Below are 121,896 nucleotides of genomic sequence, written 5' to 3'. Positions count from 1 at the left end.
CACTGGGGAGGCAGGGATCTGGGGAGGCTGCGACGCCAGATGGGCTGCGACTCTGGGAAGGCTGCAACTCCAGGAAGGCTAGGCTGATCCTGATGCTGCCTGCTATGGCTGCTGGCTGCGATGACTGCTGCTGACACTGCAATGCTGCTGTGACAGCAACTGCTGCAATACCTAACACTTTGACAACTGATTCGACAATTCCCGAAGGGCGCAACTCTCTCGAGTTCTGCCAAAGATGAATAGAGAAAATATGGCGTACATAGATATAAAAAAAGGAGAACAGTACAGAAGAGAACAGACAAAAAGTGGGGGGGGCTGTAAAATGTAGATAAATACCGTAAAAAATTAGCGCACACAAAACAAAACCACTCACTGGATCAAAACTATCGACGGATGGGGTGACCAGAAGTCGTACATTAAGGCTGTTGTGAATGGCAGCTTCCCATCTGGCCGGCTCTTCAGGTACACAGCACACTCGGTAGATGGCGCTGCCATTTTAGCAATCATATACAACCGCTCGCTCACCGATAGATCTGTACCTACAGATTGGAAAATTGCGCAAGTCGCACCAGTGTTTAAGAAGGGTAGTAGGAGTAATCCATCGAACTACAGACCTATATCATTGACGTCGGTTTGCAGCAGGGTTTTGGAGCATATACTGTATTCAAACATAATGAATCACCTCGAGGGGAACGATCTATTGATACGTAATCAGCATGGTTTCAGGAAACATCATTCTTGTGCAACGCAGCTAGCTCTTTATTCGCACGAAGTAATGGCCGCTATCGACAGGGGATCTCAAGTTGTTTCCGTATTTCTAGATTTCCGGAAAGCTTTTGACACTGTTCCTCACAAGCGACTTCTAATCAAGCTGCGGGCCTATGGGGTGTTGTCTCAGTTGTGCGACTGGATTCGTGATTTCCTGTCAGGAAGGTCGCAGTTCGTAGTAATAGACGGCAAATCATCGAGTAAAACTGAAGTGAAATCAGGTGTTCCCCAGGGAAGCGTCCTGGGACCTCTGCTGTTCCTGATCTATATAAATGACCTGGGTGACAATCTGAGCAGTTCTCCTAGGTTGTTCGCAGATGATGCTGTAATTTACCGTCTAGTAAGGTCATCCGAAGACCAGTATCAGTTACAAAGCGATTTAGAAAAGATTGCTGTATAGTGTGGCAGGTGGCAGTTGACGCTAAATAACGATAAGTGTGAGGTGATCCACATGACTTCCAAAAGAAATCCGTTGGAATTCGATTACTCGATAAATAGTACAATTCTCAAGGCTGTCAATTCAACTAAGTACCTGGGTGTTAAAATTACAAACAACTTCAGTTGGAAAGACCACATAGATAATATTGTGGGGAAGGCGAGACAAAGGTTGCGTTTCATTGGCAGGACACTTAGAAGATGCAACTAGTCCACTAAAGAGACGGCTTACACTACACTCGTTCGTCCTCTGTTAGAATATTGCTGCGCGGTGTGGGATCCTTACCAGGTGGGATTGACCGAGGGCATCGAAAGGGTGCAAAAAAGGGCAGCTCGTTTTGTATTATCGCGTAATAGGGGAGAGAGTGTGGCAGATATGATACGCGGGTTGGGATGGAAGTCATTAAAGCAAAGACGTTTTTCGTCGTGGCGAGATCTATTTACGAAATTTCAGTCACCAACTTTCTCTTCCGAAAGCGAAAATATTTTGTTGAGCCCAACCTACATAGGTAGGAATGATCATCAAAATAAAATAAGAGAAATCAGAGCTCGAACAGAAAGGTTTAGGTGTTCGTTTCTCCCACGCGCTGTTCGGGAGTGGAATGGTAGGGAGGTAGTATGATTGTGGTTTGATGAACCCTCTGCCAAGCACTTAAATGTGAATTGCAGAGTAATCATGTACATGTAGATGTAGAAGTAGACTAGACTCGAGCTGACTGTTCAGTTTTTTCATTCTCATCTTGAGATGCCTTCTTCAAGTTAGTGGACCACTACATTTGTGAAACATATCGTACGATATATTTCACATGTTTCTACTGATTAGAATGCGACTTGGGACTCATAAATGGGTATAAGTGTGTTTCATTCCCAAATGTTATCGCTACATCAGCCCTGTATATAGGGTAGGGATTTATAACCACCCAGAAACCCCAGCCTGTTGCCGCACCTTTACCATTTTGTCCCACCCTCTCTCCATCTCCACACCCTCCGCCTCATTTCCCAGTGCAACTTCCACCATCTACCCCTCCTGGATGATCAGCTTCGCCCTGACATCCAACCTTCCTACCAACTCTAACCCCATCCTCCTCCTGCCTCCTCCTCAGGGCTCCCTCTCCTCCCCCTCCCTTCTCCTGAGCGGCTTTCCCCTCCTACTGCCCCCTCCCTCTCTTGTGCTCCCCTTCAGTGTCTCTGCACTCCCTCCTGCCTTGTTTTCCCTCTTCATCTCCTGCCCCGCCTGTCTCCTGCCTCTAGGTGCATCTGCTGACGCTCCTACTCTTTTCATCCCACCCCCTCCCCTGCTGCACCTTGCTCTCTCCTCCTTTTCCATCCTCTCACGCCTCTCCCTCAGCAGGTCCCACACGGCAGTTTTATTCTTCATTGTGTGTGCTCCCAGCGGGTTTAAAGTGTATTGTTCTCGAGTGTTTTCAATACTGTGGCCAACTTTTAACCTGTCCGTGTTACTTCAGTGTCTTTTTTGTGTTCTACGAATCGCCAACTGTGTTTTTAACTTTATTTCGACTTTTTAAATTGTCCTCCCATGAACGCCTCCATGTCAGTGTATTTTTACTTCCATTATCTCCCCTTACTCTGTTTTATGTCCCCCTTTTTTTATCGCCTTTTATGTAACATTTTATTCTTGTATTGGTTGTCATGTCACTCGGCTGAAGAGCGGCGGATCACGCCGCTGACAGCCCTCCCCTGCCCATTTGGGGCAGGGGAATGAAATCACAATAAAGAAGAAAAAAACACCCAGACATCTTCGGTGGAACTCGAAAGAGTTGCATCCTTCGAGAATTGTTGTATCAATTGTCAAAGCGTTAGGTATTGCAGCAGACGCAGCAGTAATCGCTGCCATCGATCAAGCAGCAGCAGCAGCAGTCCAGCTAGGTCCAGCCCAGCCCAGCCCAGCCCAGCTCAGCGGCAGTTGCAGTGGCAGCAGCAGGAGCGGTCCATCCTGGTCCGATCTCGTCCAGCCTGGTGGCAGTAGCAGTAGCAGCAGCAGCAGTGGCCCGGCCCAGCCCAGACCAGACCAGCACAGCCCAGCCCAGCTTTGGCAGCAGCAGGTGTGGTCCCGCCAGGTCTGGCCCAGCACTGGCCAGCAGCAGCGGCAACAGAAGCAGTCCTGTCCGTCACCACCTCCAGCAGCAGCTCTCCTACTGGCAGCTATCCTCCCATCGGCAGCAGCAGTGGAGCGGAGCTCTGACCCCTGCCAGCAGCAGCATCTTCCTTCGTCGTGTGCAGTCTATTGTCGTTCGTTTTTGTCCTTGTTCTGCTTCTCCTCCATCCTCTTCTTTATGACCACCCCCACCACCACTGCCACTACAACTGCAATAGTGTACACCTCCCCATCGGCCACCGCCACCATCATTACTTGGTGCGCGCAATCGCCCCCTCCCCAAAACATCCCCCCCTCCTCACCCTTACAACCCCTTCGCCCTTCCTTGCCCTGTCTCCTGCTCCAGCTCAGCAAACCCCTTTGCCCTCTTCTGATCCCTTTCCTCCCCTTCTCCCCTCCCCTCCACTATGTCAGTTTATGCGGCCCCCACAAGGGTGGTTGCTCGTTGGGCCATGGCCCACGGCCACCAGCTCACCATCACTGGGAATTGTCTCCTCCTGCCATCTCCCAGTCGCTCCCATCCACCAAACCTTCTCTCACCCTTCTGCTGAAGTCAAGCACCCAAGCGCCGCCCCCACCTCCTCCAACCCTAAAAAATCGTTGCCTCTTTCTCCTTCCCCCTTGACGCCATGGACGTCACGCCTCCCTCCACCTCATCTCCCAACTCTACCTACTGCTACATCCTATCCAATCATGACGTGTTCCTCCTGGAAGCCCATAACCTCACCACGATTCTCTGGAAGTACTACCCTGCTGCCACTATCACCCTCCTAACCCCTCGTAAGGACTCTGTCCTTATCTCCTCTCCCAGACCCCCCCCTCCATACTGATATCCTGGCCAAAATCCCTTGCATCCACTTTGGCCCCAATACCTCTCTCACCCCTGGTCCATCCTTCTCATCCTCCCGACAACCCCAACTCCCATGCTGTCTGCTGACCCTCACCGCCGTAATCACATGGCTTAGCCAGGTGGTTACCGTGCAGCCCGCTGCATCCAGAATTCGGCCTGCCCCACCTTCCTCATGTGGGTATTCTCTGAGTCCGTCCCCTCCACTGACCGTCTCCTCAAAGAGAACACAATGTTGTTCGACTTCCACAACAAAGTCAATCCCTCCCGTTCGCCTCCCCAGTCCTTTCGCTGCCAGAGGTGCCTCCAGTACAATGTGCACCACACATGTCACTGTCGGGAGGCCCCCATCTGCCTTCACTGCAAACAGGCGCATTTCCTCCGGAAGCGTCCTAACCTCGAATTCCCCCATTCCCCCCATCCTGCAACACCTGTAGCCTTCCTCACCCCACCCACTTCCAAAAATATAAGGCCCAGCCCCCTCCCGTCTCTGCCGAACTCACTGTCCCGGTGCATCCCATTGATGATCCTACCCCTCCTGGCAACACCCTTCGCCCCCTCCACTGAGCTGAGGACATCATCAGATTTGTAACCATTATCCTTCAAAATATCCACCCATTTCAACGCCCCCATAGCCTCCAACAGATCTCCCTAGCTGCCCATTCCATCTTTCACCTCAACACCTTTGCCACCTACTCCCACAACCTAGCCCACTTTACCTTCTCCCATCTTGGCACCCTCGTTTAAACCCCACCATGGCGTTACGGCACTGTATCTTGCTCAACAACATCCGTTCCCTACCCTTGGTCTCTAGAAGAGCGTAGTGTTCCAAAGGACTGGAAAAGGGCACAGGTCATTCCCGTTTTCAAGAAGGGATGTCGAACAGATGTGCAGAACTATAGACCTATATCTCTAACGTAGATCAGTTGTAGAATTTTGGAACACGTATTATGTTCGAGTATAATGACTTTTCTGGAGACTAGAAATCTAGTCTGTAGGAATCAGCATGGTTTTCGAAAAAGACGATCGTGTGAAACCCAGCTCGCGCTATTCGTCCACGAGACTCAGAGGGTCATAGACATGGTTTCCCAGGTCGATGCCGTGTTTCTTGACTTCCGCAAGGCGTTCGATACAGTTCCCCACAGCCGTTTAATGAACAAAGTAAGAGCATATGGGCTATCAGACCAACTGTGTGATTGGATTGAAGATTTCCTAGATAACAGAACACAGCATGTCATTCTTAATGGAGAGAAGACTTCCGAAGTAAGAGTGATTTCAGGTGTGTCGCAAGGGAGTGTTGTAGGACCGTTGCTATTCACAGTATACATAAATGACCTTGTGGATGACATCGGAAGTTCACTGAGGCTTTTTGCGGAAGATGCTGTGGTATATCGAGAGGTTGTAACAATGGAAAATTGTACTGAAATGCAGGAGGATATGCAGCGAATTGACGCATGGTGCAGGGAATGGCAATTGAATCTCAATGTAGACAAGTGTAATGTGCTGTCAATACATAGAAAGAAAGATCTCTTATCATTTATCTATAATATAGTAGGTCAGCAACTGGAAGCAGTTAATTCCATAAATTATCTGGGAGTAGGCATTAGGAGTGATTTAAAATGGAATGACCATATAATATTAATCGTCGGTAAAGAAGAACCCTAAGGAAATGCAATCCGAAAACAAAGGAAGTAGGTTACAGTACGCTTGTTTGCCCACTGCTTGAATACTGCTCAGCAGTGTGGGATCCATACCAGATAGGGTTGATAGAAGAGACAGAGAAGATCCAATGGAGAGTAGCGCGCTTCGTTACAGGATCATTTAGTAATCGCAAAAGTATTACGGAGATGATAGATAAACTCCAGTGGAAGACTCTGCAGGAGAGATGCTCAGTAGCTCGGTACGGGCTTTTGTTGAAGTTTCGAGAACATACCTTCACTGAGGAGTCAAGCAGTATATTGCTCCCTCCTACATATATCTCGCGAAGAGACCATGAGGATAAAATCAGAGAGATTAGAGCCCACACAGAGGCATACCGACAATCCTTCTTTCCACGAACAATACGAGACTGGAATAGAAGGGAGAACCGATAGAGGTACTCAAGGTACCCTCCGCCACACACCGTCAGGTTGCTTGCGGAGTATGGATGTAGATGTAGATGTAGACAACACACACCTCCTCATGCACACCCTCACAACCCACTGCGTGGATGCCTTCCTCCCCAATGAAACCTTTTTTCAGCCCACCCGTATCATCAGCACCTCGCCCTACCTCCTCCACCGATCCGATAATCCCCAACCGATAGCACATGGTGGAGTTTCCATCGGCCACCTTCGCCAGCTCACTGTCCGGCTCCAATCCCTCCTTCCTGACCCCACTGAACACTTCATCCTCAGCCTCTTTTTCCCCAGCCTTACCGTAACCTGTGCCCCCATCTGTGTCTGTCCCACTGCCCCCATCCCTTTGATTTCCTTTCTCACATTTACCACACCTTCTCCTCCTACATGATTGCTGCCAACCTCAATATCCACCATCGTACCGCCGCCCAGACACAGCGGTGGCATCGGTTCCTCACCTCCCTGCAAGGTGATCTCCTCCCCCTTCCACAACACACCTGCCCTGACTCCAATACCACTCCCGATGTAGTCCTGGCCTCCCTCAACCTCCTTGGACGCATTACGGTGGACGTTCTAGACCCCATTGGTAGTGACAATCTCCCTGTCCTCCTTACCATGTCAGACAGACATAACCCTCGTCTCACTCCTCGCAACGTCCCTCCCACAAAATATGTCCATAACTACTCCCGCACCAACTGAGATGCCTACCGGGACATCCTCAATACCCAGCTTGAAAGACACCCTCTCGCGTACCGCCACCCCGATGACATCACCCATGCCGCCTCCTTTCTCCAGCAGACCCTTTCTGAGGCCATTGAGGCTCATGTCCCCACTATCGCCACCCACCCGCACCGCCCCACCTTACCCCCACAGGACGTCCTTCTCCTTCATGAATCCTGACGTCTCTACCGTGCCTTTCTCCACACTCAGGACCAGGATACGCTCCAACGTCAACGGCAACTCAAACGCGACACATCCGCCGGACCTGTACCCACCTAAATGCTGCCCTACCTATAAACGCGTCCAAGTACTGGTCAGCCTTCCATTGCCTTACTGGATCTAAACACTCCCCACAGTATCCCCTCCTCCATGAGGATCAACATTTTCCTGACACTCTCAGTAAGGCCAATCATTTCGCTCCTACCTGTCTGATGTCCTTACTATTCCAGATGATCCCATTTTTTATTACTCCCTCTTCCCGGATGTCCATGATTGTACTGACACCTCAGCCCTCCCCTTGCGCCTAGCTTCCAGTGCTTGGGCCACATCCCAAGCACAACACTTAACTCTCCCATCACCAAGCAAGACATCATAGCCACACTTCACACTAACTGCAACACCACCGGTCACGACCATGTCACCTACCGTCATCTCCACAAGGCTCCCTTATTAAACTGTTATCCTAGCAACCAGCTACAAACCCAAACTGAGGAAAACCTCCCACATCCTGATGTTCCCCAAGCCTGCTAAACCATCCTCTGACGTCTCCTCCTACCGTCCTATCAGCCTCACCTCGGTCTTCAGCAAGGTCTTGGAGTCCATCCTCACCCGATGCATCCACCAACACCTCCACCACCTCACCCAATGTGTCTTCCGGCCCTCCTTCTCTGCTGATGACCTTCTCCTTCATCTCGCTCACCTCCTCTCCAGCCAACTAAATTCTCTTCACTCTGGCATCTATGCATCCCTTGACCTTGATCGCGCATACGATTGTGTCTGGCATTCTGGTCTCCTATTCAAGCTCCAAACCTTCGTCCTTCCCGTCAATTACATCTGTGTGATCGCCTCATTCCTCTCCTGTCACCCTTTCTATGTTACCATCCACAATACTGACTCCTATACCTTCTACCCCTCCGCTTGTGTGCCCCAGGGCTCCATCCTCTCCCCTCTTCTCTACCTCCTCTATAGGGCAGACATGCTGTCACCCCAAACCCCCATCCACCTCCTTCAATTTGCTGATGACACTGCCTTCCTTGCCCTCGCCTCCACCCTCCAGCGCTCCCAGCGCCTTCTCCAATCCCACCTTGACCTGTTCACCGCTTGCTGCAACCAGTGGCTGCTCATGGTCAATCCTTCCCTCGACCACCGCCTTTCCTCTCTGGACAGCCAAAGCCACAGTACATACCCGACTCCTTAAGCTCCTCTCTGGCTGGACATGGGTTTGGACCCCTCCAGTATCCTCTACACCTATAAATCCCTCATCCACCTCATCCTCTGCTATGCCCATCCCGCCTGGATTTCTGCCCCTCCCACCTACTATAAGTCCATCCAAATCTTGGAATGCCATGTGCTCCGCCTCGCCTATCACATCCATCTCCCACCCCCACACGGATCCTATATGACTTGATTCTCTTCCCGCACCTTCTCCTTTTCCTCGAACAAATACGGATCCTTTACACCTCCTGCGAGCTCGATCCCCCACACTTGCTTGTCTCTCCCATCCTCACCCATCCCAGCCCGCTGCTGTGCCGGTATTCTTGCATCCTACCTGCTCTCCGTCTTCACGCCCTCATACCCTTGCCCAAGGTGGCTCCTTCCATCTCCCTCCCTGATAATGCCCTTGTTCCCTCCATCTACCCCTCTTACCAGCTCTGACTCTCCCCTCCCATTTCCCCAGGGCTCCCTATCTACCTCCTTTCCCCCCCCCTCCTCTCTCCCACATCTCCCGCTGCCACCCCCTACCCGGGCTTCCAACCCCTCCCCTCTCTTCTCTCCCCACTTTCCCTTCTTTCTCCCACTGGCTCCAACCCCTCTCCTTCCCGCCCTCCTACCTCTCCCTTCCACCTGGAGGCACCCCCCCCCCTTTTCATCAATGTGTTTGTGAGTGCTTCGCCGATGATCGTCACCAGTGTTTCCGTGCCTCAGTGTTTCTCCGTTGCATGCTACAGTGTTTTCATTGAGTCCTCCTACGTTCGCATCTCCAATTGGATGTCTTCGTCTGTTCTACTGGTGTCAACCTTTGTGTACTGTGCCTTCTGTCGAACGCCTTCTAATATATCATGTATTACCATGCTTTTTATGTTTTCTGTCTTCTATGTCTATCTGTTGTATCTATTGGCCAAAGAGTGCAAGCGCTAGAGACAAACTGTCTCAAAATTACTTAGAGCAAACGTTAATTGTAAACAAATTGTGACAGGAAGCAGTCCTACAATGGGCAAAGTTGCCTATTGGTACAGTACATTAAACAATTTTCCTGAGAACTAGCTACAAAGTCAGGGCATGAAAATTTACATTCAAATATTATAATAAGAGGGCGAAGCCCCACTACAGTAACTAATAAATTAGTATGAGAAACACAAGCGTGCGAAGCATAAAATATCTTGAACATAAAACAGGCAAACTAAGAAACACCTTAGCAAGTAGGTGTCATTATCAGGGGACTTATTAAAAACTTTGTTATTAATGTAGCCTTTTAGAAAAATCAGGTACCACATTTGACAGCTTGCAATGCTTAATAAAAGATATTGCCATACTTTTTTTAAGTATTTTATACACAACGTCCATATATCTGTTAGCTGCTTTACTTGCCTCGGCAGGTACAAATTTACGAATCTTTAACATAGTGCAACTCTTCAGCAACTGTGAATTATTCAGAAATTAAGAAAATCAGCCTTCAGTTACAAGGTAAAATTTCATTAGTATACCTAGGTTTCGATGCCAATAATGGTATCTTCTTCAGAACCTATAAATTAACCCATATGGACATATGTTACACATTGAAATACATCATCAATCTAATGATTTCATAATAAAGAAAATCGTGGTACTTACAAAAATTAAATTATTTTGAGGGCCAAACGTTGGCAATGTCACAGAATAAAATTAAAACAGAATAAAGACTCATAGTCATAAGATTATGTTTGTCAAAACTAAAAACATTAAGGCAAACGTAGAAGGAGCTAAGCCGGCCAGGAATAAGAGTTATTCTCTCTCGTTACATTTTACCATGTTTATCAGTTTGAAACTATTTTCCTGGCAAATTTACTAAAATTTATCTACTTACTTGTGGAGGGGTGGTGGGGGATGGGACCCATGTGGTGGCTGGGAAGACCCTTGATGTCATCAGGGGGTGGGAGTAATTAATTGATCAATTACTTATTTTAGATAATTAATTTATATCAATTTGATCTAAAAGTTCTTTGCCCTATTACTGTTAACCAAAGGAATATTTTATTGGTGAAGTCAAGTAAAAGATGGCATCCCTATGTACCTAAGCATACAGTGAATGTACCAGTAATTTATATATGTGAGGGATATGTTCATTTTGGTTTTAAAAAACATCTACAGCATATTAATAAGTTCTACTATGGAAAGAGTATGGGCACTGTTGTCAGAAATAATATTAGGCAACATGTAAAATATCACAAGGTTAAATATATCAGAATTCGCCATAAGTTTACTCTTTACCTGATAATATGTAGATGAACGTGGGATTTGATAGCAGTCGATTTCTGTGGTTCACTAATAAAAGGAAAAAGCGAAGTATCTTACATTTTTGTAGTTCTGGTGGAGCGTGACACAAAGGCGTCCCTACCATTGCACAGGGGCGAGCAGAGAAGACTCTCAGCAAGAAGTACGAACTGGCGACCAGGGCGGACGTAGCAAGCACATCGACGCTACGACAGATTCCGACGCCCACGTCTTCGCGACCGCCGGCGCGCGGGCGCGGACGGGGAAGAGAGCGGCCCGCGGGGGGATGGGATTTAAATCGGCCGCCCGCCCTCAGGAGCTCAGTTACGGACGGCCGCAAGAGTCGCTGAGATGTGCAGCCGCGAGAAGGACGTACCTGCGCTTGCTAGCGACGCGAAGGTTGTGGCAGATCGCCGTCCGGCCGCGCTTGCGCCGTCAGCGGCCCCATCTGGCCCCCACTTACGACGACCAGTGCTATGGCTATGGATTTGATGGACACAGCTACGGAAATCTTGAAGATAGCGCTGTCTGCTCCGCTCCCCGATTCTGAAGATGAGAGCTCTACCGCGCCTCAGCCACGCGAGAAAAATAAGAAGGGGGCAACAGCCGCGACGTCCGCTGTTCGCTTCTCGCCGATCGAGAAGAGGGCCAAGCAAGATTTCGCCCCTGACGCCGACGGTTTTGTCCCGGCCCGGCGGACTGCCAGACGCATGCAGTCATCGACGACGCTTCCAACTGCCGTCGCCAACTCATTCGACGCGCTCGATGACGCGCCAGTGCAGCTACCGCGCGATCCTGCGCCGAAGAAAGACTCCCATATTCCGCCGGTGGTCCTCCAGTTTCGACCGCCCTATGGGGAACTGCAGAAGTTGTTGCGCAGCTGGACAACGGCCGTCTACACCGTGAAGCCTGCCGGGCGTGACCTGTACAGGGTCACACTCCGTACTGCTGACGATTATCGCCGGGTCACTCAGCAGGCGTCTGAGCGTGGTATACCATTCTATACCATGCTTCCGCACCTGACAAGGTCTTGAAGATTGTAATACGCGACCTCCCGTTCAACATGGAAACCGATCACCTGCATCGTGAACTCGCTGACTTGGGCTTCTTCATTCGGGCAGCCATGAAGATGAAGTCGCCTAAATCACGCGATGATATGCCGCTCTTCCTGGTCGTCTGCTCCGACACGGTGGAGAACCACAAGCTCTACCAATTGGCGCGGGTCGCCGACATTCCGGTTCCGACCGAAGATCTTCGCTCCAGGAGAGGCCCAGTGCAGTGCTTTCGCTCCAGGGGATAAATCACGTGGCGCGCCACTGCTCTATGCCGGCGCCCACGCAGGACGTGTGTGCCCTCGTCCGCCCACCGAGAAGCCGACATGTGCGCTCTGTGGCGGTGCACACGTGGCCAGTTATCGTGGTTGTGAGGTGTGGAAGCGTGCCATCGCTCGCCAACTTGGCCAAACACCCGTGCCACATCCGAAGCAGCCAGCAACGAGGCGGCCCGGCGGCTCTTTCGCGGCGGCAGCATCAGGGGCGCCCTCCGCCGTCCCGACAGCGTCGGTCGCTCCTGCTCCCGCCGCATCCGAGGCCGTGCCGACACCTGAGGCCCCTGCGCCTCCACCACAGCCGCTAGTGGCGGGGCCGGGAGCTGCCTCTCCCGGGACATCGGCCGGACTGCGCCCCTCCAACCGCCGGCGCGGGGGTCACTGCCCCGTGGGTACCCAGCGCTCAGCACCGTCAGTCGAGCAGCCCCAGGTGGACTCTCACAGCGCAGCAGCCGCGCCTCCCCCTTCCAGCGACAGGGCCGCGCCTGCTGCCTCCACCGCTGACCTGGCCGACCTCGTCGCGCAGCTCACTGCACTGGTGACCAATGCCACGAAGTTGATCGAAGTCCTGTCGCAGCAACTCACCGCTGCAGTGCTGATGGCCGCTCCGGCCCCGACCGCTGTCAACCCTCACCAGATGCACCGTGGGCAGCGTTAGAGGGCTCACAGTCGTCGCGTGGAATGCCAACGGCGTCCGCACTCGAGCCGGCGAATTTCGCCAATTTCTTCGAGACGAAGCCGTCGACGTCTGCCTTATCAACGAAACCCACCTGAAGCCTGGGGTCGACGTCGGGGCGGCAAACTACTCCAGCTATCGCACCGATCGACTGATGGCGGGTGGTTGGACAGCCGTTTACATCCGCAATGTCATTCGTCATCACACGTGATACAACTTCCACCACTGGCAACGCTGGAGGCCACCGGTGTCGTCGTTCACACCTCGGCGGGCGCCATCACGTTCGTTGCTGCCTATCGACCGCCATCTCGTCCGCTGGACCCTGCTGACATCGATGCTCTGCTCTCCTTGAGGGGGCAGGTGTTCGTCACCGGGGACTTTAATAGTAAACATGTCTCCTGGAACTCCAGGATCACCAATGCCGCTGGACGCTGCCTGCTCCAGCTAGGGGAACGTCACCATGCGCTTGTGGTGGGGCCGTACGACCCAACTATCTTCCCTGCCCGTGGCCTCCCGGATATAATGGACATCATGGTCGTCAAGGGCATCCCTCGTCAGATAACTGCCACGACGAGGATGGCACTGTCTTCTGACCATGTCCCAGTGGTTTTTGATATAGACCCAGGAGAGGCATCTCACTTGCTGGCATCGACTGGAACAGGTTTTAAGCAGCCGTGACGGACTCACTCGCCGCCGCGCCGCCCCCTGCGGAAGCTGGAGCGGACGCAGCACTTCTGCACTTCGCGGCAACCACGATCGACGCCGCCAATATAGCAACGCCGCCCCGACCACGCACTCCGCCTGACTACTCCCGACAGCTGCCGCCGGACATCCTTGCGGCCATCACTGAGAAGAACCGGGTCTATAGGGAGTGGCAGAGGACAAGAAATGCCGACACCAAGCGCCTCCTCAACAGGATGCGTCGGGACATCCGGGCCGCCATTGACAACCATCGCCATCGCGACTGGAATAACAAGGTTGCCACCCTCTGCCTTGACGACGGCACGGCCTGGCGGACGACGAAGCGTTTCCTACGCCGCACGCAACGTATCCCTCCCCTGATGGTCCACGGTCAGGCTGTCTGCGAACCAGCTGCGAAGGCTGATGCCCTCGCAGACGTCTTTGCGGCTGCGTTTAAGCTGATAGAAGACCCGACCGATGCTGTCCACGACGACCTGGTCGCTGACCGGCTCCCGCGCTACTTGGAGGCACGCGACGACGATGACGTCCTTGAAGAGACGACGGCGGAAGAGGTGTCGTCCATCCTGCGTGCCCTGAACCCCAGGAAAGCTGCGGGCCCAGACGAAGTTTCCAACGCCTTTCTCCAGAAGTTGCCGCCGGTGGCTGTTACTCATCTCGCCAACGTCTTTAATGAAATCCTCCGGTCCTGTAGTTTTCCTCAGTCCTGGAAGCATGCAGAGATCGTGGCGATTCCGAAGATGGGGAAGGATCTGCGCCAGCCCGCGCACTATAGACTTATTAGTTTACTGCTGGCCGTCTCCGAGGTCTTTGAAAGGGTGTACATCAGGCGGCTGCAGCGCCACGTTGACGAGGAAGGCCTCCTGCCCGAAGAGCAGTTCGGTTTTCGCCCTCGAGCAGCGCGAGTTCTTCGGCGCGATGTTCCTGGACGTGTCGCGTGCTTTCGACAGTGTGTGGCACCGCGGCTTCTTATTCAAACTTTTTGAACTTGGGGTACCGACGTCGCACGTCCGTCTCATCGGTTCCTATCTTGCCGATAGGACCTTCCATGTGCGAGCCGCGCATGGCTTGTCCTCCGTCCGCCGCATCAACGCCGGTGTGCCGCAGGGCTCGGTCTTGGGGCCACTCCTGTACTCGCTGTACACTTCTGATGCGCCGAAGATCGACCGTGTGCGGCTCGCCCTGTACGCGGATGACACGGCTCTATATACGAGGAGCCTCAATGCCGCCGTCACGCGCCGCCGTCTGCAGCTCGCCGTTGACACCCTGGCAGCCTGGGCAGTCAAGTGGCGTCTACAATTCAACGGTGCCAAGACGCAGTTCCTGATCGTCACCAGGCGACTCGTTCCTGCAGGTCTGCAACCACTCACTGTCGGTGGAAGCCCTGTCCCGTGGCGTCCAACGGCGCATTACCTCGGCGTCACCATCGACCGCCGACTGACGTGGGTTCCGCACATCCGCGAAGTGAAGAACAAAGTGTGGAACAGACTACGCATACTCTACCCGGTGCTGAACCCCGGCTCCCAACTGCCACCGCGGCTGGGCATCACTCTGTACAAGGCGCTGCTCCGCCCTGTACTCCAATACGCCGCCGTCGTCTGGGGGAACGCCGACACGAACCTGAAGAAGCTGGAGACACTGCAGAATCGCATCCTTCGGCTGGCCTTACACCTGCCTCACGATTTCCCCACCGCTCATCTTCACGACGTACCTCTGCTCCGTGACCTCTTCCAGACGACCGCTCAAACCTTTTACGAACGTGCTGGCCGGTCACACGGCGCCCAAATCCGGACGCTGGGCCGAAAACTGCCGCGCAGCGTCACCACCCGATGGCCACACCTGCTCACTGCCTAGCTAGCACTGCAGAACTGTGCTGAGGAGACACCCAAGAAGACAACCTACACGTGAAGACGCATTACATCGGCATGCATGGGAGGCAAAGCAATAACTGCTGCAAACTCCATCACACATTGGAGGCCAAGTTCTCTCCGTGCAGATCCACGCGAGGAGCTCAGTTCGTCAGCGCACCTGACGATGGCGACATGTCTGATCGCCAAAATATTGTGCCCGTTGGACGCTATGAACCGGCAGTATACCCGTGGACTGTTCGAGCAACTAATACACCGGGAGAAACTGAAGAATCACACTCCTTTTAAAAGTCTACAACATAACTCACGACTGCTGTCGTTACCTTTCGCTAGACATGTCACCATGGAATTTCTCCAAGTGCCAACATCTTAATTACATTTCCCTTATCACTAGTCGTGTTGTAAGCTCACAGAGACAACTATTTACTTTCACTTTTCGCTTACAAAGTAAGAATCTTAATAATTATCCTTTAAACAAATTCCTGTTAATGGTACATAGTCTGACTCCTTACCTCTCAGGCTCGACATCTCTTTTGTACATCTGGTGGTTTTTTAACCCGTTAGTTTGAAACATCCGGAATGTCCCCTCACGCTCACCACAAAATATACCCCCGCAGCTATCCTCACCCAAGAACCATGTATCATACTAGCATCTACAACGCTTCGCCAATACGTCTCACTTATATCTCTCAAAGTAGAGCTCATCACAGAGTGAATTCCTGTCGAACTGCTCGGTTTCCTGGTACCCCTGCTCCAGCAAAGCAACTTCCTGATGCCTAATGTTACCGTATCATACGAATTAAGCCTTAGCAGTTTTCTTCGCCGTTCAGCTAGCTTGTCCCTTAAGATGGACAAGCCTTGCAACAATACTCCTGTGGCAACAGCTTCCAATAGCTAAAATTTCGTCTCTCTAAGTTTCATCGTTTGTCACTGAAGGTTAATTGTGGTGTGATGTTTGGACAGGAAGTTTACTTTTAGGTTTGCCTCTTACCCTTCACATATATTATGCTCATTGCGCACATAAGATTACGGCTACCTTGTAAACAGATTGCAGCACGCATCAGCATCTTGCTCTGCCAGCCTGTGATCTAGTACTTGCTCTACTATTACATACCGAACCTCAGACATACACTCCTTAACAGACCAGACCACTAACATTACCTGACGAAATATATGTACTGTAACGTTTTTTTCACGTTATCTGCAACACAACTACCTACGTCAACACTGCCTATGCGTTTCCCGTCGTATCTACAGTAACATCTTTGGCCTCAGTTCCAGTCTGCACGACACAAAAAGCAACAGAACGTGTACTTCTTAGTTCATCTGACTCCGGCTCCACGGCCTCTAAACAACATCCAGTATTACACTTTGGGTAGATACTACTGCACTTGAATCACCCATGTTGCATTCCATTCGCTTATTCAGTTTAGTACAGCTTACACTGAGTTCGTCTGGCACAACAGTTAATTCAGACACCGCAATTCTACATGATCTCAGAGTTCATACTTACATTTTACCTCCCTTAAAGTCAACAATGTTATTCCTCTGCGTACTGAGTAACTGTACAGCTACTTGACAATGTATTTCACCCTTCACAAAGTATCTGAGTTTTCCCACCCAAAAGATCGGTCCTCCAGTCGTCAAATTTTGTTCTGCTCCTCACATGGTTGACCAGTTCAACTTTCCGTCGGGCGCGGCTGTTCAAATTGATACACCTCGAAGTTTACTGCAAATTATTTGTCAACGAGTGGCAGCACTGACGCCTACTCGATAGTAGCTAGCCTTTTCCGAACGCTTGTCATTGTTGTGTGCTTCAGTGTCGATACGACTGCTCTGTTGTCGATATATGTGCTGATTGATCAGTTTGATACACTGCGCCCGTTCGTGTTGCATTTCAACAATTCATTTCTTTGGTTATCAACATAACTTAGTAAGTAGTACAATGTTAATATACAATGTGTAATGCACTTATTTTCTTTTTGGGCCGTTTAATCGTCAGTTAAGAATGTTTGAGTGCCAGGTATCAAATTGATACACGGCGCCTGACTGCGTTATTTTATAGGAATTTTATCATTTTAGGTGTGAGACACTTGATCATGGGAGGCTACAGTAAGACGTACAACCTCCATGACCCAAATCATGTTGCAGAAATACAAAAAATGTTGTTCGAAGAGGATAATGATGAAGTTCAAGAGGATTTTGAAGATGAAGTAGACACAGATTGTGATGACGCAGTTGAAGTTCGGCAAGAAGATTCAGAAACAGAGGAAAACGACAGTGAAACCGACGAGGACGTACTTGAAGAAAACCAGCATCATTATACTGGAAGGGACAAAGAGACAAAATGGAATAAAGTTCCACCATCGCAGAGAGTACGTGTCAGGGCCCGCAATATTATTCGAAAGTTGCCTGGTCCTATAGGTGCGGCGAAAGCATTGAGAACGTCTTTGGAATGTTGGAATTGCCTCATAGATGACGACATTTTGTCGATTATAGTTCTGTATACCAATCAGTATATTGAGAGCATCAAAGCTTCTTTTCAGCGAGAGAGAGACGTAAAACCTATAGATATTATTGAATTAAAAGCTTTCATTGGTCTTCTGTTTTTGGCTGGTGTTAACAAAAGTAACAGACAAAGCTTAGAAGATCTCTGGGGAAGTGATGGGGATGGAATTGAAAAATTTCGTCTCGTTATGAACATAAAACGTTTCAAATTCACCATGCGGTGCCTTAGATTTGACAATCGTGTGACTCGCGATGAAAGGAGAAAAATAAACAAGATAACAGCGATTCGGGAAATATTTTCTCTGTTTGTACAGAATTGCCAGAAATCCTACACCCTGAAAAGCAACTAAGAACTGTTGTAATTTAATCTCAAAGATACAAGAAGAAAATTTGTTCGACTGTCATACCAGAGGAATACTCTAAAAAACTTTTTTATCATTGAGAGACAAAGGACTAATTTCGAGATTCTTTTATTACTTCTAGTATTAATTACCCTTTTGTTCGGATGTGCTGGCGTAAAGACGTACTGTATAGTTTCATTTCTATGTGTGTGTTAAATGAGGGTGTTAAATGATGAAAAATGTGTTTTATAATTTCTGTCAAGATCAAGCCTAAATCACATACCAATGGAGTTCAAATTATTCTGTTAATTCGAGAAGGCGCATTTTAGATGGAGGCGACGATCTTTACGACGGCGCTGCTCAACAGAAGAGGTACGTGATTGTGCTCGCTGCTTTCCTTTGGTGGCCGCTAAGATTAATTTCGATGTGTTTTTTGCCGAGACATTCAGAACCTGCAATCTTCCTTTTCGTATAAAAATAGGAGTCCGATTGAAAAAGAAATATTCTTAAATTTAAATAATTAAAATTCTTTTAGCCAGGCCACGGGGAATGATAGAAAGTACGTGCCTCTACCCTGGTTGTACGTTCGCAATCTCCGAGTGTGTTACGACGTAATTATTTTTACAAAAAAAAAAAAAAAAAATTAATATAGATCTTTCTCATCAGATCGCAACCACTCGTACGCGAATGTACGTACCCTCTGAATGTGTCTAGTCAGTCATGCGCATTGTTCTAAAGCTTTTCTGTTAATATTCTGTGGATTGCATCCCCGCAATTAATTTTTGTTTATGCCGCAAATCGCACTTCACGCGAAGTATTTATTACGCAAGTTTCAGGCTCCATTTAATGTCAAAAACTTCCGAAGTACGGCTGACTAAGCAAACCGCTACAACTACAATAAAAAAAAACAATAACAAAAAAACAAAAAGAATAACAGAGAGGGTACGTTACAGTGGCGACAGAGTGCCATGACGATTATTTCAGTAAAAAATCAGTAGAAATTTTAGTTGAAATATTTAAACCATGTTAGCCATCCATTATTGCTATTACAACTAATTGCTTCTGTTGCATGTTACGAGAGCTGCGTAGCAAAAAAGAAAAAAAGCCATAGAAATTACCAATTTTTGAGAGAAAAGTGTTGGACCATTTAATGTTATTTCTTTTGACTACAAAACCGTCCGAAAGAAACACTTAAGGTAAGAGCAGCAGCACTACTACGCTTAGTTGAAAGTAAATGTGGGATTGTTTTTTTTTCATTTTTTCGACACCCACTGCGTAGAACGCATCAGTTCCTATTTTTCCAAATTCTTGTCCATTTTTTTTACGCAAAAATTGCAATAGTTCATTTGTTATTATATGTAAATGCATCACAAGATGGCGGACAAAATTTATTAATTGCGCGCGAAAAAGAAAAGAGTCATTTATCAGTCTTCTGTTTTGCCACAGACATATTTTACTACGTGAATTTCCAAGGACGAGCGCAAAGCCATCTGTGATTTATTTACGTGTAGTACGAGCTGTAGTGATAGAGAAGTTCGGCTGCACGCTGTTCAGAGTTGTGAATCGGCGTGGTGAAACTCATATCTCAAACCAAAACCATGGATAGTTCGTCAGATGTGGAAACCATAGTCCAACCTTTACATAACCTTGAGGCAGAAAGTACTGCGAATACTGAAAACACAGTCGCAGCGACCGGCAGTGCTCAGTCGCAAGCGAACGGCGACAACATGTCGACTACAGAAACAGACACGAATACTGACAATAAACAAGACCCAGTAGAACCAGACCTCATGCGGATGTTTAGAGATGCAGACGAATTTAACGTCACAGTTTGCAGCTCACGTCACAGCTCAGATAGGTACTGTTAACACACGTGTAGAAAATGTTGCAGCACAAATGAACGCTCACACAGAAAATGTTACAGCAAAAATGCACGCTCACATAGAAATGTTACAGCACAAACGCAGAAAATGTCACCACGCAGATAGATAATGTTGCAGCACAAATAGGTACTGTAAATACGCGTGTAGAAAATATTACGACACAAATGGACAAAATAGAAAATGACGTGAAGAACCTGACCGACATGAAAAACAACCTGACGACTCAACTGACCCAGTTAAGAAGAGAGGTAGCAGATCAAGTGATAGAGGTAGTACGCGAAGATTTAAATTACATGAGCCAAGACATTGACAACTTAAAGTCCACATTTTAGGATATGGCAGAACAGATCCGTACCTTAACCGAAAATTTTGAAGCTATGAGTTTACAGCAGACCGAGCTTAGTGTCAAAATGCAGGAGGCTGTAGACCAAGTTGATGACATGACGAAACAACAAAAACAGCAGTTTGACGAATTTTTAGAGGAAAAAGACAAACATATCAACCATACTTTAGAGACAGAACTAAAAAAAGCAATAACTCATACTGTAGAACAGGTGTACACTACCCAGAACACGTCCGTAACTAAACTAGAAACTGACCTAGCTCAGTTACAAAAGACTCTGACACAGCACTTACCTGACTGGAAAAAAACATGTATACGAGCAACTAAAGAGTAAACACCCTACACAGATCGAGAGAGAACAACATCCAGAAGAGGAATTTGGTGACAGACGCACAGGTAAGAGTGAAGATGCGGCAAACAGTTATCTTTATCCCGATGTACCCGTGTTCTCACCTAACCAAGGTCGTAACGGTAATCGACATTACCGCGACGAACGAGAGAGACACCAGACAACCGAACCAACTTTGTCGGCTGTTCTGTTAGAGGAAAGCCTTATACAACACAGGCAGTTCCAAGTGTTTATCCCAGAAAAAAAATCCGTCCACCCGGTAATTTTTATAAAGTCATTTAAGAATGTGTTGCCTAAGACCTGGTCTGAAAATCAAAATATACAGTATGTAACTGTATATATACAAGGCGATGGTGACCTATGGGCAATGGAAATGTCGGAAAACTGTCAGACTTTAGAACAATTTGAAGGTGCATTTTTATCGAAGTATTGGTCACAAGGTGTACAAGAGAGATTAAGGAAAGCTTTGTTCAACCCGGAGCAATACAATCCGAAATTTGGATCACTCCGGAAGTATTTTGAAAAATACTTGAATAAAAAGCGGTTCTGGGACGAGCCCGTCACACACACAGACGTACTGCGCATCCTGAAGGCAAAATTAGTACAAGTACCAGAGAGCAAACTCGAATATTCTCTATCTGTATTAGATTCTATCGATTAAATTAATGAGGATGCCAGGCAAAATCAAGCCCACCAAAACAATTTTCGTGGCAGCGGTAGCAACCAGCCTGCGCAGCGCCAGCCGCATTTCGGCGTCAACAATGTAGCGTGCGCGGCTGAGTCGCGACCGGCTTTTGTCGATCGCGCCCCGACAGCACAGACGCCAGGCCCGAGTTCGGGAGGAAATTACGGCAACAGCTACAACCAGACCTGCCATCCACAGCACAATAGAAAAAGAAAAAAACGGTGATAGGAATTTTTCTGGTTATTCCGATGGCCGAAAACGTAACTGGAACAGAAATGGCAATAGGAACCAGTGGGGAAACAGTTACAATAATTTCCAACCTGAATTTAGCCGCAACCGCACGGGGGATCATCAAAGTAGGCAGTGGCAATATCCAGTTAACAGCCAAGCCTATCAATCTCAAACACTAGGTGACAATATGCCGCTAAACTCAGGGCAAAACCACGACAGGAATACTCAGCTAAGGAACAACACGTCAGGGGTAAATATAATTGAAGTCGCAAACGAAACACAAACAGATGTGAACCGCGGAGCGTTAAACTAAGCATGGCCTCATTATGCTCCCCAATGTTGGCCATAGATAGTCGTGGGGGCGATCCATACTGTCATGATAGTAAATTGCTCAGGTACCAAGATGAAACGGACATGCGTGACTTACTGACCAAGGAGGAAGAGCCACAGTCATGTGAAGGTGATGGTATAGTACAAGCTAGTTTACAGGCCGTAGTAGGAAAAGTACCTACGCATATCCCTGTGGACACTGGTTCGAAAATTAGTGTGATGTCCAAGGCACTATTTAAAGAGATTAACATTCACACAACTTTACCGACCTATCCAGTACAAAATTGTAGGATATTAGGAGCCATAGACGGTAAATCCAAGCTAATTAAAACGCAAACCATGGTCGAAGTGCAGATTGAAGACATGGTTTTTCAGTCAATTTTTCTAGTAGTAGAAGGGTTGACAGTCGAACTATACAGATCCAAATCCTAAAGGTCAATACTTCACGATGTAGCGACTCAAGTGAACTGTGGTGTCAGCAGGTAGAGCAGCATGAGATTGAACAGAAAATATCTGAATGCTCGGAAATCTCACAACAGAAGGGTGATCTTAGAAGTGTATTGTTACGCTATGTTCGTGTGTTTGATAAAAGGCCCGGAGTCATTAGGACGTATCAGTATAGCATGGATGTCCGGCCCCACGACACATTCTGTAAGAATACCTATTCTATAACTTGGTCACAAAGAGAGGCAGTGGCTCAAGAAATAAAGAGAATGCTCTCGTGGAATATCATAGAGACTTCATTATCGCCTTATTGCAGTCCGCTACTAGCGGTCAAGAAAGCCGACAATTCGGTTAGACTCGTTCTCGACGCCAGGGAGATTAATAAGATTATAGTTCCAGTAACCACCCGACCCGAAAACCTGGAAGAACAGCTGCAGCGTTTTCACGGGGTGCAGTATTTAACTAGTGCAGACCTTCGTAGTTGGTACTGGCAAATCTCACAATCACCTGATAGTAGGAAGTATACAGCATTCATATTTGCAGGTAGGTCCTTCCAGTATTGTGTTCTGCCGTTCGGATTGAACGTGAGTGCAGGCGTTTTAAAAACTGCGCTCGACACTGTTGTAGGATCTGACCTCCTTGACAAAAAAAAAAAAAAAAAAAAAAAAAAAAAAAAAAAAAAAATGGTTCAAATGGCTCTGAGCACTATGGGACTTAACATCTGTGGTCATCAGTGCCCTAGAACTTAGAACTACTTAAACCTAACTCACCGAAGAACATCACACATATCCATGCCCGAGGCAGGTTTCGAACCTGCGACCGTAGCGGTCACGCGGTTCCAAACTGAAGCGACTAGAACCGCACGGCCACACCGGACGGCCTCCTTGACAAACTCACAGTTTATATAGATGACATATTCATAGCAACACCTATGTGGGATGAACATATAGAGCTTTTGGAAGTATGCTACAGAGGTTTTCAGTGGCTGGTGTCACAGCTAACCTTAAGAAATCCAAATTTGTGAAAAAAAAACATAAAATTTCTCGGTCACATAATTTCACTTGCAGGGATAAGACCCGACCCAGAAAAACTGTTAGCCATAAAAAACTTTCCCGCTCCATGCACAAAACGACAGCTAAAGGCATTTGTGGGTTTGTGCTCTTTCTTTCGCCGGTTCGTACCGAACCAGTTGCTCAATAGTCACGCATTACGGGGCCTATTAAAGATGGACAAACAGTGGATCTGGACGCCTCAATGCCAGACCGATTTTGATAAAATAAAACACGCTTTGGTTAATTCTAATATCCTAGAACATCCTGACATGAGCAAAGATTTTTGTATAGCGGCGGATGCTTCATTTTCGGGACTAGGAGCCTGTCTATTTCAGCTGGACGAAGACGCTAGCTCCGACAATGTTAAGATAATTAGTTTTGCTAGCCGTACTCTATCAGAATGCGAACGCAGGTATTCTACAACAGAATTAGAAGCCCTTTGTATTGTGTGGGCCTTTCAAAAGTTCAACTATTATCTGTTTGGCAAGCATGTACGAGTCTACAGTGACCATCAGGCATTAAGCTTTCTGCTCACTTGTAGATTGCTACACAATCGCCTTGCGCGGTGGACGGTATTTTTGCAGTCTTATGATTTTGAAATTATATATGTGAATGGCAAAGATAACGCAATCGCCGACGCACTGTCAAGATTACCACAAGGATTACCTGAGTTCGAAGGATTGGTAGAAGAGAACACAGAATTTAAAGTTATGTTCATCAAGGACACCAAATTTAGGAAATAATTTTTGGATATGTGCAATAATGTGGCCAAATTACAGGAAGAAGATGACCGCTGGAGGAAAGTCAAATCCCAGTTAAACAATAACCCCATTTTTACCTATAAACAGCATTACAGTTTACATAAGGCTGTATTATTCTACAGGAGAAACATGGACAGCGATACATGGTGCGTTTGTGTACTCGAAGCATATGAGAAAAGTTTAATTTGGCATACTCACTACGCTTGGGGGCACTATGGCGCCCGCAAGTGCTGTAAGAAATTAAATATGTACTGCTACTTTCCCAATATGTTTCGACGCACACAACAAATATTAAAAACTTGTATTATTTGTCAGAAGGTTAAGCCTGTCAATCTGAACTGCGAGACAGAGTTGCATCCTATTTTACAAAAAAAAAACGCTAGAGCTAGTATGCATAGATGCTATGGGTCTTTTACCCTCTGCCAGGGGAGGTGTAAAATATGTCATTGGAGTATATTGTGTATTTTCAAAGTATGTGAAATTGTATGCCACGAAAACAACTGCAGCTAAGCCTATTATCAGACGTTTGCTAAACGACTACTTCCCGTCTGTTGGGAAACCACAGGCGATCTTATCAGATAACACAACCAATTTTACATGCCATGCTTGGAAACAATTTCTGAAAGAACAACAAATTAAACAAATATTGATATCCAGGTATAGCCCGCAATCCAACCCAACTGAAAAAATATTCCGTGAATTGAATAGGTTTATGAGGACATATGTAGACAACAAGCAATCTAAGTGGATTGAATATTTAAACGCTTTTGAACAGGTGGTAAACAATCTCCCAATATACGATACTGCAGTTACACCGTCTGATCTGATATGCAATAAGAAAGAGAATAATGAATGGGTAAACCCCATCCCGTCTGTTCCTAGACAACCTGTAGACCTAAATGAAAAAAATAAGGTAAGTATTAATCTCTATCACACAACAAGCCCAACGCCGAAAGAAGCATTATGATAAACAGCTACATGGTATTACCAGATTTACAATCAGAGAAAAGGTGTTACTCAAAACTCATGTGAAATCTTCCTTGTTAGCTAAGAAAAACGCTAAGTGGCAAATAAAATATACTGGTCCGTACGTAATTGTACATATTCCGCACGACGGATGTTTTTTACCTGCATACCCTCACAATGGCAAGATCAAAGGACTGTATGCACACAGAGACTTAAGAAAATTCTACTATAATTATCACACGCCATACCTATTAATGCACACGTATAAAATAAGTTACTGTGAAAAAGAGAACGAACACGATTAGGATAAAGAAAGTACATCTTATGCAGCTAAGTGAATAAGAACTTTTCACTATTATTGTTTACATTTGTCAGTGAACGTGGACGCAAGACACAGGTAAGCTAGGACAGACGCGTCAGTTGGTGACTAGCGATGTTTAACACGAAGTGTAGGCCTACTTGTAAGTTTTGACGGAATGTTTTTGTTTGGTCACAGTGGTATTTTAGTTTTAAGTTTATATACGGAGGTATCTGGAGCGAACAATTAGCACAGACCTCGGAACAATATAGATGTAAGTTTTTTTTAAAGCCATTTGTGTATCAAAGCAATAAGGTACATGGTAAGTTACAGAAAAATATTGGACTCTCTAAGGTACAAAGGATAAATGTGTGGCGCAAGTACACTATAGGTTGCTGAGAAAGTATTGTGTATTTTTGACGTATCCACACCACGAGGTTTTATCTATAAATGTATCGCATGGAAAATGATGTTAATTTTTTTTTGGATGCTGCAATTATAAAAATGATTTCTAGCTGTTAATGAAAGTTTAGCGTACTATATATCATACGCACAGTAACCTAATCTAAGGAAAGTGCACCTAAGGATAGGATTCATGAATAACAACTTGTGTGATCTTACTGTCATACAGATAATTTTTTTTCAACGCTATATACATGTTTGAATGCAAGTACGATGTTGAGATACGATTAGTGAATGTTAACTGAGGCAAACATAACACCGTCTCTTATAACAAAATAAAGGAGTATGTACAAGGTAAGTTACAGTAAACCAACTAGCCGGAAAAAAATGAGGTAACGCCGAAACAAACAATTATTTACAGGTGGCGCTCGGCGAGATACTGCGAGACTTCAATCGGCGGAGAAAAGCCACTAAGTTCCATTAATGTCACTATGACTGACGATTGACGTAATAAAATATTACCAAGATCACTGAGAAATACACTACGTGACACTAAGTAACGCCAGAGGATTTTAATAATCTATTTTTTCAGTATGAAAACACTAAGGATGTATGCTGACTTTAGAGGGATGCACTACACTTATTTTTTGCTTTGTTTATAATATTTTGTCCAATTTGAGCAGAAGATATTTGATGGAAGGAAAAAGTAACACAAACATGAACACAAAGAAACACCATATACGCAAGCACAGACTTTAGAGGCAGTAGCGCACAGCAGCCAAGCTTCGTTATTAATCTGTTGTTTGTACTACCTAGCAATTTAAGTATAGTGATTTATTTATGTATGTATTTTCTTATTTTTTTAATATTTGTTTGTTTATGATGTGTGTACCATGCGTTGTTACAAACTTGGGTGACGAAAGGATAAAAAAAAAAAAAAAATCCCCTCCCCCCACATAGTAACTCGCGGGTAGAAAATGAACAGATTTTGCCTCATTTGGAGACAACTTCTAAAAAACACTTATAGTGCGTTCATGTCCTAGTGTTGTCACTTCAGTACATAAGTGCATCAGTAGTACGACATAAACTTAGAAAGTGCTGTTGCTCTCAAGCGTGTTCTCCTATGCTCTATGAGATGTCAGGCAGTGTCGCGACCGCGAAATGTAGTATTAGAGCCACGTACTCTCTGAGAACACAATCGCCTACCAATTCGTGTGATAAAATGTTGTGAGCAAAAAGTACGCCGACATAGTTCCGTATAGAAGCACAGGAAAAAATAACGAACGTGAGCATTTATCATAAAAGACAAGCTAGTGGTATCATCAGCTACAGTTTTGTTTCTGAACGAACTGGATAATGAACAGGACAGTGTATATTTACCCAGTGACAATGAGTTATTCAGTGTCAGTGACTTGTGAGCTATACGCAAATAGACAAGTGAAAATACGTTTCATATCACAAACCTTTTTCTTCGAGGTAAAAGAGATATAGTGAATCGAGGAAGCCTGCCACGGTACGATTGTTTGTGCACTATATAGGCCAGTGTGCCGTTTCAAGCCAAATAGTGAAGTGCAGTACTTACCTTTTGCAGTAAACTTAGAAAGCAAACTGTGGTCCCTTCCGACAGCCAAGGTGTACGGCAAGTTGAAACAAGTGCGGTTGGTTTTTCGCAAACTCTGCGAACACTGCACGAGACACTGAAAAGTATGGACCGGGACGCAAGGCATCGCTTTACGGCGGTGGGCCCACGCAACTGCTGAGCTCCAAACGGCGCGCAGCGCGCCATCAAACTGATTGTTGCGTCTGCAGTGAAGCGCATCTGACGCATTATTGGCTAACGGCGTAACATAGGAGGACAATTTACATTCAAAGCAATATCTACGTTTAAATGGACATCCAACAAAGTGCCAAGACATATATATATATATATATATATATATATATATATATATATATATATAAAGTACTAATCCATGTGAATTTTTATTTGTTACATGTTTATATTACCCATGACGAGACAATAGTAAAATGCGAAAAGGATGTCACTAAGCAGATCCTGGCGTAGAAGAGGGAAGCAGTGGAAAGCACAAGCAACTCTAAGCAAGAACTAACGCCTCTTGCTGCCCCAGACACCTCTGCTAGCCCCACACCCTAGATCCGTACACTCCAATAAATATGTGACTTTCCTGTAAATTTTTTTTTTTTTTTTTGCTCAAGAGACAAAGACTTATGAAAAATGACTTTTATTGTCAACATGCGAACGAGAAGGCTGTTTATACGGCGATGGCGATATATTATGTATAAAACAATGTAATACCCTTGTATAATACAATGTAGAAAGAGATGATAAAATAATTTTGTGTATACTGTATGATATAAAAAAGAAAGATAAGAAGAGAAAGAAGGTAAAAGGAGTATGTAACAATTCTGTGTATAATTATCCAGATGTGATGATTTTATGTGAAATACGATGTAAAGACAATGTAAAAGATTTCGTGTGTATAGTATGTAAGTTTGTGTGTTTTACGTGTGTTCTGTATATCCTAATGTATATGTTTTGTCCTCATTGCCTTGTGTCAGAACTGGCATCAAAACCATGTTTGTAGAATGAAGATATGGGAAGAAAGACACTGACAGTGCAGTCCCATTACGTGTGTATAACAATCAAGTGTTAAGTGTTTGGGCTCATTGCCCGGAAAATTGACATTTCTTCGTACAATTCGCCCAAGGGGGCGATGAAAAGGAACTAAAAAATGTTGTAATTTAAGCTCAAAGATACAAGCAGAAAATTTGTTCGACTGCCATATCAGAGGAATACTCTAACAGATTTTTTTGTCATTGAGAGACAAAGGACTAATTTCGAGATTCTTTTATTACTTCTAGTATTAACTACCCTTTTGTTCGGATGTACTGGCGTAAAGACGTACTGTATAGTTTCAAGTGTATGTGTGTGTTAAATGAGGGTGTTAAATGATGAAAAATGTGTTTTATAATTTCTGTCAAGATCAAGCCTAAATCACATACCAATGGAGTTCAAATTATTCTGTTAATTCGAGAAGGCGAATTTTAGATGGAGGCGACAATCTTTACGACGGCGCTGTTCAACAATAGAGGTACGTGATTGTGCTCACTACTTTCCTTTGGTGGCCGCTAAGATTAATTTCGATGTGTTTTTTGCTGAGACATTCCGAACCTGCAATCTTCCTTTTCGTATAAAAATAGGAGTCCGATTGAAAAAGAAATATTCTTAAATTTAAATAATTGCAATTCTTTTAGCCAGGCCACGGGGAATGATAGAAAGTACGTGCCTCTACCCTGGTTGTACGCTCGCAATCTCCGAGTGTGTTACGACGTAATTATTTTTACAAAAAAAAAAAAAGTTAGATCTTTCTCATCAGATTGCAACCACTCGTAAGCGAATGTACGTACCCTCTGAATGTGTCTAGTCAGTCGTGCGCATTGTTCTAAAGCTTTTCTGTTAATATTCTGTGGATTGCATCCCCGCAATTAATTTTTGTTTATGCCGCTAATCGCACTTCACGCGAAGTATTTATTACGCAAGTTTCAGGCTCCATTTAATGTCAAAAAATTCCGAAGTACGGCTGACTAAGCAAACCGCTACACTAAATTCATACCTCTGCAACTACAATAACAAAAAAACAGAAACAATAAAAGAGAGGGTACGTTACAACCCTCGGAGAAAACGGTACAGTAGATGAGAAACTTGAAGAATTCCGTGGAAGGTGCAGTTTTCGAAAATACATACCTAGCAAACCAAACAAATATGGAATTAAGATGTATGCTCTAGTGGATTCCCAAGTATTTTATCTCTATAATCTGGAAATATACGCCTGGCTGCAGCCAGAAGTATTGTACCACGTTAGCAATAAACCTTCAGATGTTGTTCTGCGACTATGTGAACCAATTTATCAGTCAGGTCCAAATGTGACAGCAGACAATTGGTTTACTAGTATTGGTTTGATAGAAGAGCTAAGAAGAAAAAATCTTTCTTTTGTTGGGACGATGAAGAAAAACAAGGGTGAGATTCCTCTGGAATGTGCTACCAATAAAGGCAGGGCTGTCCATAGTTCACTTTTTGGCTTCAAGAAAGGCTGTACTCTAGTTTCCTACATGCGTAAAAAAGGGATGTGTGTTATCTTGGCATTAAGTTTGCATGAAGATAATTCAGTAGATGGTGACACTGGAGATAAACAGAAGCCATCCATTGTAACATTTTACAATAGCACCAAAGGTGGAGTCGACACAACAGATAAGTTGACCGCTTCATACAATGTAGCAAGAAATGTGTGCCGTTGGCCCATGGTCATATTTTTTGCAATGATCAATATGAGTGGAATCAATTCACAAGTAATTTACTATGGCAACAACGAGTATTTTATCCGAAGAAAAGGATTCCTGAAGCAACTCTCACAAGGGTTAGTTCTACCTTTCACAGAGACCTTCAACTGCGGCTACAACAATATAGGCCAACGTGTAAAGAAGAAGCAGAAGACACAAGCAGAAACGAAGGACAAGGGACTGGGATCAAGATGAAAAGGTGTAATACGTCCACAGAAAAAAAAGACTGACAAAATATTGTTCCAAAATGTGTTAGAAGCCTATCTGTTTAATACACATGGAACCTTTTTGGTCTGAATGCGGAAAAATTCCGCATTTGTTACCACAGTCAAAAAGTGACAATGAAACAAATGAATGAGTTGTAATATCATTGTTGTTCTGCTCCAGTGTCATAATAGCCTTTCTGTAAAGATAATTATCATTTGTAATGTGTTTTATTAGTGAAATATAATAAAGAAGCAAATGAAAAAGCGACGTTCTGATCATTTGTTACTAAAGCCCAACATTGACGATAAGAAATCTGAATGATGAATATTTCTACTGCAGTTGTGCTCGTATGTCATCATTGTCTTTCTTTAAATATATTTGGCACTTATAATATGTTTTGTGAACATAATTTAATAAATGATCAAGTTAATAAACGGCGTGATCAATTTGATACACCGCGCCCGATTTCGCTGTGACAAACATCGCGCCCGTCAGAAGGTTAACTACACCAATGGTAACTGGACGTTTAGCGAGAGCAGCTAAACTAGACACAGGCCTGTGCCCCTCCCTCTCAGCTCCCCCCCCCCCTTTTCTCTGCTTTTTCTCTTTTCCTTCTTACCCTCTTTGTCTCCTTCCTTGTTTCTTCAAATCTGCCCTACAAATTCTCCTCATACTCTGGAGTATTATGAAAAGCTATTTACTTGTCACTAGCTTGAAGTGCTTCCAGTATTGTAGACAATTTTACATTGTTCGCTAATATCTTATCTACTTTGTCCCTTACACCTTCCAATAGCTCTTCTGTGGTTGCCCCCTGACACATTGGAAACCCCTCTCTCTGTGGTACTGTCCATCACATGATTATCCTTTATCAGTTGCCGTGTGGAATTCAGTTGATTTTTCCTTTTAAAATATGTACTACATAGACATTTCTCTGTAGTATATACTGAATTGTAAATCTTTAGATCTTTAAAAGTTTTTTGTAAAAGCAGGGACAGCTAGACATTTATTTTTCTAGCTTCAGTAAAACTGTGCTATCTATTAAACTGTATTAAACTGGGTGGAAAGAATGCAAATGAAAAATTTCTGTAATTTTTTAGTGTGGATCTGTCTTTTTGCAAATATACAAATTGTCATTTTATCATCCAAACATGTCTCGCCACAATTGTGGTATCATCAATGGTTTTTACTCTTTTATTTTCTGAAATGCATTTATACAGATTATTATTAGGTTAGGAAATATGACAGATGAAATTTTGTTGTTATTTAAATTATATATGGGCTTTAACTTTCACTTTACAGTGTGAGCATCCTGTGGCTGCCAACCAGAATCAGCCCCGCATCTAAATTAGTACACCATGTCGTATGCAAACATGAGTGATGTTAAAAAATCTTCTGCATTGAATTTTTGTTTGTGTAGACGGTTTTCTGACATATCTCGTGTCTGCAGATGAGATGGTCCAGTAATTTAGGCGTGTGTCTTATTTTGGGTGGCAGCCACGGGATTCACACAATGTAAATTAAAAGGTAAAGTGTCTATATAATTTAAACAACAACAAAATTTGATGTATCATATTCCCATAACCTAAATATTATCTACATATATGTATTTCAGGAAAATAAAAGAGACAGAAAAACCAATGATATGCCACAACTGTCATGAAACAAAAAAGCGGACCCATTCTTAATTCATTATTATTTTTCTACAAGCATGGCAACTGGGCTCAAAAACTCCAATGTGATGGAATTTTTATTTCTATAAGTTACAAATTAATTCATTTGTGAATCGGAAGAAATAGGAGAGAAATTTTTAAAAAATGTTATTTAATTTTATAATGACATGTTAAACATGTGACAATGTTTAACTGTATAAGTTGTATGTCACATTTGAAGAAAACTCACAAGTAAGTAGATAAATTTTAGTGTATTTTCCATGAAAATAGTTTCAAACTGATAAATATGGTAAAATGTAATGAGAGAGAAATATTTTATTAATAAAGTCATTTCTAAATCCTACAGTTCTTCTTCTTCTTCTTCTTTGTGGATGGATCACTTAGGACCAAGCGTAATCAACATTTTTTGGCCTTCCTTTTCGCCCAATATTCCTTCATAGACAACGAATGGGCTAGTTTTCGTTGCGCAGACAACGTATGTCTGTTGGTTTTTCTCTCTTCTTCCTCAAAACACCGTGTGTTTGTGATTTTTCTGATTTCATTTCTGTCACATAGATTTGGAGACCCTAATTCTCTCAGGTCGTTTCCTGTCTGTTTGTACCAGTTCAGTCTTGTAGTTTTGTTCTTTAAAACTGTATGGATTTTGTGCGTTAACCTGTTCAATATATAGAATCACAAATTTTTCCATAGGTAGAAACGATATACTGAAATTTTTCTTGCTTTCAACTTAGCAAAATCTTTCAAAATAAAATCTGGCTACAGTTGAAGGTCAACTTCATGAGATAGTGCTCACCTCAGGTACGTCTTTAGAAAGTTTGGTTTTGGCAAATTTCTTTCACCACTTGCTACAAATATTTCTAGCCAGGAGGATTCGTAAGCTTGATAAAAGTGTTGGGAAAATGACAATGAAATTACTTTTTGTTTTGTAAGATAATGAGCTTTTTAGAGAACTTCAGGCATGAAGAACAGGTGCTAAGACCAAGACTTCATTGTATAGTTCCTTCCCATCAATGTCACACTCATCACATCACTTAACACAGTCTCAAGAGCCACACATGCAGCGTTTATTTTCACCACCCCACGTCTCTAGATATGAATATCGTAAAGAAAGTTGAAGCTCTTATTATGACTTTTCATCAGCTCAAATTTATCTTTTAGTGAGCAGATAGCTGTATCGACTATAAGGTAGGAAAAAAATGCCTTAAAGGAGCGTTCTATTTCTTCTCCATCAAAAAGTTCATCGTCAGACTCACAGATAAATTGCTTTTTCACTCTTTTCAAAGGCTAGATGAGATCCAAGTTTGTCAGGGAGTAGTTTTGCATCTGTTATCACACTATTAAAGTCTTCTTCTGATCTCGTCTTCTTCAATAGACTGCCAACAATTTCAATTAGATCGACAGTATTTTGTAGATTAATAGTAATTCTTCTATTGATCTTAAACAAAATTTCATACCAGACCACTGTACAACAAAGAAATCTGAATTCCCACAGCTTTCTTACAATAACGGAGGCACTGTTCATTACAAAAGCTCCTAGTTTAGAAACTTTGCTAGCTTCATAATCAATCATCACACACTTGTTCAGTGTTACTATCTAAGAGGCTCCAAGCCGTTCAGCTTACCCAAAGGGTACCACTGAGAGGGTTTACATTCAGATTAGGTATGTGCTTCTGCAAAATATCTCATCAGTAGGTAGATATCAAACTTGACAAGTTCTTGAACACTATTGAAAAAGTTGACAGCAATAGTACGTGACATTGCTGTACCATTCACAACAAGGTTTAACGAATGAGTCTCACAAGGAACAATAAATGCTTGGTGTTACGGTCTTTAATTCTCTTTTGGACTCCCACATTTTTCCTTTTCATATTGGAACAGATAACGTATCCTTGGTCTCTCATATTTTACAGAGAAATGTGCCATCTTACCAACTCGTTTATGAGAACATCGCTTAGACGTTCACCAGTAGCGTCTGTAACTGGAATAAAACCCAGGAAATGTTCTTTTAATTATTTATTTACCAGGCTCGGCCTGAACAAAACGAGCGACCACTGACATTTGTTCTGTGTGACTCGCGCCAGGAGTACAGTGTCAAATAACTGTGTAGTATGTTACTTTTTAAAGTCCACTTAAAATGTGACCCTGAATACATGTAGTTAATAGAGCCATGAATTTATTTTGTATTACTTTCCTGAGACAGTGAAGATTGGTATCATGAGAACTTACTCTTCACAAATGCCCTTTCAACACATCATCAAATGTAGCGATGTGCTCAATTAGTTGCAATAAATTACCGTTATTTTATTTAAAGAAAGTATCTGTTGTTCTTCTAAATGCCAACCTCTGTCCCCCCAGAAACAATGTTCAGTCTCATATTTAGTCTCAGGTGGAAAGAGTATCAGATTTTCTTCAGCAAGCATTTTGCCTAGACGCAAACGCAAGTGTAATTCTCGCCATGATTGTATGGGGCTAGGAATCCGAACATATGTTTCCAATCTGAAAACCCAGACGAACCGGCAAGAGAGACAGTTTCAACAGAGAGACAGTTTGCAACAACAGAGAGACAGCTTGCAACAACAACAAAAAATTTAATTTTCTGAAACAGGATAAATGAGCCACTCTTTGTTCACTGTTGGACAATTTTCTTTTGTAGTTAGCAGGAGTAAATATTCTGCCTCTCTTATCAGCAGCCCGCATCTCGTGGTCGTGCGGTAGCGTTCTCGCTTCCCACGCCCGGGTTCCCGGGTTCGATTCGCGGCGGGGTCAGGGATTTTCTCTGCCTCGTGATGGCTGGGTGTTGTGTGCTGTCCTTAGGTTAGTTCGGTTTAAGTAGTTCTAAGTTCTAGGGGACTGATGACCATAGATGTTAAGTCCCATAGTGCTCAGAGCCATTTGAACCATCTTATCAGCAGAAAAGTTAACGTCACTTACTTGAAAAAGATTTTTTCGCGCAAGAGTTCGTCTTATTTCATCAGTTTATTTATCTGGCCTTGCCTGCAGCCAGCCAATAAGTGAATAGTTCGTCAGGGACGAGGTTTTTACATGCAGTATAAAATAAATCTGTAATGAGCTAATAAACTGCTCATATCCCTATCAAATAGATGAAAAATTAGTATTAAACGCAAAACAGAGAAGCATATGAACAAAAAAATCAAGAAATCTACCGATGCTCCACATGGTATGTGTCTTTTTACTGAGTATCAATACGAAACAATTCCAACTAGTCATTAAAAGTTTGTTTGTCCATTCAAAGAATGTTAACATACCCATAATATGAAGGGAACTGTTCTCTAAGTGCAGACAAGTTTGACAAACTCAGATTGTAATAATCATCTTGAGATTGAAGCTCTTCTGTCCGTGTTTGCTTCCAAATAGTTTTATTTTTTTCAGAGAGGACCGTGTTGAGCAAGACACAATTTCTTATTTTCTTTTTATTCTCCAGACATGTTTTGCTGAAGTTACAACATCACCCGTGGATTTTATGTCATCTTGCATAGAACAGGAAAAATGCTTTTTACTACTGGTGTACATATAAATCTGAATTTATAAAGTCAGTATCTAGATATCTGAAAAACGGACGAGATTTTCTATATATATCTTGTTATCACATGCTGTGGATTTCATGAATTTTATATAATTAAGTGTAGTTGCTTTCTTTCACACTTTGTCATCTGCAACCATACACAACTTAATGCAGAAAGTTCTGTGTGGTAGCAGATGACAAACTGTAGGAGAAAACAACTACGCTGAATTATATAAAATCCAGGAAATCCACAGCATGTGGTAACAAGGTATATATACAAAGTCTCGTCCGCTTTTCAGATATGTAAATACTGACTTTATAAACCCAAATTTATATGTATATTAATGGTAAATAGCATTTTCCCTGTGTTACAGAAGGTAACATAAAATCCACTGATGATGCTGTAACTTCAGCGAAACATGTCTGGGGAATAAAAAGAAAAATAAGAAATTGTGTTTTGCTCAAGGCAGACCCTCTCCAAAAACAAGTCAGTTTATAATCCTCCACGTGTAAAATCTGAGAAGGAGCAACAGCAATATTGACAAACGAGACTGATGGTTTATAGGGAACTTATTGCGGGTTGCTCCAACAGATCTCCATTTAGCGTGTGCGCTCATAAGTACATAGAGCTTGTGAATGGAGAGAGTGGTGAGGGACGATTCATCCACGCACCTCGACCAAAACCGAGAAACACTTCCTACTTATGTTGCTGAGTGGTGGCGACATAAATTACATTCACAAAAGCTCGATGTCCTTGTCATTGGAGCAGATTTTTCTTTCGCAGATACGTACTGGCGTCTACAAAGCCGTGGCGCCACAAAGTCTCCACAGAAGTAGTCCGTACGTCAGCGTACAACGCACAGGATCAAATTTAGAAAAGGAATACAAAACTAAGAGACAACATGTCGATAATAATGACAGTCTTTCATTATCATGCATAGTTTTTACTAATATTAACTTCGTTACTCCAGTTCTTTCTACGTTAATGCACATTGATGACATTTGCCACTCCTCTGAATGACCGACATCGATGACGAAAGATACGTCACTGGCACTGGCGACACTTTAAACTGGAAACTGACAGGAGCGTGCCCTTTATGTGCTGCCTCATGACAGTTGAGGCACCACAGCGCAGCATAGTCAACAGCCTTATAATACAATGCTAGCACATTCGGTCTGTCAGAGCAATCTGAACCTATTTTTTCTTGTAATGCGGATATGACCTCTCAGAACAGTTTACTATATGGAGATTAGCCTTACCACGACCAAAGAAAGGTTTAAATGGTTTCCTGTAATCACTGTCTGTGCCTGCTGTGTGATGTACTGATATCACTCACGACTTGCAGATGTTATGGCCGATATGACTCTGCACTGCTGAACCAAAGAGCTCCATGAACAAGCCGGACGCATTGTTTTAAATATGGTGTCTGGCGACACATACCGAGCGATCAGTAAATAACAGAAATTATTTATTGGTAACTGACTGTCTAATGCTTTCCATATGAAACTGATGTGCATAACGCCATAAACTATTCTTGATAATGATAAATACTTCTACATGTGATAACTAAACACAGTTTCGATAACAGACGACATATTATCATGAGAGATGAGGCAACTGCCTATTTTAAAAAATGTTTATTGGTACTGAAACCACTATAACAAATATTTTTCCAAAAAACTAAAATTTTCTATTAAGAACAAGGGCTGAAAGAAATGGATGTCACCAAACATGTTAAAGAAAAAGGGGTAAGATGGTAACATATGGCGAAATGCAATACTGGGGCCTCAAGGGGCAAAGGAAATTCTTGTCAGCATAGAATAAAATCTGAAATACGAGGTGTGATTGGAAAGTTTTAAGAATGGGATTGTAATTGCACAATGGTGGTACTTACATGCTACTGTGATGCATCTCCTTCAAAATAGTCCCCTTCTGACAAAACACACCGACTCCAACGGTGTTTCCACTTCTGGAAATATTCCTGGAATTTTTTTCCTGAAATGTGTTGAGGGCGCTCTCCGTTTTTGCCTGGATGTCTTCAATCGAGTCAAATCGCTTCCCTTCCGGTGAAATTTTCAGTTTAGGGAACAGGTAGAAGTCCACAGGGGCCAAATCAGAAGAATATGCCACTTGTGGAAGCAGAGGAATTTTTAATTCGGTCAAAAATCCAACGATGGAGAAGACATGACAAGCCAGAGCATTGTCATGGTGTAGCACCCAACTCCTGTCTTTCCACAATGCAGGCCTTTTCTTCCACATCTTTTCGCACAAGCACTCAAGGACACATTTGTAGTATCCTTGGTTAATTGTCTGTCCTCCAGGTGTAAATTCATGATGCACAATACCGGTAGAATCGAAAAAAATCACCAACGTTGTCTTCATCTTTGACCGACTTTCCCATGCTTTTTCTGGTCGTGGTGAACCTGGAGTCTTCCACTGCGAAGACTGCACTTTTGTTTCAGGATCATATCTATATACTCACGATTCGTCACCTATAATTACCCTGTTTATCAAATTTGGGTTATTCTTAGTCCGATTAATCAGTTCATGGCACACTTCAAGTCAGTATTGTCTCTGGTCGTTTGACAACACTTTTGGAATGAATTTTGCAGACACTCAACGCATGTTCAGATCTTCAGTTAAAATTGACTGAACTGCATAGAAACTTAAATTAAGTTCATCAGCCATCTCCCTAATTTTAAGTCTACAATCAGAGAGCATTAAGTCGCAAGTTTTCATAACATTGTTATTCGTTTATGAGGTGGAAGGATGGCCAGACTGTGGTTCATCTTGAAATAATTTGTGTCCATTTTTAAATCTGTTGAACCAGACAAAAACATTTGACTAGCTCATACAATTATCTCCAAAAGATGTTTTTAATAGTTCATAAGTCTCATAAACTGATTTCCCAGTTTTAAAACAAAATTTCGTACAAACTCGTTGCTCCGTTTTCACATCCATTTTCACACAGACAGAATCTGGCAACAAGCCCCAACACATCCGCACTCAACCAGCTGCCACAACGAACTGAATAAAGGGAACGCAGTTTCCTGTCAGAGGGCGTTCAAGGACAAAGCAATGACTCACTCCCCACCCTCTGTGTACCTGCCTGCCAAACCAGTATGCAGTAGCAGATCCATTCTTAAAAGTTTCCAGTCACACCTCGTAACATCACAAAAGGGCAGGTTGGATAACAAAAAGTTCAGACAGACTAAAATGCTGTAATTGGTCATTACCTGGACCATATGCACCAGTGAAAATATATCTTACTTGCAACAAAAATATTCAGAGTATTGTGTCCGTCTATATAGATTTCCCTGCAGGTTCGTTTCTTATGAACTGGCTGTCCTCGACAGTTTCCTAGTATTTCGCTGACATCCAAGATCAGAATTGTCCAGTGGCGAATATAGCATATATTTTTTTTGGGGGGGGGAGGGGGGAGGGCAAGATTCCTCTAAAGATAAGTAATTTTAGGTAGGCAACGAAAATTATCCTCTAATATGAGCAGAAAAATGATACAAAATATCATGAGATATTGATATTTTGTATCAGTTTCGCTGCTCATATTAGAGGATAATTTGCGCTGAAGCCCCTTTCCTTTACTGAGATCAATCTTTTTTATTGTTGACATTAAATCATAAAAAATATACCTATTTTTTAAAAAATCAAATGACCAAAAGATCTCAGTTATTATTGCCTCACTACAATGCTTCTCCAGCGGCTCACTTTCTTTCCTCTCCATTTTTCTAATTACAAGATGTCGACTAGAGCGACAATGTCGAATTCAATAATGTATTGTACGTTATTGCGGTTGTCGGCTTCTTGTAATTATAACAGCGTCGAGGAAACCAAGTGAGTCGCTGGAGAACCAACATCGTGAGGCAATAATACCAGATTTCAAATGTTGCTAGTCAAGATTTCAAGAATGTCTCATCTGCAAACACTTACCCAAATTAAAAGAGTGAAAACTCTATTGTGATTATCGGTTTGAAGTGATTTTAGCTGTAAATATTGGTTTGTTCTGTCAGGCATGTATAAAATGCAACACTCCTATTTTTTTCTTTTTGTGTATACATGTATGTGTGTTTTACCAACTGTAATTCAAAAGACTGCTTTGAGTATGTATTGTTTTGGAGAGACCTAGCAAGAATGTTTATTAAATTAACTGTTTGACAAACGATAATGCACAAAATATGTTTTATTAATTGTTTATGGAACTGGCAGTAAAAAGAATACACAAAATTAAAAAGGTACTTCAATGTTCGTATAGAACAATAATGGGAAGAACTGCAAGTAATTTCAGAAGGGTATAAATGTTGGGAAAGAAATTCTTGCCACATTTTTCAAGAGAGCTCATAGCTGTTTTTGGAAGATTTGAAGGATTTTCCTGTCTCCACGTTTCTTTTCACAACAGAAACACACTTTGCACAATCTCTTTATGTGACAAATCATCTTTGTAGAAATTAAAAGCAGCGTCCAATGAACCGAAATCTGTTGTGATACACAACTGTGGAAGAATGTTTGTAAGGATGCAACTGGTTCCTTGTGAGATTCAAAGGGTTCTTTAGTGAGTTACAAAAACCGTCCAGGTATGGCACATAAACAGCTTGTCGATAGTATTCTTCTTCTCTGGAGCAGGGACGTTGCTATGAGCTGATCGAAGGCGGCAAATTCTTGGGATCTCTTCCTTAAAGTCAAGTTTGGCAGCGAATGTCTTCACTTCGTTATTTAAGGCTTTAAATGAGTGCATCTCTTTTGACAGAAGGTGTAAGATACTCATCGAATTAGTCAAGGCCTGTGGGAGATCAATATTTGTGTTCTGAAGCTCATCCAACTCAAAACAAAAAGATTAACAAGAAATGAAAATTGACTAATAGCAGTACTTAAAGTGTGAGCCTTAGATGCCGTGTCAGATATTTCCTCTTCTGTTTTGCAAAGGAAGAGAAAGATAGGCTCCAAAATGTCTTTAATTAAAAGTATTGTGTTGTGCCTTTCTACCTATTGGGTTTAGCACAGTGAAATAAGTTTCTTTTTCTTTTGTTCTGGACAACATTCAGAAATCATTGACTTCCATATTTCTCTTCTTTGGCTGACAAATGAAAGAATTTACAGACTTCTTTTATGACACACACAGTTTCCTTTAGAAGCCATTTTGCTCGCATCTGACAAACACAAATTTAGAGTGTGTGAAGAACAATGTGTATACGGGACCAACAATAGCTTTTCTCTGATGGAAGCTTGTACTCCTCTGAATTTCCCACTCACCATCGCAACGCCATCGTACCCTTGGCCTCTCATTTTGTTTATATGAAGCCGTAATGTTGACAAGGTCTTCAATATTGTGTTAACCAAACCTGCTCCAGGGACGTCATAAACATTGACGAACGCCAAAAAACCTTCCTTGATTCTGAAAGTTTCCTCCTCTACATGACGTACACAGAAGGAAAATTGTTCGGTTTGACAGATATCAGTGGTTTCATTTGCTAAAATGCAATAAAAAACAGACGTTCTGACGTTTTCTATCATTTTTAATTGTACTCAGTGACCAAATGTGTTAATAAGTGCGTTTTGAATGAAAGAACTTGTATACATCGTCTTCCTGCCACTGGTCGTTAATTGGTCTTTAAGAATATTATCTCCACTGTTGGCTCTGTGTCTTGACAAAGATCGAAAATTCCCATCATTTTCGTCCGGTTCTTCAAGGTTTATTCGTCCAGAGTCACGATGACCCCTTAGAGCTATTTGCCGCCTCCCGCAAAATCGAATTATTTGTATTATGGGGATTAGCAATTTTCTATTACTCTCAATATCCAATCTTCTTTGGGCATTTACTTGATTGATAACACTTTCGGCGTTTTTCTTATCTATAGCTTTTGTGTTTTCAGCAATCAAACCATATTTCTTATGATATGATAAGTTCTCATGTTTGCTGAACATTTCCTTGGCTTTTTTTAAACTGGTGAAAGCCTGACTAACCAACGCCCCTGCTACTTGGTGATGTTCTTTCTCTGCATTTTCGGTATGGGAAAGTAACACGCAGTACTTGCAAAAACATCCAGATTTTTCCGTTCAATAAGCTAAACACGTAAATTCTTCTAGCTATTTCGTTTGAAAAGATCTAGTATGGTTTGCACGAGTAATGGAGGGAATTTCGTACCCAGGCTCAGGTTTCCAAATACTTTATAACAAAAACAAAAAAAAAATTAGTTTGTGAAACGGCGTTGTTTTGACAATAGTTTCCAATATCATATATACTTTTGCTTACTTGATGAGGCCCAGTATCCTCCGTAACTGGAACCACAGTAATTGAGCTCGAAGTAGCGACGCCACAAGAAGCTATTCTACCAACACAGCTGACTACAGAACTGACACCGCCAAGCCCATTTGCACTTTGTCCTTTCCTAACACTATCGACTTCAGGGGTGTCTCCAACAGGCTTATAGGCACTGGGTTTTTGGCGAAAAAGTTTGAATAGAACCTTGCCTCTTCATTACGAGTGTAGTTTACTTACAGCCAACTTCAACACACTGAAAACTACGTAAACATTAACGCTTAAAACACCACCATACTTCAGTACAAGTTCAACGGTCGTCGAACAAACAATAACTTACAACAACGTATTATAGACTGTATTGTCTGTGTCCGGTTCGGAGAACTTGGCTCCTGCCGCAGTTCGCTAATTGTCGGTAACCGTCGCCGTTGAGACACAGCCAACGTATGTGCAATGACAATGGGTAGTGTTACTTAAAGAGAGGCTATTACATCATTATGTTTTTCCACAGTATCACAATGACTACATTTGAACATGAACGAGTTCATAATGCGCTTTTACTTCGCGGCATTCCTACTAGAGAAAATAATCGGTATGACGCGAGAAGTTCGCAAACACAGCAACATTCCTTACGTAGTGTATACTGTTACAATGCAGTTTTCTGTTCCTATATTAATTTACCTGTCAAAGGGAATGTGATATGTATTAATAGTGAATCAGTGTATCATCTATATACTACACACATATAAATAAACTAAAACATCACATGTCAGAAGTTTTTGTAACTTAAAGCTGCTGGTGTGAACACATTACAACTTACAGAACTTAATCACAAAACTTTTTGTCTCAAACATAGCTTCAGCTCAGACGAGGCTAAAACATACGACATTTGAATAGAATCCCTTAAAACCTCTTTCAGGAATTCCTTGTGGAGAAATCAGCTTAAATTTTTACAATTACTTAAGGACAAATAACATGTTTCGAACGATGTATATTGACAAAAAATTAAGTTTGTTTTTGAAATGGAACAAAAAGGAATCGACGCGATTTGACGAGTATTTTGATATATTCCCTTGCGCACACGGTATGAAATTGTTTTTTAAATCCATTATACATTCACACTTCGTACAAAAACAAGTGGACGATGAGAAACAGGAATCTGTCAACTTACGGAAGGTTGACAGAAGCCTACATGAATGCCATGCCATTTTCTGAGACGGAATGGACACTGAAAGGAATGGTAATGAACAAGGGCGGAGACGGATGGTGTGAACTGGCCTTTATTCCGAACGTGGTATAATTGTCCGCATATGTGCAGGAGGTCAGGTGCTGTCTTCCTGCTACTATTGTCCAACTTATTATTGAACCTAGCTAATTCACTGAAAATTATGTCCATAGGTGGCTCCGTTGGCTCACATTAACATGTGGAAGACTTGAATCTAGGTGTGTGTGATGCAGAGCTGCGCTCTGTAACCTTGTCTAAACCAGCAGATGAATTGCTATTATTAGCACTAGCATTTGCTACTTCATCCACCTTCTTTGCTAAGTAACAATTGAAATTTCAGAGAACACAAACAGTATTTTACACACATCTTGAGATACTCACTGCTCTGATAGAAGATCCACCCCCCCCCCCCCCCCAAAGCGCAAAGCGAACATAGCACTTGTGATGGGGAACCCCTGGACCCGAAATCACTGTCCAAAATTTGACTCTGACGCGATTGTGGTGGTATCAAAAAAGACTGTAAAACAATATCTTTGAAAAATGAGATTTTCACTCTGCAGCGGAATGTGCAATGACAAGAAACTTCCTGGCAGATTAAAACTGTGCGCCATACCGAGACTCGAAATCAGGACCTTGGCCTTTCATGGGCAAGTGCTCTACCAACTGAGCTACCCAAGCACAACTCACACCCTGTCCTCACAGCCTTACTTCTGCCAGTACCTCGTCTCCTACTTTCCAAACTTTACAGAAGCTCTCCTGCGAACCTTGCAGAACTAGCACTCCTGAAAGAAAGGATATTGTGGAGACATGGCTTAGCTGCAGCCTGGGGGATGTTTCCAGAATGAGATTTTCACTCTGCAGCGGAGTGTGCGCTGATAAGAAACTTCCTGACAGATTAAAACTGCGTGCCGGACCGAGACTCGAACTCGGGACCTTTGCCTTTCACGGGCATGTTCTACTGGTAGAGCACTTGCTCGCGAAAGGCAAAGGCCCCTAGTTCGAGTCTCGGTGCGGCACACAGTTTTAATCAGCCAGGAAGTTTAATATCTTTGAAAAGAGTAAAAGAATGTTGTGGTAAAATATAGTCCAACTGTTCAATGAAGTTCAGCTGCAACTGTGACATAACTATAGTAAACCTGTCAGCGTCAGAGACGATTCGATGAAGCTGGAAAATAGCCTCCACCTGAGCCAGTCACAACCGATTCCTTGTTGGCCAGAAAGGTGGAATACTTATGTTATACAGTCTTGAGTCACTGCCACCATCAGCGGTGTTGCTGAGAACTGCATAAGCAGTAGCTTGAGGAGCAGAGCTAGGTAGCAACAAACTTTGCTTTTCTATCTTCATGGTGTGTGGCAGACCAGCCTGGTGCAAGGGCTTAAAAGTACACTGACAAGAATTATAACAAATTCTGTCAAACTTGGGATCACAACTTTGGGGCTGGAAATATATACTTGGACTCACTTCTAATATAAAACACTTTATATCCATACGAAAAGACAGAAAACTGCACACTTAAGCAACAAGCACTAGGACAGATTCCATAGAACATGAACACACCAGAGATATATCACACAACATATACTGTCCACTATTTCACTATTGTTCATTTATAAGTGTCTTTGACGTATTTAACGGTGCACTCGCCACAAACTCAAAAAACAGTTTGTGCAAGTGAGAGGGGTGGTGCATCTCATGCTTCGGCTATAATTACTACAGTGTTTTTTTGGGTTGTGGTATGTGGTTATTAGCTGCCTGCAAATTATTATTACTGCTCGCTGGCGTTTTCATGCCAGCATGGTGGTGACTCTTACCAGCATGTGCAGTGGTTTGCAAATGTGGTGTTTGTGTTTACACTTTTCAGTGCTTTAGGTAACTGAGTATCTTTTTCTGTACTCTATGCTTGTCATTCATACATATGCTGAGTGACAGTCATTGAAGGTTAATTGACATATATCTACACTACTTTAAATAAATACAGCAAAACAATGTGTTTGTAATCCTGCTTTTCAAGGCCACCACAAATCATCTTGAATACGTAACAGAACTTGTCAGGTTATTCCGATAATCGACCAGATATAGCTCACTGACACGTGTTTGACGGGTTGTGAATAGCAAAAGCAGAATCTCAATAGGAAAGGGAAGTGTAAACTGGCTGGCATGATAGCAAAATCTTTAAAGGCGGGGGAGGGGGGAGGCACTGAAACTCATGAGAGGCTAAGATCAAAGTCCAGTCATCCTACATTGATTGAAATTAAGTTTAGTGAGAAGTTCAGACAGGCAGGTACTAGAGATGTGAAAATAGCACAAGATTCTCATAACAGTACAGTGAAAAATAATGTTAGTACGTCACAAGATTCACATAAAAGCACAGTGAAAAATACTGTTAACATATTGCATTGGAATATAAGGGTATTAAAAAACAAAGTAGATGAGCTTCTTGTTTGTTTAGAAGACTTAGAAACTGAGGGTGGAATAGATGTACTATGCCTGAACATCATATAGTCACAGATATGGAAATGGTAAATGTAGGTGGATATAAGCTTTCAGCACATGTAAGTAGAGACAATATGGAGAGAGGACGAGCTGCCATATATGATAAAATTGTCATAACGTGAAAAATTTGGAAACTAAAAAATTTTGCCTAGAGCAACATATAGAAGTATGTGCATATGAGCTTGAACTAAATAATGGTACTTTTATAGCTGTAGCCATGTGTAGATCAGCATTGGGAAATTTTCAACTATTTTTGAAAAACTTGGATTCTTTGTTGTGCTATCTGTCAGACAGAGTGAAGCAAATTTTTGTTTGTGGGGATTTCATTGTATATTTTCTGAAAGAGTCTGATAGAAAGCTTGAGCTTGAAGTATTACTTGGCTTTTTCAATTTGACACCAGTTATTAATTTTCCTACTCTGGTGGTACAGGAAAGCAGCACGCTGATACATAATGTTTTCATACACCAAGATAAATCTAATCAAATAAAAAATTTTCCTGTTAAGAATGATCTGTCTGATCATGATACACAGCTAGTTACTGTATATGATATACTCCATACAATAATGCAAAACAATTATTCTAAATAGTGCATTCAATTAACAATTTAAGAATTCAAAATTTAGGGAAAGGCTGCAACAGTTAGACTGTGATGGGGTGTACAGGGAACATGATACTAATTTAAAATTTAACCTATTTCATTATACCTTTGTTAGTAAATTTAAAAACAGTTTCTCCAAGAAATCAGTGAAATATAATTGTAAGAAACCATGGAAAAAGTCATGGCATACTAAAGGGATAAAAATATCTTGAAAACAGAAAAGGGAAATGTATCTTATAGCTAGGAGGAGTAATGATCCTGAAACAGTGAAACATTATAAAAACTACTGCACTGTATTAAGAAAAGTTATTAAAAAGTCCAGAAGTATGTGCATTATGTCTGAGATTAGCACATCTGATAGTAAGATTAAAACAATTTGGAATATTGTTAAAAGGTAAACACGGCAACTAAGAGCACAGAAAGACTGTATTTCTATCAAGCTCAATGGAAAGTTTGTTAACAAGAAGTCAGAAGTAGAAAACATTTTTAATAATCATTTTTTAAGTGTTGTACAGAAAATGAGATCCAGCCACTCATTAGAAAATGCAAGGCAGTATATGGAAGAGTCAGTACCTATGCAATTTGATAAAACCGAAATCTAACCCACCTCTCCTACTGGAATTAGGAAAATAATAAATTCACTCAAAAGTAAAAGCTCATGTGGAATTGATGGCATTTCCAATAGAGCATTAAAAGCTTGTTCCCAACAAATAAGTAGGATTCTCAGCCACATATATATTAGCTCACTGAAACAGGGCACTTTTCCAGAGAGACTGAAATACACTGTTGTTAAACCATTGAATAAAAAAGGGGATAGATCTGACGCTAACAACTACTGCCCAATCTCACTTTTCTGACAGCTTTATCCAAAATTCTTGAAAAGTAATGTATTCAAGAGTAGTATCACATATTTGTAAAAATGAAGTACTAACAGCCAGCCAGTGTGGCCGAGCAGTTCTAGGCACTTCAGTCTGCAACCGCGCGACTGCTGCGGTCGCAGGTTCGGATCCTGCCTCGGGCATGGATGTGTGTGATGTCCTTAGGTTTAAGTAGTTCTAAGTTCTCGGGGACTGATGACCTCAGATGTTAAGTACCATAGTGCTCAGAGCCATTTGAACAATTTTTTTAAAAGTACTAACAAGGGAATGGTCAGACTTGTCATGCCGAAACATGTATTGCTTTTTTTAGCACTGTTATTTAACTGTGCAAAAGGTCCGTATGCAGATTTGTAGCTGCTGACATGAACTGGAAGTCACCTAAAAAAATCAAGAACATGGCTGTGTTTCCTGCTTGGAGCTTGCAGTGACGGCTGGCCACCCCTGGAAATGGCGAGTCACGAGCGTTGTGCGCGTGGTCGGCAAGTGCGGCCGTCTTATCGCGGCGTTCACTAAAGAGGAATATCGCTGCACGGTTTTGGTGGAAAGGGGAAACGAATATTCGTTTCTGTGGCATGCACGTCCTTTTAATTTCTGGTAAGTATTTCGAAACATACCGTCCTGAAACTGGTTAGAGAGGTGAAAGATGTTCTGTACATGTTCATCTATACTCCGCAAGCCACTTTATGGTGAACATTCAATCTCCCCTCACAGGTGATGGGGAACCCTGTAAATGTTTTGCTGCTTGCCATGGAGATATACCACAGACGCCAAATGAAGCAATCAACAGAAAACACTCGTGAAGACTATGTGTTGTGCGACACGGTTGTCAAACTTCAAGACGAGCATGTAAATGGCGCAGACATGTGGCTAGAAACAACTGAAACACTCGATGTTGCAGACTGTGAATCTACAGTCGGCGAAGACACCGACGAAAGTTGCACTCATGAAGACTCTTCGAGGGATAGTGCCACGTACCATCACCAATTATCTCCGGAAGTAACACCAGCAACTACAATTACCTTATTAGACAAAGAAAAAGCGGTGACGTATTGGTTGAACGAAAGTGGTAAGAAACGCCTACGTGTCACTACTGTTCAAAATAAGTATCGCTTTGTCCGTTCTGAACGTGAATTGTATAGATGGAAAAAGGAAGTTGATGGACGACGTAAGAGTCGACTGGAAATTGTGACGGAGATAAATGCGCGACTTTTTTTAGTTATTTACCGATGCCAGACAACAGTCATTTAGTGTCAGCCATAAAACTTTGCGTGATTGGGCGTCAGAGATTGCCAACGAGATAGGCGCTAAAGAATTTACAGCTTCTCAAAGTTGGATTACTCGCTTCAAAAGATCACATAAAATTGCGGCAAGAAAAATAACAAAGTTTGTATCGAGAAACAGGTCGTAAAATGAAGTGACACAAATCGAAATGATAGAAGCTTTTCTTACGAATGCAAAAAATAAGATCGCTAGGTTTAGTGAATCGTACATGTACAATGCAGATCAGTCAGGTTTTCAAAAAGAAGTGCATGCAAAAAGAACACTGTCATTCAAAAGGGAAAAATATATTGAGACGATTGCGCAGTCCACGACTGCACTCACCCATTCATACACTATAATGTCCATAATTAGTCTGGATCGTTCATTGCTGCCTAAACTTCAAGAACCAACTGGACGTTTTGGACCACGGGTCAAAAGAACAATGTTCTACGCAAACAATCTTGTGGTAGACGCATCGAAGTCTGAAAAAATGGGAAATGAAAACGTTACACTTTTCATGCGTCATGCTTTTCTTCCGTTCTGCGGGAACAAATCTTTTCTCCTTCTAGATTCGTGGTCAGGTCATAAAATGTCTGATTCATTAAAAGCTATATTTCGAGCCCACCCTGACAAAGAAGTAGAGATACTTCAGATTCCACCCAGCACGCCGAACGTAATTCAACCTTTAGATAGAGAATTTTTCCGTCAGTGGAAGGCATTTTACAGAAAACTAACAGAGAAAATTATTGTGTGCAGATCACTGCAATTTCCTGTCTATCACCGTGACAATATTCTCAAGCTGCAATCAGTAGTACATTATCAATTTTCCTCCCTACGGTTTCAGAATTTGATTAAATATGCGTGGCACTCCTCGATGTATACTGGTACTAGGCCTGATTCATTCCTAACACCAGCCTAGTTTTGTCTACGGACATCCAACAACGTCTGTGATTCACAGGGCTGTCATATGTCGTCTTTGCTTGTACGTTCTTGGTGCACAAAGAACCTATGTTTTGAACATTGTATCAATATTTCGCATTTTTTGCGGTAATTACAAGAAATAAAATTTGGACGTGTTCTAAACCGTATATTTATTTGTATCTATTTCATAGCTATTTGGAAAGAATGTTGTAGGTAACATATCAGCCATATTTGTCAACGAATGTTTAATTATCATACGATCGCTTTCACAGGGGGAATAAGGTCTCTCACTGCTGTGGCAAGAGAGCGGCGTGTAGCTAACGCCACCTTGTCCCTAGATGGCGTTGGTGTAACGTAGCGAGAGAGGTCAGGGTTGTACAAGAGGCAGTTATAAGCGCGGAAACCATGCGACAATAATGTCTTACTTCATAAAATTGTTTACAGACTTCCAGGTCATGTCAGCAGCTAAAATTCTGCATACACTCTTCTTGCAATGTTCACTCACAGCGGTAAAAAAAGCAACACAGGTTTCGACATGACAAGTCTGACCATTCCCTTGTAAGAAAACGTCAATTTGGTTTTCAGAAAGGCTTTTCAAAATGATATATATGCTTTCACTGGTCAAATATTAAATGCACTGAATAACCGAACATCGCCCATTGGGATATTTTGTGATCTCTCAAAGGCATTTGATTGTGTGAATCGTGAAATTCTTCTAGATAAGCTTAGGTATTGTGGTGTGAGTGGGAGAGTGTACAAATGGTTTAATTAATACTTAACTGGAAGAATGCAGAAGGTAGAAATTAACAATACAGACACCTGAGTTTCTCCTGCCGTATACAACTTTCAAATAACTTCCGGGAATTCAGCCAGGTAACACTTTCAGCGACCGCCGATATTTCGGCGGGAGAACACCCCGCCATTTTCAAGGCAAACTGCAACGGACAGGCGGCGTACATGCAAATTTAATACCTCGGTTCTCAGACCCAAGCAGGAAAGATAACACACACACACTGAACACTAGTGCCACCAAAGATGGCCAAAGTCAGAGCTATCGATAGTGAGACTATGAATTCGCAGGTGAGGTAGCATTGAGTCTGTCCCTCTGTTTCTTGACAAGGGAGAGAGCCGGATTCCAAACAGAGTTTAAACAGAAACCTCCATCCCTGTTAACAAGGTCGCTCGCTAATTTAATCTCAACTGCCTCCCGAATCACACTGTCCCAATAGCTGGACGTGCATGCCAATATCTCGGTGTTATTATATAACATGGAGTGACCAGTATCCAAGCAATGTTCGGCAATAGCAGATCTATTTGGCTGCTGTAATCGTGTGTGCCGTTTATGCTCAGTACATCTGTCCTCCACGGTCCTGATAGTTTGACCAATATATGCCATGCCGCAGCTACAAGGGACACGATATACACCCGCCTTACGCAGTCCAAGATCATCCTTAACGGAACTCAAAAGTGCTCTAATTTTAGATGGAGGTCGGAAAACACATTTCACATCGTATTTCCGTAAAATGCGACCGATCTTATTGGACGTGTTTCCTACGTAAGGCAAGAAGGCAGTAGACTTAGGTGTTGACTCAGAATTATCATCAATCACCTGATGTACAATTGGTCGATAGCGCAACGCACGTTCAATCTGTCTATCACTGTAACCATTTTGACGAAATGTAACTTCAAGATGGGACAGCTCAGCTGGCAAAGTCTCAGCATCAGAAACGATATGTGCCCTGTGTACCAAGGTACGAAGTACCCCTTCACGCTGAGCCGAATGGTGACAACTATTAGCTTGTAAGTACAAGTCGGTGTGAGTACGTTTCCTGTAGACTGCATGTCCCAATGATCCATCATCCTTCCTCCTAACCAACACGTCGAGAAAGGGAAGGCAACCATCCTTTTCCACCTCCATCGTAAAACGAATGTTCGGGTGGATCGAGTTCAGATGTTCTAGAAAGACATTCAAATTCTCCCTACCGTGAGGCCAAACAACGAAGGTATCGTCAACGTATCTATAGAAACAGGCGGGTTTTGAAGGCGCCGACTCCAATGCACGTTCCTCGAAGTCTTCCATAAACAAATTTGCGATCACAAGAGACAACGGACTACCCATCGCAACTCCATCTGTCTGCTCGTAATACTGGTCATTAAATAAGAAGTAAGTGGATGTCAACACATGCCTAAAGAGATTAGTTAAATCAGCAACAAACCTGGCTTCAATTAACCGCAACGAATCAGACAGAGGAACACGAGTGAAGAGAGAGACCACATCGAAACTCACTAAAATATCAGAGTCATTCAGCCTCAGTCCCTCCAAATGACGTAAAAAATCAGCTGAGTTCTTGATATGATGTTCACACCGTCCTACTTGTGGACTCAACAGAGAAGCAAGATGCTTGGATACACAATATGTCGGGGCGCCGATGTTACTCACTATAGGACGGAAAGGAACCCCTTCCTTATGAACCTTTGGAAGGCCATATAACCTAGGGGGAACCGCACTATAGGTGTTAAGCCTCTTGATTGTATCCTGCGACAAACCACTTTTCTTCAGGAGGCTGTTGGTCTTTCTCTCAACACTTTTTGTGGGGTCAGCATCGATTCTGCGATACGTTGAATCAGATAGTAAACGTTGCATCTTTTGTACATAATCATGTTTATTTAAAACAACGGTGGCATTGCCCTTGTCAGCAGGTAAAATAACAATACTGGGATCAACTTTGAGAGAGCGTAAAGCAGCCCTCTCTGCTGCTGTTACATTACTCTTGGGTGGACGAGCCCTAGTCAAAACACGGCATGCCTCCCTCCTAACTTCCTCTGCAGCGTCAGGAGGTAGTTTGCAAACTCCCTGTTCAATTGAACTAATAAAATCAACTACCGGCAAATTCTTCGGAGTGGGTGCAAAATTTAATCCTTTCCCTAGCACGGATAAGGTTGCGTCGTCAAAAGATTTCTCTGTGAGATTTATCACAGAACGTCGAGATATAACATCCGACTCCGCGCGATGAAAACGTTCAAACTTTGCCAAATGCCGGGCAGTAACGGAGTTGTACTCCCAGTCAGCTTGGGTCCATGAGGCACCGTCCAACCAATCCCAAGTGAAATCAGACACTTCAGATGCAACCATTAAATGAAAACGATACAATTCTTTGGAAACAGAATCCAAACGTCGACGAGTAAAACGAATCCTTTCGCGAACAAGAGCCAAGCCAGCACGTTGCTTAATTCGATTGGCGGCAGGAGAATTAATATGGTGCACAACCTTAGCAAATGTTGGGACATGATTTTCATCACGACACCTCAATAAAAACGACAAAGCACATTGCAGTCTAGCTCGACAGCTACGAAGTTTATCCAACTTACGTAAACACCGATACATTTCCTCCCCGTAGAGGTAAACAATGTGAGACCTGAGTTTCTCCTGGCGTATATAACTTTCAAATAACTTCCGGGAATTCAGCCAGGTAACATCAGAAATATACTTCCTGACACAGGTGTTCCTCTGAATTTGTATTTCTGATTTTTAAGCTGATTGTTTATGCTGGAGCCAACAGAGGCAAAATAATTGTTGAATAGATCTGCAACCTTATTTTGATCACTTTCTATTGTACCATTTATCAGTAAGTGATTTTCTATTGTATGTTTCTCAGGTTTACCTATTTCTCTTTATACTAGTGACCATGATATTTTGGAAACATTATTTCAGGTTTGAATAATGCTTTCAAAATGTTTCCGTTTTTCAGAATTTAGGTCTATATAATATTTGTCATGCTCCTCGAACTCTTATTTTAATTTTTTATTGCTGAAGTCATTTAACATAGCATACTCATACCATCATAGCTTTTCTCTAGCCTCAGTTACTGTGCTTGATATCCAGTTTTGTTCAGCATGTGACTGAATTCTCTTTTTTATTAATGGGCAGGCTTGGTTTAGAATGTAGCACAGTTCAGTTGAGAATTTGCCATAATTGTAATGTGTTGTTAGAATAGTGTTCCAATCTACATTACTTAGCATGTTATTCAAATGAGTTATATTTTGGTCTGTATTCATCCTATGTATCTGTGGCAACTGTGTGTAGATGCCTTTTTTATGTTCACTGCATGATGGTCTGACAAAGCTCTTATAACAACAGATAATTTTGAAAGTAATAGCAATAAGCAAGTACGGGTAAGAAATGTGATCAAGGGGACACTTTACGAATAATTTTAAGAAAGTTAGGAGAAATGTAATTTAATATGAGGGCAAACAGTGATCATCTGTCATCCACCTAAGATCACTTGTCAATCATGTAAATTGGCATGTACGTGAACAGCAATCAATTGTTAACCATGCAAACTGACATGAAAATGAATTATGACCAGTTAAACACACAATTTTCAAATTTTGTATGATCTCTGTCAAATGACTCCAAAATTGGGAAGACTACATTCTTGCCTCCTTTTTTTACCAGTTACCTGTAATCTGTGTTGTCCCACTTGTTAGTGCATCAGTGAGACAAAACAACATGAAACAGCTCTAAAAAAATGAAGAAGGAATTAACCCTTTGTATAATACTTTCTTTTTTGAGACTGTAGGATTGCATTTGACTATTTTTCAATTGTCCTTACCCTCAAGGAGAATATTTCACTTACATGTTTTTGTAATTTAATTTGCGCTATTGGTTAAAGTACAAATAAAAAAGAAAATCTTTTCATATAGCATTCGGTTTTACTATGATATTCATTATGTGACTTTTTAAAACCAAGTCCACTCTGAAAACCCATAGCTATTGTGAGCTATAATAGAATGATATGTTATTTGTGCACAATAAAATCAACCTCCATGTTAATTAGAACAATTACAACATATTTTCAGATCTTGCACAAAAACCTGATATGAAACTTATTGAAAACTCCATAACATATTTGAAGAGCCCTGTGAATTAACATACATGTCATCCAAGGATGAGTACTAAGTTGTCAATTTTCATTCTAAATATTATAAATGTATGATATACAGGACATAAAATCCCATCTGAGGCCTGCAATCATTTTTATGTTAATTATTGGCAACCAGTGCTGTACAATTGCAATTAAGTCATGGGATGTTCAATTGATTCTTTTATTAGAACATGTTATGCATTTCGGGATTACACCCATCTTTAGACATCTGTTACAAAAAAGTGCAATCCATAAGTGAACAGCACACTCAACACGTCTCAGCGTTACAGAAAATGAGATTTGGTCATATGACTTACATACCACAAACTTCAACTCCTTCCTAACCAACCAGGCGTACAGCCTTGACAACTCAAAGAAAGTGTCAAATAACATATGACTGCGACACAAGCAGTCTTGAAGCAGAGCGTATACTGACGCTAAACAAGTCAACTAGCAGCAAAATGCCTCGGTGGGGGGCACTGCATGGTCATGTGCTCCATGTGTTCACATGTAATTTAATAATAATATACTCAGCATATAACACCTAACAGGGTGTAATTGCGACTGGAAATCAGAATGGTACTTCCATACTCGTTAACACTAAAGGATTTCAAATTATTTTTTAAACTCAAATTTTTTTTACTTTACCATACTATGCCTATAGCCAGTAGTGGCACTAAGCACAACTCAAACCATATGTCAATATAAAATAGATAATAGAGGGGGGAGTTCCTTCATGAATAAACCTTTCAACCTCTCAAATCTCTAAAAGAATACCACCAAATTAAATATAACCAACATTATCCATCATAAACTAAAACCCTGTGATCAGCTTGCATACGCAAACATCTTAGGCGCTATCTGTTAAAGTCAATGGCAACCACATTGGTGGCAGCCATCCGCCTATCGAATTACAGCCAAGTGATATTCATGGGCCATGACTGCCCAAATAGAAGCCTTCAAACAACAACTTACACCCCTCTACCACATGGAAAAAGTTTAATGGTGAGAGGAAGAGCATTTTCATAAAATCACGAAACACACACGTGGGTTATACATCATACATTCCTTATATAAACTAGTTGCACAACAATTGCCCGAGTCCTACCTGTTCCCTCCGGATACCGGAGAGCTCTAGATTTTTAAAAAACAAAAAACAAAACATTAAAAGTGTTAAAACTTTGAAGTCTAAAATCAATAAAATAAACCATTATGTCACCAAGGACCACCCAAGGGGTACGGTGGTGAACAAATCCGTATATGCCTACATACTAGATGGGTAAATAGGGTAGATATTTTCTTTCAATATTTAAAAATTTGAGCATAAAATTATTAGTATTGTCTAGCTATAACAGGGTTGCAAGTTCATTTACTAAGTTTTCATTTAAAAGTTTTTTGTGCAGACACCTGTCAAGATTCACAGGTTATTCTTTCTGCAAACTCTTAACAACGTCACTGCTATCCAAGTACTTAAAGTTACATAACATTATTTTACGTAATCAAGAATCAAGAATTTGCAAAATAAAGAATTTTATCGACCATAGGTCATTTTACAATGGTATTGGCTTTGTCATATAGGATATAGTAGTACATACAAATAATAAAATGAAGTAGTGTCAATACATTATAGTATACATTTTAAGCATGGCAGTGTACCAAATTACACCAGGATAGTTTCTAAAAGTTAATGCAATAAACTATACTATAATATAACATAGCATTGTGTAATATAGCATACCCTGTATTTAGTGTATTGTGTATTGTATACACTATGTAATTACACATGACTAACCAAAGCACACACTAATATCTTGAACTACAGAAAACTTTTAAATGCTAATATTCTACTCCGGCATCTCAAAGAATTCTTGAATGCCATAAAATAGATGATCTGATAGCCAGCTGTACCACTTAATTTTAAAAATATGTATATCCATAGACTGAACATGAATTGGCAGTTGATTGAACATTTTGAGTGGGTATTTCTTTGTGGGAATTTCCTGTTCTTACTAATCTGTGGCATGGCATGGCTAAATTATCCTTAGCTCTGGTGTTGTGTTCATGTATTTCCCCTCTGTCAATAAATTCTCAAATATTATTTTTAATATCATTTGCAGACATATAAATTTATAATGGTGAGTTTTCTGAATCTGAAAAAAAAGAGGACGACAGTGCTCCCTATGACCTCTCATACATATTATGTATAAGGCTTTTTTTGTAATTTCAAGATGTTCTTGAGGTGAGGGGAGTGCCTACATATAATCAGACCATATGGATTATGTTACTGGAATAGCCCAAAGTATGTCACCCTAAGGTACTCCAAGTTCACTACCTCCCTTAGTTTAAAGATAAGCTATACCACCCAGGATATTTTTTCACATACATAATTGACATGTTACTCCCAATAGAGTTTCCTAAGAGTTTTACTGATTTTGTGACAGTTCGCCTTCTTTATTTCTTCATTTTCTGTCCTTGGTGTCGACATACTGGCTAAAAAAAGTAGGGGGTGAAAGCGTGGTACTGTCTACAGTAAATGATGTAGCTGACACGTGCACATTTTTGTTTCACAGTTGTTTACTTCCACTTTTCACAATTCCCCATATACACATTTAATATGGCCAGTGCCCTACTGTTTAACTTTCAATAAGTCTCATTAATAAATTACAGCCCTCCAATACTAAATTGGTGATCTCTTGATGCCTCAGAATATGCCCTACCAACCGATCCCTTCTTCTAGTCAAGTTGTGCCACAAATTTCTCTTCTCTTCAATTGTATTCAATACCTCCTGTCCCGTATATACCCTCACAACAATAGGTACTGAAACTACACATTGTTCGAAGTTGAACTTAACAGAAAATTACAATTAAAACTTAACTCATTAATTTAACTGAATACATAAAAAATTCCATCTTTTTAACAGTCTCTTCTACTACAAGAGTTAGGCTGAATTATTTGTCTAAATCATGAAATTAACAAATATAAGTATGCAAATAATACTTTGGACAAAACCGTTAATCACTCTGGAATTAATTAAGAGCCAGCTTTGCTAACATGTTTCCAATAGAGATAAATAGATCCTTTAAGAATACTATTAGTTGTTCCTCAAAATCTTTATAATTAATACAGAATTTATATTTGTTTATATGTCAATAATAGATCTTAAGTTATGAAACAATCACTGATTTCACTCTATAACTAGGAATAGTCCAAATAAATTAGAAAATCAATTACATACATAAAACTAAGCACAAAATTAGAGTTGGTGTTATATTCTTTAAGACCTTTCTCTTTTATGAAAATACAGATTACACTCACATATGTTAATGGTAATTAGTCAGAAGTAAAAAAATGAATCTTAAGGAAGCAGATGGCAAAACGAGAGGAGAAGTAAAAAATATCCCAGCTTGCTTCATCACACCATCCCCTCATTGGACTGACCAGATAGATATTGCAGATAGCTATCTGAGAAGTTCAATGGCCACAAGTGATCCCAGGCAGTGGGTTAAAAATCTACACACACAAAAATATTACTTACGAAATCTTATAAAACACTACAGTACATATGTTTTACAAATTCTAACTTATATAAAGTGGCCATATGAAAATCCCCATACAAAATATTTACATACAGTGCATTGTACAATTTCACAAAAGTTCCACAAATTATATTTTTGACATAAATTTTGCATCTTCATCATAAGTAATGTCCTTTATGGGTAAGCTAAGATTACATTTATAGATACATATCATTTTATACAAGTCCTGTCTTGCTTAACAAAAAATTAATGCTCATGGGTAGCAAAAAAATTTACACTGTGCACTGCAGTTGACTTTCAGGCAGAAAATTTCACTTGCTCAATGTTTAGTATTTTTCACAAGCACTTTCACACTTTTAATGAGCTTTTATACATTCTCTCACCACGGTGTCCATGCCTTAAACAGGTCCAAGTGGCAGTTAGCAAGGAAATGCACTGCTATCAGTTTCCTTGGAGGTGGTTCTCCTCCGCCACAGTACATGAAAAAATTAGACACAATAGTACACTTACTTTTACTTCTAACTTAAGAAAAAATTGTTTAAAGCTAATGGCAAATGATAGGCATTACATCATAAATAAATACATAGTTCTTATAACATTACAATAATTAGCACTAAATTTCACTATAGTACAAAAAGTGTGGACAAGCAAAAATTTTAAACCAAGTGCTTTACACTACCAAACATTACTGTAAGTCATAAATCTGTCTGGAACTGGTTAAACTTGAAATATTTGTGTCTCTTTCCCACTTGCAAAATAGCAAAAACTCAAGATAAGCAGTAGCATAGACTTACTAATCATTATGTTATGAAAAAAAAAAATTGTGTCACCATTACATAACTTAATTACTACTCAAATCGAAATTAAGGGAATGGAAGCTGTACCAAATCATCGCCCCCTTCTCTCCACCACTCTGAGCACTACTCTCATTCAGCCAGAAAACTTAATTATCACAAAATCACCAAATGTTACCAAATAGTTGACCTGTCAGAATATTCACATCAGTTTAGCACTACTGTTATCAGTTAATCAACAAACTAGTCTGCCCCTGGTAGCTGAGTGGTCAGCGTGACAGAATGTCAGTCCTAAGGGCCCAGGTTCGATTCCCAGCTGGGTCGGAGATTTTCTCCGCTCAGGGACTGGGTGTTGTGTTGTCCTAATCATCATCATTTCATCTCCATCGACGCGCAAGTTGCCGAAGTGGCATCAAATTGAAAGACTTGCACCCGGCGCACAGTCTACACAATGGGAGGCCCTAGTCTTACTACATTTTCATTTATCACCAAACTTATTGTTATTCATTCCAGTATTACCACCTTAAGCTCATAATTCCTCAGAACACAAATAGAAGTTTTCAGATAACGTATAGATCTCATTATGCAGCATTATATGACTTGTAAATATTGCTCTTTCTGTTAATCTCTCATTACCAGCTGCAGTGTCATGAATTGCACAATATAAACAGTACCCAATGTTGCCTTGTTCACAATTTAGATCCCCAACAGAGTTACACCACATTTGTTTGTATACAGTTGTCTTTGGCATTAATTATGTCTGTCAGCACCTTTATTTCACTTATATTTCTTACCTTGTTAGCCGGTGGAGTGCATTCTCAAAATATATCCCTACTGCAGAGACCGGCTTCCTAACCATTCAGATCCTAACATTATTCATTGTTTTATTATTCCAGTATTGTTTCGTTGTCTAATGAACAAACACCTGCTCTGCTTATCTAGTGCAAAATTGATTCGACAGAAAAACACTCCACAGTAACAGATCCCTATGCTGAGGCAATCTTAACTCTCATTACTTATCTCACTGTATTCCATCAAACTGCTTGAGATTCTAGCCTGAAGGGTGATATACATACAGATCTTGCTAATACATTCCATACACATTACTCCAGGCAATTATGTTTAAAGTTGTAATTCCTTCATGTAAGAAAAGGCTGTAACATGACACAGATAGATAGTTATCTCACATATACTGTTTGCACTCAACACAAACACTTATATTATACGACAATTAATATGAATACCTCATATTTAAGATGGTTTTTACTGCATATTGCCTCTGCTGCTGCACCAATGAGCTGATTACTTCAGATATTATTATTCTCCACATATGCTGACACCTTTCATTTTCAGATTGCCTTACCCCTTTGTTTGACAAAAATTCTTCAACCATGGTACCAGTTTACTTTCTTCCATCATCTTTTGATTCCATTACCTATAACTAACACAACATAACATACTTATACACACAGATAACACTAGAGAAAACTTTGGTATCCTACTGTACAAAATTACATGAAAGTCAAAGATAGAATATTGTGGTTCACTTATAAACTACAGACAGGATAGGAGAAGAGTTTGACTGCCTCAGGAAACGTGAAATATGAGGCAGACAGCTGGGGTTAGCATTATTGCCACATAAAAAATCCAACACAGAATGTTGAAGTCCCTATTTGCTAACTGCATAAGAAATTAGTCTCAAATATTACATCAATGCCGAGGTTTTGAATCACCAACAAATTGCACTCCAACACCTGTCCTGCCAAATCCCCAGTTAAGAGTACACTATTTGATAGCTTACCAGTGGCACCAATAATTTTTATTCCGGAAACATGCATTACTACTATACCCTCTGTATTTTTAATAGATTCAGAAAATTCATGTAAATGCCATTCAAGTCACTACACTTAACATGTATGCCTTGTACCCTTGCTGTTATTACAGGTTGAGAAACTTTATTTTTACTGACCATGTGGTCTTCTTCATACAATAAATCCTCATTAATCCTTTCCCTGGAAAAACTATCATCCTGCTTACCAAAATATTTATCATACACACTGTCACTTTCTCTATACTTTAGATTTTTTATCTCTCCCAAGTTTATCTCCATTTCAGCCAATTTTCAATTTACATTTTCATTTAATTTTTCCAGTTTTTCTTCTGTCACTACTGCACACTTGCTTTCGACCTCTGTTTCTAAATCATTTTTAATCTGATCGATATGGTTCTCAAGTTTAACCCTGTTTTCAGTACAAAATTTCCTGGCAGCTTTGACTTCATCTTCACACTGTTTTTCAGTAGCCTCCACCCTCCTACTATAGTCATCAGACTCAGAATCAGAATTTTTATTGTCCTATAACATACAAAGTCAAATCACAGATCTGATGTACTGGGGACTCGTCAACATTACATTTACGTTACAATAACAATTTGTATATACAGTGTTACAAAAACAATATATCAATACTCCAGTTTATGTGTATTACAAAGTAATATATAACAACTGCATTTATGTAGTGAACGTATTTTTACAATCATTTATTAGACACAAAAATGCTAAGCTCATTTTACAGGTGATGTTTCCTTACTCATCCTTCTACAACATCATTCATAAATTCTTCTATGGAGTAATAACATTTCTCCACTAATAACTTGTGCAGTTTTGGTTTCAATTGCCCTAGCTCCATTGTGTTTATTTGTTTCTTTTTTAGTATTTTGTAGATATTAATGCCCATATATTCTGGGGTTTGTGCATATAACTTTAACCTGGGTGTAGGAAGCACGAAGTTTGTCTTATTCCTAATGCTATATTGATGCTTAAAATTGTTGTCTGTGAATAACATAGGGTTACTGTAAACAAAAATAATCATTTCATAGATGTACAAACAGGGGGCACTTAATATTTTTAGATTTCTTAACAGTGGGCAACAAGATTCTTTTGGTCTCGCGTTACCCATATTTCTAACAATATATTTTGTAATTTTAATATTCTAATGATTTTGCTTGTATTACCCCAAAAGATAATGCCGTACCTTATAACAGCCTCAAAATAGCTGTGATAAACTACTTTTCTTATCTCCATGCTAGCTGAAGATGACAAAATCTTCATAGCAAAGGTCAGGCTGTTTAACTTATTTGCTAAGTATTCTGTTATAACCTTTAATCACTAATAAAGTGCGTGGAGATACAAAAGTAGAAACACTCGCGGGTTACATGTTACTAACTCCGTATCTGTCACTCGACTGCCGGGCCGTGACATGCGGCCGGCGCCGTTCATAACCAGGTGGCGCTCCCGTGCTCGGCCGAGCTGCGGAGCGCCTCTATCGCCGTGTTCGCGTACTAACGTAGCGGCACTTTTGAATGTCGTGGCACTGTCACAACACTTTTCCCCCCTTGAAAAAAAAAACGCTCACTTTCGTGGAGACACGGACAGTGCGGAGACATCCATGGCCTCTTGGGAGGTCCCGAGAAGATCCCGCGGAGAAACACGAGAGTATGGTCGAAAATGTCCAGGACGGAAGCTGGCGCGTGGAACGTGCCTCCTGGACGAGATGATGGGTGAAAACTCCGGAGCAGCATCCATAGGTGTCGTGGACCTGGGGGTGTGCTCCAGCGAGATGGGTCCCGGAGAAGGCGGCGTCGCGACTGGGGCCGGTTCCGGCGTACTCGGAAGCGGTAGCGACGGCGGCGGCAACAACACGCCCGGAAGATCGGCAGCAGCGACAGGACTGGCTTCTCGGACTGGTGGAGACGAAAGAAGGGGCGGTGGTACCGGCGTGGCCACCACTCGTGGGCGCATCTGGTCGTAATGGCGAACAACCATGCCGCCGTCCGTACGTATTTCACAAAGCCGGCGGCCGCGAAGAGTCTGGACCACCCCTGGAATCCATTTAGGGCGAGATCCATACCCCCGTGCCCACACGTCGGCGCCCACCGGGTATTTTCCCGCACTAGGGGACACAGTACAAGGCCTGACAGGGTGAAGCAGATGCAGTAGGGTGCGCGGTTGGCGGCCATGCAAGAGTTCAGCAGGGCTGCGATCACCCAGAGGCGTGAAGCGATAAGAACTCAGAAATTGCAACAGAGCGTCATCTGTGGAAAAATCACTAAGGAATTTTTTCATTTGGCTTTTGAAAGTGCGGACAAGGCGCTCGACCTCCCCATTCGATTGCGGATGGAAGGGCGGTGCTGTAACATGATGAATCCCTTGTCCAGTACAAAAATCACGGAAGGCCTGCGAAGAGAACTGAGGGCCATTGTCCGTGACAATCGTGGATGGAAGACCTTCTAGCGCAAAGATTTTTGACAAAGCCAGCGTCGTCGCCGCAGTGGTGGGCGACGGACAGCTAACAACAAACGGAAACTTCGAGAAGGCGTCAATCAACAGTAGCCAATAAGTGCCGAGGAAGGGGCCGGCAAAGTCAGCGTGCACCCGTTCTCACGGCTGCGCCGGATCAGGCCACGGAGAGGGCAGAGTACGAGGCGCAGCCAGTTGTTGAACACACTGAGCACACGCAGCGACCATGTGGGCGACGTCCGAATCGATACCGGGCCAATAAACGTGCCTGCGGGCCAGGGACTTAGTCTGAGAAATCCCCCAATGGCCCTCATGCAATAGTTTGAGAACAGCTTTGCGAAGAGAGGCAGGCACCACAACCCGTGGAGATGCGCCATCCGTGGCCAGAAGAACAACACCCTCACGAACAGACAGACGAAGGCGCAAGGCATTGTAGTTGCGAAGGGGATCCGACGCCCGGCCCTTGGTCCTGTCCGGCCAACCCCGCTGAACAAAACCAATCACCTGACGCAGGACCGGATCCCGCGCAGTAGCCGACGCGACCTGCGAACCTGTAAGTGGAAAACCCTCGACCGCACGACGTTCTTCCTCATCAATGTGGAAACAGAGGAGTTCATCGCGATCGAAAACCGGGTCGGGGCCCATCGGCAAACGCGACAACGCGTCAGCGTTGGCGTGCTGGGCCGTGGGGCGATAGTGAATCTCATAGTGAAAACGAGACAAGTATAAGGCCCAACGTTGCAGGCGGTGAGCTGCCTTATCCGGAAGCGACGCCGAGGGGCTGAACAGAGAGACCAGCGGCTTGTGGTCGGTGATGAGATGAAACTTAGAACCATACAAAAAAACGCTGAACTTTTTCAGAGCATAAACGATAGCGAGCGCCTCCTTTTCTATTTGAGAGTAACGCAGTTGGGCATCGTTGAGGGTCTTGGAAGCGTAGGCGATGGGTCGTTCCGACCCATCCGCATACCGATGGGCGAGAACAGCCCCTAGGCCATACTGTGACGCGTCAGTCGCCAGAACCAAGTGCTGACCTGGACGGAATGTGGCAAGACAAGGCGCCGACTGCAAATGAGCCTTCAGGCGGACAAAAGCCTGCTCACACTCGGCGGACCAACAGAAAGGAACGTTTTTGCGTAACAGCTGATGCAGAGGATGAGCCACCGCCGCCGCGGAGGGAATGAATTTGTGATAATAAGCAACCTTGCCTAGAAATGCCTGAAGTTCTTTGACCGTAGACGGCCGGGGTAGAGCGGTAATGGCCGCAACGTGCTGTCGTAGAGGACGTATACCCTCACGGGACAAGTGGAAACCAAGATACACAATGGAGGGTTGGAAGAACTGAGACTTGTCCAGATTGCACTTCAACCCTGCTGAATGCAGAACCCGAAACAGTGAACGCAAATTGCGAAGGTGCTCCTCAGTGGAGGCCCCCGTGACAACAATGTCATCCAGGTAGTTGATGCAGCCGGGAACGGAAGCCGTGAGCTGTTCCAAAAACCGCTGAAAAATGGCCGGCGCGCTAGCGACGCCAAATGGTAACCGCTGGTACTGATACAACCCACAAGGAGTGTTGATGACGAGAAATTCCTTGGAAGATGCATCCAGCGGCAACTGATGGTACGCCTCCGATAAGTCAAGTTTGGAAAAGAACTGGCCCCCAGCGAGCTTGGTAAATAACTCCTCAGGACGGGGAAGAGGATAAGTGTCAATGAGGCTTTGAGCATTGACAGTGGCTTTAAAATCACCACACAATCGCAGACTCCCGTTTGGTTTAGAAACCACCACGACGGGCGATGCCCATTCGCTGGAGGTAACAGGAAGGAGAATCCCCGAAGCTGTTAACCTGTCTATCTCAGCTTTGACAGGCGCACGCAACGCCATCGGAATAGGGCGTGCCCGGAAAAACTTAGGGCGAGCCGTAGGTTTAAGAGTAATGTGGGCTTCAAAATCCTTGGCCCGACCCAGACCCGCAGAGAACACGGACGAGAATTCAGAACACAAGCCATCCAGCTGTTGATACGGAATGTCCTCAGATATGAGGTGCACATCATCATCAATGGAAAACCCGAACAACTGGAAAGCATCATAACCGAACAGGTTTTCAGTGCCCGCATGATCCACCACATAAAACGTGAGGGGCCGAACAACAGACTTGTAGGCAGTGGAAGCATCAAACTGGCCAACGATAGGAATTTTCTGCTTATTATAAGTTCGTAGATTTCGCGTAACTGGAGACAAGGAAGGGGAGCCTAACTCCAAATACGTGCGAGAATTAATGAGAGTTACTGCAGAGCCAGTGTCCACTTGCATGCGAATGTCTTTATCCAGAACACGAACAGTAACAAACAACTTATTCGTTTGAGAAAGCACACAGTTAACATCCATGTCCGATGCCTCGTCCTCGTCTACAGGAACTTTAGGGGACTGACACACAGAAGCAATGTGGCCTTTTTTCCTACATGAATTACACGTGGCCCAACGTTTTGGACACGCGGCTCTGTCATGCTGTACGAAACAACGTGGACAAGAAGGAAGGGCGGAACGAGCCTGCTTCTGTGGTTGCTGTTTTCGCTGCGAGCGTGGCGGCCCAACACGACGTTGTTGACGCGAGTGCACCGCCGCCACATCGTCGTTTTCCTGTGAAACAGGCACATTGTCTGCGTCGAAAGTGGTGTGTACAGCGCCTACATCACACCACGCGTCTATTTGCGCACCAGCAGCGTGAGACACTTCAAACGATTGAGCGATGCTGAGAACTTCCGACAACGACGGGTTTGGCAATTGTAAGGCACGTTGCCGAACTTCTTTATCAGGAGCAAGCCGTAAAATAGCGTCCCGAACCATTGAATCAGCGTAAGACTCATGATGAGTGTCCGTGACAAACTGACATTTCCGACTCAGACCGTGTAGTTCCGCCGCCCAAGCCCGGTAAGATTGATGGGGCTGTTTACGACACCGGTAGAAAGCCACGCGGGCGGCAACGACATGGGTGTTTTTTCGGTAATAGTTAGACAATAAGTCACACATTTCTTGGAAGGACAGAGAGGCAGGTTCCCGCAGAGGGGCTAACTGAGATAACAGCTGATAGATCCGTGGGGAAATCCAAGATAGAAATAACGACTTACACATAGGAGCGTCGACAACACCGAAAGCCAAGAAGTGTTGCCGCAAACGCTTCTCATAATCCTCCCAGTCTTCAGCGGCCTCGTCATAAGGAGGAAACGGAGGCGGAGAAGAGGAAGACAGACGATGAGTAAGCGACGTCGACAACGCCTGAATAGCAGCCGTCAGCTGTGTTTGTTGCGCCTGAATAGCAGCCGTCAGCTGTGTTTGTTGTTCAATAAGTGCTTGCATAAGCTGTTCCATGTCTGCCCCGACACAAACACACAAGTCCACAACGCAGGGGAAAAAAAAATATCCGACCTCGTCGCCAAAAAGTGTTATAACCTTTAATCACTAATAAAGTGCGTGGAGATACAGAAGTAGAAACACTCGCGGGTTACATGTTACTAACTCCGTATCTGTCACTCGACTGCCGGGCCGTGACATGCGGCCGGCGCCGTTCATAACCAGGTGGCGCTCCCGCGCTCGGCCGAGCTGCGGAGCGCCTCTATCGCCGTGTTCGCGTACTAACGTAGCGGCACTTTTGAATGTCGTGGCACTGTCACAACATATTCTATATGTGAAGACCAGGATAAATTTTGGTCCATATGTATTCCTAAAAATTTAACACAATCTGATTCTTTCAGTTTGTGGTTTCTGCAGGTAATATGAATTTCATTTATCTTAGAGTTTTTAGTCTTAAACTGTAGTACATGTGTTTTTCCAATATTTAATTTTAACCCATTTAGTTGGAGTCAGTTTTCTAAACTGTCTAGTAGCTCTGTGATAGTTGAGGGAATTTGTTTTGAGTGATTGCTTTCGATGAGGGCAGATGTATCATCAGTGAATAAAACTGAGTGTGAATTTATGTTTAGTGGCAAGTCATTCATGTAAAGTAAGAATAAGATTGGACCCAGAATTGAGCGTTTTGGAATGCCTTGTGAAATAATCATCCATTCAGAGAAGATATTTCCCTTGCATGATGATATAACTACTCTTTGTTTTCTCTTTCTGAGGTATTACCTGAACCAGTCTAAAACACAACATCGTATTTTTCAATTTTATACAGGAGCAATGGATGGTTTACACAATCAAATGCTTTTTTGAGGTCACAGAACAATCCTGCAACTTTGCTAGACTTGTCTAAGGCAGAACAAATTTATTTCACAAACTCATTTATGGCGTCTGCTGTGTTTTTGCCTTTCTGAAAGCTGTACTTTGATTTTTCTATAATTTTTTTCATTTGCATTACTACCACTTTTTTAAATATTTCTGAGAAAATTGGGAGAATAGAGACTAGGCGGTAGTTCCCCATATCTTCTCTTGAGTCTTTTTTTTAACAAACGTTTTACCTCTGCATGCTTCAGGGCGTCTGGAAAGTAGCCTTCTTTGAGTGATTTATTGATTATTGAGCAAAGGGGGTGAGCTATTATCCCAGCAGCTGATTTAACTACTTTAGTAGGTATGCCATCCTACCCTGCGGAATTTTTATTTTTGAGTTGTAATATAGTTTCTCTACATCTTTGGCTGAATTTTTTTTAAATTTGTTAAAGTATTCTTCTGCCTTCTGACCTAATTGTACTTTTTAGGTATAACCATCTCTATCTGCAACTGATTTTGATACATTTATAAAAACAAATGTTACAAGATTCTGAAATAAGAGCCGTATTTGTTAGTTTTATTTCCCACCATAATTTTGGAGATAACTTTGCTGTTAGTTCACATCCCCAGTTCTGATTTTACGACAGACCAGACTGCAATATGATTTGTTTTCATGATCCAAGATGTATTTATTATTTACCATTTCTTTCGCAGCTTTCACTACCCTTTTAAATAACCCTTTATACTGTTTGACATAATTTATGAAAACAGGGCCTTTTTTGTCTTTTCTTCCATCACAAAGTTTCTTTCTCTCTTCTACACATTTACTACTCATTTATGTTTATTACTCATTAGTGTTATGTACTACTTTCTTTATCTTTTCATCACAATCTTCAGCTACTCCCTCAACCTTCTTATTTAGTTCTGAAAGATTAAAGCTGACTAACTGAATCTCCTTTTTAATTTATTTCTTCAGTTCATCCTTCAAGCTAACCATGACAGTTCTAATGCTGTCAGTTTTCTTTTCCACCCCACTAATGGCTTCTTTCTTACTCATATTACTCTAACTACTCATAATTCACTTTAACATCACTTCCAAATTTCCATCTGCCATAAACTGTTACCCTTGATGATTTTCGCTACTAGGTTCCTCCCTCATAACCCTAATGATTTCATGCACTGTTTTCATCCATTTGGCTCACCTCACCAGTCACTGTAGATGATGCTTTTACAATTTCATCTACAACAGGACTTTCGCGCCCATCGTTCAAAGTTACATTCATGTCTGATTTATAAGCACTATTGTATGCAAAACAGTCCCACTTATGTCTTTCTGTTCATTAAGGCCACTCATTATGTATCATTTAATATAAAATGGCTTTTGCTATGTATTACCTTAGCTTTAATCACTCTTCTTCTGCTGCTGCTCCAGTTGTCATCCAATTCGTCATCTGCATGGCTACGGCAAGTTGTAAGTCTCTTGGTGAGTCATCTTTTTTACCTGCATGCTGACTGGCTGCTCCTGTGCTCAGTGGCTGCTTCCATAGAACCTGCTCGCTGATTGACTGGTGTCATACTGTGGCCATGAAACCCATGCCATGACTGGCTCTTGCACCACAGAACTGTAAACCACTGTTGATTTCACTGTTCAAAGTTTACGAGTCGTTGTTTATTGTGGCTACTTACAATATTCCTCATCCAGGGCACCACATGTGATGGTTCGCCCTCTTTATTTCTTCATTTGTTGTCCTATGTGTTGACATACTGACTAAAAAAAAATAGGGGATGGAAGTGCAGTACTGTCTACAGTCAACGATATACCCAACAGGTGCACATTTGCGTTTCACAGTTGTTTACTTCCAATTTTCACAATCCCCCATATACACATTTAATGTGGCCAGTGCACTACTGTTTAAATTTTGATAAGTCTCATTCATAAATTACAGGTGAATATCCACATACTGTTACAATAGTTTACTGTTGAATATCTATGACCAGTAAAAAACATATGCACATAATTCACGGTTCCTTCGGAGTAATCATGTACATATGGAACAGACACTGTCATTCTTTTAACACATGGTCTAATTGTGTTACACTTATTTCACAGTTATGTTGATGCATTGTTGTTGTTCTAACCAATACAGGTTTCTCGTCTGAAACTCGGCCATGGTCTGACTGTCTCAGGACCAAAAATTGGGCCCTTATATATCCTTACAATAATAGGTACTGAAACTACACATTGTTCGAAGTTGAATTTACAGAAATTACAATTAAAACTTAACTCATTAAATTAACTAAATTCATCCAAAAAATCCATCTTTTTAGCAGTTTCTTCTACTACAAGAGTTCGTTTAGTTATTTGTTTAATTATGAAATTAACAAAAATAAGTATGCAAACAATACTTTGGACAAAACTGTTAATTACTCTGGAATTAATTAAGAGCTGGCTTTGATAACATATTTTTGAATAGAGCCAAATAGATCCTTTAAGAATACTATTAGTTGTTCCTCAAAATGTTCATAATTAGTACAGAATTTATATTTGTTTTTATGTCAAATAACTAGGAATAGTCAAAATAAATTAGAAAATCAATTACATACATCTGGTGCTATGTTTTTAAAACTGAGGGCCAATCTTTCTCTTTCATGAAAATCCAGATTATACTCACATATGTTAATGGTAATTAGTCAGAAGTGAAAAAAGAATTTTAAGGAAGAGGATGGCAAAACACAGAGGAGAAGTGAAAAATGCGACAGCTTGCTTCATCACAACTTATTGCTTACTTCATTTGGTATTCCCATTAAAAGTTGTTGGGTTTTATCAGGATTGTACAGGAGCTTATTGGCCCCAGGGCCTTATCAAGTGTTTCTTTTGTTATGCTATTCAGATCTGAAATGTTCTGATGTGTGGGAAGTAGTGTTGTATCATCAGCATAACATATGACAGGGTGGGTTATGTTATTAGATAAATCAAGTTACAGCTACAATGAAGAAGAAGGGTACAAGAATAGACCCTTGTGGTACAGCTGTGCTGATTCCCATTATGGAAGAGTTTACATTTCTGACTGACACAAATTATTTTCTGTTACTTAAATAAGAACTTATCACAGCTAAAGTGCTCCCTCTCGTTCCATAAAACTAGTTTCCTCAGTAGTACATCAACAGGAATGTGATCGAAAGCTTTGTATAGGCCACATAATACCAGTGATACAATGTTATTGTTTTCAAAAGCTGTTAAGGTCTGGTCAATGATTTCCCTGTTGTGTTTTTCCTCTTGCTAAAACCAAACTGATTGCTACATAGGATATAGTGTTTATCAAAGAAGCTGCTTATTTGTGTGGGTATCAGTGCCGCAAATATCTTTGAGAATATTGGAACAATGGAGACTGGTTTCTAACTCTGGGGAAGATGTTTGTCCCCTTTTTTAAAAACTGGGACAACTTTTGATATCTTATGTACATCCAGAAAAACTCCATATTCCACACATTTATTAAAAATGGAAGCTAATGGTTTGGCAATTGCTAGGGGTTATCTTTTTAATGATTTTATTCGATAACCCATGACAGTCCATACTTTTAGAACCTGAAAATTTGGATACAGCTTTTATAATATCAGCAGGAGTGAGAGCCCTCCATTGAAATACCAGGGTATCATGCAGTGGTGTTCCAACAAGGTCCACTGGAGATGAATTTGTTGCTTTAATACTGTTACTTATTTCTTTAACTTAGTTTTGAAAGTACTGATTTAATTCCTTGGGTTCAAGCAGAGCTGTTTCTGTGCATTTTAGTGTATTCCCTCGTTTTATTATTTGCAATGCTGTCTTGCATTTATTGAGACCCCTTTCTATATAGTTTTCCACTGCTCGCTTTTTTGTCAGAAGTTTAGCTTTGTAGAATTTTTTGCATTTCAGATATGATCTATGAATGTTCATGCTCTGTTCTGCCCTTTGGGCAGCGGCTTGCTTATGCATTTGATACTGCATATGCATGTTTAATTTCTGCCAGCTCTTCTGCAAACCAGTTCAGTCTTTTCTTTCTCTTTTCACTTGGATATCTATCTTTTTTATTGGTAAGCAAGAATACCATAACTCTGTGTACTTTTTAAAGAAGTGGTATCAAAGGTAATTTCAGCTTCCCTTTTCCCAAATTGACAATTATACCAGATGATTATATTTAAAGTTAAACTTTCAAACCACTGTAGAAATAACACTAGTGGTCAGAATGACGTCAAGTTAGAATGGAATATTATTAGAGAAGGGGGAAAATATATTGCAGAAGAAAAATAAAGAGTTACAAAATGAAGCAATAGATGGCACTGTAAGCATCATAATTTAATAGTGGTTGACTACAAATGACAAATGAATCATTGAACAGTGCCTAAGGTGTACGTTTAACATTAAACAAACTGTACTACTTAATGTGCATGATGTACAGGTGTGATACCATTAGTTACGTAAGCCCATCACCATGGCTATGTCTTATCACATTGGATCAGAAAAATTGGTTTTTTAATTGTCCTGAGGCCAAAAACCGAATAAAAAGCATCAATCACATCAGTTTTTAATTTTTCTGAGGCCAGAAACCGCATAAAAAGCACCAATCAAAATCAAATCGGATTATTAATTTCTGTGTGACTGGCGCAAAACATGTTCACTATGCTGAACCCTTTTTCTGGAACAAGTTGAAATCAAGAAACAGCATGTTCCACAACTGATCGAAATGTTTCTGATGTCGCGTTCAGAATGTGTTGCACAATGCGTGCCTTCAATACAGCAAAGTTTGAAGTTGGAACACTGAACACAACATCTTTCAGATGATTGGGATGGCCAGGCTGTAGGGAAATGGCGGCTGATAATTGTAGCATTTCTGAAATGGCGCTTCAGCAGCTGCTTAACTGGATTTGCAATGTGCGAAGGTGTGCCATTTTGCATAAAAATGAGCCCATCCACACTGTTGGAGAGCTGGAATGACGTGGTTGTGCAAGTCCTTTTCAGGATGAAGTGGTACTGGTTGATTTGTGTGTGGATTTTCCATTTCCCATATTCGACAATTCTGTGTACTGACAATATCCTGTCAGATGGAAGTGAGCTTCATCTGTCCACAAAATGTTCCATGGCCAATCATTGTCCACTTCCATGTGAGCAAGAAATTCTAAAGCAAAGGTCTCTCTTGCTGGCAGGTCAACAAGAAGCAACCCGTGCACATGGATAATTTTGAATGGATAGTAAAGAAGGATGTTTCATAGGATTTTATGTACCACGCTCATGGGTCTGTCCAGTGTCTGGGCAATTTTCCGTGCACTACACGTTTGCACACCACCACTTGTCTCCTCCTGCATCGCTGTGGCCACTGCTTCCACTGATGTCAAATCAATTTGTTTCCTCCCTCTACCAGGTTGCACACCGAAAGAATCCATCTTTTCAGATTTCCGAATCATTTTCTCCGGACCCATGACAGTCATTGGATCAGTGACTTCTTTCAAACCCTTCAGTGTCCAGACCTTCTGCAGAGCGATGTGTGCACATTCATCATTCTTGTAATATAGCTTGACAAGCATTGGGACAGTCATGGTGAATGTTGCAGATGCCAAAGGAGGAAAAGCCATGTACCCAGCGTGTTTATACCAAATTCAATGGGTCGTGCGCATTACTGGTGTTTTCATTTACATATTCTGACACATACAGCACCATCTATTGATCAATTTTCTCACTCTTTTTTTTGCTTCTGCCTTACTTTTTCTCCCTTCTCCAATAAATTTCTGTTGCAATTTGACATCATTCTGACCAGTGGTGGTATTTCTACAGTATTTTGAAAGTTAAATATAATCACCCTGCACATAAAGTCCCAATCTCCACTTCCTAATCTATTAACACACATAGTTATGTACCCTTCCTTTTGCCCTCGTACCATTACTACTTTAGGTTCTCCAATTTTAACTGGTTGCCTCTTACAGAGTGTAAGAAGTAGTTGCTCATGATCTGCAAGTCTGACTGTAAGATTTTCCTTATGGAAATTCACAACAATATTGTCTAAGCAGGCATTCTTATGTTGTAATGATACAGCCTTCCCCAAAATTCATAGGAAATGTCTGATACCACCTTCCTCTCTCTCTCTCTCTCTCTCTCTCTCTCTCTCTCTCTCTCTCTCTCTCTCTCTCTCTCTTTCTTTTTTTATTTTTTTATTTTTTTTATAATCCAGTGCTTCCTAAGGCCTTGCATTTATGTCTTTATATATATCATTCTGTCCTATTTGATAAAAAACTTGATATTCTTTGCGAAGGTGTGTGAAGTATTCTAGAAGATAGTGCATTGTCGTCATTATCAAGAGATTGTTGTCATTAACAAAATTACGTACAAATGCTGGATTGAATGATTAATAAAGAAATTGAAGGGATAAATATTTGGCGAAAAATATTAAAATGCTATGGAATGTTGGCATAGGTGGCTGGCACCTCTAATTACCATAATTACAATCGAGTAATGAGTTAACACAGAAAACACCTTTATCTTAAGAAACAGTTTAAAAGTTATTACCAAGGGATGCATTTCCATTTGTTATTTATTTTTATGTATTCTTCTGCAATTAATAGTCCTTGTAATTACATTTCTAATTTACTCTCCAATTGTTTACATCCCACATTTTTGCAATTTACAGAATTTGAGGCCTTATTTGTACGTTCTGTGCAATTAATTGGATAAAGCATGAGCTCTGTACTACCATTACATGTTAGTAACAAAATCCAAACTGTAATTAATTACATAACTAAAATAATGTGAGACATTATTGTAATTAAGGTTCAGAATGATTTTCTTATGGAAAACTAAAAATATTACTATAAAGGATTGTCATTGAATATTTTAATTTTTTCCTTATTTAGCTGTAACTTCAGTTTCTCTAGATTTTGTAAATTTTAATTGTAACATTGAAATTCTACAAAATTAATAATGGAATATTTTGGAAATGATTTTTAACATTCATATATAAAGTGATGCAACGAGACTGCGTGTCTCGACTTCTATATTACCATTTATGGCCGTCCTATCACCCTTACCCCCACCCTCAAGTACCTTGGCGTCACCCTTAACCGTCGCCTCTCCTGGACCCCCCCATCACCCGACAATCCAAGCCAAGGCACGCTCCCACCTCCGCCTCCTCAAGCTCCTTCCTGGCCATACATGAGGTCTAGACCCCTCCACCATCCTCCACACCTATAAATCCTTCATCTGCCCTATCCTCTGCTATGCCCACCGTGCATGGATCTTCGACCCTCCTACCTTTTACAAATCCCTTCAAATCTCAGAACGCCATGCGCTCTGCCTCGCCTATCACATCCATCTCCCCTCCCCCACGCGGATACTATATGACCTTATTCCGTTCCCGCACCTCCTGCTTTTCCTCGAACAGATACAGATCCTCAACACCTCCCGTAAACTTATCCCCCTCACCCGCTTGTCTCTCCCAGCCCCATCTGCTGCCACACCTGTATTCTCTCATCCCACCTGCTCTCCATCTCTCCACTCTCTATAACCTCAACCAAGGTGGCTTCCACCAACTCCTCCTCCGTGATGATGGCCTCATCCCCTCCATCTCCCCCTCCTATCAATTTTGATCCTCCCCTTCCACACTCTGTGTTTCCTTAGGGCATCCTCTCTCCCTTCTCTCCCTCCTCCCTTCCTCCTCCTCCCATGCTTCCCGTACCCCCGTACCTTCTTTCCTTCCCCTCCCACCTCCTCTGCCACTGGCATCCACACTCTCCCCTCTCCCTCCTCCCCTACCTTTCCCCCTTTTGACAGGTCCCCGGACTAGCACATGTCAAGTGAACATTCGTGCGTCAGAGATGATCGCCATCAGTTCTTTGTGTAATCTCAGACTTGTCAAGTAGCAACCGTAAGACAGCACATTTTACACCTGAAAGCCTCTAGAACATGCAACTTTCACTAAAACTGGGCTTAGAAAAACTATTTTTCAGTTGTGACAACTAAAGTCACATAATCTAAAACAGTTTCTATGTCTGATATTGTATGAGGGGGGATATTATAGCAGAACAGAGTAGGCCTATAAAAAACATTTTTCTAATTAGAAAAGTTTATAACATCATTGAAATTCCAGCAAGATTTGAACATGTTTCCATTGACAGATTACTTATACTGTTTATACAGATACTTTTGAGCGTATGTACTTCTTGAACACACAATTTTCCATAATTATAAATTTTATTTACATATCTATAGTTCCGATTACATGAAGAAACTCTCTGAAAATTAGTTTTCACAAATTAATCAAAAAATCCAGCAAAATACACTACAATATTTACTTTCAATCTTAACTCTCATTCTAGTATCAGTCAAAGGTGCCAAATATTACATTTTTTTATATTTTGCAAATCACTAGTAAAATCAGTATTACATTTTAATAGGAAATTCAAAGCTCAGTACAACTGTTCAAATGTTCATCATTCACAGTCTTAAAAATCTTTAACTAAATAAACAATATGAAGAAAGTCACTACATTAAATATGAAATGTATTATCAAACAGGAAATCAAGCTATCATTATTTTGACTAACACAATTTTCTAAAAAGATCAAGAAATTCTGTTGCTCTATATTACCGTCTGGACAGAGCTCATAACACAGTACCTTTGGTGGCAACACCTATGATGCTCTTTGGAGACATGCACTAACTTCAAACTAACTTCAAAACATAACAAGTTCTCCAAAACACTAATTTTTGTGTCAAATTACGATGTAATAGAAAATGAGCTTATATAACATGGAGAGATCAATAGACATCATGGTTTAATAGCAAAATCCATACTCCAAGCAGACTTATTCAACAATCCTGGACCTATTACAAAGGACTGCATCATACTTCTGTTGGACACTGAAGCCAATAAAAAGGTAAGTCAGTCTCATTTACTTTGTTGGATGCTTTTGTTTTTGGACTCATAAATACATGGTATTTACACCAGTATGTGGTTTGATTACTTGGTCCATGAACTATAAACTGATGACGGAAAATGGTGTCATACATTGCATAGCCGATCAGAGTGCAAAGAAAAGATAAAAAGGGAACTGTACGAAAACAATTAAGGCAAAACTTATCAGGAAGTGCATCACTGTGAACACCATCATTGAAGTTGTTGATTAAATTACAACCCAAAACTTGAGCCATTAAAGACTTCAACCCAAAGTTACCTCTACATCTGACAATGACTCTCCAACCAAGACAACTAGCTCTGCTCTCTCTATGAGGAAATCCTAAATTTGATCACAAATTTCGCTTGATACCCCTTACTATCATATAAAAAGTGTCAAATCCAGGAATACTGCATCTACCTGACTGCTTTGATCCATGGTTTTCAGTTTGTCATGTGAGAAAAGTGAAAGTTTGGTTTCACATGATCAATTTTTTTAAAGTACATGCTGTTTGGCATGGAGGAAGTCATTCAGTTTGAGATACCTCATTATATTTGAGCTCAGAATATGTTCTAATATTCTACAACAAACTGATGTCAAGGATACGAGACAGTAGTTCTGTGGATTACTTGTAGTATCCTTCACATATACAGGTGTAACATATGATTTCTTCCAACTAATGAGCATGGTTTTTTGTTCACGGAATCTATGATAGATTGTAGTTAACAGAGGGAGTAAGTCATCTGCAAAGTGGGTCATAATCTGAGAGGGATTCCATTGTGCCCATGGGCTTTGTTCAGTTTTAACAATTTCAGTGTTTCTAATGCTACTCACATTAATAATTAAACAAGGGAACATCCAGGATGGAATGTAACAATACTAGACAAGGAAAGTTGTTACTCACCATATAGTGGAGATGCTGAGTCATGATACGCACAACAAAAAGATTCACTCAATTATAGCTTTCAGCCATTAAGGCCTTTGTCAGCAGTAGACACACATACACACACACTCACACACACTCATGCGAACACAACTTGCACACACATCTGCAGTCTCAGAGAACTGAAACTGTGGTTTCCCAATCACGCACTGGTGCTGCTGCTCACAGTGTGGTTTCAGAGGCTGCAGACGTGTGTCCAAGTTGTGTTTGTGTGAGTGTGTGTGTGCGTGTGTGTATGTGTGTCTACTGCTGACAAAGGCCTTAATGGCTGAAAGCTATAATTGTGTTCATTGTGTGAATCTTTTTGTTGTGCCTATCACGACTCAGCATCTCCACTATATGGTGAGTAGTAACTTTCCTTCTCTGGTATTGTCACACTAATAACTATTTCACTCATCTTCTCAGTGGTTAGAGAATTAAATTGTGGTAATACTCTTGGGTTTTCCTTTGTAAAGGAACATTTGAAAACAGAGTTAAGCATGTCTGCTTTTTTTTCGCTATCCACAATTTCAGTTCCTGTTTCATCCTTGTGTGTCTAGGCACTATCTTTGGTGCCACTAATTACCTATGGGAATGGGATTGGTAATCATGATATAGAAAACTTAATTCCCACATATGTCGTAGCTCATATATATTTACACTTGACACTGTGTCTGTACAGAATGAAGTATAACAAAGTAAAGTTAAGATGGAGGCTCGACAGAGCACTTAGAGTTCACAAATATTAAGTTTTGTGGCTGATACGAACTGTCAACGACACATACTTTTACCTGTGACCCCCCCACAGTACGGAGTACTACAGATGTCCAAGGGTGAGGGCATGCGGTTGTTGACATTGGTGGAAATCGTGCACATAGGCAGACACACCACAGTTACTTTCATCTCGAAAGAAGTGGGTTGTGCAGGCGGAGCAGCGAGAGGCAGGTCCACTTCATAGTCAGTCAGCCACCATGGCTGGATGAGATGGCGGCCAGCCCGGGAGTAAGCAGGCGGGGCGGTCGATGGCATGGTGGAGGTGTGTGTGGCCCTTAAGTGGATCGAGCCATCAGTAGAAATGAAAGCACGTAGAGATGCTCGGTCACACTTGTGCAGGAGTGTGAGGTTGTGTGCAATGTTGATGTGTAAGGGACCATCTGATGGCGGGACCTTGGTATCTGTCAAAAGAATGAGCACTCAGTCATCCAAACGTCACTATAGAAACGTTGTTCACTCAGTGCGGCAGCAGGCTGCAGGACAAACTGATAGTAGGTGTGAATGTCTCCGACGTTGCAGGTGAGGGCGCAAAACCTGTGCAGGGTGAAAAAGGGGCAAGATTGGGAAACCAGCGAATGGTGGCGAACAGTCTTTGGTGGAAGAGGTGTGTGGTGAGGTAGATGGGAGCATGTCTTCATTCTCGATCAAGGATGGATCGTCTGCAGAGTCCGACTGCGGCAGTGTGAGACCATCAGGGTTGATGGAAGCTGGTTTCAGGCAATGCAGAGAAACTCTCTGTGTGCGGTCTTTAATCGTGATATCAAAAGCTGTGTCTCCCACCACAGGACCTTGCAGGGGCCAAGATAAGGAGGTGGAAGAGACTGCCTAACTGCATCATCATGCAGCATGACGTGGGAGCAGTCAGAGAGTGTGGTGGGATCATAAGTCTCGAGCGGTGAGTGACTGATGGGCGGGTGCAATAGCATTTGTTGAAAATGTGTGCACATCCAGCTAATGAAATCTGGCAAGGGGGGAAAATCCCCACTAACCTGGGGAAGAATAAGGTCCCCCAGAAGAACCGGATTCTCGCCGAAAGCCAATTTGGATATAGTCCCCTGTAGGTCAGGTTTATAGGCTGAGCATAGACCAAGTAGGACCCACAGGAGAGCTTCCGACCAGAGACAATCATGGCATCGAAGGGCCATCTTGAGGGTGTGGTGCTGTCTCTCCACCAACCCATTGCTTTGTGGATGATAAGGGGTAGTGTGTATTTTTTTAATACCGTAGATATTGCCGAGGATGGTAAAAAGGGAGGATTCGAACTGTTGACCCTCATCGGCGGTAATAGTGGTCGGGCACCTGAAACAAGTGATCCACAATGAAAGCCTTGGCTACCATCTTGGCAGTACCGAAACAAGTGATCCACAATGAAAGCCTTGGCTACCGTCTTGGCAGTAGTGTTAGGGAGAGGGACAGCCTTGACCCTGCGAGACAAATGGTCAATAGTTGATAAGAAATATCTATGGCCCTCCGAAGGAAGGAGAGGCCCGATCAGATCAATATCTACGTGACAGAATGCGGGGATGTCGAACTTGCCCAGAGGCGGGGAAGTGTGGCAGCTGATCTTGTTGAGCTGGAAAGCGACACAGCTGCGTGCCCAGGTTTGACAGTCCCATTTGATATCCTTCCAAACAAAATGTTCTGACATGAGGCGTGTGGTGGCTCGAACAGCCGGGTGGGCTAGGTTATGCAGGGTGTTGAAAACCTGTTGGCACAGCCCGGGTGGAAGCAAAGGGTGTAGGGTGCCGGTCAAAGAATCACACCACACCTCGTCAGAAATACCAGGAAATTTAGCCTTTGTGAAAACAAGTGATGTTTGTGGGTCTTATAGGAGAGCCTGAGAATCTTCGTCAGAAGCTTGGAGGGAGGCCATATCGGAAAGATCAACGATGCAGGAAAAAGCACTGATCCGTGAGAAGAAATCCGCAGCAACATTATCCGCACCCTTGACGTAACAGACGTCCATTGTGAGTTGAGAAACCAGGTCACAGTGGCTGTAACGTCGAGACGGTGGGTCCTCCAGTGGGTTGCAGAATGCTTCTGCCAGTGATTTGTGATTGGTGAGGACGAAAAACGAATGTCCCTTGACGTCAGGGTGGAAATGTTTGATTGCCTCATAAACAGCAAGCAGCTCTCTAAGCTCTCTATCGAATGCAGAATATTTTCTCTGGACCATAGATAGTTTCTTGGAGAAGAAATGAAGGGGAGAAACCATGTCGCCCTTGTGTTGTTGCAACACTGCCCCCACCGTGATGTTGCTGGTGTCCGTAGTGATGAATAACTCGGTGAAGGGGTCAGGGTGGGTGAGTGTCACAGTGTGAGCTAAAGAAGTCTTCAGAGCCTTGAAGGCCTCTATCATCGGAGCAGTCCAAGAGATGGGTTTGATACCAGAAGTTTGATTGCCTGATAGTGCATCCGTCAGGGGTGCCTGAACAGTGGCGGCGGAAGGCAGATGGCGACGATAGTAATTGATGGTGCCGAGGAAATAGCGTAGCATTTTGTAAGTAGCTGGGGACGGCAGAGATGTGATAGCCTGCACATGAGTTTTGGGAGGCTGTGTTCCGTCGGCAGAGATGGTGTAACTTAGGAAGGAGGCTGACCCCTGGCGCAACTGAAACTTGTCCTTGTTGACCTCGACACCTTTGGAGTTCAAGTTCTGGAGGACCGTAGACAGATGATTTTCATGTTCCTCCGCTGAGCTGCTGAAAACGAGAATGTCGTCCAGATAAGCAAAGCAAAACTCGGACTGTCGCAAGATAGAGTCAATGAAACGTTGCCACGTTTGTGCCGCGTTCTTTAGTCCAAACAGCATGAAGTGGTATTGGAATAAACCAAGTGGTGTGATGATAGCTCTCTTAGGAATGTTTTCCGGGGCCACGGGAATCTGGTGCATTTACAGTCAATAACACTGAAAATAGTGGCGCCCGATAACATATGAGTGAAGTTATTGATGTTTGGCACTGGGTAATTGTCCATGACGGTACGAGTGTTTAAGTGTCTGTAACCGCTGCACATTCGAAAAGATCCGTCGTGTTTGGGGACAAGGTGGATTGGTGAAGACCAGGTTCTGTCTGCAGGTTGCAGAACACTTGCTGCCAAAAGTTCATTAATCTGCTGCTGGGCCGCACGCAACTTGATAGGATTGAGGCGTCGGACCTTATGCCTCATAGGAGGGCCAGCAGTGGTAACTATCAGTGACAGAAGAAACTGAGAACTGCACATGAGATTGGTTAACGTTCTGGTGCCAAGTCTTCAGATGAGTAGGGCACAAAGGAGGCGTAACCATAAGCACGAGTGGGGAAAGGTAGCACGAAAGTCATATGTCTCTTATGGGAGCACGGCATGCGCTTGTGTGCACACGCAGTGCCGAGCAAAGGGGAATGGGTAGCGACTGTCCGCTGTTAACCTTGCACTAGACAACCAGCGCGGGCAAGAGCAGCGCTGGTGTTGCACGTGGAGCCACAATGGCCGCTGGGTCATGTGGTCGGTGAGTGAGAGAGGGGAATGTTTATCAGCACATGAGGTAGCTGTCCGAGAGATGGGCGTGGTCGCAATGTGCATGCGAATGTCATTAGCAGCACTGTTTGAAACACATGGCACTGGATGAGGCAAGCACGATGGAGGGTTGGAATGTCATGCGTAAGTAAAGTTTGTGGCCTAACCTGGTGAGAGTTTAGGTGGCGGTGCCGTGGACTGCAGTTGCAGAAGTGAGGTACGAGTCACGACGAGCTCGCTGTAAGTGGATGTGATGCGTTGTTTCGGCTTTCTGTTGTCCTGGCGGAGTTGCGTCGTCGAGTCATATTCTGACAGTAGGTCGGTATTGCAGGTCACAATGTTGTCCATGAGGGTGGAGCACTTGCAAATGATATCATATGTTGTAGTGGAAACAGAGCGTTGGAGATAGGTGCGAGTGCATGGTATGTGAGTGTTCGTAGGATGGTGGAGCACTGTACCCTGTACGACGTTCGGAGATAGTTTACAATGAGACAAAAAATCCATACCAAGGATCGTTTCATTGATGTTGGCAATGTAAAACATCCATGGAAAATGTAGAGAAGGAGATGGGGTCACCATAACCTTTACTGAGCCAGAGGTAGGTAACGTCGATACGCTGACAGCTCGTAGAAGTGACTTCGTCTGTGAAGAAGTGGATGGAGCCATCGAAGTAGGTATGATAGACACATCAGCACCAGTGTCGACCAGAAATGTTAGACCTGACACAATGTCAATCACATAGAGACAACTACTCGGGCGGGCAGATGAGTGAATGGAGTGTAATGTAAGAGGACGCCTGTTACGTTCCCCACAGGACTCAGCATCTCTTAGTTCTGTGGTCGGCATTTGGGTGTTGGCATAGCAACCAGCAACTCTTGGCGTCGTCGCCGAACACTTTGTGGTACCAGCAGAAAGGGTGAGCAGGGTGAGGAGGGTGAGGAGGAGGTGGAGACCGCGGCAGTGGTGGAGGCTTGTAGTAGTTGATTTGTTCCAGCAAATAGACCGGTATGTAAGGTGCGTGGGCAATCCTGGAGTGCTCGAACAGCAGAGAGAGTGAGACAATGCTGCCATGAGAAGTAGATGAGGTGACAGCAAAGTGAGCCCTGCCTCTGCTGGCTGAAGGTTGGTATGTGAGGGCGGCTGTGCTGATGAATGGTGTGGAATGAACTGGCTGATGTTTCCACAGCAGCGAATACAACTGGTCAGCGATGCATAGGTGGGAGCCGATGGAGTCGAACATGTGTGCTAACAGATCTATAGATCGGTAGGTAGTTTGGCAGACCACACAGCCCATAGTGTGGCGTCAGGCGTGGTATGCTCATTCACAAGCAATCGAAGGCGGCGCCAGAGTTGTGAGGGGGTGCGTTCCCCCAGATTCTCCTCATAGAGAATCTTGATTATTAACTCTTGTGGCGAGCAGGCAAGTCGTTCCATTATAATCTCCTTTGCAAACTCGTATTTTGGTGCAACGTAGGCGAAAGGAGTAGGTCACAAATCAAATCCAAGTGGTCATGTAGGTGTGTGACGAGGCAGAGAAACTTTGAGTTGTCATCAGACATGTGATGTAACTCGAACAGATGCTCGATGAGCGCGAACCACGATGCTGGATTGTCCTCATATAAGGGCGGTAGCTTTGGTAGGCGGCCAGGAGGGGGTGACAACAGCGGCTTCGGTGTCTCCTGGGGTAGTGGCTGAACTGAGGTTAAGTCAAAGGCTGGTGTGGTAGGCCCAGATTTGAGCAAATCCGTAGTAGCAGCATCTGGCATAGTTGACTGTGTGTCACAAAAACACAGCGCGGCAGGCACTGACGGTACCGTAGAAATGGGTGGATGGACGGCACACGAGGGGGGCCTGGAAACTGGACCATGAGCAACGAGTGCTGGATGGAAACGATCTGCTTCCGGAACAGGACGAGAGACCGGCGAGGCAGACACAGGTGGTGCTGTGGGAGCAGCAGGTGGTTGAGTGACCGTAAATGGGTAGCCCCGCAAATGAGAGAGGGGGAGAGGGGGGGGGGGGGTGAGAACTATACCCACGTGGAAACTAACTGATGTATAACATGCCTGTAGTGCATGTGGTGGGCCACTGAGGTGAGGTAAGGGGTCCATATTATGTGAAACACTGAATTGTGCATGTAAATTAGACATAACTGGAACACCATGTGCGCGGAATGGATCCAGCACGGTTTGTAGTATGGCGGCACTGTACACGGCCCGACAGTAACTGATGTAACATGCCAGTGGGTGACTAAACAGGTGTTTGAATGGAGATCACTTTGTTCTTGAAACACTCGATTAGAAGAGACAAAATTCGAAATATTGTTCAGTTCACATTTCACTGTCAGATGGGCATAATCCGGTGACATGAAGGCTGAGACTATTGTTCACTCTAACAGCATAGTTGTCGACCATTGAAAATTAATGAGGCTAGCACACGGTGTTGGTTGAGAACAGGAATCACTGTGCATAAATGATGAATAAGCCATTGGTAAAGAAACGACGAAACTCAGTGAGTGGAGTTGTGCTTCCACATCTTCGAACAAGGCATTGTCTGGCATGGTCATTGTGTAGTGCATATAACCTGTTGCATGAACACCAGTGCCGAAGACATGAAACACGAACGAACTGCGGGGTCACCACTATGGGAACGGGATCGGCAATCGTAATATAAAAAACTGAATTCCCATATATGTCATAGCTCGTATATATTTACACTTGACACTGCGTCCATACAGAATGCAGTATAACAAAGAACTGACTAAAGTAAAGTTAAGATGGAGACTCAAAAGAGCACTTAGAGTTCACATATATTGAGTTTCGTGGTCAATACGAACTATCGACGCCACATACTTTTACATGTGACCAGAATTTCTTCAGGTTTTGTGAAAAATCATTTAGCAGTATTGTGCTATGGCAGTTACTGAATGCTTCACACATTGCTTTCTTGAAAGCCAAAGACGATTCATTCTGCATTCCTCTAATCACAGCCTATGCTTAGTTTTATACCTATTATACAGTAGCATCTGTTTCCTTAGAAGTTTCTTTACAGTGACTGTATACCATGGATGGTCCCTCCCATCATGAAATGCTCTACTTAGTACATACCTATCCAGCTAGGACACCTGGATTTCAATTTCTGCCAGCCAATTTTTTAGCTGTTAAGTGTGCAGTCTTGTGAAGATTTATGAGATAAACCAGGGGTGTTTGAAGGAATTCATAACTCTCTGCAGAAACAAGTGCCATATTGCTTCCAAATGTGAGCCTATTTACATGAGGACTTAATTGGAAAGTTTATGTTTCAAATACGTTTTTACTAACTAGGACAATACACAAACCACTGGCTCATAATCACACATTCATAGCTCTCTGGCAAATGGCTTGTTTGTGGCTTGATGCTTTTGCTTCTTGCTTTCACCATTGTCACTTTTTGCCAATGATTATTTTTCATCCTGTAGCAAATTTTGCACTTGGCACCTCACATTGCCACTTGTGTCCAGTGGTCTTAAACTGCCTCAGCATGCATCTAACAATTTTTCATTAATACAGATATACTCAATTTTGTGTACTTTAAGCAGAGTTTACTCAAATAAAAACAATTAAAAATGCCTGCAGCATTATTTCATGACTTTTTAATTTGGTTTGTAAGATGTAATCTAGTATCTATACCAATCATAATTCTAAATTTCACAGGCAATATTTCTTCCATTTTGCACTATGGTCTAGCAGCCCCTTGCCATCAAAACTTTAGAAATATGGTAACTCAGAATTCATTACAAATATTTGAGGAGTCTCCTAGTGCTCCATAAAAATCCCAGAAAAAAGTTTTGGATTATACTTGCATTATTGCTTTTTAATAGATTACAAAAAAACTACCAAAAGTGATCTATATGAGTTGTGATTAAATAAATAAAATAAAACAACTATTTTTCTATGGCAAAAAATAATTTAGGTCATTTCCAAACTGATGACATGACATTATCTCTGTATGCAATGAATAAAACTCACAGACAGAACTCCAAAAATTTCACGCCTGTGACCAGAGTTTGCAATGAAACTGATGATAGTGCTGGATTTATTTTGACATAAAAATGCAATTCATTATGTATTTTTGAAGTTTGATACAAAATTTTGATTTGTACTGAGATCATTTCTTTGCAAATATGTGAGTACTGTCACTCTTTTTTACTCACATGCTATTGTCATTTATTCACACACATATTATTCATATAATGTCAGAATTACACTAAAATAAAGATGCACTCTCAATATTATAATATTAATTGTTACACCAACATGGCTTTATAGCACTTTGACTATAACTTCATATATATACCTTTACCAAGAGAGATAACTTGTCTGCAAATTTGGAGGACATTTGAAAATAATGTATTAGAAATCACCTTCTTGTGTATCAACAATTTCTCACATATTTCAAAAAGTGATATTTTGGCAAAAGTGACAACTTTTGTCTTTAAATACATTGGAAGCTATTATGACTGGTTGCTCTCTGTAATCCAAAGTAAATAAAATCTGGTGAATATTATGTGTTACACAGGAGTATTTTGGTATGATGCCGCCTGAATCATAATGATAACTTATATATTTGGTGGCAGTTAAATTCAAAATATCTGGCTGCAGTAAGAAGAATAATTATTCATGTAGACAAAACTAATTTAACAATTATGCATAAGTCTATTTACCTTAAAATATAATTACATTATCAAACATTCAATGATTTAGGAGTGGCATTTCTGAGCTCTCACTAAATGCAACTTATGGGAAAAGTTCCATTCTGCTCTTCATGCAGAGGAGATGTGTTTGTTCTATTAAGTTAAGGCTGTATAAAATTTCCAGTGTGAAAGAGGAACAAATTATGCAAACTACATAAAAAGATGTGCCTGAAACATTCCATTTAGAAAACAGATATGTGGAAGGAGAGTTACACAGCTATCAGTTACAATCACATTAGTTTCCGTTATTCTTACAAATCTAGATTTGGGCTATAAATAGCCATCTTCAGACATTTCAGTTATGATTAAATAGACTTGGTGCAGTACATGTTACCACAAGTTCTTACAGATGTATAGGCAGTGTATATACCTGTAAGAACATATGGTGACATATACTGCCATGGGTCTGTTGGATTGTGACTTAAATGCACTGGAGATGATTGTTTATAGCTGAAACTTAGATTTGAAAAGGCTGCCTATACACCTGTAATAACATATGATGACATGTACTGCCGTGGGTCTGTTGAATTGTAACTCAAATGCACTGACAAAGGCTATTTATAGCCAAAATCTAGATTTTCAAGAATAATAAAAACATAATGGGATTGTGACTGATTGCTGTGTGCCTCTTCTTCCTTATAGTCTATAGTCGTTGTGCACAATGGTTCTTCATGGATTCTAAAGTTGGTTAAAACCAATGAATGTTTGAAACAAGAAAACTACAATCCTCTTGTAGTAGGGAATCATTGATTAAACAACTGTGCCATCGAGAACAATGAATGCAAATGGAAAGACAATAAAAAAAACATAAACAGAAAAACTTTTCATACATCACAATCATAAAAGTTGTGTGTTCTAAGAATTCTTCATAAGTTAAACTAAAATTTTATTGTGTATAATCACAACAGAATCTTGTGACAATTGCAGAGTATATTACAACAAGAATTAACTGAAATTAGAACATGAGGGGAGGTTAAAAGTAACACTGAAAGGAGAAGTAGGCCATGAAGAGAGGTTAATATTTCATTTTTATATTGTCACAAGGTATGCTGATGACATTGTGTCACAGTAGGTTGTATCACTAGCTGGCAGGCTGCTGGAGTACCAGTTGAAATCTGACCACTAGCAATTATTTGTTATTTAGTAATCATATCTGGGAGGTTCTTAAAATTTCTTATGTTTTTAATATTTATAAATCTGGAATATTTGAAGTTTGTATAAACAGCAGCACTCTGTGTCAAGGAGTTCAGTTCTATTTTGTCTGTACATTGGTGTTCACAATAAAAATGCTTTCACTGCTACATGTACTTGATTGACAATCCTTTTAAATTTACCCTTAGTTGTGGTCTTGGTGAAACACTATTTGATGGATATGCTGGGTACCACAAAACATCTATATTATTCCACTGCGACTTCAAATAGGCAACATAAAAATTATCACTTGCAATATCAGGAAACAGAATACAAGCAGTACATCATCCTTGAAGTCGATGTATTCAGGAAGCCAATGGATTACAAGCCAGTAACAAGTCAGCTATACATCAGGCATCCATCTGTGTTTTTGAGATTTATTTTATTTATTTATTTATTTCATTTGTGTTCTGTAGACCCATTAGCGATAAATCGCTTGGGTATAGAACATGTCATTTACATAGATTTGAGACATTTGTTTATAATAATAGGTTGTACAATGAATAATATATTACATAGAAAAAAATGAAGAACTGTTTTTGTAAAAAGTTACAAATTACATTGAACAGACTTACAATAGATCAAAATCAATTCACATATTCTCATACATAAATTCGTCCAGTGAGTAAATGGTTTTATTTAGAAGATATTGTTTAAGTTGATCTTTAAAAGTAGGTTGATCAGTAACTGACATTTTTCTTGCCTGGGGGAGAGCGTTAAAAATTTTTATGCAAGAGTAGTGTACTTATTTTTGTACCATACTTAGATTCTTTTGTTCAATATGTAGATCATTTTTTACCCTAGTGTCATAGTTATGATACATGCTGTTCATTTCCAAAAGGGAATGGTTTTTACACAAGAAACACATGAGAGAGAAAATGTACTGACATACTGTTGTGAGTATTCTCAGCTCTTGGAAGAGTTTCCTGCAGGAATGTCTGTAATTGACACCACACAGAATCCTAATGACTCTTTTCGGGCTATGAGGATTTTGTTTGCATTTGGCTGGTTTCCCCAGAATATAATTCCATAGCCCATCAGGGCATGAAAATAACAAAAATAGGCAGCTTTCAAAGTATTTAAGTCACTGAAGGAAGCAATCGCACGAATAGCGTAAATTGCTGAGCTTAGTTTTTTTATATAGGTAAGGAATATGTAAGGACCAGTTTAGATTGATATTAACAAGTAGACCAAGGAACTTTGTTGACTCCACTCTTGCTAAATTCTTGTATTTAACACTAATCTCACCTTCAATATTTTAGCTTGTATGGAATAGAATCAATTGAGTTTTTTCAAAATTTAGTGATAATGCATTAGAGATAAACCAGTTAAAGGTCTCCTGAAAAATTGCATTTACAGTGATCTCAAGATTAATATTTGTTGAATTGTCTACCAGAATCGCCGTGTCATTGCCAAACAAAGTAAATTTTACCTTAGCCCTTGTACACATTGGAAGTTCATTTATAAAAATAAGGAAAAGTAGAGGACCCACAGTTTATTGTGCCCCAAGAAGAGGACACTGGTTTCTCATTAGTGTCATTTACCATGACTTTCTGTTTCTGGTCCTTTAAATAGGAGGCACGCCACATCCCTGCTTCTCCAGTTAACCCATAAAATTCTGCCTTGCTCAGTTAAAATCTCATAGCTCACACAATCAAACGCCTTAGAAAGGTCACAAAAATTTGCAGTTGGAGACATTTTATTGTTGATTGATTCAAGAACTGCATTGGTGAAAGAATATATTGCATCTCCTGTTGAGATTTTTTTCTGGAAACCGAATTGACTTTTATTGAGAATATTGTATTTACTAATATGTTCAAGAATCCTACTGTGTACAAGTTTCTCAAGACTCTTGGAGAAACAAGTTAAGAGTGAAATAGGACAATAATTGGCTACTTCATTTCTGCCACCCTTCTTGTGCAAAGATTTCACAACTGCATATTTAAGTCTATCAGGGACAATTCCTAGTCTCAGTGATTCATTAAAGATGTGGCACAGAACTTCACAAATGAAAATATGTGTGTGTTTCAACAGTTTGATGGAAATACCATCAATAACAGTTGAGTTTTTGTTTTTCATGGTCCTTATTATCTTCTTAATTACCTCAACAGTGACAGGAGGCATGATAATCTGGGGTGCTGCACTAAGTCCACTTCTTTGTAAAAGATTCAGAGCCTCATTTATAGAACCATTACACCCTATTTTATCCACTGCAGCCAAAAAATGCTTGTTGAAAATTTTTGCAACATTTTCACCTTTATCAATGATATTCCTATTATGTCTAACTTCAATATTTTCAGCATTGTTTGAGTAACTACCAGTTTCTCTTTTAATAACACCCCAGATGGTTTTTATTTTGTTGCCAGAATTATCTATTTCTGATTTGATGAACATACTTTTCGCCTTTATTAGAACTTCATTTAAGATCTTGCAGTACCTTTTATAATGAGCTCTTATTTCAGGATCATTTGTATTTCTGAGAGAAACATAAAGCAGTCTTTTAGTCCTACATGATGTCTTTATTCCTTTTGTGAGCCACTGATTGCTCATATGGCTCTGGTACTTGATCTTTGAAGTTCTTAGAGGGAAGACAGCTTCAAAGTGGCACATAAATTCATTTATAAATAGGTTAAATTTGTCACTGACTTTCAGTGCTCTATAAATTGGACTCCAGTCAATGAGTTGAAGATAACTGTTGAAGATCATGATATTTTCATTATTAATTACCCTAAATGACCTTTTACAGACTTTGTTGTTCTTGTGTGAGCATGTATCATTGATAGTTAGCAATTGGCCATCATGGTCTGAAAGACCATTTAGGACTTGTTTTACTGTTGAATTGGTGTTTCTATTCTCATCAATGAAAATATTATCTATAAGACTTGAACAGTAGTTCGTAACCCTTGTGGGGAAGTCTACCATGGGTGTGAGGTTGTATGTGTTCATTATCATAATCTAGAAAGTTAATGTTAAAGTCTCCTAAGACTACAGTATTTTTATTTTTTGAATATATATGGGATAGAAGAGATTCAAGTTGCTTAAAGAATGTTCATTGCTTCCCTGATGGAGCCCTATACACTGTAACTACATTGAGTGACAAGGTCTTGGTGCTAATTTCTATACCACAAGCTTCAAAATGCTGATCAAAACAGTATTTTGTTAGCTCTAGAGATCTATATATTATATTCTTTTTTTACATATATTATTACACCACCCTTCTGTACACTGTTTCTACAAAAGTGAGAGACAATATGATAGCATATTGATACCCTCCTTTACATGGTGATCGGTAAAACAAAGGATATCAGCACTATCAATAGTATTACTGTCACTAATATTCATTGTCAACAGTTCTAGTTTACTTCTTAGTCCCCTTACATTGTGATGGAAAATACACAGTTTGTCACATTTAGCATTGACTTTCAGAGGAAGTGAGTTGCTAGGTTTCAAGATTCGTGAGTTTTTGCACACACTCGTTAGATAATTAATCTTTTTCTGAGTGTCATTTCTGACTGACTTACCTAAATCATGGTTTTCCCCTTTTTTTGTGAAACCATAAAAAATCTTGATTTAGTAGAGCAGGTTTTCTAGGCCTCAAGCTCCTCTTTTGATTGTAGACTGCTGAAGCCCTTGGTGACACTACAGTAGTTTTGATGGAACACTGTGATCTAATTGTTGATCCTGCTGCAGTTAATGTTTCAGATGCTGTAGTTGATGCATCTGATGTTGATGACACTTCAAGTTTTTGACTGATGACACTTCCACTGAGTCGTTGACACTTCCACTGTTTTGATTGTAGACTGCTGCAGGCCTTGGTGACACTACTGTAGCTTTGATGGTGCACTGTGATCTAGTTGTTGATCCTGCTGCAGTTAATGTTAATGTTTCCAGTGCTGTAGTTGCTGTAGCTGGAGTTAATGACACTTCCACTGTTGATGGGACAGTTGATGTAGTAGAAACTGAGCTTGACAAATCATCTATGTCGATTTCTTTACTTGAATTATATATAAAAACAAAGATGAGGTGACTTACCGAACAAAAGCGCTGGCAGGTCGATAGACACACAAACAAACACAAACATACACACAAAATTCAAGCTTTCGCAACAAACTGTTGCCTCATCAGGAAAGAGGGAAGGAGAGGGGAAGACGAAAGGAAGTGGGTTTTAAAGGAGAGGGTAAGGAGTCATTCCAATCCCGGGAGCGGAAAGACTTACCTTAGGGGGAAAAAAGGACAGGTATACACTCGCACACACGCACATATCCATCCACACATACAGACACAAGCAGACGTATTTAAATATGTCTGCTTGTGTCTGTATGTGTGGATGGATATGTGCGTGTGTGCGAGTGTATACCTGTCCTTTTTTCCCCCTAAGGTAAGTCTTTCCGCTCCCGGGATTGGAATGACTCCTTACCCTCTCCTTTAAAACCCACTTCCTTTCGTCTTCCCCTCTCCTTCCCTCTTTCCTGATGAGGCAACAGTTTGTTGCGAAAGCTTGAATTTTGTGTGTATGTTTGTGTTTGTTTGTGTGTCTATCGACCTGCCAGCGCTTTTGTTCGGTAAGTCACCTCATCTTTGTTTTTATATATAATTTTTCCCACGTGGAATGTTTCCTTCCATTATATTGATATCTTTACTTGAATTGTTTCTCAATTTATCCAAAGTCACTGCAGTTGTACCATGCTGTGATCCTAGATAAGGCTCCACCATACTTACTGCTATTGATGGATACTGTCATTCATTGAATTGATTTACGTTTTACAGTGTTAAGTCACACAATCTAAATTTGCCACTGCTGTTCCTGTGCATACCATGCATTGTGAAGCCTTCTCTTAGACTGGCAGCTTTAAGAAAGCTCGCGCTGCAGAGAGATGGTGGTCAGCACACAGTTCTATAGCTGAAAGATTTGAAGAGTCACCAAATACAAGAGGAGGAATGACATGAACTGTTTGGAAAAAGTGTACTTTTACTTGGATGGCACAGCCCACCACTGGTTTGAGAACAATGAAGAGAAACCCATTAGCTAGACAGATTACAGCCAAACTGAAAGAAAGATTTGGTGATTATCAGCAGCAGCAACAGAGCCCAGTGTCCTGGGGAAATGACACAGTCTTACATACAGAATGTTTCGATGGCACTGTGACTCACTGTGATCCAAATATAAGTCAACAAAATCTCCAACCTTACAAAAGGAGTCATGGAACACATGTACAAAGCTCTTCAGGTAACAAGATGTCACAACAACTGAGGGATTCATCAGGGGATACCAGCACATTGAGAAAACACAATGAAAATGACTTGCACAAGAGAAATATGACCAACTCCCAAATGTGGTCCACTATAGCAATAATGGAAGACAACCACACTCTTGCCTCTCTAATACACCATTGAATGACACAAGAAATACACCAGTTTATGACAGCAAGAACTGTCAGGATGAGTAAGCAAGACAGAGTAGCCATGAATGTCAACCCCATAAATCATGAGGTAACAGAGAATGTTGAAGAAAAGGTGTATCAATCCTTAACACCTATCTCTGACATCAGTGAAACATGCCATGAAGAATGGAGTCAGTTAACTCAGACATTTGGCACAGCTATCAAATGACAGCCCAGCAGCAACTGACCAATGCTGCTAAAACTGATTTCTCCTTCAAATACAAGGGGTGTTTGAAAAGTCCATGCAAAGTCCGGGAGATGGCACCACCAGCACGTATCGAGGTCATGTTTAGTTAGTAGCATCTTTGGAAAGAACACGCACCAAGTTTCAACCATATTGGTCTATTTCTTTGTGTTTGGCATTCGTGTGAATCAAGGAAGTCGAGTGATTGTGAAAATATGGAAGAAGAAGAATTTTGTGTGGTGATTAAACATTACTTTAGGAAAGGTAAAATGCCTCAGGAGACTAAAGAGAAGCTTGATAAACATTATGGTGGCTCTGCACCTTTGATTAGAACAGTTTATAAGTGGTTACAAAATTTTAAGAGTGGCCATATGGGCATAAGTGATGCGGAACGTTCTGGACGCCCTGTGGAAGTTACGACTCCAGAAATCCATGTTATGGTGATAGATGACAGAAGAGTTAAGGTGTATGAGATTACTAGTGCTGTGGGCATCTCGAATGAATGGGTACATAATATTTTGCATAAACATTTGGACATGAGAAAGCTATCTGCAAGATGGGTTCCGCAATTGCTCACGCTTGACCAAAAATGGAATCGTGTGAAGTGCTGCAAGGATGATTTGCAGCTGTTCAGGAAGAATCCGCAGGACTTTAAGTGTCGTTTCATCATTGATACATTACTATACTCCTGAGACCAAACAACAATCTAAACACTGGGTTACCAAGGTAGAATCTGCACCAAATAAGGCGAAGACCAGTCCTTCGGCCGGAAAGGTTATGGCGATTGTCTTTTGGGATTCGCAAGGGATAATCCTCATCGACTATCTGGAAAAGTGTAAAACTATTACAGGTGCATATTATTCATCGTTACTGAACCATTGGAAAACCGAACTGTAAGAAAAACGCTGGCGATTGGACTGCAAAAAAGTCCTTTTCCATCACGACAATGCACCAGCACACACCTCAGCAGTTGTGATCACAAAATTAATGGAAATACGATTCCAACTTGTTTCACATCGCCCCTATTCTCCAGACTTGGCTCCCTCAGACTACTATTTGTTCCTTAATTTGAAGAAATGGCTGGTGGGACAAAGATTTTGTTCAAACAAGGAGGTGAGTGCAGCAACTAATAGTTATTTTGCAGACTTGAACAATTCCTATTATTCGAAAGGGATCAACAAATTAGAACACCATTGGACAAAGTGTATAAGTCTAAAAGGAGACTATGCTGAAAAATTAAAAAGGTTTACCCCAAACATGTATGTAGTTTTTATTTTTGCACGGGCTTTTCAAACGCCCCTCGTATAATGCCACAGAGAACAACAGACACTTGGAGGACAAAGCATAACATGCCAGTTTGTTTCTGCTGTGGATATGCTTGATACATTGTATGTGGCTGCTGAGAAGAAAGATGAGTGTTTTAAACTTCCTGGCAGATTAAAACTGTGTGCCAGACTGAGACTCCTAAGTTCGAGTCTCGGTCCGGCACACAGTTTTAATCTGCCAAGAAGTTTCATATCAGTGCACACTTCACTGAAAAGTGAAAATCTCACTCTGAAAACATCTCCTAGGCTGTGTCAAAGCCATGTCTGGTCAATATCCTTTCTTCCAGGTGTGCTTGTCTTGTAAGTTTCACAGGAGAGCTTTTGTGGAGTTTGGCAGTTAGAGGATGAGGCACTGGCCGGAGTAAATCTGTGAGGATGGGTGTTGTGAGTCATGCTTGGATAGCTCAGTTAGTAGAGCACCAGGCCATGAAAAGAAAAGGTCCAGTGTTCAAGTTTGAGTCCAGCATGTGGTTTTAATGTGCCAAGACATTTCATATCGGTGTACACACTGTTACAGAGTGAAAATCTCATTCTGGAAGATAAGTGTTTGTCAATTATTATGATGCAAAATGTCAGCTACCTTAACAGTCCTATTCATGGTAGTCAACTAAAGATCATTACAGTTGAATTTTGGGCCAAAACTTGTTACGATACTCTGGACAAGATTGCTTCCCGACATGTCTTAGCCATTCCCAGTCAGTGTATAAAGGTACTAGCGACTCGCCTAACTGCCAAATTCAGGAAAACTAAGTGAGATGACCATCTTTGGAGGTGATCCTGTCACAGAAAAAATCATCCATGGATGTCAGTTACCAAGATGACAGGAAATCTCTTTGACGTCATCATCAATGACTAACTGGTACAGGCCCTAGTTGGCTCATGACTTTCTTTTTTGGTAATGTCAAATGCTTATCATTGTCAGCCAAAGAAGATTATGTTCTGTGGTATGAGTGATTGTGCTGAAGATTGCAAATGGAAAGTATGTCATGCTGAGAGGAATATGTATTGCAAGAATATCAATAATAGAACACAGACTCTCGAATCTGTGATTTTAGTAGAAAGTAGTCATAATGTTATCCTTCGATTGGTCTTCTTGCAGGCGTGAGAAGCAGTCATAGACTGTGGATGATCAAAATCCCAGACAGATAAAGCAAAGCCAATAAACACACATAACGAAGATTGCTATGGGCAATTGCTCACCATCAAAGACATTGTTATCCCACCATCATCGATGAGATGAGTTCCTGTCAGTCTAGATGCTCAGTTAAATTATGAAGCTTTTGTTGATTGCAAAAAGCTCCATAAATAATTCTATAACCTATACCAGCAATGATCATAAGTGTTGCAGTTAGTCAAGGAGAACTTTGGGCCACTTACAGTCACAAGCAGCCATAACTCATCCATCAAATTTATCAATTGGAACTAATGTAGACCTCAGGTAACACTGCAGATCAGTTTATTACTACAGCGAAGATTTCAGGATTGGGGGAGGGGGTATCTGTTTCATAATCAACTACTAAATTTAATCAAAAGCTAACCCCAGGATAAAATCTACAGCTAGCTTATTTATCCCCCAATTTTCATATTTTCTCACAGTTTACCACAACTAATCACACTAAAAGATGCATTTTGGAGGGATCTTTAATGTGGTGTATGTTACCTTCCTTGCATACTTACAGTTTTTGGTATTTTAATTTCTACACTTCAGATGATTAATGTTTTGTGCATTCAAACCACGGTGTTTATGAGTTCACATGACATCACAGTGATGATTCCATGGAGTCACAGACCTTTTGCTCTGACTGGTTGACATGAGCAATCTGAGCAACTGCCATGGAAATGTACAGGCCATATTTGTTGTATTTACATTTGCGTATTACAAAAATATCCATTTTAAGTGATATAGTATATGCAATGACTCAGCTGCATTGTTTGCTGCTTTGGTAAAATTGAGTGTATACCTTTGCCTGGATTTACACTATTTTTGTTCTTGATTTATGTTTACATCAAATCTGGGCATACCATATTCCTTCACTTTATCCTAACCACACATTTCAAAATTTTACCTGATAAATTGCACACAGAATTCATGTTGTGCTGTTTCTGAACTCATGGTAAGCTGCTGTTATCTGCAAGAAAGTAAAACTCCCCTAGGCTGAACCACTCGAGCCTTTTGGATGCCCATAAGAGCTGTACTCTCAGGACACCCCCCCCCCCCCCCCCCAACTCTGATACACAGAACTAGGTGGGATTTCAAGGTGCAGCCTTAAGAATAGCTGTGACCTGTTTGAAAAACATTGTGAGTTTCAAAACTGTTGACTGGCATTATTTAAATCTGTGCGGGAAATATACAAAATGCGTTCTGATAATCTAAATTCTATAATACGTTATTACGAAATGTATTTCGAAATTGAGGTTGATGAGGCTGACTGGGAAATGACTATCATCATAACTCTTGACAGCTGTGAGTTTAAAGTGATTCCATTTGGACTATGTAACATTCCAGCCACCTTTCAACATGTGCTGGAAAACCTGTCTCATCACCTTCAATGGACGACATATCTTTGCTATCTGGAGGAAACTGTCATTTTTCAGAGAACTTTTAACAACACATAAGCTGCCTGACAACTGTTAAAGTGTGCGCAGACTGTAGGCCTACATCTGAATCCAAAAAATGCCTCTTTGTGACCCAACAAATAAAAACCTCAGAACACCTAGTTAATGGTGATGGAGCCCATGCTGGTCCATAGAAAATAAGAGCAGTCACAGATTTTCCTACTCATCAGTACATTTGCAGTGTGAGAAGTTTTCTCAGAATTTGCTCATAGTACTGATGATTCAGAAAGGACTTCTGTACCAAGGCACATCCCTTGCAAAATTATGAATTTTTATGCCTGTGAAGAAAGGGAAATTATCAGAAAAGTTCTTAAGTGCTGCTCTGCAACTTATTGTATCCTTTGTTATTTGTTGAATGTCATATATGAAGTCGAGGATTATGACCCAGGATTATGTCTCTGCAGAAAAGCAACTTCCTTTACAACTGACCATATGGTTTTAATTTTATCCTGAGACTTAGCTATTCTATCTGCATACCACATACTTTTTGTCTTCCTAATAACATTTTTAAGCAGCTTACAATACTGTTTGTAATGGGCTGCTGCATTTAGATTTTGACTGTTTCTAATGTTTTGATATAATTGCCACTTTGTTCTACAAGATATTCTTATCCCTCTAGTCAGCCACCCAGGCTGCCTGTTTGTGCTAGTATCCTGTTTTAAACGTTCTAATGGAAAGCAACTTTCAAAGAGCATGAGAAAAGTCTTGAGAAAAGCATTATATTTATCGTCTACTGTATCAGTGCTATAAACATCTTGCCACTCTTGTTCCTTTATAAGGTCTACAAAGGTCTCTACAGCAACTGGATCAGCTTTCCTGAACAGCTGATGACTATATTTAACATGTGTTGCAGCACAAAAATCTTCTAAAGTTAAAATTTGTGCATCATGATCTGAAAGGCCATTCACCTCTTTGCTAACAGAATGCCCTTCTAGTAATGAGGAATGAACAAAAATGTTGTCTATGGTTGTTCTCCTGTTCCCTTGCACTCTCGTTGGAAAGAATACAGTTTGCATAAGATTATATGAATTAAAGAGGTCTACCAGCATCCTCTTCCTTGCACAATCACTTATACAATTAATATTGAAGTCACCACATATAACTAACTTTTTGTATTTCCTATAAAGTGAACCAAGAACCTCCTCTAGCTTTAGCAAAAATGTTGTGAAATCGGAGTCTGGGGATCTATAAATAACAACAGTTAGAAGTTTAGCTCCGTTAAATTTAACCACACCTGCACAACATTCAAACACCTTTTCAGTGCAGTACTTTCAAACATCAATTGACTCAAATGGGACGCCGTTTTTCACAAACATGGCTACTCCCCCACACCACAAAGAGCTCCTTGAGAAGCTGCCAGCCAACCTGTATCCTGGTAAAGGAAGCCTCCGAATTATCTCCTTATTTAAGAAGTGTTCAGATATACCAATAATTTCAGAGTCAACATCTATAAGCAGTTCACTAACTTTATCTCTAATACCTTGTATATTTTGATGAAATATACTAATTCCCTCATTACTCGGATACCTAAGCTTTGTCAAAAGTGATTCCCTTGTTAGAGAGACTTCCCTTAAGCAGGAATACCTATCAGCTGCCTTCAATCTAAAAAAGGTGCAGCTCTAATACCTACTACTGCAGGAATTTTCCTATGAGTGATCCCACCAACCCCACCTATGTCTGTCTGCAGAGACAGGTCGAGGATATAGAATCAGTGCGTAGTGGGAATGTCCGTGTTACTGATAAGTCGCATATATGTACAGTATTTAATAATCACTTTCTGAATATAGCGGGTGAACTAAATAGAAACCTAGTCCCAACAGGGAATCATATAGCACTCTTAGAAAAAAGTGTTCCGAGACTGTTACCTGAAATGCTCCTCCATGATACTGACAAGAGGGAGATTGAGTTAATAATTAAATCACTAAAGACCAAGAACTCTCATGGATATGACGGGGTATCTAGCAGAATACTGAAGTATTGTTCTATGTATGTTAGCCCAGTTCTCAGCCATATCTGTAACTTTTCCTTTAGGAGTGGTCGGTTTCCTGACCGATTAAAGTACTCGGTAGTGAAGCCACTTTATAAAAAGGGAGACATTGATAATGTTGTATATACGAGGTTACTGGAGCATTTAAATTCACATAATTTGCTGTCAAATGTTCAGTTTGGTTTTAGAAATGGTTTAACAACTGAAAATGCTATATTCTCTTTTCTCTGTGAGGTTTTGGACGAATTAAATAAAAGGTTGCGAATTCTAGGTGTTTTCTTTGATTTAACGAAGGCTTTTGACTGTGTTAACCACAAAATATTACTGCAGAAGTTGGACCATTATGGAGTAAGGGGAGTAGCTTACAATTGGTTCGCCTCTTACTTTAAGAACAGAAAGCAGAGGGTAATTCTCCGCAATATTGAGAGTGGTAGTGATGTTCAGTCCCAATGGGGCACTGTTAAGTGGGGCGTTCCCCAAGGGTCAGTGCTGGGGCCACTGCTGTTCCTTATTTATATAAATGATATGCCTTCTTGTATTACAGGTGAATCAAAAATATTTCTGTTTGCTGATGACACCAGCTTGATAGTGAAGGATCTTGCGTGTAATATTGAAACAGTAACAAATAATGTAGTTCATGAAATAAGTTCGTGGCTTGTGGAAAATAATTTGATGCTAAATCACAGTAAGACTCAGTTTTTACAGTTTCTAACTCACAATTCAACAAGAATCGATATTTTGATCAGACAGAATAGGCATATTATAAGAGAGACGGAACAGTTCAAGTTCCTAGGCGTTCGGATAGATAGTAAGCTGTTGTGGAAAGCCCATGTCCAGGATCTTGTTCAGAAGCTAAATGCTGCTTTATTTACCATTAGAACAGTATCTGAAATAAGTGACACTTCAACACGAAAAGTAGTCTACTTCGCATATTTTCATACGCTTATGTCGTATGGTATTATTTTTTGGGGTAATTCTTCTGATTCAAAAAGGGTATTTTTGGCTCAAAAATGGGCTGTTCGAGCTATATGTGATGTAAGTTCGAGAACCTCTTGTCGACCCCTATTCAAAAATCTGGGAATTCTGACATTGCCCTCACAGTATATATTTTCTTTAATGTCGTTTGTTGTTAGCAGTATTAGCCTACTCCCAAGAGTTAGCAGCTTTCACTCAGTTAATACTAGGCAGAAATCAAATCTGCATGTAGAATGCACTTCCTTGACTCTTGTGCAGAAAGGAGTCCAGTATTCTGCTGCATCCATTTTCAATAAGCTACCACAAGAACTCAAAAATCTTAGCAGTAGCCCAAACTCTTTTAAGTCTAAACTGAAGAGTTTCCTCATGGCTCACTCCTTCTATTCTGTCGAGGAGCTCCTGGAAGAGCTAAAAAATGAAGCAAATTCCAGTGTTACATTGTTGATTTTCTTCATTTAAACTTACGACTTGTCACCTGAATATGTTTTTTTCTATTTCATTTTATCTGTTTCTAATATCGTGTTATAATTTCATGTATTGACTCGTTCCATGACCATGGAGACTTCTCCTTAATTTGGTCCCACGGAACAACAAATAAATAAATATAAATATAAATATAAAGAAGTGTAAACACATTGTCTGCATGAAGCACAGATCAACAATGGGGGAGATCTCAATCTAGGAAACTCAATGATTATGAGGTTTCAATGGGAGGACCTATTTTCCATGCTCATCATAATGAAGAAGATGTGATGGCATGACCAGATCTTGAGGATCCACCAGTGCTGCCTAACAGAGGATCACTGACAACATCTATTTCCAGATCTCTGTAGTCAGCTCCAGGGAGAGCTTCTGAAACAGCTGGTCACTGTTTCCACAGGAAAAATAAGGATTATAAGTGTTTAACATCCCATTGACAATGAGGTCATCAGAGGAGAGGGAGCAATAGAATGAGCTGTGCTGCATGCAATATGGTGAAGTAATTAATCTTGCTGGCTGGTGTGCTGCGGGTTGTCCACTCATACCAAATCACCAGCAATTATTTATTGTTTAGTATTTATAATTTTTATAAAGTTCTTGAAATCTTCTTTGTAATGTAAGTACATTCTGGAGTATTCTATGTTTGTCTAAACAGCAGCACACTTCATCCATTTCAGTTCTGTTCTGTCTGTACATTGGTGCCCTTAACAAATACAGCCTATGTAATATCAACACGCAAAATATTTACATATTTTGTACTGAATGTAGATAAAATATGTAAGAAAATATATAATATCATGCTTAATATGCACATAAACATACCAAAACATGAAAAGTACATTAAGAAGATACATTTCATATTACTAATTTTTGAAAGTCCACACTGTGCTGGGGGAGGGGGGGGGGGAGGGGGGGAGAAAAAAAATTGCACATCTGCTTAACTGCTTATTAAACTGGCCATCTCCACTGAAATTATAAAAGGACCTTGCCTTATGTTTAATTTTGAAGTTCAGTGGACAATCACATACCTCTCCAAATTCTCTGTAGTTATAGAATGTCAGTGATCAGAAAGGATGTTTTTGTAGGAGGAAAATAAGCTCTCCACATCACATGACATTAATTGCTCAAAATTTAGGAGATGACATATTCCTGGAGATATGTCCATTGGAGTGTTTTCTGATTTCCTACTAAGGATATTGCAGATAGTAGAAAAAGTTGAGTAGCCTGTATTTCTTGCCAAAAAGAGTGTCAAACTTATTCACCACCTTCTGCCCTATATTATCTCTAATGTCAGTCTTGACATTCTCAACAGTTCATAAATATTTCTGAAAAGGAAACCCAACAGATTCTAAATCTATAATTCTGCTGGCATGGAAGCCAAAGTTGCCACAAATGCATACCACAGCATTTGAGATTTTAATTTTGATGAGAGCATCTCAAGTCTCTCATACTGAAACTAAAAGTTCTCTTGGAAATGATTCAATCACAGTTTTCACAGCATGAAAATGTTATTACAAAAACCAAACAATGGAAACTACCGGTCGGAATATCAAAAATATAAGGAAAAGATAGACTGATACTCACCCTAAAGATGACACACTGAGTTGCAGACAGGCACAACAAGAAGACACTTACATATTAGCTTTTGGCCAAAGGCTTCTTCAGAGAGGGAACACACACACACGCGCACACACACACACACACACACACACACACACACACACACACACACACACTCATTCACACAAGCAAGCACACCTCATGCACGCATGACCGCCATCTTCGGCAACTCAGATCAGAATGCATGAGGCCGGCCCTTTCTACCATATGATGTCACTCAGTCCCACAGTTGAATAGAGCTGCTAGGAGCTGTCCAACTTACCTTTCGTGCATGTGTCACGTTGGACCTCTCTTGAAGGTTTCAGTTGCTGCCATTACATCTACATAAGCAGAACATTGTACCAGCCCTGGCAGTCTGATTTTATCTCTTGATGACAATAGCGGAGAGCTATCAAGAACTCAAGTCTTTTACTCGAAGTGAGGTGGCTTGTAAATGGTGAAGATTTTGTGGTTTCTAAGTGATGCTTCAAATCTGAATCTAATTTAGATGTAAAATTATGAATTCTCTAAATACCTCTACAATTACTGAACCGTCTTCTTCATCATGTTCAAGTAAGGAAGTTTTAGTTTCCACAAAAGAAAATGCAGTCTATTACTTCAGAGACAAATTTCATAGTTCTATTTAATCAAACAATGGACAACCCAGGATGGAATGTAACAATATCAGAGAAGGAAAGTTGCTACTCACCATATAGCGAAGATGCGGAGTTGCGATAAGCACAACAAAAAGATTCACTCAATTATAGCTTTCGGCCATTAAGGCCTTTGCCAACAATAGATAGATAAACATACACGCTTACACACACGCGCGCGCACACACACACACAAACACACACACACACACACACACACACACACACACTCACGCAAATGCAACTTGCACACACGTCCGCAATCTCAGATAACTGAAACCACACTGTAAGCAGCAGCACTAATGCATGATGGGAGTGGCGACTGGGTGGGGGTAAGGAGGAGGCTGGGGCAGGGAGGGGGAGGGATAGTATGGGGGGGGGGGGGTGACAGACAGTGAAGTGCTGCAGTGTAGACGGAGCACAGAAGAGAAGAAAGGGAGTGAGGGGGGGAGGAAGTAGCGGAACAAAGAGAAATAGAAAGAAATTAAAAGACTGGGTGTGGCAGTGAAATGATGGCTGTGTAGTGCTGAAATGGGAACAGGGAGGAGGCTGGATGGGTGAGGACAGTGACTAATGAAGGCTGAGTCCAGGAGGGTTATGGGAACATAGGATGTATTGCAGGGAATGTTCCCACCTGCACAGTTCAGAAAAGCTGGTGTTGGTTTGATGGATCCATATGGCACAAACTGTGAAGCAGTCGTTGAGATGAGGGATATCATGTTTGGCAGCCTGTTCAGCAACAGGGTGATCCACTTGGTTTTTGGCCACAGTGTATTGGTGGCCATTCATGTGGACAGACAGCTTGTTGGTTGTCATGCCTACATAGAATGCAGCCCAGTGGTTGCAGCTTAGCTTGTAAATCCCATGGTAGCCCTGCCTTTGATTGGATAGGTGATGTTAGTGACCAGGCTGGAGTACGTGGTGGTAGGAGGATGTATAGGACAGGTCTTGCATCTAGGTCTCTTACAGGGGTGTGAGCCATGAGATAATGGATTGGGAGCAGGGGTTGTGTAAGGATGGATGAGTATATTGTGAAGGTTCAGTGGACAGCGGAATACCACTGTAGGAGGGGTGGGAAGGATAGTGGGCAGGACATTTCTTATTTCAGGGCACAACGAGAGGTAATTGAAACCCTGGTGGAGAATGTAACTCAGTTGCTCCACTCCCAGGTGGTACTGAGTTATGAGGGGAATGCTCCTCTGTGGCTGGACTGTGGGAGGTGGTGGAAGACTGGAAAGATAAGGCATGAGAGATTTTTTTTTTGGTACAAGGTTGGGAGGATAATTACGGTCAGTGAAGTCTTCAGTGAGACCCTCGGTATATTTTGAGAGGGACTGCTTGTCACTGCAGATGCGACGACCACGGGCGGCTAGGCTGTACAGAAGGGACTTCTTGGTATGGAATGGGTGGCAGCTGTCGAAGTGGAGGTATTGCTGGTGGTTAGTAGGTTTGAACTGGATGGAGGTACTGATGTAGCCACCTCTGAGCTATAATTGTGTGAATCTTTTTGTTGTGCCCATTGCGACTCAGAATCTCCTCTATATGGTTCTTTTTAACCTTTTTATGCTCATTGATTGAATGTCTTGACACCTCACTACAATTTTTCCTTGATATATTGCTCAAAAGAATTAGGGGAACATCACTTTGGGCATCCGCCATACTCCATTGAGCAGTAATTCAGGACAGGGTATGTTACCAAATTGTACCTCCATCTTTAACGAATTAAGTACACAGCAAAACATCATTACATTCTTGATTGTTGGCATAAATGGAATTGAAACAAAGTGGAAAATAATTCATCTCATTATCGTCAGTGGTTTTCATTGGACTTTGAGAGTGTTAGTGAAGCTTCAGTAACGTGTATACTGTCCATTAGCATTTAACACTGCCTGTCACCTACATGGCATGCTACGTACAAGTCTATGGGGGTCGCCCTCTGGTACCCATACCCATTCTTTAATGAGAGCCCACGAGAGTTCCTGGAGAGTTTGTGGTTGAATAGGATGACCACAATCATGTCCCACGTACGCACAATTGGATTTAGTTCAAGACTCACTGCCAGCCATTCCTCTACTTCAGTGTCTGATCTTCATAAGATATCCCTGCTGATGACTACCACATATGCCCTGGATTTAGAAAGACTTTAGGGTCACTGTTGTATGCAGCAGCCACCACATGGACCAGCAGTTTTCAATGTATTGCCTGGTGGTAAGGTGACCACGGACAGTGACAAGATCCATATGGCTGTCAACATTGAAGCCTCCCCACAAATCACAGAATCTTGGAAATTTTCTATTTCCTGGACAACATTTAGCAGGTACCATACATGACAGGTCTGCGCACTTCAACACAGTCATCACTGTGCACCAGAGGTTATCTGGACTCATCTAAGGGGAAAAAAGTCTCAAGCAAATCAATGTTTCTGTACCCAACATTTGTAGAAGTAGTACAGGAAAGTCTCAAAATGAATCACTCTGCAGGCATAGATGATATACCTGATTTCATTATAAAGAAATGTGGGGACTTCATCACTGAGCTCTTAACTCACGTATGCCACCTATCTTTTGCTACAGGAATTTTTCCTCCATATTTGAAAATAGCAAAAGTAAAGCCATTATACAAGAATGGAAACAAAGATGATATTTCCAATACAGACTATTGGCACTGTTTTTTCAAAAATATTAGGAAGGCTCTTCAATAAGTGACTAACAGATTTCTTAGAGGATAATGGCATTCTGTTGGAATCTCAACATGGATTTAGAGCAATCCAGCAGTTCACTCCTTCCTATTAGAGGCACTGATAGCATTAGACAGCAAAAAACTTACTATGGGAATATTTTTAGATTTTTCAAAGGCATCTGACACCATAAATCATGACAAATTGCTATACAAGCTAGAAAATCTTCGCATTAGGGGAACAGCTAACAACTGGCTCAGCTCTTATTTTAATAACAGGGAACAATATGTGGAAATAGATCAGGAAAGGGATAATATCATTAGGAAATATAATTCCAAGCTACTGACTGTTAAATATGGAGTGCCACAAGGATCAGTAATGGGTTCTGTTCTGTTCTTATTCTATGTAAATGACCTAAACATAAGCAATGACAGCAGTAAAATACACTCCTGGAAATGGAAAAAAGAACACATTGACACCGGTGTGTCAGACCCACCATACTTGCTCCGGACACTGCGAGAGGGCTGTACAAGCAATGATCACACGCACGGCACAGCGGACACACCAGGAACCGCGGTGTTGGCCGTCGAATGGCGCTAGCTGCGCAGCATTTGTGCACCGCCGCCGTCAGTGTCAGCCAGTTTGCTGTGGCATACGGAGCTCCATCGCAGTCTTTAACACTGGTAGCATGCCGCGACAGCGTGGACGTGAACCGTATGTGCAGTTGACGGACTTTGAGCGAGGGCGTATAGTGGGCATGCGCGAGGCCGGGTGGACGTACCGCCGAATTGCTCAACACGTGGGGCGTGAGGTCTCCACAGTACATCGATGTTGTCGCCAGTGGTCGGCGGAAGGTGCACGTGCCCGTCGACCTGGGACCGGACCGCAGCGACGCACGGATGCACGGCAAGACCGTAGGATCCTACACAGTGCCGTAGGGGACCGCACCGCCACTTCCCAGCAAATTAGGGACACTGTTGCTCCTGGGGTATCGGCGAGGACCATTCGCAACCGTCTCCATGAAGCTGGGCTACGGTCCCACACACCGTTAGGCCGTCTTCCGCTCACGCCCCAACATCGTGCAGCCCGCCTCCAGTGGTGTCGCGACAGGCGTGAATGGAGGGACGAATGGAGACGTGTCGTCTTCAGCGATGAGAGTCGCTTCTGCCTTGGTGCCAATGATGGTCGTATGAGTGTTTGGCGCCGTGCAGGTGAGCGCCACAATCAGGACTGCATACGACCGAGGCACACAGGGCCAACACCCGGCATCATGGTGTGGGGAGCGATCTCCTACACTGGCCGTACACCACTGGTGATCGTCGAGGGGACACTGAATAGTGCACGGTACATCCAAACCGTCATCGAACCCATCGTTCTACCATTCCTAGACCGGCAAGGGAACTTGCTGTTCCAACAGGACAATGCACGTCCGCATGTATCCCGTGCCACCCAACGTGCTCTAGAAGGTGTAAGTCAACTACCCTGGCCAGCAAGATCTCCGGATCTGTCCCCCATTGAGCATGTTTGGGACTGGATGAAGCGTCGTCTCACGCGGTCTGCACGTCCAGCACGAACGCTGGTCCAACTGAGGCGCCAGGTGGAAATGGCATGGCAAGCCGTTCCACAGGACTACATCCAGCATCTCTACGATCGTCTCCATGGGAGAATAGCAGCCTGCATTGCTGCGAAAGGTGGATATACACTGTACTAGTGCCGACATTGTGCATGCTCTGTTGCCTGTGTCTATGTGCCTGTGGTTCTGTCAGTGTGATCATGTGATGTATCTGACCCCAGGAATGTGTCAATAAAGTTTCCCCTTCCTGGGACAATGAATTCACGGTGTTCTTATTTCAATTTCCAGGAGTGTATTTCAATTTGCTCATGATGCAAGTATTCTAATTACAGGAAACTCAGAAGAAACTCTTGTAAAAAACATAAGAGAAGCCCCTGACAGGCTAACATGTTACTTTGATAACAATGACTTAACAATAAACACTGGAAAAACTGTAGCTATGGATATACACACAGCACAAACAAAAAATCTGGTATCACCCAATCTAGAGCTATATGGACAGACAATTACCAAAACAGCCTGTGCCAAATTTCTTGGACTTCATCTACAAGACAACTTGAAATGGAAAGCACATTTTGAGCAAATGAACAAAATTTAAGTACGGTACTTCTTGTTTTGTGTTACATAGAATAAAAAATTTTACCAGCTACAACACTATTCAGTGTGTATAATATGTAGTTGTACACTCTCACCTCCAGTATGGGATTACGTTCTGGGGATATTCTGGAGATGCCATAAAAACATTCAACATTTTTAAAAAAATTATAAGAATAATGGAAGGGGTAGATAATCACAAATCATGTATACTACTGTTCCAAAAAAGGATGATCCTGCCACTTCCTTACATATATTTACTTGAAAATATAATGTATTTAAAGCAAAACTTACATACAAAAAGACCACTCATGACTCAAAATCACACAATACACAGCTATGATACAAGACAAAAATTGGCTATACATGTTCAAAGCGCCAACAAAAACGTTATTTCAAAATAGTCTTATCAATCCTAGTATCAAACTATACAATGCCTTACCAGATACCATTAAACGCATACAAAACTTTGGTCACTTTACAAATAAATTGAAATGATACTTGCTTGATCACTGCTTTTTCACAGTAAATGAATACCTACAAAAACAATTGTTTCTATGTTAACCCAATGTCATCTCATACAGAACAACATTTGTATATTATCTCTCTGTGTATAGTGTAACAACATTTATTTAAGTATTCATCATTAATTGATATATAAATATGTGTTATTATGTAAAAAGGTATATTATATGTAAAACTGTTAATATTAACATAAAAATCCAAAAATCTCTTGCACATTGTGCAGCCGTAGATGAAAATTGATCAATAAATGGAATAAATGGACACAAGACTCCAGTGGCCCTTCTGAGATTGACTTGCAGTGAGGTGGCAGTATCTGTACTGCACTGCAATGCAGAATGGCCAGATATTAGTCTCCATGGTGTGGTAATTCTTTCGCGACCTTGTCCAGCTCATCTTGTATTCTTCACTGTCTCCCTGTAGTATGTTCACAACCTATGGATGACACTTAGAGAGGCATTGGTATATGCAGAAACATCACCGAAAGCCCATCCCTTTTGGATCACATGGACCAACTTTCTAACTTGCACTGCTTTATAAGATGTTCCATTGCATGTGATTGGTTGAGTACAGCATCCACATTTGACAAGTGTCATCTATGTACCTCAGTAGAATACACTGGGACACTGGTACTCAGTTCCTTCTGGTGAGTTACCTGACACTGTAGTGCATAACACAGCCAACTGAAGGTGAATGACTTTGTGGTACCGATGAGGTCGACACCAGCAACAATCTGAGTATCGTCTTCGAACTAAACTAAGATTATATTTGGGTGAAACTGCCATGTTAGTTCGGTGTAACCGACCCAAACTTCTCCCTCACTAGTGACCCTGAGTTGTAACATCTTCTGTTTTCGCCGTTTTACTGTGCCCACGACCTCTGCATTGGTTATTTTCTCTTGTATTTCATTGACACAGCATTCGAACAATGACTTCTGCCCAGTGCCTAACGCCGGATTTTGTGCTCGACATGCATTGTGTCGCAGGCGATGTACACCCGCCAGGACTGCAACATGATGCCTCTCACTCGACGATTACGCTGATTTCGCCACACGTTTTTGAGCCTGCAACAATAAGTGAGGTTAGGGGTGTGCATGACTCCAGCTATCAAATGACTTAGTTCCCACCACATATGCCCTCCCTCATCAACTGTGCAGTTATGTGCCCTCCCTCATCGACTGTGCAGTTACCTCATATGGATCTCCGTGCAGTGTGGGACCAATGCCGATTTCTGCAAATGCTTTATTGGACAACCTACCACCGCCAGGACAAGGATTTGCTACACCGCAATCCGTGACCTTATCCGCACACCGTTTTGAGTGGAGAGACTATGAACAGTGAACATTCACACATTCAGTCCGACATTCAACATCATTTTCCACACTGTGCTTCTGGACAGCCCGCACCTCCGCAGCCTCCCTGCTACACAGGTGGCTATGGCTCTGATCGTATGTCGAGCTTACCGTGGTCTAGCATGCATTTTCAAACTTTGAACTTTTTCTCACCTGTCGCCCCCGCTCCGACTCCAGCCGAGCTTGTGTTACCATTCTCGGCACATCTCGGTGCCTCATCCATGTCGGTCTCCTGCAACACGTCACTCCAAACACACCCACAACGTGTAGAGCTTCCAATCAACACATTACGGTGTCTCACCCGCGTCGGCCTTCTGCATCGCAACGGATCGCGCTCAACCACAACGCGTCACCATCACGTTGCCACCTGACAAGCCATCATCACCAAATCCCCTGGAGTCACACTCTCCTGGAATACTGCAGCGTCAACAGCTCATTTCAGGCAGTGCCCCGACGAATTCAACTCAATCAGTCCTTCCGAACATTCTACAATGCTTACCGACGCTGCCACTGTTTATTCCCGACAGGGCAACAACATGGTTCAAAATTGTGGATGAAGTGTTCGGCCATTACAAACTCGACGAGTCAACCAGATTTCTGTGCCTTATCACCCACCTGCACGACCAGGAGGAGTTGATTGCTGACCTGGTTCACGCCCCGGACTCATCTACCTGGTACACTCTAGCCAAAAAGACAGTTCTACATCAGCTTGCACACTCAACTGAGGCAGCAATATGGCAAGTGCTCCACGTTGAGCAACTAGGCAATGACAAACCTTCCCAGCTCTGAAGACGGTTGCGTGTTCTGGTTCGCGCCGATCTTCTCTCTGACACAGTTCTCCTCACCATCTGGTCAGATAAACTATCTCCTCACATCCGCTTTGCTCTGGCTCAGAGGTCTCCCAAACCTGCTGAGCAAACAGTGACAATTGCTGACAAGCTACACGATGCATCACTGCTCTATTTCGTCAGCCACTGCCTACCTGACAAGTCTCAGGTTCAGGTTCATTGTCCTGTGGCCAGATGTGGCTGGGGCCGCACTGTGCCGACTGTTCCGCTCGCTCCAGGAAGCAGTAAACAAGCTACAGGGATGTCACAGGCTCCGCCCACGGTCAAGCCCCCTCCTGTAACTAAGCCTGCTGCAGCCCCGGAACATCGGCCACCGCCACTGGCAACAAACGTTCCGCAGGAAATGCAACTGCACCACAGATAGTTTGGTGAGGCGGCACGGAACTGCAAACCACCCTGCTACTTCCCAAACGCCTCCTGCGCACAACATGACAGGCAACCCCCAGTGCTACATTCTGTCTTGGAACGACCAAATAATTGTGGACGACTTTACATTAAAGACATTTTGTCGGGATACCTTTTCCTAGTGGACACAGGCGCCAATGTTTCACTGCTGCCCACGTCCTTAGCGTCGTCAAACATCTGCCCTCATCATACTTCACTGCGTGAATTCCACTAAACTACAATCCTCGGGTTCAACCTCACATGTTGTCTCACTATCAGCAAACTGCAAACTCAAGTGGACTTTTTTAGTGTGCGAAATTGACAAACCTATACTAGGCATTGACTTCTTGCAACACCACAAACTTTCACTGGACCTAGTGTGAAACACTGTGTTTCACCATCTGTCCAAGACTCACTTCCCCTGTGCTCCGTCGAGCAACCCACCCCGTGACACATCGGTCCGGGCTCATCTCATCCGTACATGCTTGTCTCTGTCGATGACGTTACAAGAAACCACGCATAAGTGCCTTGTCGAGCTTGAACACGTCGCTCGCCTATGCAAGAAAAACTTCGAGCTCTCCCTCCAGCTCCACGAAACACAGCTCCAGCTCTCCGATGCAGCAAAGGAATTACAGGCACTACAGCAAGGACAAAACAAGGTCGGTAAGTGCACCGAATCTGCTTGCAATCCCAGCAATCGAGCTTCCGTGTGTTTACCTCCCACTACCCCTCACAACTGTGCTATCAAGATTGCTATAACGTGTACTGACAGTTCCGGAGGGCCACACCCTCCTAACGCGGTATCGTTTGACACTCGGCCGGAAACAAGTGTGCATGCACGATGAGCATCATGTGTTCCCGAACTGACAGCTCCTACCCGACCCCTCACGGACAGCCCCTCAAACAATGCAACTTCGGCTCCTGCGCACCGCCATGCGACCACCACTGACAACACAAACAGTGCGCTCGTCCCAAGCGTTTCGCCCGCGACCATGCTGCCACAGGCTGCGCCCTCGGACAATGGACTCAGTAACGCTTCACGAGCTCTACCGAGCTCACCCGACCACGGTGCCACTGCTTCGGGCCAGTGGCCATCTTGTCACGTTGACTCCTGGGACACTTCGCCGCTTGGCTCCTGTCGGATCTGCCGAGTGGCTCCGAACACTACGTCCACACCTCGCCTGCCCTGCCCTCCACACATTGTAAACAAACCACCTCCCGTGGCGCCAGCAACATTCCCATAGTCACCAATGGCACGGTTCACAAACTTCGCCTCACACCAGGCCCCCCAATCTCCAGTAAACCACGTCGACTTTGTCCTGAGTGCCTCTCCGACCTTAAAAGCAGATTTCTGAACTTCTAAGCTCCGGCGTCATTGAACCCTCTGCCAGTAGCTGTTCTACGCCCATTCATATGACACCCAAGAAAGACGGGTCCTGGCGCATGTGCGGAGACTACCGTCGACTAAATGCATGAACAATTATGGACACCTACCTCATACCCAACCTTGCCAACTTTACCAGTTCCCTCACAGGTGCGACCACATTCTCTGTCACTGATTGCAAACGTGCCTACCACCAGATCCCCATGGGTCCTGAAGATATCGAGAAGACAGCAATCACCACCCAGATTGGTTTATTTCAGTTTCAATTCATGCCCTCCGGTCTGAAAAATGCAACCCAGACCTGGCAACGCTTCATCAACGAAGTGGTATTCAAACTAAAATTCTGCTTTGCATATCTTGATGACATTCTTGTGTTCAGCTCCTCCATCGAGGACAGCATTCAACATGTGCAAACTGTTATGAACACACTTGCAGCAGCAGGCATCGAGACCAAGCAGGACAAATTGCAGCCACATCAACCTGCTGCCATTTTTCTTGGTTTTTGAGTCTCTGCTGACAGCATTTCACCGCCCCCTGACAAAGTACAAATAATACTAAACCTACCCAGACCTTCGTCATTCAAAGAGCTCTGGTGCTTTCTGTGGATGGTTAATTATTATCACTGACATCTACCTCGGGCTGCGGAGATTCCGGCTCCACGCCTTAGCAGGCACCAAGACTTCTGGATCTCAGTCCGTTCCGTTGACCCCTGCTATGACTACCTCTTTCACTGCCCTCAAAAATCTTCTTGCCGTGGCCTGCACCATCGTGCATCCACATCCCAATGCGCAGCTTTTCGTCACCACAGATGCGAGCGGTACTTCCATCGGCGCTGTCCTTAGCCAGTCGATGGCCAAACTTCGCCTCTGCAGTTCTTCTCGCGCAACCTCACCAATACACAACGGAAATATTCCGTGTTTGACAGGGTGTTGCTCGCGGTCTATGAAGCGATCAAGCATTTTAAGACTGACGTTGTGGGACGCCCTTTCTATGTTTTAACAGACCACAAACCCCTGGCTGTGGCCATTAAAAACCCGCCAGCTGACCCGCCTCCTCACTGCTTCAGGTACATGGACTTCATATCTCAGTTCACCAAAGATGTCAGACACATAAATGGTCCTGACAATATAGTTGCTGATTTCCTTTCACGAGTCGACGGCGTTCATTCATTGTTAGACCTCTCTGAACTACCTAACCTCCAACCCGCCGACGAGGACACGCAAAACCTGATTTCAGACTCTACCTCTTCACTACGCTTCGTCCGCACCACCTTCCCTGGCATTTCTGGTGAGATCTGGTGCGACAACAGTACGGGCACATTATGCCCCCTCATCCCAACCATGCTCCGTCAAGCTGTCTTCAACGCACTGCATACTTTAGCCCACCCCAGTGTTCGTGCATCCGCCCGCCTCGTAGTGGAGCGCTTTGTGTGGAGAAATGTCAATAAGGACAGCCAGCAATGGGCATGCTCCTGCGTTACGTGCCAACGCTGCAAAGTACACAAGCACACTTCTCCCCCCTTCAACGCCTTTTCGATCCCTCCTGGGCGTTTCCAGCATATTCATGTTGACATTGTCGGCCCTCTCCCCCCCCTCTAACATCTTTCGTTATGTTCTCTCGTCTATCGACCGAACAACTCGCTGGATCGAGGCTGTCCCCCTCCCCAATATCATGGCAGAAACTGTTGCTCGAGCTTTGGTTGATTCATGGGTATCGCGTTTCGGATGTCCAGCTATCATCACGCCTGACCAGGGCAGACAATTTGAGTTGGCCCTGTTAAACGAGATTTGTAACATTTGTGGCATCCAGCACATCCATATCACAGCATATTACCTGCAAAGTAACAGGCTAGTTGAGTGCTGGCACCACACTTTCAAGGCGGCTTTTCGATGCCATGACACTCTATGGACGGAGGCCCTTCCCCTTGTGCTACTTGTGCGATCTATAAGGAAGACCTCAAAGGCACAATAGCCGAGTTCATATACGGTCAGAACATTGTTCTCCTGGGCGAACTTGTGAGCCCTTCCGCTTCTCTCCCTCAGTCTGACTTACCTTCCTTCGTGGACTGCGTCAGACGCCACTTCATCAACCTCCACATCCCTCCTCCCGCCAGCAATTCCCGCCCTAAGGTTCACGTCCCGAAATCTCTGGACAATTGCGAGTACATCATGCTCCGAGATGACACTGTCTGTGCTCCCCTCCAACCTCCATATACCGGCCAGTATCGAGTTCTCCGGTTCTCACCCAACACCTATGACATCCAGATTAAAGTTTCAGCTGTTACAGTCTCTCTCAACAGACTTAAGCCTGCTCATGTCGAGCCCACTTCTACCCCCTTCAGGCTACGACCACGCCACTCACTGTCGTGGCTCACGATGTTCCGACCACTCCCTCCACGTCGGACTTACACACTCGGTCGAGTGACTTCCAGCTTCAATCGTCGAGCTCTTCTCCGACCTCACTCTCTACTCCGGTCTCACGCACTCCATCGAGTAATCACATGCTCCCCACGTCGAGCTTACTTATGATCACGCCCTCACCACCGGGCCCGTCTCCGGTCCCTCGACCATCGCCTGCCTCGCCCTGTCAAGGTTTCTCACACCCCCCCATCTTGAACATGCCCTCGCTCGAGGTGTTTGTGCCTGTGCCCCCAGACATAACCTACATCATCTCTATAATACTACGTGATGACACACTGTTCGACGTGTGTTTCCCTTCATCTGGTGCTCATGACACAACTTCCGCCATTCCCTGCCACCTGGTGAAATGTGTTCCCCTCTTGCCCAATGTTGACCTGGACATGCTTCATGTGTTTGCCACGCCCAACAGAGACATCGTCGTTGTCACTCTTTTCCACCCGCAACCTGCCGGCCTGCCTGTCGCCGCACGACCAGCATGCCCAGTATGACGCCTGGCGCACTTCAACGACTTCCAGGTTCGGTGGCTGAACCTTCCTTCACGACATCTACCGACACAGCTCCCCGATGCTGTCGAGCTGAACGTGGTCCGGCTACCGTGGACCACCCCTGCCGACGCCAAAGTCACCCCCCCCCCCCCGGCCTCTCAAGAGGACTCCGTACTGTGGAGGGGGCAGGGGGGGGGGGGGGGCATGTGGCGCCTATTAGGTCGACACCAGCATCGATCTGAGTATCATCTTCGAACTAAACTGAGATTATCTTTGGGTGAAACCGACATGTTAGTTCGGTGTAAGCCTTGCTTGTGTAAAGAGGTGAATAAATGAACTACTGTAAGAGGGAAGTGTTGTTTGGTGTAAAAGACCCGAACTTCTCCCTCAACTTTAATTGTTGCCTATAATTGAAAATGAAGATCTCAGGCTCATTTTGAGCTGCAGTTGGCACCACAGTGACACAATGAACTGGTACAAATAGGTTACTTCAAAGAGAGCTCTGAGACAGATGCCCTGTAGAATGCATTCCACTGACCCCAAACCACCGCCACTTCCGACTTCAATTATGTCAAGCGAGAGTTCATTGGAGGGCATTGTGGAGGTCTGCTGTACCTTGTAATGAAAGCTACTTTGCCTCAGTGCCAGTGTTGATCACGAGGAGGCCAGCTGAGGGCCTGCAAGCAACAGGCCGTATGGGGTCATGTGAAGTACCCGATACAGCAGGTTTCGTAATATTTGATATTTGCTAAAACATGTGAGTAGTGTATAAGAACACAGTGAATAAGATCACTTAGTGCAACTGTGTGAAATAGTTGTTAAGAAAATGTTAAACTGTGTCACAGATGACCAATTAATGTATGTTCTTAATTACATAAAGTAATTTACAGTTAGGATAAGTTTCATATGAATTTCAGGATGCTTCAAAGAAGAAGAACAAGTTCTGCAATCAGTGTTAATAGTATATAAATGTTAGTAACCTTTTTCATTCCGTTTTGTAATTATAATTCAATTACTAAAACTGATTGTTGACCGTAACACAAATTAACTGTATAAAACCATTTATTTTGGAAAAGCTTAACATTTATATATTTTTGCATGGCAGAACAACATATTCTTACGGAAAACTCCAACTAAAAATCTGTAATTAAACTCATAATTAATGTTTCTGGAACATTCTATAGAGAAATTCAGTGCAATGTCCACATATTACGAAACTAGAGAAGTTTCGTTTAAACTGGAGATATAACCTGATTCAGAAAGACAATTTGTATCATAAATAACGTTAGAAGAACGATTCATTAATTTTTTGTAACACGATTTAAAGATTTTGCGATGAACGTAATTGTTCTGCATTTAGCCTTCAGATGTTGTAAAAAGTCATTTTGAATGTTTGAATTGTAATTTTCATGTTGTAGAAACAGCACCAGCTCAAAATTGTTTCGTAAAGCTGCATAATTAATTAAATTACATACAGATATTCGAGAATATTCTGGACTGAATAATAAGAACCAAATTGTTAACTGTATGTGTGTTTCACAATTGCACTTGTTAAAGATTGTTAATTTCGGAAACATGCATTATCATTGTACTCGTTTTAATTTCTACTACAATTATGTAATGTCAGTTTTTGCTGGATTAACTTAATGCAATTGTAACATCAAATATGGAACCAAGTTGCCGTTGCATAATATGTAAAGTCGCTAGCCGGTGTTAAAAAATCCGCTAAATGTTGCTAGGCTTTCTTAATGGTAAAGATAAGTCGGTGGGCAGGGGGGGGGGGGGGGGGGGAGGAATTACTATATTTATTTACAGCTCTTGGGTATTGCGAGACAATAATATACTACAACGCCTACAACATATTTTTAATGGTCCTATTTTGCTTTTATTCCAGCGATATTTTAGGAACTTGGTATGAAACACTACAAATCACATTAATTTATTGATAAATGGCACTGAAAGTTTATTATTTTCAACAACATAATTAGTTTAACATATGCACAGTTAGAAAAATATGAAAAAAATTAACTTTGTAAACGAAGCCATTAAATTTTCCACTCAATCGAAATTATTCATGTCTCAAGCTTGCGCTCTGAAAAGCAAAATGAAAAGAATGCTTTTAGCTATTAAAATTCTGTAGTTGTAACTATGTGCATGAGATTATTAATAAAATAAAATACATACACTGTGACATTTTATACGTGTTACATTGAAAACCCAAATAATGTAGCTACTCATAACTCCAACTTTTATTGTGAGACAAACCCTGAAATTGCAGAAAAAATCGGCTGTTTCACATAAAAAGACCAATGCCACTCAAAAAGTATATGGAATAGCTAATTTTTTGCCATTTCACGGCTGATCCCATAGTAGAAGTTGTTCGCAATGACTAGTAACTTCGATTCGACTTTTGAGGAAACATGTCACAATGTATATATTATGCTGCACTTTCATGAAAGAAAATATAATTATTAGCTGAATGCTTTTATCTAAATTTCAAAATCATGTAAAAAGTCTCCAGGATCATCAATTGTGTTAACTGAAGAAGAAGTTGAAGCCTCTCTAGTTTCTCTTGGTCTTCCTTTGCCAACTTGGTTAATAACATCTTCCGGGAGATCATAAGTCGAGCAACTCATGTTTTTAATCTTAAGTTGGTTTCTGATGAGAAGAAGAGAATTTACAGTTTGTTCAGAAAGTCTGTTCTGAAGCTTATTTTTCACAATATTCATGGAGCTAAACACCCTTTCTACTTCGGCGTTTGAATGTGGTAAAGATAGAACAGCAATAGCAAAATCACTTGAATCCTTGAATGTGTTTATTCCAATCACATTTTTATATTCGGCTACTTTAGCCCAAAAGCTAATAGTGTCCCCGTTCAGCGGATTCCAATCAACGAAGTGAATAGTTTGCCACTGCTTCAAGATTTTGTCAATTTTTTCGTCAGAGTATCCCATTTCCTTTACAAGATTAGTTAATGACGTGTCTTTTGATTGTTTCAAAGTATCTTCCTCACCCTAGAGTGTCATGTTTTCTAATGCTTTGTAGATGGCTGGAAGGCTTTTTTGGATTTCTTCTCCTAACTTTACGTTAAAATCAATATACTGTTTTTTTTATTCCTGCAATACTAACATTATGATTTACTGGAAGCTTCTGCACATGCGACTCAAAAAGATATCCGAGGTAGGGGACAGGATTAAGGTGGTCTCTTATTTTGAGATCTATGTAGTCTGGGTCCGTTGTTGCTGCTATCGGCAACAGAATTCTTTGGTACAATGAACATAGCAAAGTCATCAAACAACAGTTTTACAGGGTTTGCTTTTTCACTCTCAAAGATTTTGATTGTCTGTTGCACCTCACCGAATATTGTTTTCAAAAAGTACATATAGAGTCGCTTCTGTTCATCTGAGCACATATTATAAAGCATCTCCGCTGTGTAACATCGATCTTTAGTAGTCTTAAAATACAATTTTAAATCATCCTACTGGGATAAAATTCTTGCTATAGCCGGTTCAATAAATAGCCATCGAGTGTCACACACTTTCAGTATTTTTAATGCTGCATCACCGCAATTAATTAGCTGAAAAATATTTTTATACTCAATTTGGCACTTTGACGAGTGTGAGAACTAAGTGTAGGTTTTACGGACCAGAAACTCTATGTTTCGTGGCAAAGTGATTTCTGATGCGTGTGTTACTACCAACTGTAATGAGTGACACACACAAGGTATCAAAATGAGATGTTGAAGATTGTGTTGCGTTTTCAGAATTGTATACACGCTGTGGCTGGAACCAATCATAACAACTGCATTGCCGGTTTCCATTGCAATTAAATTTTGTAGTTTGAAGCCCTCAGGTTTTAAATGCTGTAAAAGTGCCGATACCATTCCAACGCCATCAGAACTCTCCAGGGGCTGCAAAGCTAAAAACACAGACACTACTGTTGTGCTACCATCTGTGAACGGAATAATGCGTTTCTAACAAAATAACGCACACCCATATAGTGCTGTTGTAACACAACACATTCTACAGAGTACCAACATGATGCCTTGGGCTTCTTGAAGATCAGATCGGTCTTCAGTTGAGCACATGTGGGACATCTTTGGACAATAAGTCCAGCATCATCCACAAACAGCATTACCTGTCTCCACATGGACCGACCAAATGCAACAGGCAGGGAACACCATCCCACAAATTGACATCTGGAACCTATGCACTTTTGCATTCAACATTCTGGTGATTACACCAATCTTGCACTTATATTAACCTGCAGTCTCGGAATGTTAATCACTCAGATATGTTACGAAGATAAATGTATTCCTGAAATTTCATGACTCGAGATTAATTATGTTTTGGTGTTTGGTGTTGCGATTTTTTTTAGAATCACAAACAAACACACAAAATTCACGCTTTCGCAACAAACTGTTGCCTCATCAGGAAAGAGGGAAGGAGAGGGAAAGATGAAAGGATGTGGGTTTTAAGGGAGAGGTTAAGGAGTCATTCCAATCCCGGGAGCAGAAAGACTCACCTTAGGGGGAAAAAAGGACAGGTATACACTCGCGCATACACACATATCCATCCACACATATACAGACACAAGCAGACATATTTAAAGACAAAGAGTTTGGGCAGAGATGTCAGTCGAGGCAGAAGTGCAGAGGCAAAGATGTTGTTGAATGACAGGTGAGGTATGAGTGGCGGCAACTTGAAATTAGCGGAGATTGAGGCCTGGTGGGTAACAGGAAGAGAGGATATATTGAAGAGCAAGTTCCCATCTCCGGAGTTCGGATAGGTTGGTGTTAGTGGGAAGTATCCAGATAACCCGGACGGTGTAACACTGTGCCAAGATATGCTGGCCGTGCACCAAGGCATGTTTAGCCACAGGGTGATCCTCATTACCAACAAACACTGTCTGCCTGTGTCCATTCATGCGAATGGACAGTTTGTTGCTGGTCATTCCCACATAGAATGCGTCACAGTGTAGGCAGGTCAGTTGGTAAATCATGTGGGTGCTTTCACACGTGGCTCTGCCTTTGATCGTGTACACCTTCTGGGTTACAGGACTGGAGTAGGTGGTGGTGGGAGGGTGCATGGGACAGGTTTTACACCGGGGGCGGTTACAAGGGTAGGAGCCAGAGGGTAGGGAAGGTGGTTTGGGGATTTCATAGGGATGAACTAACAGGTTATGAAGGTTAGGTGGACGGCGGAAAGACACTCTTGGTGGAGTGGGGAGGATTTCATGAAGGATGGATCTCATTTCAGGGCAGGATTTGAGGAAGTCGTATCCCTGCTGGAGAGCCACATTCAGAGTCTGGTCCAGTCCCGGAAAGTATCCTGTCACAAGTGGGGCACTTTTGTGGTTCTGCTGTGGGAGGTTCATGTAGAAGGCGTAGTTAACAAAGGTTTATTCAGCACTTGCACATACAAGAGTGCAAAGCGAACTGCCTATGGTCAGAACACATAACATATATACATAGTTGCAGAACATTCCAGTACAATGATTCTTGACATTTGCAGATACTTCTAGAATGTACTCGAACTGAATATAGAAATTAAAATACTACAGTTCAGGTGAGTTTTGAACTCACAACCCTCCACACAACAGTATAGTATCATAACAACTTTTTTTTTCTTTTTTTTAAAAATTCATTTTGTTCGATATTGTTCATTGCGTTTGGTCTGGGCGGACGTCACAAGACATCTGTTCAAGTTCATCGTTGATTCTTTGACTCAGTTTTTTTATTACAGAGAGCATGCAGCCCCCTGACCGAACACGCTGAGCTACTGTGCCGGTAACCACTAGACCACAATGACTGTACTACTGAGCTGCTTCTGTGAACAGCATCTCTGTGTTAAGTCCTCCTAGACCGGGAACTAGTCATCAGTCCTGCATACTCTGGCTCCTGGTGACTGATGTTCATCCTTGCAGTGATCTTCTTAGAACTTCCTTTGACGCTACGCTCTTCAACATCTTTCTGCTTGTTGCTTGTCGCTGGAGCTTCGAATTTACCCTGGGTTGCAGGATCCTTATAGGGCTTCATTCAAAGGTGTGGACTGTATCTCTGATCTTTCGTCCTCTTGTGTTAGGGTCGAAATCTTCAACTTCATAATTAACATCAGACAACCATTTTACAATCTTATAAGGTCCAAAGCAGTGCTGGGAACTTCTCAGAGAGACCACCCTTCCAAACAGGACTGAAGATCCAGATGAGGTCACCAGGCTGGCAGACAACAGGGGTGTGGCTCGCGTCATACCTTTGACGATCGTTTTCTTGAGCCTGCAGTGTGTGGAGTCGAGCAACTGCCGAGCTTCCCCAGCTCTGATTAACATCTGGCTGATGCAGTCATCTTACATGTCATCAGGATGTAGCAGAAACACAATTTCCATCATTGTAGTCGCCTCAAGCCCATGCACCAGGAAAAATGGCATAAATCCTTTGGTGTCTTGGGGACCGATGACTGTAGCAGTCTGGTCCCTTCAATCCCACAAACTAACCAACCAACCTTTGGTGTCTTGTTTGGTGGTGTTGTACGCAAACGTCAAGAAAGGTAGCTCCTCATCCCAGTTGCTCTGCTCAACATTGACGAACACTGATAGCATGTTGGTCAAGGTGTAATTAAGGCATTCAGTAAGCCCATTAGTTTGTGGATGGTAGGCAGTTGTCATGCAATGAGTAATGTTGGACCAACGTTTATCTCTGTTGCAAGATTCGATTGAAAACTTTCCTTCAATCCGTAATTAACGACCTTGGGGGACCGTGTTTTAATACAATGTTTTCCATGACGAATTTGGCTACCTCAAAGGCTTTGGTTGTTTTCATGGCTTATGTAATGGCTTATCATGTCACATAATAAGTGCAAACAATAATCCATCTATTGCCACTAGCAGACATCGGAAATCGTCCGAGGAGGACAATCCCAACACACTGGAAAGTCGTTTTGGCTGGTGGAATTGGTATGAGTCAGCCAGGTGGTTTCTGAGGAACTGCCTTTCTCCTCTGGCACTCTCGACAGTGCAATACATAGTGACGGACACTCCTAAATAAACCTGGCCAGAAACATTGTTTGCGGATCCTATTGTATGTCTTACTAAATCCTAAATATCTGGCGTCAGGTGTGTCATGGAATTCCTGTAGAACATCTAAGTGCATTTGTTTCGAAATCACTGGTAGCCACCTCTTTCCAAACACATCAAAGTTTTTCTAGCAAAGTAATTCATTAACTGTCTTAAATTGTCCTTTTACATCCTCTGACCGATTTAAGACAAGCATAATCTGAGAAATCTTCACGCCCTTCTTCTGCTCAGCAGAGAGACCCTGGAGTGCAGCAAGAGAGTCACTATCTTGATC

At 42.1% G+C, this 121,896-nt stretch overlaps 1 protein-coding gene across 1 annotated transcript; it reads left to right on the top strand.

Annotated features, from left to right (window-relative positions):
- Positions 1–11,844: 11,844 nt before the first annotated feature.
- Positions 11,845–90,802, top strand: LOC124594027 (sterile alpha motif domain-containing protein 1-like). The gene is made up of 3 exons (XM_047132379.1): positions 11,845–12,673; positions 17,346–17,638; positions 90,671–90,802. The coding sequence occupies exons 1-3, from the start codon at positions 11,845–11,847 to the stop codon at positions 90,800–90,802; spliced, it is 1,254 nt and encodes a 417-aa protein (XP_046988335.1).
- Positions 90,803–121,896: the final 31,094 nt, after the last annotated feature.

The sequence above is a fragment of the Schistocerca americana genome, chromosome 2 (assembly GCF_021461395.2).
Source record: "Schistocerca americana isolate TAMUIC-IGC-003095 chromosome 2, iqSchAmer2.1, whole genome shotgun sequence".
Classification (NCBI taxonomy): Eukaryota; Metazoa; Arthropoda; class Insecta; order Orthoptera; family Acrididae; genus Schistocerca; species Schistocerca americana.
The sequence above is the reverse complement of the archived record's forward strand: the minus strand, read 5'-3'. Positions and strand labels throughout refer to the sequence as shown.

Excerpts from the sequence above, each read along its gene's own strand:
- LOC124594027 (XM_047132379.1), top strand. The coding sequence starts at position 11,845 with ATGATATGCCGCTCTTCCTGGTCGTCTGCTCCGACACGGTGGAGAACC. Across the intron at positions 12,674-17,345 it reads CCAGATGCACCGTGGGCAGC|GTGTGAGACACTTGATCATG; the intron begins GTTAGAGGGCTC and ends TTATCATTTTAG. Across the intron at positions 17,639-90,670 it reads AAGTTCCACCATCGCAGAGA|ACTGCTGAAGCCCTTGGTGA; the intron begins GTACGTGTCAGG and ends TTTTGATTGTAG.